Source organism: Aulonocara stuartgranti (genome assembly GCF_965226115.1).
Source record: "Aulonocara stuartgranti genome assembly, chromosome: 4".
NCBI lineage: Eukaryota > Metazoa > Chordata > Actinopteri > Cichliformes > Cichlidae > Aulonocara > Aulonocara stuartgranti.
Genome location: NC_138942.1, coordinates 24,087,782 through 24,223,110, shown reverse-complemented (window position 1 = coordinate 24,223,110; position 135,329 = coordinate 24,087,782). Strand labels below are relative to the sequence as shown.

General features: G+C 40.8%; 3 protein-coding genes across 5 annotated transcripts; 1 reads left to right on the top strand and 2 right to left on the bottom strand.

Annotated features, from left to right (window-relative positions):
* Window positions 1-35,403: 35,403 nt before the first annotated feature.
* On the bottom strand, window positions 35,404-45,713 carry nptxra (neuronal pentraxin receptor a). Its single transcript, XM_082531069.1, has 5 exons — window positions 44,659-45,713; window positions 39,959-40,241; window positions 39,292-39,533; window positions 37,887-38,066; window positions 35,404-37,380 (listed from the first exon to the last, which is right to left on the bottom strand). The coding sequence occupies exons 1-5, from the start codon at window positions 45,388-45,390 to the stop codon at window positions 37,150-37,152; spliced, it is 1,668 nt and encodes a 555-aa protein (XP_082387195.1). The 5' UTR covers window positions 45,391-45,713; the 3' UTR covers window positions 35,404-37,149.
* A 4,906-nt stretch (window positions 45,714-50,619) lies between these two features.
* baiap2l2a (BAR/IMD domain containing adaptor protein 2 like 2a) lies at window positions 50,620-71,032 on the top strand. 2 transcript variants are annotated; one of them, XM_082529816.1, is made up of 14 exons: window positions 50,620-50,816; window positions 51,193-51,268; window positions 52,354-52,440; window positions 55,176-55,237; window positions 55,356-55,427; window positions 56,032-56,109; window positions 56,220-56,363; window positions 60,229-60,327; window positions 63,411-63,477; window positions 64,691-64,904; window positions 66,912-66,977; window positions 68,555-68,747; window positions 69,861-69,901; window positions 70,276-71,032. In XM_082529816.1, exons 1-14 carry the CDS (start codon window positions 50,763-50,765, stop codon window positions 70,355-70,357), a joined length of 1,335 nt encoding a protein of 444 aa, XP_082385942.1. In that variant the 5' UTR covers window positions 50,620-50,762; the 3' UTR covers window positions 70,358-71,032. The 2 variants fall into 2 exon arrangements, with proteins under 2 accessions (XP_082385942.1, XP_082385941.1); XM_082529815.1 differs by having other exon boundaries at window positions 68,552-68,747.
* A 3,370-nt stretch (window positions 71,033-74,402) lies between these two features.
* On the bottom strand, window positions 74,403-132,885 carry pvalb6 (parvalbumin 6). Of its 2 annotated transcripts, none has more exons than XM_082529837.1 (5): window positions 132,623-132,885; window positions 77,553-77,618; window positions 76,987-77,119; window positions 76,749-76,858; window positions 74,403-75,145 (listed from the first exon to the last, which is right to left on the bottom strand). In XM_082529837.1, exons 2-5 carry the CDS (start codon window positions 77,611-77,613, stop codon window positions 75,120-75,122), a joined length of 330 nt encoding a protein of 109 aa, XP_082385963.1. In that variant the 5' UTR covers window positions 77,614-77,618; window positions 132,623-132,885; the 3' UTR covers window positions 74,403-75,119. The 2 variants fall into 2 exon arrangements, with proteins under 2 accessions (XP_082385963.1, XP_082385962.1); XM_082529836.1 differs by lacking the exon at window positions 132,623-132,885 and adding an exon at window positions 85,842-86,211.
* Between the last annotated feature and the right edge of the window lie 2,444 nt (window positions 132,886-135,329).

Below are 135,329 nucleotides of genomic sequence, written 5' to 3'. Positions count from 1 at the left end.
ATATGAGAGCCGCGTTAAAAGTCATTAAGCTCACTGAACGTCTGCGTGGTTGCTTCCAAATATGGCAAACTGACACCATTCAAAGTGTAGTAAATGTTTTTACAGCATCATGATCCGATACACTGCACATGGACATTTAAAGAAAATAAAAGAATTATAATCATAATGTCTCGAATTGTAAAAGGTTTCAACATGCTTTATTTATGACTTTTGCTTCTTTCATATTAAACATGATACTTGCTTCATTTGTGGTAGATTCATATATTTATGCAGTATAAGAGTAAAGTAAAAGACAAATACACTCACTGGACACTATATTAGGTAACGGGTTGAGTCTCCTTTTGCATTCAGAACTACTTTAACTCTTCATTTCAACAAGATGCTGGAAACACTACTCAGAGATTTTGGTCCATATTAACATGGCAGAATCACAGAGATGCTGCAGATCGTAATCTCCAGTTTCACCAAATCCCAAAGGTTCTCTATTAGATTGAGATCTGGTGACTGTGGAGGCCACTTGAGTACAGTGAACTCAATGCCATGGCCAAGAAACCAGTTTGAAAGGATATGAGATATGGTGTGTTATCCTGCTGGAAGCAGCCAACAGAAGATGAGTAAACTGTAGTTATAAAAGGATGGACATGGTCAGCAACAACACTGAGGTAGGCTGTGAGATTTAAACTATGCTCAGCTGGTGTGAAGGAGCTCTAAGTGTGCCAACAAAATGTCTTCCAAAACCATTACACCACCACCACCCTGAACCATTGGTAGAAGGCAGGATGGATCCATGATTTCATGCTGTTAATATCAAATTCTGACCCCACCATCCATTCAATGAATATTTTCAGTTTTTTAGACCATAATTTGTAAACACGACAGATGGTCATGTAGGTAAATCCCAGTACACAGCAGTTTCTGAAATACTCAGACCTTCCTGTCTGACACCAACAAACATGCCACGTTCAAAGTTACTTAAATGACCTTTCTCCCCCATTCTGATGCTCAGTCAGAACTCCAGCAGGTTGTCTTGACCGTGTCTACATGCCTAAATGTGCTGAGTTGCTGCCATGTGATTGGTTGCATTTCCAAGCAGCTGAAACAGGTGTACCTAACAAAGCAGTTAGTGACTGTAAGTCATATAAAATGTAGAAACCAAAAGTATTTACTAAGTTTGTTCTTTTTTTCTGTTCGTGTTGATACTACCAGAATAATACTGAACTTTGAAAAATTCACGAGCACAGTCACAGTCATCAAGATGCTGTTAGACATCTGCTTGGGTCTTCTAAGTTTAAACATAATTGAAATAATTGTGATATTAAGGAAAAGGGTGTGAAGCACATTTTACACACAGTAAATCTTTAAAAATCCCAGCAAACCCTAAACACAGCTTTTGTGAGGCCAGCTATTCATCCTACTTATTGTCACCAACAGTCCTTAATGCACAGCTCTTACTGCATTGTGTGATTGAAAAGGAAAACAGGTTGAGAGAGACATGCGTGCATGCGTTCACACAGCAGTAGTTAAGCATGAAGCTACCAGGCAATCATTTGCATAAAATTCTCAAAGAAAGAAAAGTTTACTAAGAAAATCAATATATTATTGATCAATTTGCTGCTTCTTTATGTGGAGCAGCAGACTGGAGACTTACATCTCTTTCCTGTCAAGACCTTTTTTCTTCCCACTCTCGCTCCGTTCCACTCCCCTGCATGTGTGGACTAGAAAGAATTTAGTAGTAATTTTCTGGTCCTGATCTTACCCAGTAAGACTGCATTTGTGTGTTTGTTTGCTGTCATGCGGTCACTGCGGCGCAAACAGAAAACTGGCGTGTTGCGGTGACCCGTGTCTCTGTGACCCAGAGTTACGATATTTTACTTTGGATCAATGCAGATTGCATAATTAAGTCAATGCTAAACACAAGTCCTGTTAGAAGTGGCTCCAAATCAGGATGTCACTATTTGTGATTGGTAGGTTATCACCACGTATTCAAAAACTATGGATCCATTAGTTCTTCCATTGTAGCCCACCTTGCTTCTCTTTATATTTTCTTGTCTTCTCATAGGCCCTGACTTAAAATGAAAATCATTTTTGCCCCCTGGATTTGACTTTCAAGAGGACACTTGATGCAGTTTGTGGTTTGTGTTTGAGGAGATACATATATATATATGTGTGTTTATATACATATACTCCAAGTGATGTCCAATGCAGCAGGCTAGATCCACTTTAGATTAGATTCTGGCAGCGCAGGTGCACACACCCACATAATGAATTGGTATTCTGAAAGAGCTCAGATTAAATCAAATATTCATTTTGTCTTCTTTCAACCTGCCTCTGTCCTTTATCATAAGCCATCCATCTTGTATTTCATTCCACGGCTTTAAAATCCTTTTCTCCGACTTTCGATATTCGGTGCCTTATGGGGATTGAAAAATTGTTCTCTCCTGCAATCTAATTAGCTAACGAAATGTTCCTATTAATTAGCTCACTTTGCTCTGAGAGACAATGTATTATTTATGTTGAGGCAGGTCCCAGTAGAACAGATTGATGTTTTCCAAGCCTGCGGCAGTATGCTGTGGCATTATAAGACGGTTCCTGTTGTTTCATTAATTGCAAACAACTCTTAAACATCGCAAATCAGGTTACAGTTAAAACACACATGCATAAACACTAGCATGAAGAAAGGGAGAGAAAGAGAATAGATGACTAGTTACAGCTCTCATACTTTAAAATGCATGACGAATTTATTCCAATTACTCATCGTGATGATAATGTCTCTGCAGTCGTAAACTGGAATAATACTTGGATGTAATGTGGACTGGAGCCATTAAAGCTTTAATGATTCATGGCCTGATGTGCTAAAGTGCTGTGATGTTTCAATGCATTTTCAATGAAGCATAAAAGTAAAAGTGTGACGAGTGCATCAGAATCTATTTGGATGCATTTTCAGTGTTTGGAGGAGGCTTGTGCCGCACGCTGTATGAGGTTTTGCAGATTAGCAGGGAAACAAATGCTCTGTTTTATTTTTTGAGCTTAAAGGTTCCTCCAGTTCATCCAGAGGGAAACATTACTTGTTATAATTCACGGCTTTTTTTGTAGTGCTTTTATTTATGTAGCACCAAATCACAACAACTGTCACCTCAAAATGCTTTATACTGTAAGGTAAAGACCCTACAATAATAGAGCAGAAACTCCAACAATCAAATGACCCCCTGTGAGAAAGCACTTGGCAACAGTGGGAAGTAGAGCTGGGCGATAGAACGATAACGATATGTATCGCGATATAACTTTTACTCGATAGAGAAATTAAGCTATTGCGATAGACCTCGCCGCTCTTGTCCTCAAAAAAAAAAAAAAAAAAAAAAGGTCAGCCAATCCAAATTAAGTAGCGCAGAGCCGAACCAATCACAGCCGCAGCGTCACGTCGCGTGACTTGTTACGTACAGCACAAGTGCCAAGCCGCACGTGTGTTTGTTTGGGAAGCAGCCAGCGCGTAATGGAGCCAGCGCATAATGGAGGAAATGAGTGTGCCGACTAGAAAAATCAACCGAGCGTGACCGAAGAGAAAACAGATGATGGTTCCAATGCCGGAGAGATTGTCGAACGGAAGAGCCATAGAAGTTCCGTAGTGTGAAGGTATTTCGGCTATTTCAAGTCTGACAAAAATAGAGTAGCGTGCACTGTAAATTGTGCCGAAAGCAAGTCTGGAAATACAATAAACTGGCGCATGCGTCACACTGTGCGCCGCGTTATTGTTTCGGTGAAATGAATTTCTACAATACTGTTACTGTTAATTCTACTCTCTGCAGTGTTTAAATGCTTACATATACACACAGTTACTGTCCCTCCACACATACGACTCGGTTCTGCTTCTATGCCCCAGCTTTGTTTACTTTTTCCCACCGAGGCTTCTAGACTTCTGATTGGCCAACATTTCTGCACGGTTAGGAATCTAGCGCCACCTGCTGCTTTGGCATGTTCATAGCAGCGTTTTCCTTCATTTCTGCCTTTATGTGTGGACGGGATTATTTTTTAAAACGAAAACGGAAAATCTCCGTTTTCAAAGATACCCGTGTACGTGTGGACGTAGCCTCAGTCTCTGACTGGAAGCGCTAATTCGTCATTCGGCTTTTGTCAGACTAAAGTAACTGTTAAAACTGTTTGAAAAGCTCAGCTATACAACAAGGAGAGATTGAGAATTTCCTTTTAGTTCTCAGTTTATTTGATATTGACAAAAGTTAGTCAGTTTTGTCTGTTCTTCTGTAAAACAAACTAAGATTTATTTTTAGAATTAATATTTTGTTTCTAAGTGGAATTGACAGTTTAGTCTGTTTCGTTTGTTCTATTTTGAAACTTAAACGCTTTAGCAGCTGCCTTTTGTGTAGTTTGCAATATTTGCCTTTATTTATCTGAAAAAGTCTCATGTTCCTTAAGTACATCTACCCTGTTGAACTTATTATGGGAAATAAATATTTAAATAAAAACAAGCTGCTGATTATTTCACATTTTACTTGTGAGCAACGGCACATTTAAATCTTACAAATATAGTTATTTGGCTTATATCGTGATAGATATCGTTATCGCCTGAAATGAAAAAAACATATCGTGATATGAAAAAATCTCATATCGCCCAGCTCTAGTGGGAAGGAAAAAACACCTTTTAACAGGAAGGAAGCTCCAGCAGAACCAGGAAGATGGGTTACAGCAGCAGAAGACCACACCTGCCACTCCTGTGAGCTAACAACTAAGACTACCATTCACATAGGTTTCACCAAATCTGGACAATAGATGATTGGAAAAATCCTGCTGTGATGAGTCTTGTTTTCTGCTGCAACAATCAGATGATGGGTTTTAGAATTGGACATAAACAACATAAAAGCATGAAACCATCCAGCCTTGTATCGATGGTCGTGTGGGGTAGGGGAAGGGAACTCCAGGCTTCGAGAGAAGGTGTCCGGTGTCCTGCAGGTTTTAGATGCGCCCTTGATCCATCACAGCTGATTTAAATGGCTAAATTACCTCCTCAACATGTCTTGAAGTTCTCCAGAGGCCTGCTAATGAACTAGTCCAGGGGTCAGCAACCTTTCACATCCAAAGAGCCATTTGGACCCAGTTTCCACGCAAACGAAAACACTGAGAGCCGCAAATACTTTTTGACATCTAAAATGAAGATAACACTGTATATATTGTTTTTTACCTTTATGCTTTGTGTGAACAACTAAGGTGTGTTGCTTATGAAATCCATGAAGTGCTAATGAGAAAATTACATTTTCTTTATATAATTAACACATTTTGAACTCTTAAATAAATATAACAAAAGGAAAGACACCCAGCTGAACTAAAATGATCCATGTAGCAAACAAAAACTGTTATATCGCCTTTGGGCTTTTGGATCCTTGACCTGACCGAACTTCTGCTCCTGAACCTCTGCGCACAGCGTCTGCAAATCTGGGCTGTACGAAGTCACTTTCATCTTTACGCAGGACAGTAAGCTGTCATCGGTGAGGCGTGAACATAGTTCACGGTGGAGAACAGCTGCTGACATAATGTGGATCCGAAGGTCCATAATTGGCCTACCTGGGGTTGAAAGTCTCGATAAATGCACGGCGTTTTGGCGGGTACACCGGCTTCCAAGTGTGACGCTTATTTTGAGCGATGAAAAAATGATAGAATATAATTATATTTTTATATTTCAATATCACAATAATCTTCCAATTTATAACTACAAGTTAAAAAAGAACTAACATAAATAAAATACACTTCAGCTAAATACTTCTAATTTATTTTCCCAAACCACGCGGAGCCGCGCTATAAGGACTAAAGAGCCGCAGGTTGCCGACCCCTGGACTAGTCATTTGATTCAGGTGTGCTGACCCAGGGTGATATCTAAAACCTGCAGGACACTGGCCCTCTCTCGAGGCCTGGAGTTCCCTACCCCTAGTGTGGGGGATACTTTCTTTGCACACTGTAGGCCCCTTAATACCAACTGAACATTGTTTAACTGTATCACTGTATACCTGATTATGCTTGCTGGCCAAGTCCTTTCCTTTATAACCACAGTGTACACATCTTCTGATAGCTGCTTCCAGCACGATAACACACTATGTCACGTATCTCAAAATATCCCAGCTGGATTCTAACTGTTTGATGCTATCATGTCAATATGAAGCAAAACCTGTGAAGAACTGCTTCCAGCACTTTATGTCGAATGCTTCCAACCCAGTATTAGCAGTAGCATGTAACGAGACATAGTCGTCATGCTCCAAATTATGTTAAATAGGCCATTTGTTTGAAATGACTTGTTTGAAATTATTTTCTGAATGGATGCTAATACATTAGTAAGTATTGAAAGGATAATTACAGTGTATTTCATCATGCTGCACTTCTCATTGACATAGTTAGTGTGGTTCTATTGGTCATGCCAGCTTTTTACAGGGGCCTCCTGTGTAGCAACTTGCTGACTGCCCTATTCCTCTGCAGACAATGGGGAGAGAACATTTTTTAAGATTTTTAAGACTTCAAAACAAGAAAAACATACAACTTACAAAGCACCACTGAAGAGGTTTTTCCAAACAGCAAGAGCGCCTTTTAAAGTTTGGATGTTGAGCTGTTTCACCAAAGACATATGTGTAGTGCAGCACATTATGCCTGCGCCCCCGTGCCCTCTCGTCCCCATCAAAGGTTGCAGGGTCTGCTGCTTTTAAGGGAAGATTGCTGATGTTTTCAAAGCTGACACAATTCACTGAAATCCAGCACACTCGTTCTAACGGCGCTCTGATCACAGAACATCAGTAAATCCATTTTAACACAACATATTTTAAATTTGTGTTGCGTCCACCATTTTTTATTGCTTTTCTCTCACTCACCCTCACATAAATCACACCCAAACACTCCCATTCAAACAGTGAAAAACATCTTTCAAAGCTTTGAAGCCCCGTTTCCCTCGCAGCAGTTGCGGCTTAATGTAGGTTGCTTGGAAACAACCCAGAATTTGGCACCTAATTGGAGCGTGCGTGTGCTCCATTCAGCGGGCAGGCGGCTGGCGACTCTGTTGTGCAAACTCAGGATAATTAGACAAAGTGAATTCTAGATCACATCTGGCACAGTGGAGGGAGAATAAGCAGCGGAGGGCCTATTGGATCATGTGGAGTGTTGACCGCTGAAGGCCTCAGAGATTTAACGGCTCTGTTTTTTTGTCTATGCTTGCGTGCACTTGTAAGAGTACTTGCAATTTTATTTGCCTGTGTCCTTATTTGTGTACTAGAGATAGCACATGAGTGTAAATTAGTGTTCTGTGGAACTACTGAATGAAAAAACTGCTCAACAGGCCTTTTGAACACGCAAGGGAGCAAGAGTTTGTGCTTTTTTTTTTTTTTTTTTGAAGTACTGAGTGCTGAATACAAAGAGGGTGATGTGTTTAATCATGTCGGTCGATGTCTGAAGTGCTGGAGGCGCTATATCTCCCTGTGGTTTTCTTTGTCTTTGTGCTTAACCTACACAATCTGTTTTTACGAGTGTGTGTCTGTGTGTGTGTGTGCGTGTGTGAGACAAATGCGAATGATACGTTTCATCATGTGTTTCCCGGTGTTTGATGTGGCGTAGGAGCTCCTTAGTCTTTCACTCATCATTCTACTCCCTCTCTTCCTTTCTCACTCCGCCACAGCTCATCTCTCCACCGCTCTGTCTCCCACCTGCTTTCTTTCTGCCTTCACCTCTTCTCTCTCTTCCACCCACTCCTCACTCTTCCTCCCCCACCACCTCACTTTCTTTCCTCCCCCCCTCTCTGTAAGCTCAGAGGCCCGGAGTCTTTGAAAGCTTTGACTCCTGTGGCTCTGGCTGCTGCTGCTGCTGCTACACTCCCAGTATGGATGGGCATGAATATTTCATCTCTGGAATAAAAGAAGGGAGTGAGAGGTGGTTGGGGGGCAGGGTTGGTCGGAGGCGAGGAGTGAATAATGTGTAAGATGGAGGAGAAAGGGCAGGGGGGAGGGGGGAGACGTCATAGAGAAAGACAGGTGAGTGCAGCAGGTACAAATTATTGCAAAGATGAAGAAATGCAAATGTAGACGAGATGAAAAGCTGAAAACAGGAAGAGATGGGAATAAACACATGTGGAATACCAACTTGTGTTAGAGCAGAGTCCCTCGGCTATCCAGCCGTTTTTGTATTTGTCTCGAGTAACTCTCATCATTGTCCTCGTCTACATTCCGTCGCTCCTCTTTCTTCCTTTCGGTCTCTCTTTCTCTCGCTCCACATCTTGTCATCATCCATTTCAAGGTGACAGCTTGTAGGATAATCTAATCTTGCATCTCTCCACATGGGACAATCTGTCACTGGCTCAAACAAAGCATGTAGATATGTGTTGAATATTTGTGTGCATGCTATTGTGTGTGGATGAAAGTGAGAAGAAGAAAAAAGGAAAAGACAAAAGGAATTTGACTTCACAGGAACACGATTTTTAATTTAGGGGTTTGATTATGCTAAAATGTTAATTCAATTCAATTTTATTTATGTAGCGCCAAATCACAACAACAGTTCCCCCAAGGTGCTTTATATTGCAAGGCAAAGACGGTATGATAAAAAGAAAGCAGAGAAAACCCTAATAATATGACCCTTTATGAGCGAGTGCTTTGGCGACAATGGGAAGGAAAAACCCCGTTTAACAGGAAGAAACCTCTGGCAGAACCAGAGTAAGACAGGACAAAGACATGCTGTGGAAGAGAGTGAGAGAATAGTAATAACTAATGCTTTGAACAACACGATTCATTTATAACTGTAAAAAAAATTGCTCTAGGGTAGTGATGTCACATACTTGACAATCTCCTGATGCAGATATCGTTCCAATAATGTCTTTTCTACATTTCTTTAAACACATGACCCGTTTGTAAAAATTCGTCATCGTCTGTGTTGCTCGTTACTCTTCTCTCTTTGTGTCAAGTCACATCACATGTTTACAATATAATTAAGTCTAACACTGGCATCAGTGACCATTTTATTTTTTGAGCCGATATAAGCTGTTTGCTGATTTATCGGCATTCTTAACAGCCGATAAATGAGAAAATAAATAAAGAGATGGAAGAAATCCCCTTCAAGCATGTTTTGTGTTGATGTTGTATAGTTTGCCTACCAGAGAAACTCTGCAACTGTGCTCTTGGCAACACATATTTGGAATGCTATAAACACAAAAACCCGGTGAGCCGAGCAGAGAAATTCATGATTTATGACAATTAAACACGATTTTCATAACCCGTATTGTCATATTTTCTTCGACACTACACTAAACACATTTTAGGGAAATCTGTTTATGTTTTGTGGGTCTGGAAAAAAAGACAGATATTTTTGATTACATATCTGATTTTTAAATTGCTAATCTCTATGTTTTGTATTGTGCATTACTTGAGCTGCCATGGGATAGAGTATATTTGCGCTCAACAACAGCTTACAAGAAAGAATATTTTCTCCCAAGGAAAATATAATTACACGATTGTAACAATGAATCCTTAAACAATAAAAGCACACATTCAGGGACTCCCCTGAGAGCTGCAGTTGTTAACAGTTAAATGTTTAATCCTGGTACCGGAACACTGAGGAGCTCTAATGATCTACACCAGGAAGAATGGAAGAATATCTGATGTGGGACTAGGAGCTGTTATAATGCGGGACCACACTGTCTTTGACGTGATTGGTCCATCTGACAGACGTGGTGGTGGTGGGGCTTCCATAACTGGTCATGCTAACGTGATACCAAGAGAGATTTTCTTGTACTATGTTCACTACAACTACCAACAACTTTCTTTTTCTCCATAATTAAACAAACAACATAAATGAAACCATACTGGGTAATTTATTCAAAACTAAGCTCAAATCTTTTAAAGTTATTCCACACATTTGCTACATTATTTGTTCAGTTTCTTTTAATCTTGTCACTCTACCCTTGGGTTTAAGCTAACTAGACAGCATGCTAAATTTGCCGTGCTCAACAAAATAATAAATAATAAAATCTGATTACAGCTGTTCAAAGTGATGCATCACCTTCACTCTGCTCACTCTGTTACCTGTCCCGAGGATTTGATATCCAGCACGTAACTCTAGTGTAAAGGCAGGATTCTTTCTACAGAGCTATGAGAGAAGTTTGAGATCTTCACACTGAGCAAACAGAGCCTCAGGTGGTCCGTGATAAAGCAATATGCCTGTCTTTGAAGTGTTGGCTATCAGCAATGTAGCACACTCAATATGAGGACAGTGACCCTAGAGTGGGCTTCACTGCACTGAGGCAATGGTTTCTTTCTACAGTGTATAAATTCCCCCCCCCCCCCCCCCCCAAAAAAAAACCATATTGTAACTCATCTATCCTGCCTTCAAGTAATACAAGAGAAATGTTGTCCCCCCAAACTAAAATACAAACATTGGGGGTCTGCAAGCTAAGCTTACAATGCAAAAACAAAGTGGATAGAAGCTTGCACATAAAAATCATTGATGATGGAGGAAGAGTGTTAAAAAAGATTGCAGGGCACAGCATGTAACAGACCACATGGCTCATGAGTCAGAGTGCTCCAACAGTGCCGTACTACCAATACGTGCTCGTGATCCTTAATTAATGAGTTTACATGAAGGTGAGTGTGTAGTGCTATTGGAGGATCCATTGCTAATGAAGTGGCTTATTTGTGTCCACTTCCTTGATTGTAATTTTTGAATACGGAGACGATAGCTGAGAGGACTTACAAGGAGAGAGACAGAGAGGGAGAATCAGAGAGGGTAAAAGAGGGAGTCATTTTTAATGTTCTCTGGGCACTCTTGTCAGAAAAAAGCCAAGACTGCAAATTGTGTGTTTGTGCATGCCTACCTACTGTATGATTGCGTATATCCTTCTACCCAGCACATAATTGATTTGGAGCAGATGGTAAAGCCCTCAGAGGACACGAATGCTCGCTCTGAAAATGTTTAGAGGACAAAGCAGAAAGCACAGAGATGGATTCATTTTTAAATGGGTCTCTTCAGACACACACGCAAATGCACCTTTTTTTGTTATCATTATTCTAATGAACGGCATTGGAGGAAGAGGTACTCAGGCCTTTTGTGCCACAGTGTACAAATCCTCCCTCTTCAGTATTACGTGTCTCCTGCCAGTTTGCATGTCTCACCCTTCACCAGTGCTTGTACTCAGATTCCACTCATTTTCTCAGCTCTCCACTCATCTTCTGATAGTAATTTAACTTTACACCACATTTTTTTTAGGAATGAGCGTGCACGGCAGTTTCCAGAAAATTGTATTTAATAAAAAATGCAGGTGTTGATTATGCGCAGACTAATGAAAGCATATCAGCTCCAAGCTTCATGTAGACCATGAGTAAGTATAACAGCACGCTATGAGGACTTACGCTACAGGTTTTAAACCAAAGGAACAGATTCTTCACAGATAATAAAGACAAGTGGATGCATGGCACACGTGATCAACTTTGAATGAAGATTTAAAAAGGAATGAATGAATGAAAGGAATGATAGTAAATCATTTAGGATTTCATGAATAAAAAAATTGAACAGAGCGAATTGTCACAGACAGCAAAGTGCGTTTGTGCATACCAAATGTTGTCAACAAAGATGAAGGCTCCCGAGTTACCTACTTCAAAAAATTATGATGCGTCTGCTCACCGCATCACAGAGAAAACGGCAAGACAAAAAGATGGAGAAAGAAGTTACAATTTATTTCTTCTTGTGTTGTGTTACTGCTCGATTGACTGCAGCTGGTCCATGCTGAGGCTCGGCTCTTTACCGGCACATGCAAACCCTGATTGGCGTTCTTACACTCTGATCTCCTCGCTGATCTTTTAACCCTGCACACTCGTGTTGGATCATTGATGTCTGCAGAGCAAATGCTCCTAACTATCCCGAGGTACAGTTTCAAACACAGAGGAGTTTGTTACTTTGCAGTAGCTCCTCCTAATTTGTGGCACAAACTGCTGCTTCACCTTTTTCTTAAAACCATTTTGAAAGACTATTTTTACTCTTTGACTTTTAAAGCAGACTTCTGATCATTTTTTTTATTTATGTTGTTTTCTTTTTTAAATTTTTCTTGTTTCTATGTTATTTTACACTTTTATCTGTACAGCACTTCAAATCCAGAGCATTTACTTAATAAAGACGTAAAACTCAACTGCACTCATAGATCATGTCACTCATATCTATATTACTACTATATAAAATGTATTTTGTATTGTTTAAATACATGTCAGTACATTTTATATATATGGTTGTAGAGTTATGTTATTTTGTAAGATTACATCCTATTGCTCTAATTTCGTTGTGCTTGCATAATAACAATAAAGAGTCTCGAATCTTCAGTTTTAAGCCTCAGTCTTGTGTGTAACGCTGCATCTTTTTAACAATTAACAGAAATACGTTACAACATGTGTACAGCTCAAGGATGCCGTCTTAATTACTACATTTCTCAGCAAGTTATTTTGAATATTTATGGTTGCGCAAAGCACGAGAGATCCATCTAAAGGTTTGAGCTGTTTGTGCAACTTATTAACAGAAAATGGGATTATCATGATTTATTCACGCTGCATTTATTCGACTGATGCTTGAAAACACAAAGGCATGGTTTATGAGCGTCGGGATCGCTAATAGGCTACAATTACGAGCATCTTTCATCATCGACTCATGATCCAAAAGCTGGCACAGCACCTAAACAGAATTTATTTCTTGTGGATATTTGGTTTCTATCACCCATCTGCTCCCTCTTCCACCAAAAGGTGGCCTCTAAAGGGAGCTCTGGTCTCCTGTCTTCTTCTTCTTTAAATGAATGCCATATATACATGGTTTAATGACCAAAGCAATTCAAGTTCCACTGTGAGAAACCTGTTCCTACTTTCTCAAACAAGGGAAAGCAGCCGTTAAGTAAGTTCTTTCCAAAGTGCTACAAAAATATTGATTGGTTGAGACAGCATGGGTTACACAATCAGGTGGGAAACCAACAAATAGTATCCAGCCCTAATGCTGTGTTCAAAGCCTGAACTAAATGAATGAAACATAAAGCAAACCAATGCCGTCTATTTAGAATCACATAAGCCATTTGGTGTGTAGATTTGTGCCAAGTGCCTCCCACACGGTGCCTGTATATATTTTTAACAAGCGGAGCCTCAGAGGAAACAAAACCAACAACTTTGGCAGTATTACAGATATATACAAAGCTGGTTGCCTGTATGTGAAAGAGTGCTGCGTTAACAAAGCTGTAAAGGATCGGCGAGGGAGGAAGATGGGTGACATAAACGGAGGAGGGGAAACGTTTGTTCCTGTCCAGATGGAGCCTCTGTGGGAGTTTGGCCTGTGTGTGTGTGTGTGTGTGTGTGTGTGGAGGCTGCGTAGGTGAAATACCTACTAAGTTAAATAAGAGAAACTGATGAGTACGCTGATATAAGGATTTCCATACAAAGTAATTATTGAAATGTACATATAGTACAAAAATGTTTCTGCTTACTGTGAGTAAATATAATTAACTCTAATAATAAGTGAGTTATCAATTATTACCTACATTTTCATGAAGTCAGATTTTGCTAAAAGTGCTCAATCATTCAGGACCAGCCAAGTGACCGGAGGGCTTCCTCTAATCAAAAATATGATTATTATTTCATAATAATTCACAAAACCAGTGCTGGGATCATTACTCAAAAAAGTAATACAATACAACTTTATTTATATAGCACGAAGGTACACCAAAGTGCTTCACAACAAGGTTAAAACACAAGATATAAGATAAAAGGCTATAACAGAGTACAAAAACCCCCCAAAAGTACAGACAAAATAAAACATTAGAGCAAAGTTTAGAAGATAAAATTACTAGATATTCATAAATATAAGGTGGGGGTATTTATACAGTGGAACATTAGTAGAAGATAAATAACACAAGGGTAAAATATAGAGGATGTGCACTAACTAACTGAAAACGCTTGGTCAAACAGGTACGTTTTTAACTAAGATTTAAATGAATAGATGGAATCAGAGGCGCGAATAGCAGCAGGAAGATTGTTCCAGAGGCTCGGGACTGCCAGGGCAAAAGCATGGTCACCTCTGGTCTGATCTGCACTAAGAGTAATTGTCCTGATGATCTTAGGGCTCTCCTAGAGGTATATGGATTAAGGAGTTAAGTGAGGTAGCACGGTGCAGTATTGTTTATGATTTTAAAGGTAAGCAACAGAATTTATTACACATTACTCAATGTATTACACATTACTCAATACTTTAAAAAAAAAATATGGATTACCAGGCATAATTATTCTCCAGAGAAAGTAATTCTAACATGTCTCGAATTACATTGTCAAAAATGACTAGTTAACAAACTAAGCCTGAGGCTACAGTCCCACACACTGACACAGATCCCCATCCTAATGAGGACACACTTTTACTGTTTAAATGCGAAGTCTAAACCACAAAGCAAAGTTGATAACCCCCCGAGACAGGGGCAGGTATAGAGAAACTTGTGGCAAAATCAAAACCATCTCTTTGCACATATCGAGGTGTTACCTTCAGTAATATGTATTATATATATGGTTAAAATACATTAAATGCAGTAAGTAAACACATGTTTCATATAAACATACTTTGCAACTTTTTTTATCTGCTTTAGTCAAAATAATGAAACATTTTAGTTATGTAAAACATTTAGAGTTTGGATTTTAAGTACTGTATAGCCTTTAAAATAAATAAGCGTGTAGCCCAATAGCTACAAAATCCAGAAAGTTACAAAACATGAGGTTTTACTGTTACATAAATTGACACAAAATGTCAGAAATCTGCATAGATATGAACAAATCTTTCACCAAAAATTAAAACCTAATTGTTCACGATTTACTTGGTTATAACACTCACCTTCATTCCATTTTCAGAGAGTAACAATGAACCACCTGTGTTAGAATCTGACATGCCCATGGTGTTGATTCAAAATTTGCTGTGTTGTAATCATAGGTGTTGGTTGCTACTTACAACAGGAAATGAAGCGTTTCAAAATGTGTTATAGACACGGTCAATGCCATTTTATTTACACTGTGTCAAATCACAACAACCTTAAGGTGCTTCATACTGTAAGGTAGACCCTACAGTAATACATACCACCGGGTCCATTTCACGCTTTGCCTCTCCAAAACGTGAAGTGTACAGACATTCAGAAAATGCATTAACAGCAGGGGGAGATAATATATTTACAGCCACGAAGTCGGTAGTAAGCAAAAAAAAACAACATTAAGTATATTACAGGGTCTTTAATTATCAGAAAAGAAAAGTTAAGCTAGGTGGATATACACTCAACAAAAATATAAACGCAACACCTTTGTTACTGCTCCCATTCCCCATGGGATGGACGTAGAGACCTAAAATTCATTCCAGATACACAATATAACCATCCCTCCCAAACAGTGGTCACAAATCAGTCCAAATGTGTGGTAGTGGGCACATCTGCTATATTGAGATAATCCATCCCACCTCACAGGTGTGCCACATCAGGATGCTGATCTGACATCATGAGTAGTGCACAGGTGTACCTCAGACTGCCCACAACAAAAGGCCACCCTGGAATGTGCAGTTTTTTGCGCTATTGGGGGTCTGGGGACCCAGAACCGGTCAGTATCTGGTGTGACCACCATTTGCCTCATGCAGTGCAACACATCGTCGCATGGAGTCTATCAGATTGTCAATTGTGGCCTGTGGAATGTTGGTCCACTCCACTTCAATGGCTGTGCGAGGTTGTTGGATATTCGTGGGAACTGGTACACGCTGTCGTATACGCCGGTCAAGCACATCCCGAACATGCTCAATGGGTGACATGTCCGGTGAGTATGCTGGCCATGCAAGAACTGGGACATTCTCAGCTGCCATCTGCCCTGAACAATGTGAACCATGATTCATCCGTGAAGCGCACACCTCTCCAACGTGCCAGACGCCATCGAATGTGAGCATTTGCCCACACAAGTCTGTTACGGCGACGAGCTGGAGTCAGGTCAAGACCCCGATGAGGACGACGGGCATGCAGTTGAGCGTCCCTGAGACGGTTTCTGACAGTTTGTGCAGAAATTGTTTGGTTGTGCAAACCAATTGTTCCAGCAGCTGTCTGGGTGGCTGGTCTCAGACGATCTTGGAGGTGAACCTGCTGGATGTGGAGGTCCTGGGCTGGTGTGGTTACACGAGGTCTGCGGTTGTGAGGCCGGTTGGATGTGCTGCCATATTCTCTGAAACGCCTGTGGAGACGGCTTATGGTTGAGAAATGAACATTCAATGCACGGGCGACAGATCTGGTTGACATTCCTGCTGTCAGCATGCCAATTGCACGCTCCCTCATTGCTTGTGGCATCTGTGGCATTTTGCTGTGAGACAAAACTGCACATTCCAGGGTGGCCTTTTGTTGTGGGCAGTCTGAGGTACACCTGTGCACTACTCATGATGTCAGATCAGCATCCTGATGTGGCACACCTGTGAGGTGGGATGGATTATCTCAATATAGCAGATGTGCCCACTACCACACATTTGGACTGATTTGTGACCACTGTTTGGGAGGGATGGTTATATTGTGTATCTGGAATGAATTTTAGGTCTCTACGTCCATCCCATGGGGAATGGGAGCAGTAACAAAGGTGTTGCGTTTATATTTTTGTTGAGTGTGTATATATATATATATATATATATATATATATATATATATATATATATATATATATATATATATATATATATATATATATATATATATATATATATATATAACCACTTGATTTCAGTAGCCAATGGGACATAAAAACTTAATTTACAGAATATTATTTTAATCAAAAAATTGCCTAAAAGTAACATTTTAAGGGCTTTTCCCCCATAACGTTTTCTTTTTACAAGACTAAACGACATCACAATGCTGCAAATTATCCATTTTTTCATGTACTGTAATACTGAGTATAAACTTTAACTAACATAAAATGGATAAGTGGAAGGAAATGGATGGATAGAATTAGTTTTCAAAAACATTTCAGAAGAACTGAAGCTGCACATTCAGCACTTAAAGACAAATTTAAGCCAATTAGGGCATTACATGTATAAGCTTTAAACTTATAGTATATCAAATGTCACTTGCTGAGCAGCCCACACCTTAGAGAAGACTCTGTCATCTTCTTTCTTACATCATTCTCCATCTCTGAGAGTAAAATTATCACACATAAACGCTTTTTTTCTTCCCTTGAAAAAGTACAGTCACAATCTGTCTGTACTTTTAGCTAGCAGACAGATTGTGTGTCAAACTGCACAGAAGCTATTCATGTGTCATATTTGTGGAGCTGTTTGAAACATTGAATTTGAAATTACCTGCCACTTCAAAAGAGTTCCTCTTTTATTTATGCTCCTCTTCAGCTTGACGCTGAAGTGATCACAACTTTCTCCCATCTGAACCGTGAACACGTCGCAGGGATGAGATGGACAAAATCGTGTGTGCAGGTGGACCCACGACTCGTGGCTTACCTGCATTTGTGGTATCAGCTAAAAGAAACACCAAACTGCAACAAAGGCAAAATGAATATGCATATGAATGAATGAAAAAGGAATTTTTTAATCAAGCTGCCTATGTCCACATTTAACCCAACATTGGCAGTAAGTTATATTTGGCAGTGTGACAAATATGATGCTTACTAAGTCAGAATCATTACATGGGTTGCTAAGGGGCTCGCAGATGCACAGCAACTGTGAACAGAGCTTGAATTTTCTGTATGTGAAATTACCACTTGGTTTTATTTTCCCCCAAAGTCCCTCAAGGACACTCTGAGAAAAATAAAGAATCTGAATTTAATGAATATGCCTGTCTATTGCTTCAACTTGATATCAGCTTATTATGTAATGAATAAAAACATCTCCTCATGCAGACTATTTCCACATGAGGAAAACCTTGTCCTAATTTACCAATATTTCCAAAAGAATGACAGGCGAGGTGATAGTTTACTTTAATGGTCCTTCACTCTTCTTATAAAAAAGGAAGTGAGTTAAATTGTGCATTGATAATTTTTATTTCTCGATACTGGTTTCTCTGTCTCTTGATCTGGTCACATGTGCCTTTCCTCCTGTGCTTGCTGTCAAAGCTCCTATTTCCATAGCCACGGTAAGACCTGCATTAATTTAATCATTTCCACTGTGTTCAAGAGGCTTCAGTGTGATTCAAAAGGATTGTGAAAGACGATTTTCAATTTACACTTCAGGTTAGCTGCAAACTCAGTGTCATTTGGAGTGAACAAAATGATGGGTTTTCATGGACACATTTTCATGTTTCTGACAGGAAATAATGTAGGCACGTAAAAGAGCAAATGATCTTGAAGAGTAAGCCTACGAGTCTTTATGCAACTTGTATTTCCAGCGTGACCTCGCCAGTTTGGCTCTTTATTTAAAATGCTGATTTGACAGCTGCCTGGTTTTTGTTATAGACTGTGTTGTTTCTATGTCTCTATGGGTATCTTAGCAGAAAGCCACAAAATATTCCATGGATGTCTTGTATGTTTATTTGCTCCTGTTTGCCTTCGTGCTATATCTCGGGAGTGTTTTACCGTGAAGTATCCAACAGCACACAGAGACAAAGCTTTAGCTATGTGTTTTCTGTGTAGAGTCTACAGAGACCATGTGTGGGTTCCTCTCACATTGCCAACACAGGGGAGTGAGTAAACAATAGCTTGAATCACTGCCCAGTATTCTGCTGACAATATTCGCCATCATTTGAGCTTCATTTTGATCAGCACTTTATAAACTTACTTTTGGATTTTGTCTTTACATTTAAGCTGCTTTCTGTTGTAAGGACAGACCACAGCTCTGATTGGGTGATAGGCAGTGTACATTCTGGACAGGTTACTAGTCCACTGCACGGCAAAATAGTAGTGGTGTGCGATACTGCATATATTGGTATCAATCCAATACCAAGTAAATACTGGACAGTAACACCGATACCGATACTTTTCAATAAATGCGGTGGATGCGTCATTGAATTGCTAAATCTCAATTAATTTTCATGACTTTAAGTGTTTTTTGTGATGTTTCTTTTTTATTATTAAATAGTTAAAACCCAGAACATAATTAGGACAAGGGTTTTTAATTAAATAGAAAATGCTTTATTATTGTGGCGGGGTGTGGTCTAATGCCGCTGCAGGTAAGATGGACTCACCTGCACGGCATGTGCTCTGCTTGTGTTGTTGTTGTTGATGTGAAGCGGGAGAGCTGCAGCCGTTGAATGTAGTGTTACAGCAACTGTAAATGGTAAATGGACTGATTCTTATATAGTCTCTAATTTACCGCGAGGAAAGCCTGAACACACTTCACCAGTTAAACTCAAGCTTAGAAAATCCTGTGCAGTAACTTAAATGGGTGAACTAATGGGCTAGTTCACTTTGTAGCATGTCTGGCTAGAATTGGTAGCAGACAAGCTCTCCATCCGTCCCATGGATTAGATTGGATTACAATCCTAGATGGAACATTATGGATTGGGTTGGGGTGGATAATCCACTGGGGAATATTAACTTCTGACAGTGGATAATATGTGTTGGACACTAAAGATGGTCAGAGTGAGAGGTTTAACAGCAACCACAAGGTCACGGGTTAAGTCCTCGCCAAAGCCAAAATATCCATTCCCGTCAAAGTGCCTTTTCACCTCCGCCTCGTGCTGCAGGCGTCACCGTGCTCTTTGTGCAAAGGCACCACTTTCTGAGATTGATGCCTTTGTTTGAGGTGCTAAAACAGAAAAAAAAAGTGACAGAGAGATTTTGAATTAATGTGAAAGAATCACACATTGAAATTGTGTCTCCGCCCGCGTGTTTTTCTGTTTGCTGCCTCTGAGAAATGTTGCGAGCGCCGAGAAATAAATTAACACCAAGCAGCCTGCCAAAAGCAGTTAGAAACTGGCTGCGACAGGCAATTCTGTTAAAGCTACAGCACCACAGCAGGTGTGAGACACGTCGCTACAACAGAAATTAGCTGAGAACATTTTCATATTGCATAATATGGTTCGCTATGTCTAGTCACTGGCTGTACCACTGTAACACAACACAGCACAGCCTGTTCAGCTGCTACAGATCCAGCAGGAATATTTAGAGTGATGCACGCTGTGATATTATTCTGTTATTATATGTTACCTTATATATGTAATCAAAGTAGTTGAATTAGAATACTGCTGTAGATCATATTATACCCTTTAATATAGAGTGTATGAGCTGTATGTAGTTTAGTTCTCGTTATACTTTTGAGTTAAAAGAACATATTCACATATTAGTTCATTAGATAAATGTGCATCACTCTGTATCCTTGATCTGCTGGGAATGTGTTACACTGTTTTCTTGACATGCTTAATTGTTGAATCATGAAGAGAAGGTTGTAAGCAGGAGACTCTGTGTCTAAAGACAGGGGAGATAGATAGACTACATTCCACACCCCCACCTTACAGAAAGCAGAGAAACAACTGCCGAGGTCATAACTTAGGCGCTGTAACAGAGAAAAAATGTGATGTTTTGGCTTTTACGACTAGCTGGGGGCCACTAGAGACTATAAAAAGCTGAGCAACCCGTCACCATTTTGAGACATGTGCCTGACCCTCTGGTAGCATCTCTCCCGTCCGGACGTTGTAATGCTCTGACTGTTGAATTGTATGGAAATAAATGATTGTTGATTGAGCATAAATACACCGAGTATTGTCCTTCCTTCAGCCCAAAGATTCAAAGAATTGGGAGAATTCAACAACTTGGTGCCGTGTGACCCGGATCTTTGGTGTGCTGAGGAAGTGCAGATTTGGCTTTTTGGTGAGATCGTGGGGCAAGGTGAACAGAAGGCCGGCCTAAAACAGAAAGGTAAGCACAGCCTGTTGTATTATAAATACCAAATGTGCATATTGGGCTTTCCAAATTAATCTGTTCACTGAGTTGCACGTAGTTTCACAGTAAATTTGTCAGTGTCTGGTTTTTGGCGCAAGATACTAACAACATAAGTTGAGGCTGAATTCCAGTGTGTTAAATAAACTGCTTCTACCGAGATACTAATAACATACTACGTTGGACTAGTTGCAGTAAACTGCTTCTACCGAGATACTAATAACATACTACGTTGGACTAGTTGCAGCCACTTTACCCTCCACATTTAACTTTGTCTATGACTGGCTTCTGTTGCAAGAAATGGGGAAAACTTCTAAGACTTCTAAGGCCAAAGTTTAGCATATGAAATAGAGGTGAAATAGAGTCTGGCTTATGGTGTGCTTGCATTTTCAAAGGTGAGCTCAGAGGTTTCTGTGTGTGTTTCTGCTTGTGAGACGCGCTCTCTGTGTGTTTCTGTGTGTGAAATATGAACATGGTGACAGTGACGGTTGATGTGTGAATGGGAGGACATTAGAGCAAAGACACATTTTAGGATCAAAGGTTGATGCCTAGTGTACCTGTGGAACATTTTGCCTATGGAGTAGCGACCCTCCTGTTCGTGGACGCGCGGGCAGGACCGGCGGCGTCCGGATGCCGAGGTGGTGACTTGGGGAGGTGAGGGCCCCCGCATAGCTACGGAAATAACACTGGGACCGCAGCGTAATCGCGGGTTCACATTTATTCCGGACTAGAACAAGACACATTTTGTGAACAAAGGTTGAGTCTAGATTAGTAAAGAAATAAAAAGGTTAAATTCCTCGTTTCAGTGGTTAAAATTGTTGTGTGCCTGTCCCCTGACGAGTGTGAAATTAAATAAAGAGGGAATTTGGAGCCACATAGAGATAGACGGGCATAATTGGGTGTATTACTCTGTGGTGTAATAAAAAAATAAAAATAAAAAAGAGAGATAGTAAGAGGTGTGTAGTGGAGAATTATGACGCTGTCAAGGTAGGCGTGTTGCCTGCTTATCTGTTTAACATGTGATGAAAATGAAATTAAATAAATCTCTTAGTGTGTTAATACAGGAAGCTGCGGACCTGGACCAACTGCCCCCACAAGCACAGCGGCCGAAGCAAAATTATAGGTAATGGGAACCACACCCAGCACGAATCAGCAGCTGTGAAAAAGACAGCAGCGAGGAGAGAATTAGAGGAGAAATTAAGAGAAGTTTTAACACATAAAATTGGGGCCAACGGACTTGTGGAGGTTGGGAAGGCGTCCGGAGCATCACAACAAAAAGGTGAAACAAAAACACACAAGCAGAGAAATCTGAGAGAAAGGCTCCTTTTAAGGTAACGCCTAGTTTGAGAAAAAGATAAAATTAACCTGCTTGCCTACAAATGCACATACACGCAATGAAGAAACAGCTTACACTCATGAACACGTGAAGATTTTCCAGCAAGGCTAAAGCAGCGAAACTTAACATACATCTGTTGTTAAAGGATAAATACATTACTGACAAATAAACCCTCTGGGTTGCAGGACAACAATTTAACTTCAAAGAAAAAGACACTGGTCTAACCAACCAGTGATGACACGACAAATTTAGGGGTTAAAGATTCAAATTGTGACATGTTTTCTGCTGATTGATTGATACAAGTGATTACTGAATGAAAGAAAATTTCCTTTTGGGCTTTTAAACATGATCTTAAGAATTTTAACAGGTGCATGTTGTCCTGTCAACTTGGTGGGTTAGGAGTTGATTATATCGGGAGAGAAAAAACAAAAAAAAAGGGGGAGAGAAGGCTGACACAGGGCCTGGTCCCGGTGTTTCTCCCCTCTCGTTGTAATACAGCCAACACAACATCATTTTCCTGTTCGTTTGCTTTTGTTTTTGCCTGTTTTTGTTTTTTTGTTTTTTCTCTATATATATTTAATTACAGGCTGCTTTGCCGGCCCTGAAAGCCGAGGCTGACTGGACTCCTGCTCTCCCCCATACGTGACACTGACCAAATGCTGCAACAGCTGGACCCACAACAACGACCTGAGAATGTCAACAGACCTGGAGGAATGTGATCTCATGCAGCCGAGACGGAGAGCACTAAACCTAAGGCCCGTTTCACTACACGGGGGAAAATTCCCAGACTGCGTCAGCTGACAGAGCTGTAAAGAGACGCCCGCCAAGCCCGAATGAAAAGTAAGGCCGAGCGAAAGAATGCTGACCTTGATAACTTTGCATTCACACTGTGCAGGACAGTGATGGACCAACACGGATGATCGGGCAGCAAAAAGGGCGTGACCGAGACAAGAGGAGTAACTGAGGACAGAAGGCACCTCAGAATGGACAAAAAACACAGAAGAAGATGCAGGTTTCACCTGCGGTGAACATCGACACTGGAGAAAGGACTGCCCCAATTGGGGTCAGAACCAGGACGGACTGAATTTTGAGCAGCAGCAGCAGCAATGGTCGCAAACGAACTGAAAAGGAGGGGGGCAGGACCCCAGGGCATGCTTCAGGCAGTGGTTTACCCAGAACACCAGAACAGGAAAGTGATGAACACACACACACACACACACACACACACACATACACACACACACATACACACACACACACACACACATTGGAATGCTGATTCACTGAGAAGTGATGCACACATACACATGCACACGCTTGTGCAATGAAGAGTGATCCACACGCACACACACATACACGCTGATGCAATGAAGAATGCTTTGCTTATGCTGATATGCAAAATGCTGCACACAAACATCCCAATGCATAATTTTTATGAGGAGCCATTGATTTCCATTGATTACTTAGAATGTGTTATATGTCACTCAGAGGGCATTTGTGTAGATTTTAGGAATAAGGTCTAAAACGGTTTGGTTATGAAAACAATGTCTGTGCGTGATGTCTGTTTATGGCTCAAGGCCTTGACTGAGTTCTTTGCTGTGCTCCACACAGCCCTGATGAGGAACAGTGGCACAGAGTGAAGATGATGAATTAATAGTGTAAGTTTAGGTTGGAGTACGGCATTTTCTGTGATTGAGTTTTGGTTCAAGGAGGAACAAAAGGTGTTACGGCACCTGAGCTTCTCATTCCCACACAATATTGTCCCGGCAGGAAGCAAAAACGTTCCTGTGAATTTCTGGTTGATTGTTTGGTTTTGCTTAGCGCTAGTTTGATGTTATCAGTGAGCTTTGGCTTGTGCTCTTTCTCGTAAGCGAGAGAGGGATAGTTTTATGCTTGGACATGTCTGCAACGGGCCCTAGTTTGTGTTATTTTACCGTAGTAGTATTTTGTTGGTTATGTCTGTTTTCGTTTTTGTTACAGTGCACTGAGATAAGAAAATCTGAGAGGTGTGATCCACCGGTGGTGATATGTTGATATTTTGTGAGTTTATGATTTAACAATCAGCTCTTTAAACCAGGCCTGAAAGATTGAGATTTAAAGCGCTATGAAATATTCTTACAAAAACAGTTGCAAAGTGTGTTTCTCCATGATTGTAATTGGCTTGGGAGAAATTCACTTATAGGGAACACTGAGAAGTTCTGAGTCTAAAAGGATTGCACCGAGTCAATCCGGCCCAAAAAACAACAAGGAATTGTTTTCCTTTTAAAATGATGACGTCATCTTGCTGGTGATGGATGCTCGAATAGGTTGCGCGGGAGACTCCATTATCAGCAACATCTGGTATGAATGTGTGTGGAGGTATGCATGTGAATGGACTGTGATGGACTGACGACTAAAAGTTTTGACTGACTAGATACTGAGACAATGACTGCACCCACTTTAGGATTAGTAAATGCCAATAAACAATTCATAAACAATTCACCCAGCCGGCAAGAGAAGGGTGGATGCTTCGCTTTGTTTTGTTTTGTTTTTCAGGAGCAGGAGGATAAGAGAGACTGGAGGAGGAGACTCTAGCTTCACATAAGTATGAACTGCAGACTTAACACTGTGGTTGCTGATTTTGAGTTACTGATGTTTGCATTAAGAAAACTGTGCTATATTAGCTGTGTTTTGAGTAAGGTATCATGTTATATTATTGGGAATGCCAAATGCTACAGTGGAGAAGACTTTTGATACCTCTCATGACTGGAATATGTTATTATTAACCATAGCAGGCCACTGTAAAAAAGTCAATTAAATTTTATAGAGGAAAATCGTCAAAACTTTTTTTTTTTTTTTTTTTTTTGGCCTGTCCCGTTTGGCTCTTTTGCCATCAGAATTGTTGTCTAAAGGCAAAGAAAGATGCCCAACGGATTTACTTTACCAAACTGACCATCCCAGCCTTGCCGTAATGGTCCATTTGATTCACCTTTTATTGTTTATTTTATTTTCACTTACTGAATACGGGACAGACTTGACTGGGGGAAAGAAGGGGAGAAAGAAAGAGGGAAAGAGAAACAGCTGAGAAGAGGGACGGGGAGAAGGGCAAAAGACAAAAACCAACAGAACGGGCAGAGAAAAAAAATGCATATATCAATCACCTGGATCACCTGCTGAGAAAGAAAAAAGAAAGCAAGCAGAAGAGAACAAGAGTAATAGAATAAACAACATCACAATGATATATGGGAATATGACAGTAAATACTAAATGTTAAACATTATTGTGCAGCACATAAGATCAACAGAACACAGTGTGCTTTGAGGTAGGAGCCAAAAAGGGTGTAGTTTGTGGGTGTGATCACCCGTGTGTACACCTGTGAGCATGGACGCGCTTGTTTTTTGTTTTTTTAAAAGGTTCCTTCATGTAATAATCTGCTAGAGGGTGTGGGGGGGCCACAGCCCCGTCCTCCAGGGCGTGAAGCAGGTATGGAGGAGATCAAAACTCCAGACATCCAGAGGCCCCCAGAACACAAGAGACCAAGGAAGACCAACAGAGGGGCAGCCGCGCCACTGTCCCAGAAAGAGCTGAGGAGAGTCCCAGATGAGGGCTCACTCAGCAGCCGCGGAGCAGAAGCCAGGGGGAGTTGCAGTGACGCGCCCGTGAGCTCCGCCGGCAGCCAGCTGCGCCTGAGTGACCGAGCCCCAGGCCGAGAGGCCGGGGGCACCCCACCTCCAAAGTGGCCCGAGCGAGCCCCAGGCTCCAGGCCCCGATAAGCGGCCGCCAAGGAGTGAGCCGGTGTGTACCTGGACGCCCATCCCCGGACACAAAGAACCACCAACGCACCGATGTCTGAGGGGGTCCGCCACTGGCAGGGGAAGTGGTGGTAGGGGGAGATAGGCCTCCAAACCTTGGAGGGCCTGAGATGTCCCCAGAGAGGTGGCGCCTGACACCCAACCTGACATATAGACACAGACATACAGGCACACACAGATACAAACATCCATTCCCACCCTCATGCTCTCATATGCACTTACTCCACACTCAACCAACGTGGAGACAGACATAAAGAGACGTTGTACACATGATCACACTCCCCAAGCGTACTCTACAAACCGGGTCTAGGTGCCCTCGCCCCTGGAGGGGGGAACTGCACCCAGACCCAGGTGGTGTTTCCCTTTTCCCTGCGGTGGGGGGAGGCAGACCGCCCCGACTCCGCAGCAGCAGGAAGGCTCCACACTCCAGACCGCAGTCGGACGGCCAACTCCTCCTCCTAGCCCCCCTGCTCCAGCAGGTCGCAGAGAACGGGGGTGAGAGAAGACTCCAAACCTCCCTCCACCCGCTCATTGTAATGTTGATGCATGTGTGTTCTAAGGTGCATTTAAAATCGTCAAAACTTTAACAATACCTATGAATGACTGGCCACATTCAGAATAGAGATATGCAATAACAAACATTGGTCCACGTGATTTAGGTTCTCATTTGAAATAGTAAGTTATTAAATGTAGAATATAATTGACAGGGACATTTGATAGGATGTGGTACTGCAAAAGAACAAGAGCAAAGTAAATAAAGAAAAATATTGTGTTTGGTTTGGATAAATTCAGATTAAAATGTACCATTACACTCAGAGGATCAATATGAAATAAAACATATGCAAAATTTGTATGAAGTACATGACTGATAACTGTTCTGTCCTGAGCTGTTGTTTCTATAGCACCCACTTGACCACACCAACAGTTTCTCGCCACCAACAGGGGGTATTTGCAAAGAATAGGGAGGAATATCATCAAAACTGGGAAAGGTAAGCCCCGAAGGGGGTGATGACACCATAACTTTCACTTATGGTCAAATTCTTAAAATTTGACCCCAAACTTGAAAATTCTTCAAACATTTAGAGACAGAGTGGATAAACATAATGTCGCAAACCACATAAGGATGGAGCATTTGAATCAATAAGATGGTGAAATAACACGCAGTAAAATGTGGATCATGTTGATTATGTTTATTCCAGTGTGCAGAGGAGTCAATTCCCTTCACAAAGCTTGTAAATTCACTTGAACCAAAATTGGGAGCACCCGGTGCTGCAAGAGTTAATAGTCACAATACCCAAGGATAAGCACAAGAGCATGACTGATACGATGGGACTGGGATTTTGCTACACTTAATTATTGCAGACACAAATAAAACTAAATTGAAACTAAGGATTTTCAGAAAATAAAAACTAAACTAAACTAGCAAACAATTGGTAAAAACTGATTAAAACTGATGAAAATTGCAAAACTATTACAACCCTGGTCCAGACTAAGATGGCGTTGGACATCTTCAGGGCAGAAAAGGGTTGGTGTGACCAGGGTGTGGTTTGGCTTGTTGTATGTACATTTCAAAATGTTACAGCTCTGGATGGACCAGTTACCAGGGCATGCAAGGATGACAGACTTTATTACATGAGGAGAAGGGAAATTTTCGGGATTGAAGATCCTCTGAGATGACAAGGCTGGAGCAACGGTACTCGAGAGAAGAATTTCTGATACTTTCTGAGATATGATGTCACTAACCTTCTCTTTTAATTGTCTAGCTCCAATGAATTGACACAGGGGAGTGTGTCAAAAAGGGGGAGTTGAGTCCAAATATCAAACAATGGTTTTATGAACATCTGATGACGTTATTTCTGTGTTTAATAATTTAGCTATGGTAAAACTTAAGCATATAATGGGTTAGACTTAGAGAGGATTCATTAATTTTAGATTTCTTTTACACACACATAGATTATGATTAGAATAAGTCCTGAACATAATATTTTGAACCAAATTTGAATCATTAGAACAACAATGGATAACAATATTAGATTATCAAGGCTAGGGAGAGAGGTGTTTTGGTTTTCTGTCTCTTGCAGAGAAAGGAACAGACACCAGACGGGGACCCGGAGAGGTGAGGACCCTTCACAGAAGAGACAGATGTAGGGACTGCCGAGACAGCAACTGGGGTCAAGTGTCATGGCGTTTGGGCTCCTGGAGAACATGGATCCCACAAACACAGCAATAACCATGAAGGGGTTGGCGAAAACCAGGAACACCAGACCAACGAGGTTCGAGAGACTCTTGGCAAAAAGGGGGACACGGCGGTGATCCCAAAACACACAGATCCTTGTTTGAAATCGGGGCAGAATAATCCCCAGAACTGTGCAACGACTAAAGGGTGGTCGAACCCCGGAGGTCGAAGAAAGAAGCTGAGAATCACCCAACTGGAAGACACTGGTAGCTGCAGCAATAAAAGTAAAGGTTAAAAGCTCCTTAGACAGAGGTTCTAGTCTAAGTACGTTTGAAAGGTATAAGGGGGCATTAAGAAGGGGGTGGAAAACTGGAGCACCAAAATAAAGCTGTGGGAGAATTGGGGAGTGATGGGAGAGTCATCTGTAACTGCTGTTATGGTTGTAAATCTAACTTTGCTTGCATCTGAACTGCGTGAACACAGAGGTCATCCCACAGATGGTCCACCCGTTAAAGGGGGACAGAGGGCCTCAGGATCAAGAAGACCTGGACCTTGCAATGCTGGAGTGCATGTTATAAGTGATCTCTTTGAAGAAAAGAGATCAAAGGGGGAATTGTGATATTATTCTGTTATTATATGTTACCTTATATATGTAATCAAAGTAGTTGAATTAGAATACTGCTGTAGATCATATTATACCCTTTAATATAGAGTGTGTGAGCTGTATGTAGTTTAGTTCTCGTTATACTTTTGAGTTAAAAGAACATATTCACATATTAGTTCATTAGATAAATGTGCATCACTCTGTATCCTTGATCTGCTGGGAATGTGTTACACTGTTTTCTTGACATGCTTAATTGTTGAATCATGAAGAGAAGGTTGTAAGCAGGAGACTCTGTGTCTAAAGACAGGGGAGATAGATAGACCACATTCCACACCCCCACCTTACAGAAAGCAGAGAGACAACTGCCGAGGTCATAACTTAGGCGCTGTAACAGAGAAAGAATGTGATGTTTTGGCTTTTACGACTAGCTGGGGGCCACTAGAGACTATAAAAAGCTGAGCAACCCGTCACCATTTTGAGACGTGCCTGAGCATAAATACACCGAGTACTGTCCCTCCTTCAGCCCAAAGATTCAAAGAATTGGGAGATTTCAACAACGCTAAGAGTTTTTACTTTATCTTTTGAGTAATATTTAATTGAATATAAACATGACAGGATTAAAGTGGTTTGTGTTGGGAATATTCTGACTGTGTCAGTGGCTACTGATGGATACCATCAGTGTTAAAATGATGTTCCAGCCCAGTACTGAGTATAAGCAGCTCCTCGTACACAGCAGCCACACAGTAACACGGTTAGAGGGGCTTTGACTTAGTTAAGATCTAACTGTGCGACATCAGACAGCTGACTGTGACTGCCAGGTACAAGCTGGAGAACCTCTGCTCGAGTTTAAATGTAAGTCCACCGCTGAAAAGGAGGATTGTGTTAAAAAGCGGCGCTCATCTGTGTCGTGCTAATTAGGGATTGCAGGTTTTTCTCTGTACCTCTCAGTGCCGTAAACTACCTGCACCTACAGGTATGATTGCTGCATTTTTATTAGTAGTCTCTTGACAGATTGTCAAACCGTCACAGTGGTGGTACAAGCAGGCCCGTGAAAGACTCAGAAATGTCATACCATGACTTATGCCTCGAGGCAAAGAAGCATACATAGAGTTACTTTTTGTTAAATCCCTTCTCATGGCTGTGTTTTTACAAATCTTGTACACATGCCTCCCTCATTGTTTGCAAACAAGTCTGTAAAAGTGACAGCTTTCTGACAGCAATCTTGAAAACTTGAGCCTTCATGCTGTGTAGGCTCCTCTCTCCCTCTCTCTGTTTTTTTGGAGGGTGTGTTTTTTACAGTAAACTTGAGGGTGACTTGGCTTAGGCAGTGGCTGACAAATGGGACACGGGGAATGTGGGGTTTGGGCAAAAAGCATGTCACAGTAAACAAGGAGAGAAGAAGGGAGTGTAAAAGAATTGTAACGTGAGAGCAGGGGAGGAGGAGTGAGAAGATGAGTGGAGGGTGAGAGTGGAGGATGGCAGAGCAGAGGAAGAGCGAACAGTGAGTGAGATATAAATTCTATTCTAATACACAGAAAAATCGGCATTGGGATTGCACAGTTACATCACACCTACAGTAAGATGCACACAGGTGGGGTTTTATCCAATCCAGCAAAAGAGAGCTGCATTGGAATTAATACTTTATTGGGGAAAGTTCACAGTGTTTATTTTCTTGACATTTTACCTGCTTTCTTGCTTAACGTTACATGAGAATAAACTGCTTTCATATCAGTTTAGACTGAAGTCTAAAGGGTTTGTGTCTAATTAAAGCTCACAAAATGTATTTATGTCAATCAAATAATTTAAAAACTCTGTTCATCTGCAGTGAGTGTTCCCAGAGATCACGCTGACTACGGACCAGATCCACTTGGTGTCTTTTGCTATCTGGGTCGGCTTGTCAGTGCACTGTTTACCTCAGCTGTCAATACGTCAGGTGTGAAGCTTCCAAGTGTATTTACTCTGGAGGAGGCTGTAGAGCTTTGTGAAAGGAGTCTGATATGGGTTGGTGAGTCAGTGATGCTCACTTCTGTCTGATGACAGCGACACTGAGATGAGCAACCATCGTTCCTTCACCTTGTGTCTTCACTTCAGATTGTTGTACTTGCCACGTTTTCCTGTGTCTACAGTTCTCCTCACTGCGCCATCGCTGCTCGGCTGCTGTCAATATCTACGGGCTGGTCTCTTGGCAAGAATCTCCAAACAACTCCACTGTTTCATCTCTGGAATCTGAATATTCACCGTGCTCACCGGCCTGTCCTCCTGTTCACCTCCTTCTGTGGATCGTCAGGTTGGAATCGCATTCATTCATTCACCTTTTGAACACTCACTCGGTCTTAGAGCCCTGACTTCAGTTCAGGAGATGAGGCTTGAGGTGAGGAGGAAGAGGAGCACGTTTCATCTAGATGTCATTTGTAAAGTTTCTTTCTTTCATGTTTTTGCTTCTTTGAAAGAGACCCTTTTTCAGATGATAAAACATGTACAGTCAAGATTTATTTATGAACACAAAAGTCATTTTTTCTGTTAGAGATACTGAAAAAGAAAAACTAACTGTATGTTTAGTATTAGTGACTACAAACTCCTTGGTTAAAATGACTACTTCAGAGTGACAGCCTCATCTCACAAATGTGACAACCCAGCAGTTTAACAAAGTAGCATTTTGTTTTATTTTTCGGACCATAATTTACTAAATAAACATAATTCTGCATTAAAATGATCTCAATGCCGTTAAGACTATACACTTCAAATCAAAGATTTTTCCAGTTGAATGAGTTGCTCAGTGTTAGGAAGAAAGAACAGAGGTGTAAGGCAAAGCCACACTGCCTTCAGTTTTTAAAAGTTTAATAAATTGATTCTATTTTAATGATTATCTAGTAGCTTCTGCAGTCTAGCAGCTGAGGGAACAATGACTGCTGTTATTCTCCTCCTGAAGTGAGAGAGGATTTAATCAGTTCTGTCTGTTTATCTGTCTCTGCCTGTTTGTTAGCAGTCGATTGTCCACATTTTTCAAGATATATTTAACATTTTGTGTGATGATAGATACCAAAAACAACTCCAGCTGATTTAATTTTGGTGAAAATCAGGTCGAGGTCACACCAAAAACAGTAAAACATCATCTTACCCACAATTCTTTCATCATCAAACTTAACAATGAGCATTTGACCTTGACCTTCACTGTTAGTGCCCAAATTGACCTTCAAACAAAATTTCAAGAAACCATATTGAGTAATATATCATATGACAGAGCATGAAGAGAGCTGTACAACACAGTTTATTTTTTCAATACGGCGACCTGCGATGTCACAGTGACGTCATAATAGCCTGACACTATCGCACTGTAAGAAAAGCAGGCTGACATCAGCAGGTTGCCCTTCAGGGGGAGATGTGCTCTTTGAGTTCTCTTGTTCTTGTTAGATTTATTACTTTTGGTCAGCACTAGACTAGAAACCAGCATAAAATACAAGTACATTAAAAATCAATATAGTACTTAGCAAATATATTCAGTGACATCACAGCACTGGGGTATTTTCGCGACGTAACACTGAGAGTGCTCTAACAGCATTGGTTAAAGCGGCACTGTAGGAGCCAATGTGCTAAGTCAGTGGTAGATGTTTTGTTTTGTTTTTTCTTCTTACAGATACAAAACACTTTCATGTTTAGGCACTGCTGTTGTTGGTGTTTCATTGTAATGAGGTCATAAACCCTTTATGTCTTTTTCCTACAGAAATATAATCTTTTCATTTTAATACTACAAAAACAAATGACTCACTGAGTCTCGCAGTTCCTCAGTTTACTCATCTAGCTACATACTCTTGCTGCACTTGAGACAAAAGACTCCGGGGTTTTTTTTTTCTCCTTGAACTCTCTCCTTTAATTTGCTTATAAGGCTTTTTTATGCATTAATTAACCTCGCAAGCAAAGAAGGATGATTCTTTTTCCTTCTTTTTCCTTCTTTATGGCTGGAGAAACTGTGATTTTTCTTCTGCATTCTGCCAACCTGTCTTACTATAGAATAGTCTGCTCTCCCAGCAGGTTTTATTTCTGCTGCTTTCCAGGTCCAGGTGTGTTTGTGGGCTTGTGTGTGTGTCTGTGAACAAAATCTTCATATTTCTCATAGTTTCAATAGACATTAACTACTACACTTTTGTAGAAAATGTTTGATATGAAATGATGACATTAACTGCATCTGAAAATTATTACTTTAATAAAGATTTGAGTTTTGTACAGGGCACATGTGCAGAACAATACAACACCACACAAGACATGGACATACAGTATTTCAACAACATTAAATCAGACAGATACCAATGCATACAATGGAAAAGAATCAGTTCCAGTAGCTGTAAACAATATAACTCCACACTACTATCAAAAAGCCCAAACAAAGCTCAGGCGGGAGCTGAACAGACACCAAGCATGACATATAATATCGCCACTGCAGACTGAGAGGCATCATCAAAGACACTATTAGCCACAGCAAGATGATTCTGACCTGATTTAGCACCAGTTTGGCGGCACTGTGCAGACGTTTCAATTAGTGACGGCGTTTTCAAATGTTTACTCAAACCTCTTACGTCTTCAAAAAAGCCCCGGGGAATTCACAGAAATGCAGATGCTTAATTAGCTCAAAATATCTTGCGATGAGAATTTTACATCAGGACAATTCATTTGATGATTTGTTTACATGGGTACAAACACCCTGGCAGGCACTTTCCACTAAGGATCTTTTTTGTATGCTAGGGAGAGCTAGTGTGAGAGAAATGTTGCATTCAACAGCATGTCTCATAAACCAGTCGAGAATAATGGTTAGAGGTGGATTTTTATGAAACTCACTAAGGCATATTACAAACAACAGTACAACTCATGCATGGAATGTATTACAGCTGAAATAGTTACTAACTGTATCTCATATCCCCGTGTTGTTAGCTTTGCTGCGTCATCATAATAATGTTGGTCCAAAATCAACATTGCAGCTGACCCATCAGGATGTTATGATGTCATAGCTTTGCAATATGGTGAAAAGAAAGTTTTGTTTAACGAGGGGCATTGTGTTTTATGTTTTTTTAATTTATTAAGTCATAAAGTATTATAAATATATCATCAAGTTAGGTTTGCTATTTTCTAAAGGTTGCTCATGTTGAGTTTTTGTGATAATTTTTAGAAGCATTAGCTAACTTCTTGGCTAATGCTAACAGTGACCTCAGACAATGTCACTGGTCTGCTGATCCTGGACCGATGTTATTGTGACGACGCAGGGAAAACACCAACGCGGAGACATCATCCGTGTTAATGTAGGATCCTTCATTTAAAGGTAAGAGTATAGCTTTTAAGCTAGCTAATCATAAGCGTTTCGGATAGCTAACCGCTAACATTACATAAGCAATATAATAATTTTAATTTTATATGTTCATTTTGAAATTGTACTATATGTACCTTAAAAATACAATCTGTTTGCAAACTACATTTATCTTTATCTTATGTTGCACAACTCTCTAGATGTTAAGAGCATCTGCTGGACCGTTAAGCGTTTCTGAAGGAACCATAAAGCCCCTTCTTACTTCATACAAATGTATGCCATTAGTTAAAGAGCTTGGAAAGAAAGTAACTTTACTTCTTTAAATTTCGATTGCTAACTGAATGTTCAGACAACATCACTGGATCAACGTTATTATGATGATGCAGGAAGAACACCAACACAGAGATATCAGATCACCCGTGTTACTGAGTGGCTGCATGTTTAAAATCAAAGAGTATCTAAGAATGTAGATGTGCAGGGCTTTATGTATCTATCCATTTAAAGAAGATAAGGTATAGTGTGATCATTTGAGATTTTATTGGTTGGGTGTATTTTTACCTTGATTTCTCAATTTCTCAGGTTACATAAATGGAGAAAAATGTATTCAAGAAATGAGTAAAAACATTAAAGACATTAAAAACATTCTGTTTGTACTGAGAATTTCCTTAGGGAAAAATATTTCTGTAATTTCAGGTAATTAGGGGTTAAAACAGACCCCCCTGACCTTTAAAGACAGACACACAGACAGCCACCTTTGCATGAATGCAAACGCTTCTGTCCTCTTCTGTGAAATCGGTGAGCAACACATTGCAGTGGCAAGACAATAAAAGCATATGAATACATCATGCAGGGGTGAAAACAATGTAGCATCACTTATAACAAGTATCCGATCCATCTCTATCCCCACTTTCTCTTTTCATTCTCTTTCATCATCTACTCCTGGCTGCCACCTACTGCTTAATATTCCTACCACTTTCTCCAGCATTTTTCATCACCTTACCTTGACTTTAAACTCTAAAGCAGTCACAGCCCTTAATTAACTTCTGCCCAACCCTGCTGGGTTTCTGCTGGCTTGACACAACCTCTCGCTTTCATAGTAGAGGTCAGATCTCTGAGACTGAGATCAACTCATTATTTTTCATACAATGTGGCAGCTTAAAAATAAATGAATAAATGGAAAAGTTGCTTATAAAGTAGCACTTTATAATACAGCCTACGACTAACAGTATTCCATTTCAAATGACAATAAGGGGGTGAAGTTTTTAGAAAAAAGAATAAAGTAATAAAGTAAGGAATAAAGTACGTAATTTAGGTGGGTGGAAAGTTCCATATGTTTCGGTACAAACACAAATGATATTTCTTTAGTTTATTTTGTTAGTATGCAGTACATTTATGGATGCAGCCCATATTATAGAGTGGTTTAACCTTCCAACCTTAAATTGTAAATACATGTCAGTTTTTTGGTGCGCATGATGAATTTTTGGTAATAGATGTACATATTCCTACTTATTAAAAAAAAACCCTTAAGAAAACAAGCATTGGATTATAACCACCCTTTTTAGTGAATCTAAGTATTTATAGGTTTAAAAAATTACATTATAATTTTAGATAAAATACCATAAAATGGCATTTTATGGTATTTTATGGTAGAGAATTAAACTGTTAGTAACAGGCCATATTATAAAGTGTTATTGAAAAATTCAATTTTTGCACAGTTCTGACTGCTAAATGACATCATAGCCACTATTTTTAGCTGATTTAAGTAAAAGTTCCACAGGTTGGAATTTTCTTTATTTGCTTTCTTGTTAAGACTTTGATAAAAGGCGATTGCCAGTCTCACACAATGTATATAATTAACACTACTGCAGCAGCTGGCTAACTTAGCAAAAGTGTTCGAAATACATCATCTGCCATTCTTCAAAAGTTACAGTATCTGCCATTAAACTCATTCATATTGTATTTTGTACAAAATCTATGGAGTAAATACATAGTTGTCTTACAGCGAAATCAAGACCTTTCACAATGCTGGATAATCATCAGAAGTTTCTTGCAAATCTTGTCACATCAGATGTAATTCCTTTTTTTCTTGTTAATGAGGTCTGCATTTATATAGCACAATTCTACTTTCATTAAACTTTACAATACACCCATTCACTCTGTGTGTTCTTATAACACATTTACTGTGCCATATACACACTAACAGAACTTTTTGGAGTTTGTTATTTTTCCCAATAAAACTTAAGAAGCTTGGATTGCCCTGAACTTCCAAATGATGACAACTTTCTCTACCTCAACAATCCACTACAGGTATTTTACAGAAACACTGAAATCCACAGAAGCTATTAGAACTTGATAACTCCGTTTTAAATAATACTCATCAGCTATTAGCCGTAAGCACTTCTAAAGTATATGTAAAACTAAAAACTGTCAGTATTGAATGTATTGGCACTAAAATGCATTTCGGTGGTAATTCATTTAATTCTGCAGCCTTCGGGATCTACGAAATTCAACTGAACTGAACACAAGTGATTGAGGACTTTCATGTCTAAGTAAAGAAATTGTTTGGTACGCTAAGTTAGCTGGCTGCTTTACAACATTCAAATACCTCTACTCAAAACTCCCAACAAGAAAGTATGTTTTGTAAAATGAGGAATCATTTATTTATTTAAAGATGGCAGTGTAGCATTTTAGCTAAGTAGTTATACAAGTTCTAATTAGCTATTAGCTACTGTTACTGCTAACAATAGCTATTAGCTGCTGTTTTTAAGTGAGGAAATCTACACTGTAATTTTCATTTTATATTCTAATTTAAGAAATGGACTATATGTACTTTAAAAATACAATCTGTTTGTATACTACATTTGTATTTATCTAGTATTGCACAACCTTCCAGATGATAAGAGCATCTGTTGGACTGTTAGGTGTCTCAGCCCCTTCTCACTTCATATAAATGTATGCCATTAGTTTCTTTTTCCATGTTAAACAACTGTTATCCAATGCCACACAGTTTTAGAAGTTTTTTACTGTTTAGAACGTCCCTTGTTAGTGGTAATACTGGAGATGTGGAATCTTTCCCTTCAAAACCCTCCCCTGTAGTTCACTGAGAACTCCTGCTGTGTTTACTGCAAGGCTCCCCGGGGTCTTTGGTTGCTCCACCATAAACATCAACTCCATTCTCAGCCCAGGGTATCACACTGCCCTGGGTTATTTTGCCACATCGGGCTAAGCTGGCCACCTGGTTGGACGTCAGGACGCGGTCCCAAAGACCCACCTGGGACAACTCTCCAACCAAGGCTTGGGATGAGTCAAAACCTCCACCCAGAGAATCCTGGAGAAAAAAAATACACATACCTAAAATAAATGTACTTTTATTTCTAATGCCTATGAGCACAGCTTTAGCTTTTTTGTTGCCTTTGGCAAGAGCGTGGATTTGAATTTGGGAAATGAAAAAGATGTGGTGATCAGTATGAACACAAGCCAAGAAACAAAAGCAGACATGTGGGGCGGGCTCTTTTAACTACCAGATCTGTATCCATCACACATACACATCTCATTCATAGCATCACATCTTAGCACACTATCTGAATGCAGGCAAGCAGAAAATATAATTCATGGATTTACTTACTTTCTCAAAGTCACTGATGCTTTCATTTTCTAGTTTTAATTATAGCTAACAGAGAAGCCAATAGGTGAGCAGAGGCACAGCCGCAGTGGCTAAACTTTTGACTGCAGCGCTGTACTCAGGAGGACTCGCCAAACGAACTTTTTCTCTAAGCTTCTTGTCTGCTTTTAACCAGCTAAAACTTTAGTTACTTAATTATGTATTTTATTCACCTGCTCTTGCCCGAGAATGAGCACTCCATCAGGTCGAATGTGATGTCCAGCGGCTAGTCCGTGACCTTCTCCCTTCAGCCTCCCCCCTTGGTAGGCCTGCCACACTCCTCCCTTTTGTGTCCAGCTCACACAGATGTGCTGCCAGCTGCCCCTGGAGAGGTTCAGAGGCAACTGAGCCACCTAAGAGCAGGGGAACAAAAGGGCAGTCCAGATGAAGCAGATGTCATTGTGAGAGGTTTTGTGAGTGCCACAGTTCTGAAGGTAAGGCGGGTCATCAGACAGCTTGTGCTGAGATTGCATTTGCATGAAAGAAATGCAGCTCTAAAGTCATAAGAAAGCCCTTAGACACCTTTTGATGCTAAAGTTCTAAAGATGGCTCTTATAATGCTTTTTACTTACCAAAGACATTCTGTTACCTCCAAGGACACACAACTTTTTCTCCAGGCATCTATTACCATAATGACTTCATTGGATTGTGCCTAAAGCCACTGCACTGCGCTACACTACCCTGCAACCCAAGGTGGTATCTCAGTTTATCATTTAAACACATGAATGGGGTTATTTAGCTTGTCTAAATTGGCTGTTTTGTTTGATGTGTTCTGCTTATTTGTATGCTAATTCAAAGCACTTTTTCTTCCTCAATAGACAGTAGAAATTCAAATTTAGGCTATAATTTTTTATCGATCCATCCATCTATTCTTAACAGCTTCTCAGCTGTCACAGGGCAAGAGGTGGGGTACACACTGGGCAGATCGTTAGTCTGTAGCAGGGCTAACACACAGAGAGGCAACCATTCACACCTATAGCTGTTTTTGAACCACAGGTTAACCTAACAAACGTGTCTTTGGACGGGGATTGGAAGAGTCCCTGAAGAACATGCAAACTCCACACAGAAAGGCTCCAGCTGACTAGCGGATTAAACCATTACCCTTTTATGGTTTTTATGTACCCCACTAGTGGCAAACATTGTACATGAGAATGAACCATCCAGAAAGCAGAAGCTGGCTTTGAGTGCCTTTAAGGTTCTAATCATCAAATAGATCATGGCTCTCTTCCACAGTGTGTCTTTTACCTTGTCTTCCTCCCATCACCCCCAAGCTGTCAAAGAATATGGCTGCTCTTCCCCTTTTCTTCCTGTTAAAAGGGAGTTTTTCCTTCCCACTGTCACCAACTGCTTTTCAAAGGTGGTTGTTTGAATCTTAAACCTTGAACCTTGATTGTTGAGGTTTTTTCTCTGTTACTGTAGGGTCTTTACAAGATAAAGCACATTTGGGTGACTGTTGTCTGATTTGGCACAATATAAATAAAACTGAATTGAACTGAAAAATCATTTGAAAAAAGGCTGAGAAGCTTCCTTGAAAATCCAGAGGACTACAGAGAAGTTGTAGTCAGACACTCTCAGTACCTTGTCATTGATGAGCAGCTCAGCAGGAGCGTGCAGGCCTTGCAGCAGCACCAGTTCATTCGGCTGTTCGGGGACAGCGTACGACACGGGGGTCCCAATGCCTCTCTCCGCGGGGCGCAGCCACAGGCAGATCGTGAAGGCCCGCAGCTTTGGCATGGAGTGCGTCACAACAGCGTACATGTAGTTTGTCCGTGTTGGGAAGGACAATCTGTATCCCTCTGGGAAAGAATGCCCTGAGAAACCTGGGGAAGTGACAGAAACCAGAAACCAGTTAAGCAGATCAAACAGTTTCCCAGCTTTTATTATATAACTGCATTTTCGTCACAGCATCTGATGTGTTTTTTAAGCTGGGTATGAATTTTATAGTCTTTCTCATCTTTTTTTTCTTTTACACAAGTTGAACATGATTTATTCATTATAATGAAAGCCCATGGCTTGATTTGATTAAAAGCGAAAGAAAGTCAAACCTCTAGGGTTATTTTTTATGCCAGATTATTTCTCATCATTAGTAACTTAATTCATTTTGTGAGTGATTAATCAGTCACTCGTCATTTCTCTCATCATTTTAAAATTCTTTTTCATTAAGGCACATTAAAATGCGCCTGCACACAAACACGAATGTTCTGCTTTTTTCTTCCATTTTTCCCCCTTTGCAATGATGCCGTACCTTCCTCCAGCCCTGAGATTCGGTGGTGTAGTTTATTGATGCCCCGCTCGATTTCCTGTTTGTGTTTCTCCGTTTCCAGCCTCAAGGCTTTTCTCTCTTTCTCGAGAAGCTGTACCTTCTTCTCCAGCTCGACCTCTAAGTCGTCCATCCTCCAGGAGCTGTCAGAACCAGCTCTGTGCCCAAGATCAGGCAACCTTTCTGGGCTGCCAGACATCCCACCTTCCTCTGGCACTCCGGAGGTGTTGCTGTCTGTCTGGTTGTGAGGAAATGGGCCAATATCTGACTGCAGAGGAGGAAGTCAGTGGAAGAAAACTTGGTCAGAATGTGGTTTATACAGTCTAAGGATGAAATAAAAGTGCACAGTCTCTATGGAATTCTGTTTAGTAATTCTAGCAGTATGGGTATTATATGAAAAGAAAAGAAGCAGCAACAAGTTCTTTATCCAAACTTCATGTATACCCTAGCTCTGAACTCTAACACTAAAACTATGTTTTGGGGAAAAGGAAAAAGAACTGATTGACTGATTTAATAAGGAGTCTTTATATGCTGCGGATAGGTTTAACCTTTTTTCCACTTAAAAGAACACATCAGCATTTTGGGAAGCATGTTTTCTGAGCGTGTGTGAGTCTATTTCTATCCTGTTGCACAGTTTGCTTGGTTGGCATGCAGGCAAAAATAGTCTGGCACAAACTCCAATAAGAAGAGAACATTTTATTTTTATACTTTGGCTTTTTATTTCATATATGTGTATATATACTGTATATCAATCTTAACAGACATTTGTCCCTGCTTCACTCATATGTATATATACTGTATATCACTATCCTCACTAGTATCTTAGCTTCAATTTTTCCAGATGCCTTTTGTTGGATAAGTGCAACTTTCTCAGTTCCCAAAAGGTTGATTCTGTTCATCTGGACGTAACATTTTGTGGGAGAAACGTTTCATTAGTCATCCAAGTGACGTCTTCAGTCTCAGCTGACTGCAGGTTTCCCCAAGCTTATAAAATGTACATTTGAAGAACAATGGGCTGTGAGGTCAGTTCCTTGATCATTAACATGCAAATTGTCTCAGTTCTTTGTAAGTTTACTCCAGCTGACTAGACTCATTTTGCATCAAGGTTTATTCTGCTTTTTTCAGCTCCTCTCCCTGCCCACTCTCTGTCTGCCACACGCCCTACTAAACTCTAACTGCGAGCTGGTCTCCAGTTCCCCAAACACCTGCTTCAGTTCAGCCTACCTGCAAACAGAGCACGCCCGCTTTTTTTCAGTCTTCAGACAGCCAGGTCAGTACGAAGCAGGCAGATAGAAGGGAGTTAGATGATATCAGCTCTTGGCAAAAATTCTAAATAAATGTATTTCTATATAATATTCCTCTAAACTGTTTTTTTTTTATATTCTTAATAATAGTGGATCTCTGTGTTTTAGAGGCGCCACAGTATAGTGGTTTACACATTTGCCTAGCAAGCAAAAGATCCTCAGTTCAAATGCAGAAGGAGACACAAATCCCTCTGGTGTTGTGTGAGAGAGGGCATCCAGAGTAAAAAGTCTGCCTGCTGTGGTGACACCTTGCGAATAAGGGAGCATCTTTATTGAATCTCTAAGTTCACCGCAGCTAAACATTGACTAATTTTTCCTTCATTGGCCATAATTTATCCTAAGGCTTCACTTTCCACTAAAACAACAGAAGCATGAATAAAGCAGTCTAAACTTAATAGCACTTGTTGCTCCAGAGAAAATGGCAAAAAAATGTTTATTGAGTTGCTAAATATGGTGAGTCATCTCATGTCTAAAGAGAATTTTTTTTTCTTTTCAGTTAGGTATCACACACCAAACAACAGAAACTCACAATTCCATATTAACGTGATTCACTGAACACTCAAACCACAAAGGAAGCACTGAGGTAAATAAAGACTCAACAAGTTTCCTCAAACCTGCTTGTCCAGGCTGTTCCCCGAGCACATTATTACATGGTATATGCAGTCTAAATATACAGAGATGCCTGGGAAATATACTATACTCATGAGAAACACGCTGAACATGTATATGCAGCTTTAATGCATATGCAAGGTTTTTGATGGAGCAAAGATAGATGACAGATGGAATTTCCAATGAAATCAAGTCAAAGTCAAAGTCAAAGTCAACTTTATTTGTCGATTCTGCCACATGTACAGGACATACAGAGAATAGAAATTGCGTTACTCTCAATCCCTAGATAAATAGCAAATGAACATTTAAATATATTTAAATATAAAAGTGATTAAAAATGCAAGTAAAATAATTAAAAAGTAAAAATTTAAATAAATACTCACAGCATTATATTAAGATGTACTTTAGCAATCTCTCCAGCCATAAAAACACCACTTTGCAGGACTGGGTGCATTTTCTGATAAAATCAGCAATAAAACTGTCAGCAAGGCTTTTTCCAGAAAGCTGCAATATGTCATTATCGTCAAGCTAAAACAAAAAAAGCTTTAATCGCTGATTCTGAAACAGATGTCGTCATGCTTCATTCATTGTTAATATTATGGGAAATAGTAACTGGTCTGGTTCTGGTTTATAGCACAGCTCTACTTTACTTAAGGAGCCAACAGTATTCAACTTGTCTCATTCACCCATTCACAAAAACTCTTTTTTTTTCCTGCTTAAGTGTTTTATATCTAACATTCACACATTAGAGAACAATTTCAGGATCAGTATCTTACCCAAGGATACTTTGGCCTGCAGACTAGAGGCTGGAAAAGCGAGAAATCAAACTACCAACCACTGGCGGATCTAGAAGATTTTACATGAGGGGCCAAAGATGGGGCGAGAGGTCTAGTCAGGGTGCCAGTCGCTCCCTTTGCCTCCCTGGTGATCTGCCCCTCCCACCACCTTTAGTAGAAGACCTGCTGTACCACCTGAGCTACCCTAAAAAAAATGATGCTCACATTAGTTCTGCTTTATAAGTCTGTACTGCAGCGCCAACTGTAACTGCTAGTACATTTGTTGGCATGATCTCAGAGATGATTAGGAGAGTTTGTTTGGGTTTTTTTTTGCCATATTTCTTTGTGTGTCTTTCTTTGTCTGTGAGGCTGTATTTAAAAGCACAACAGTGCTTTGAGCAAAATGCAGACCGAGTTTCACATGTGAGGTTTTAACCTAATGTTGGTCACAGATGAAATATCAGCAGCACATCCAAATTAGAGCTCATCCTGCAAATTTCAGGACATTCAGAAGTGGTTGAAATACGTTACTAAAAACACAAGTGAAAATAAAGCACGCACAGTGGCACTGGAGCAAAAGTCAAGTCAGCCTCTGCAGTAATTAAATATTTTTATTCATGCTCCTGGCACACTAGTTTAAGAGAAGAAATGTCTTATTTTATATGATTAGTAAAAAACTGATGCTTACTGTATAATACAGACAATAATACCCAGAACGAGAAGGCTCTTTGATTTAAATTTTCAAGCACTGTGTGGTGCTTCTGCTGTAATATATTGAAGCTAATGTGTTAATGCTGATGGGATATGTTCAATTCAGATTAATTGCTCTCCTGATACGTGAGGAGACATCAACAGTTATTTTTCCTTTTTGTTTTTCTGGCTGTACAAATATTTGGGCATAGCTGGCTGTATTAGGAGCTGCAGCAGACTAGACATGATGCAAAACAACATCTGCAGACCACATGCAAGAAGAAAGCTAGGTTCAGGGGATTTAACCAGTGCTTTCCACCTTTGACCACCAGTTCACAAGGTCTGAAAAAAAAATCTAAATCTGCTGTACCTGTACGTGACTTGGATGGTGGAAGAAACAGTTTGGGGGGGGGGAGTACGTGGGCGAAAGAAAAAAACAAGAGATAAAATAGCAACAGAGCAGGAATTCAACTCAGGCACAACTTAAGTTCTGTGAGAACAGGGATGAAAGTCGTCTGACAGCAGTGTAGGGTGATAAGGTTATGTGTGACAGATCACATGGATGCATCCTATAGAGGTTTTCTCTGACAGTGGCAATGCAGACACAACAGACCGAACAAAGGAAGTGACCCACCACACAAGCATGTCCTACATAAACTACATCAGAGGAGCAGAACTGCAGGGAAACACAATCAGCCTGTGTTTGGACCAAACAAACAGGAACCTCCTGAATTATTCATGTCATTTCTTTAGCCCCAAAATGAGGTTATCCTTCATCTGAATCTGGTCAAGTAAGAGCGTGTTTGATGTCACTCTGCTGTCTTCTTTCCTTCACTGCCTCCTGCTCTCCCTGCACGCATCACTCTTCACTCTTTCCATTATTTTATCATTTCAGTTCTGGAATTAGCAACAGTGTATGTGGGCTTCATTACATATGTCAGGTGTGATGACATGGAGAAAATTAGGTGTTATTAACAACTGACACAAACACTGTAGCAGATAGTTCACTGAAAAAAATAAACCCCTTGTTTTCATGGGTCATATCCATAAATCCTAAAGGGAGCTCTAGAGTGAAGAAGAAATAAACAGCTAGGTGTCTTCACAGTGGCCAGCATGGAGGAGTGTGTTATAAATATTTAAAACAGCTCCCTCTCCATCAGTCTTACACTGTGGAGATTCTTCTTTGTGCCCTCAGGTGCCTGTGGTGACTAAATACTGCTCCCTGGGATTAATTACACCTCGATCAAGTGCTGCTTGATTTGTATGCAGAGTGTGGTTTGTGTGCTTTTCTCGACACTCTACCTACCTCCAGTTTCTCTATACGGTCTTTGAGCTGAGTTATAGCCTGCTCCAGTTCATCCACAGCTCGCACTGTGAGCAGGTGGACACCGTCGGAGGTCGCAGACGGGCTGTCCCGCACCATGATCCGGTCCAGGTGCGCCTCCTGCGCCGCGCCTTTTCCTCCTCGCAGCGCCGCGGAGCTCCCACGTCTTCCCGCGCTGCTGCTGCCGCTGCTCCTTCCACTTTTCCCGTCCAGCCCCTTCTCACACTCGGACAGCTTCCCCGTCAGCTCCCTTATGGTCCGCTGGTCTGTTAAGATTTGGTCTTTCTGCTGCAGAACGCTCTGCCGGAGCTCCTCCGCGGTGGTGCGGAGGTAGCCCCAGTCTTCGCCTGCGTACAACGACGGGTCGTCCGCTTGTTGCTGAAAGTTTTTCGGGTTGCACTCCCCGGCTGGGATCGGAGTGCAGATCAGCCGACTGACGGTCGGGTCATGTCCGGTGAGTCCGGTGACCCCGTCCAGCCCGCCGAGCCCAATGTTGAAGGTAGGCGCTTCTGAATCGGGCGTTTCAGAACCGTGGAGAGCACCCAGGGAGCCGGGCCGGGCCACGGAGCCCGCAGCGGCGGGTGTCTGCGCCGCGGCGTCCGGGTACAGCGAGTGGTTGTCGACTGCTGGTTGCTGTTGAGCCGCAGCAGCCTTGGAGGATCCGGTGTGGACAGCCGCGATGATGCAGATAACCGCTCCGATGAAGGCCACCATCCCGGCGGCCAATATAATAACGATGAACTTCAGGGTGGCGGCGGGGGCGATCGATTATTAGAAAAATCTAATAACAATAATAATAATAACACTCCTTATCTGCAAGAAATAAAAAAGGAATCTTGCCACCAAATAAAGCTAAATAAAGTGTGAAATGACTGAAGTTTAGTCTGTATAAATGAGAGAGAGGGACAAAAATCACTCCTCACATCCCCGCTTTAAGAGAAAAAAAAAACAGGAGATGGAAAAATGAGAGTTCCGCACCATAATTGAGTGATCACGGAGTCAACAGAAAATATCAGAAGCAGATCGTGTGTTCCACCTCCTCCTCCTCCTGTTCAGCGCGCATGTCCTCGGTTTTCAGGCAAAAAATCCAGCCTGTTAATGCCGAGACGGAATCACGAGGGGGAGAGAGATGGAGGAGAGAGAGAGGAGAAGTTAAATGTAAAAAAAAATAAAAATACAGGACACACCTGTCCCCCACCTGCACTGTGTTTAACAGCACAACTTTAACCTTTGGGGAGGGCGGTTTGGACGAGCGACCCTTTTCTCCCCCGTTTTCACAGATAAATTTTATTTTGCAGAATACATGCAAAGAAATTTTGGAGGAGAGGTGATTTTGTTCTTTCCATTTTCACTTCAGCTTCCATCAAATTCTGAGCCAGCTTTGTCCTGCATACATACATAAAAAAAAAACCCTCCCATTACACGAGAAAATTAGTTTTTCGGCCCTTTGGCTACAGCTATATTTTCCAGCTCAACAACACATTACAGACCGGCTATACTGTAATGTGATGTGTGCAGAGCCATAATTCACCCGGGAGGCTCCCTGTGGAACAGCGCCACAGCAGCAGAGATGACAAAATGATGACCCTAGTGTGTGTGTGTGTGTGTGTGTGTGTGTGTGTGTGTGTGTGTGTGTGTGTGTGTGTGTGTGTGTGTGATAAAGACCCGGAACTAATAAGAGGTTTCATTACACCGTGTGATGCACACTCTTAATTAAAAAAAAATGTATTTATGCATGTGCTTTAGATAGAAAATGGGAGCCAGCATATAGGCTGGTGTGGGAACAATCCCTGTCTCCCTGGTATGAAAATGAGCGTTGCAGTATGCATTCTCACACTTGTAACAAGGGGATTTACCTTAAGACTGCTCAAAGTCACAGGTATTAAAGGCTCAAACTTAAGATAGGTGAGGGAGATGACATCCAAGATGTCTGCTGTGGAAAAAAGCTCATGGGCTTCACTAGATCGAGAATATTAAAAAAGATTAATGAGTCGTTTAGATATGAAGAGAGGTAACTGAGAAATGTAAATAGAAGCAAGTCACATTAAGTAGCACATAGCAAGTGTCTGAGCACTGCCGCAGTAGCATGTGTTATTGTAGCTTTCTTTCCAGAACATGTGAGTGTGCAAGTACTTCAGTGGGGGAAATAATTAGTTGATACCCTGCAGAAACTGTTGCATGGCCAACACAGAAAGACAGACAACCACTCACACATAAGAACATGGAGACACCATGCAGAAAGGCTGAAAAATGAAAGATTTGAACCCAGGACCGCTCAAAAATCCTTAGAGGAATAAATATTATGTAAAAACTATCAATTATTTTGAATGTTATTTAGTGACATAAGTATTTGATCGTGAAGGGAAACGATGTAGTACTGGAGGTTGGAGAAACCCTTGTTGCCAAGTACAGCAGTAAGATGTTTCTTATAGTTGGTCATTGGGTTTGCACACATCTCATTTTGGCCCACTCCTCTTTACAGAAACTTTCTAAATCCTTTTGGTTTCTTTAGTGTTGCTTAGCAACTTGAAGCATCAGCTCCCTCCAGAGATATTCTATTGTACTGAGGTCTGGAGACTGGCTAGGCATGACCTGGATGTGATCCTTCTTTGAGTCACTGTCATGCTGGAAGAGCCATCCACGACCCATCTTCAGTGTTCTGGTTCAGGAAAGATCATCTGGTTAGTTATCCTGTAACCAGAAACATAGCTTCAAAGCATAATGTTTCCACCTCCCTGCTTGACTGTGGGGATGGTGTTCTTTGGGTCATGCTCAGCATTTCTCTTTCTCCATGGCGGGCTGAGTTCATGGCAAACTGCTCGGTTTTGGTTTCTTCTGACCACAGCACTTCCTCCCAAACCTTCTCCGAATCGGATTTTCAGTGAAAAACAAAAGATGGGCCTTCTTGAGCAGTGGGACCTTGTGTGTGCTGTAAGTTTTCAAACCAACATGGTTACCAGTGGTGTTCTTGATGATTGTGGTCCCACTGTCTTCAGTTCATTAATAAGCTCCTTCCATGTAGTTTCTGACTTTTTTTAGTTTTATATTTCTTGAATTTCTGGATCATCAGACCAGCAGGTCTCACCTTCTCACCAAGTTTCTTGTTGATGGTCTTATAGTCCACTCCAGCCTTATGCAGGTCTGCAATCACGTCCCTCACATCCTTTCACAGCTCTTTGATCTGGCCCTTGGTTGTGGGGAGGTTGGATTGGAAGAAAGTGATTCTATGGATGGACGTGTTTTATACACACATTGAGTTGAGATCAGGACTATCAGTAACTGTGGGAGCTAGAACTGTGGCTGTTTTGTAGTGGATCAAAGTGTTACTTGACTCAATGACATGTAAATTGATCTATAACTTTATGTAATGTGTGTTTTTCTAGAATTTTGGCTGATATATCTCTCTTTATTAAATTAAACTGCCATAAAAATGACAGACTGTTCATTTCTTTGTACGTGAGCAGTTTGCAAGTGAGACTAACAACAGAGCCTTCAACATACAAGCATGCACAATATATTGCACACAAAACTGTATGATGTTGCCTGCAGTAATTCTTGTGGCTGTGAATGTTTTAAATGAATATTACATTATATTTTCTTTGGTTTCTTTGGATTTTTTTTGGTAAACAAAATAAAGGGTCAGCCCTGTAGCATGGTTTGTTTTTAGTCCATTGAGCTGTATTATAAAAGATGTGAGTGCATTAAGAAGGCCAGTCTGGGTAAAGCATGCTGGACTCTGCTGCTGCTGGCCAGTTAATGATAGAAATGCAGTCCTGATCTATTACGTCTATAAGCTTTTGTGAGACTCTGTGCCCAGCATGTCTGAGCTCAGTTTATTATCTCAGTCACCCTTGACCTTTGTGTTGTGTGCTACTGCGCTGTTAGAGCTTTAAAGTTTTTTTTTCTGTGATAGAAATGTTTCATTTTGCTGTTGCACTTTTTGCACAGGGTTTTATCTGAAATCTACGAAGAGATTTCTGGGTCTGTAATTTATTATAGCTTAAAAAATTAACCAAAGGTTTCACTAAGTGTTTCTGGACTCTGTGCCTGGCTTCTTCATCAGGATAAAAAATAGAAGACAATCGATGCCCTAAAATTGACTAAAGGAATACATCATTGTCCATGCAACACCCACACCTCTTTCCTGGGAGTTCATGAGGAATTCACTGACACTCACATGTTTAAAAAACAACCTACAGGCTGACAATAATACATCCATCTGACCTGCGAGATGAATGCAGTGTGTGTTTCAGCTTGCCAGCAGGATGGTCGCGTACCAAAATGTGATAGTTGAAGTAAAGAGAGGAGTCGATAACCTTCCTCCCACACACTTGAGATGTTGATCAAATATGGCAAACAACTCTGCCCCTGTCTTTCTGAACAATAGGTGAAAAGGTTTTCAAGTTTCTTTCCTTCCTTATGCAATGATTATGTTTTATATACTTTACACTTATATACGTCTTCCATATAGTTTCACTAGATATACCCAATCAACTGCTGATTAATGCAAATATCTAATCAGCTGATCACAGGGCAGCACCTCATTGCATTTAGGCATGTAGTCATGTAAAGATGACTCGCTGAAGTTCAAACTGACCATGGTTGTTAGTGCCAGATGGGTTCATCTAACCTGCTGGGATTTTCCTACACAATCATCTCTAGGATTCACAAAGAATGCTCCAAAAAACAGAAAATGTCCAGTGGGCAGCAGTTATCTGGGTGAAAATGGCAGAAGTCACAGGAGAACGGCCAAATAACCCCTCGTTACGACCAAAGGATGCAGAAGAGTATCACACATTCAACCTTAAAGTAGATGGGCTACATTAGCAGAAGATCACATCAGGTGCCAGTTGTGTCAGCTAAGAGCAATAACCTCAGGTTGATTTTCCAATGGGCTCACTGAAATTAGAAAGTGGACGGCTGGAGAAGTGTTTTCTGATCCGAGTCTTGATTTCTGCCCTGACATTTAGATGGTAGGATCACAATTTGAGGTAAACCATCTCTGCATTCTTAGTACCAACTGAGCATTGTTAAAACCACATCCTACCAACTATGGTCCGTGCAGACACCAGAAGTATGTTTTTTCTCATGTCTGATAAGTGTTTTTTCTTTATTTTTTCATTTTTTAATGACTTTGCCAATCATTTTGTTTGTGTTGATCAGTGTTTTTAAAAGCACAAATGTGTTGAGGTCCCAGGGGACCCAATCCAAAGCATCCAATACTGCATATGGACTTTTAATAAACTGAACAATTTGTCCCCTTAATTTTTGCCATGGATACTACATTAACGTATAATTATCAAGGTGGATATGAGCACTCTGTCAATCATTTTAAAAAAGAAATATTCAGTTGACATAATAATATATTTCTTTCTTTAAATGACATTAGTTGCATAGCTAATAATGCTGCTTTGAGAAGAAACAGGTTCATTCATTCATTTTCATAAACACTAAAAATAAGAATCATCAAGAAGCTTTCAACGCTTTTACATCCTACAAGGCATATACACTGCCGCTATAAAAATCAACTGGTATATGTATTAATCCAAGAAGAAAAGGAGAAAAAACTAGCGCCTGAAAAATGCTATTGTAAGAAATTGTACAATAGATAAACTATCAATACGTACCTATGAGGAAACTGTTAGCCTTGATCTGGGGCAGGAAAGGAAAATCCTTGAATTCCGAGAGAAATTGTTGGATTTATTCTGTTATATTGAAAAAATATGGTTTTATATGATAATAACAGTGTAATTTTACAGGTTATTTTAATCATTTCCAACACTTTGTGAAAGCAGATATGTACTAAAGTCTTGAATAAAACATTCACTTCAGGTAACACCCACCTGAGCACACACAAAGCATGTGTCAGTGTGTTTTATGGTTGGGCCACGTTTAATTATTTACTCCTATCTTTCTCAGGCCATACCGGTGTTGATTACCACCTCACTGAGCTGCCCTCGCTCTTCAGCTCCACACCCAATCTAACTCTCATTTCTTTCAGAGGTTGTGGGACTTTTTCAGAGAGATTTAAGGCCTGCAGACCTTCTCTGGATTCAATTCACAGTTGCACTATTCTGGATATAAACATGTCGGGAATGAATAGTGATCAGCTGCATCGCTCCACCTTGGGGATTTACTCGGTAAGAAACAGATACTTTGTGTGGGCCGCGCACTTGCATTAAACAAACTTGATTTCCTCTTGAGAGATTCTTTGGGGAACTGGGGCAAATTTTGTAACATGGAAACATTTCGTGGCTACTGAGGTGGAAAACGTGATGCCATTTTCGAATTCAACGAGCATTCGCTTTCAATTGATAGCAGCAGAGATTTGAATCTTGTGTTGCAGAGGCTCCAGTGTTGAGAGAGAGAGCGGGTGTGCTCATAAATATAAATTGAGTTCAAGATTAATTGTATTGATTCCTCTTTAAGTGGGTTTGTTACATTTTTCTGGCTATCAATACTCAAAAGAAGCTGTGGTAATTGTGCATATGTGTGTGTGTGTGCTTTTGTAAACAGAGCTTGATTAATGAGTTCAACCCAGGCCTACAGAAACTGGTTTCACTGGGGAACAGTTACATCCAAGCCTTCAAGAGTAAGTATTGAAAGAAAAGAACAAATGTATGGAAGCAAAAACAAAGAAAAAATCTGCTGCTAATTTTTTTAAATGTTATTTTGGGGAAAAATCACAAAACTATCTTTATAACTGCCATAAACTGCAGTTTGGGAGCTGCCAGGTATCTATCTGAGTGCAACTCCAAAGTTCATATGCTTTGGGAATATCCTGGTGCTATTACAGCCTTAGTTATGGGTCTGTAACCAACCAACGTTGTTATGACTACATTATCAGCAGACAAACACGCTTCCACCACTATATTTGATGTGGACATAATGGAACAATGACGCTTTTGTTCAATATAGAACTATTGGATTCTTTTTAGGTGTAGCTCTATATGTTTTCTATAAGTCTTGTAAGAAAGGGAAGAGCTGATTGCAGAGCCAGGATTAAACTCTGTCTTTCAGCTACCTACATCATATTCATCACTCATCCCACTGCTGGTGCATTAATGTGAAGATCTTTAAAATGATGAAATGTAAATGATATTCATTATATTAAGTTAAATGTGTTTGTGTAGACAGCACAATTATTGTATCAAGAATTAATCAGTAATAGCAGTGGTGCATCAACAGTCCTGCAGACATAAGAACTAGATTAAGATGTGTCTCTTTGTCAGCCGCAAAGGGGGGCTGTAAACTTCTTGTGTGTGTTCAGGGCGGAGCCTGAAACTTATAACATGTCACTGAGCTCTTACCAAGACCAGGAAGTGACAAAATTAGAACTTGTTAATTTTACTGTCCCAGCGTCACTTTATAAAATGCAGACTGACAGTAATAAAGCACAATCAGTAATGTTTCACTCTTGAAATGAGCCAGTCTCACACTCTCAGACTGTTTTGCATACTTTTGTTCAACCACTCATTTGGTACATTACAGGCAGAGGACCTGGGTATATAAACGTTACATTTTAATACAAATAGGGCTGATAATTTTCCATATTCTTATATTTAGCATCTGCTTTTGAAGTGCCATATCTGGAAAATGAACTGTGCTAAAGAAAACCATCAAACGACTGTGCTGTGTGTGTGTGTGTGTGTGTGTGTTTGTGTGTATGTGTTTCAGCTCTTGCTGCGACAAGTGACGCTTACTTCAGCGCACTTTCAAAGATTGGGGAGAGAGCTTTCCACACGGCATCATCACGCTCCATAGGTATGTGAGAATCCACAGCTGATGAGTGGAAACGCAAAGACGTTTTTGCACCTCACCAGGATATGAGCAGTTTGTCTGTGATGTATTCGTGGCCATTTATTAAACACATTAAAACATGAGGACCCCAGTTTTCCCCGAGGCAGCATTTTATTGCACTCATAATTGCTGTGCATGCGTAATGTGTGCTTGTGATTAGCATACCCTTTGATGTGTGTGTTAAACATAGTGTTTGAAATTATTGAAGGCACTGCATTTCACAGCATTTGCAACAGTCAGTGCACACAAGGACTAAAAGATTTCGCTTAGACTCACCTAATATTTGCATTGGGCTCAAATCAAGTGAAGAATGTGGCAGAACTTTAAACTTTAATTTCTAATTCATAACAGCTGGATGGGTTCAAAGCTAAATTGATGTATGTTTCAGGGAGTTTTTATGTAAGTTAAGAATGTTGGCAGATGGGTGTCAGATGTCAGCGGGGGACATGAATAATAGATGAAGACAGGCTGCGGGCCGTGCTCCGTTCACTTAACTGCTTTATGTCAGCGGTATGACAGTTGGAGTTGAAGACCTTGTAGGAACTGGATCATTAGTCTACTCTTACTGTACACTGTACAATGATATAGTCTCCCTGCTGAATAAGTCGAACATTTCCAGAATGTACTGCAATGTTTCAGTAGGCTAGAAAATGATGATGGAACTGGGTTAGAGCTCTTATCAGTGTTTAGGTCCATCCCCTACCCTTCACTCCAATAAATCTTGACAGCAGGAGCTGACCTTTGAGGTTTCTCAGGAAGAAGTTGCGAAACTTTCAGGATGCTATTGCGATTACGCAGAGATTCATTAAAAAGGAAGTAGAGGTGTTGTAAGAAATCAATTCAGTATAGTAACAAGGAAGCTGTATAAAAATGTAAGTAACAGTCAAATCACTTACACTGGTCCTCAAGCCCAAGAGTCAAAAATGAAAGTTCACCAGCCATCCACACAAAGTGGTAAAGAACACTTTATAAAGCCACAAAGAGTAGAACACTAGGAAAACTGTAATATACACAACAGGGTTAGCAAGAAAATAACTTCCAGAGCTAGCAAACTACCTCATTTCAGATCATCATGTCATTTATCATTAGACAGAGATAACTAGAGTCAGCACAGAATGCAGTTTATAAATGATCTTTTTTTTTTTTTTAAATAAATCATCTTAAATATTTAAGTTTTACAGGTTTTTGCTACATAGACATTGGCTATGGCTGTTAATACTACACCAATGTAATCACGTAATAGACAAATATTTAAATGAAAGAAAAGTTCATTTTTATTTTGTACCATAGCAATTTATACTTTTACCAGTCCTGTATGTGGCCCACAATGGAAAATGAGTTTGGCTTTCCTGTAATAAGGGATAAAAGCTATCTAAACCTACCTGGCCCAAAAACTGATGAAGACTGCCCAGCCATCAGTTTGTGACCTACAGCTCAAGCACTCGGGTTTACTCGGGTTATACTGGCCTGATATTGAAATTTGTTTGATTATCTGAGAAACAGTGTACAAATTATGAGAAAAACAAACAAGGAGGTAAATACTTTTCATTGTACTGTAGCTATGTACTTTTGGAGCAGTCCATCCATCCATCCATTTGCTTCCGCTTATCCTTTTCAGGGTCGCGGGGGGCGCTGGAGCCTATCCCAGCTGTCATAGGGCGAAAGGCGGGGTACACCCTGGACAGGTCGCCAGTCTGTCGCAGGGCTAACACATAGGGACAGACAACCATTCACACTCACTTTCACTCGCACATTCACACCTAGTGGCAATTTGGATTATCCAATTAACCTATCCCCACAAGCTGCATGTCTTTGGACGGTGGGAGGAAGCCGGAGTACCCGGAGGGAACCCACGCAAACACGGGGAGAACATGCAAACGCCACACAGAAAGACCCCGGCCTGATGTTGGAGTTGAACTCAGGACCTTCTTGCTGTGCGGCAACAGTGCTAACCACCGTGCCACCGTGCTGCCCTTTTGGAGCAGTCTCCTTTCATAAATACAGTTTCCTTATTGTTGTTCTGAATCACTGTTAGTACAGCCTTGAACACGTCTTTATGGATTCGCTTTGAAATAACTCTTACAGCATTTCTTTACCTGCTAATATAATGGTAGTTCCATAATTGTTAACAGTGAAAGGTGGGCCTCTGATGCTGCCAACATTTATAGTTTCAGGGTTGGCTTACTCCTTCACGAGTCTTTATTCGGCTTTACTCTAGGCTGTATTCACAAGTGGAAATTGTCCAAAATACTGTCAAAGCCATTATGTTGGTTTCTCTCCATCAGCTGTGCAACACTTTGGTCAACATCTGCTTTATTTTTAATGGACTAAGAAATACAGTTCCTTAATTTGGCTAGAGTTATCGTGTTATTACATGCACCTACATAGAGAAACATAATCTGGGTTAATAAAACAATAAAAAATTAGGCTGGAGCAACACAAAGCTGAAATCAGCCACTTGTGTAATAGTGAGTTGTGAGATCATTCAGTATCTGTGACACAAAAAGGACTTTAGAGTCATGATGGTCTGATCTTATATTAGCAACAACAGAACATGTTTTACCTGCTTATCATTACTGATAAATCTGGTTTTGAATCTGTTGATACCTGATGAGTTTGGAAGTCAAAATGCACATTATATAATTTCATGTTTTTGTTCTGTAAAGATATTATATATTTATAATCCACTCATCTTTCAGGAGATGTCCTGATTCAGGTTTCTGAGAGCCAGCGAAGACTCACCTTAGAACTGGAGGGATTAGTAAGTTACATATTAGTAGACACTCATTGCTCATCATGGTGTTTGACTACGATATAATGAATATGTTCCTGGTTTTCCATGTTTTTAGGGTAACTTTATTTTCTTTGTCTCTTCTCAGTTCCGCTGGTTCAGTTTGGAGGTTCTTGACTCCATGGAAAAAAATGTCAGATTAGACAGAGATTACTTATTGGTGAGTAAGAACAAAACAGAAGGGACTGTAAGAGTATGACAGGATAGGGTAAACTGAACCTCTTATGCTTTCCCTCTTATATATGCTTACAATGGTGCTCATGCTAAACGTGGCCAAAGCTAAAAATAATGAGGTCAGTGTATGTCAAAGTGACCCAGAAGACTTCAAACTGCTCTAACAGCTCAGATTATCTTCTCTTGGATCTGTCTGATGTCAGAGGTCTGGCTGTGAACGGCGCCCAACACACCTGCTGTTCAAACCTTCTGTTTGCAATTGGCAGCCAGTCAGAAGAACGCTGGTTTCAAGCCAGGGTGGCCTAAAAAGGCAACAAACTAAACCAGCTTGTTTCACATAAAGGATGGACTGAGTGGCAGGGCTGTAACCTAGTATTTTTATTTATTTTTTTAAAAAAGGCTTATTTTGAACTGTGAATCATACAAAGTTACTCTAGTAGAGTCCAAAAAAAATTAAATAAAATAAAAAATCAAGCTGGAAATTAATATAACTTGAAAATTGTAGCTTCTACAAATAGATTTTCAACTTAATGTAAATACCTGAGCGTTTGAGATGGTTTTACACAGGTGTGATATGCATTCTCATACAGGGCAGCAGGGAAACGTATGAAATGCAACTCCGCAGCCAGGCAGCAGCTCTGGAGAGACTGAACAGGAGACCCAGCCAGGTTTGTGCGTTTCTCTCCTGTACTCTTTCAGTACACTGGAGAGAAATTCAGCACTGCTGTTTGTGTATGTGTCCTTGTACAGTTTTCTGTATCCATGTTCTGTCAATTAGGCGTATCCTCAGGGTGGTAGTGAGTATGTGGACTTCCTCAGGGAGAGCCATAACCAGGCTCTGCAGGAGGAAGAGAGAAGATACCGCTTCCTGGCAGAAAAGCACTGTGGCCTGATAGAGTCCTTCACCAAACTCATGAATAAGGTATACAACTTACTTCAAATAGCATTTGTAAGTTTAATATTTATAGCTCACTTTGGCTTACTAACTGGAGATGCTTCGCAGATGAAGTTTACTAATGAATGTCAGAGAAACATAAGATAAGATATAAGATATAATTCCCCAGAGTGAGGTCATCCTGTTTTATAACCATTTGTCAGACTTTTAAAGTTCAAGAGCAGGTTTGCTTCCTACAGCAAGCCTGGTTGCAGGTTGTGTCTTTGAACTCTGGACTCACTTTTATGATATTTGTTTCACTTTTTATGATACCGCTCTACCAACATTTCATGTTAGTTGTTCCTGTTGAGCAGATGTTGGTTGAACCGTATGCTACAACAGGAATAGATAAATAGCTACTACTGTACAAAACAGACCCTTGCAACATATTAAATATGACCTCATATCAACTAATCTTACCGTCATGTGAGAATAAGCAAGTAAGATGTGGCCACTCTGCTGTATGCCTTTATGATCAGCAGTTTGAAAGCTGCTCAAAGAGATGCTAAAATGCAGTAGATGAATAACAGAGAAAGAATCTGAGGAAAGATGCTCATGAATGATCGAAATCATGAAAGTCAGATTAAATCAGCAGATGTAATGAAGCCGGAGCTCAAAAGAGACACAGTTACTATTTAACCACAGATTATCTCATGCAATTTAATAATAGATTTGACATGACAGGAGCACAGTTATAGTTACTATTATTGCCAGGGAAAGGATCAATTACTCCCCCTGACATACTGGAGGAGACTAGTGAGAGAGGAGAGAGAGGAGCAAAGGAGAAGAAGCAAAGAGGAAAAAACACAAGGGGAGGGGAGCATAAAATCCACCAAAGCAGCTTAAACATGATGTGAACAAGGAGGCCCGTGGGTTTAGTGGCACCAGGGTGCTGGCAGGGGATCCTTCAGGTCCTATGAGGGTTTGGGCCATGTGGAACAGGCTCATTGCAGCTGATCAGATTTTGATCTGGAAAGTTTGTTGTTTGGATCACTTGATACCTTCCAGTAGTCCATTTTGTTCAGGAAGGTTCCTAACTGAGTGAAGTGATGCGTAAAGTGTCTGTGCGGCAGACATAATAAGAAATGTTCCAATTCTCCTGGTCCCTAAGAAATAAGCTCCACTACTCCCTTTAGCACAGAAAACACTGGGACCATCCTTTATGAAAGGAGAGGAGTAAACACCATCCCATAAGTGACAGCATATCATGTAAATGTGAATTATAATTGTGTTTCCCATTTCAAGCCTTAACCTGCTGAGCAATGTTGAAGTTTCAACAACAGTTAAATGCACAGTTGAACTCTGAACATAACACTGCTGTAAAAAATAATCTTCTTCTCATCCCGTTGTTGCCTTACACAACATTGATCTATATCAACTTTCTAAATCAAGATTATGAGCTATATTAATTGAAGTGCGTTCAAGCGTCCGTAGAATTTAGTTTGGTTTAAATGATGCTGTCTTTGTTGTCTCGCAGTACTAACCAGCATTCTACCAAGAGCAGCCCCAGACCCAATGAGGAAGCATGAGAGAGAGTTATCTGGGCCTACTAACCAAAATATTACAGTGCATAGGCGCGTGTATAGTTTCCACTCTCAGAAACCAGTGAGGCAGGTCAGATCAGTGGAGGAGTCTGAAGGATATGAGGGATAACTCTTCTGTTAGAAACCTCTTGGCACTGGGTTTGAAGTCTTGAGGACTGAGACTGAGGCGGAGAGCTGGATTTATCCAGAGGAGAGCTGCAATATTACAAACTATTACACTGTATAAAACTGAAATCTGTGTGGAACAGCTGACCTATAGGATGTGTAGAAGAATGACAAATGTTATTTACCATCAGAATTTGAGCTGCCCTGTGTTAACGAAGGTAACATTCTGAGTATTCATCTAACATAGTGACATAATCTCATTATTAGCTGCAAAAAGCTTTTGACAAACATTTCAATTTTACTCATTAAAGACTGGAGAGAAATCACTCACTGTGTGCGCACTGCTGAGAAACAGCTCTGTCAAGTTATTTTCTGATCTGCTGTGTTACAATACCAGCATTACTGACAAGCAGAAATAAGCCTCTAATTACTCAGGGTGAATTATGAGTCAAGAGTTTTAGGACAGAACAAACTTTTGAGCCATCCATCCATACCAATAACACACTTTGTCTGATAAAATTTACCCCTCTTGTTCGACATAAAGACGCGAGAAGCAACTATGACAACCACGACAGGCATTAGGCTTTGTGGTAGATTTTGTGCAATTTACAATAAATAACACACAACAAATGTGAGTAAATCACGTTTGCAAATACGTGTGTCATAATATACGTCACAGATACATCATACATACGTCACAGGCCAGCTGCCAAAAAACTCAAAAAAACAACAAAAACCAAAAATATCCACGATGTTCACAAAACTGTTAGTAAATCCAAAAGCTTTTTGTGTGAGAAGGCTTTGGGCTGCCATATAATCTTTGTAAATCTGGCCCTATATGCTCTCTCTTTAAAGTTCCAACCTTTTTGATGAAGTGTTAGTTTTCACCTCATTCTCATTTTGAAGCTTTAGGCTAAGAACAAGTTGTGGTGAAGTAAGACGTGCGTTCTGTAGTTCATATTCTGCACACTGTTGATTCAACACAGTGACCTCACATCATTTTAGGAGACAAGGGTCGTTTGGATGCTCAGCAAACTGCTCTTCTCATGTCCTGCTTCCATACGAATTCTCCTACACACCGCTTGTCATTGACCACAGTAAAAATGTCATCGAGGTCAAGGACAAGTGGTTAGAAAAGGAGATAGGAGTTACTTTTGCAACATACCCTCTTGGGCTCCTTTTTCTGTTCCTTGTGCCTGTGCACCTTACATGGTAGGCGTGGTGGATTTTCCTGTTGGGGTGTACTATGTCTGCAACATAGCTTGCATATAAAGCACAGATGTAGCGAATGTGGACCTTTGTCTTGAAGCTTTAAGTCAAACATTTCGGGCATCACCAACTTGGTTTTTAGAAAATGCAGACACTGCACAGCTATTCAGTAGCAACTAACCCAGGGGTCCCCAATCCCAGTCCACGAGGGCCGGTGTCCCTGCAGGTTTTAAATATCACCCTGGGTCAACACAGCTGAATCACATGATTAGTTCATTCCCAGGCCTCTGGAGAACTTCAAGACATGTTGAGAAGGTAATTTATCAATTTAAATCAGCTGTGATGGATCAAGGACACATCTAAAACCTGCAGGGACACCGGCCCTCATGGACTGGGATTGGGGACCCCTGAACTAACAAATCGCAGGGAATTCCCAAAAGCATTCCTGGCATTAATATCTATTTTACCAAAAACGGGGCCATGATTTACAAAATAAATATCAAGTTGTAGTAAATAAGATGTGAAATTAAATATTGAGTTCAGAGACTCAAAAGTTTTTGCTGAGTTCATAATCAGAAGTTGGGATTTTTGTTTTTTTGTTTTGTTTGTCGCTTATGCTCAAAAAGTTGGCCCCATCTGGCAGTTATTGCCTAATCGCATAAACTTTTTTCACAAACTTTTAATGCCACAGCTTTAACCTTTCCAGATGAAACAGATTTTGGTCTTGTAAACAGAAAGGCATGCTGGTGGCATATTTGTAAGGCAAGACTAATAAAACTACGTTGATTTAAACCTACATTTTGTTTTTTCAAAAGTTGTACGAATGGTATGTGTAATAGCATCACTCTGAAGACTGTGTTCAGTTTCCTCTTTTTGGCCAAATGAGTATTAAAATAAGCTGCTCTGACCTAAGCTTGCAACTGTGTTAATCCTCACTTACTAATGGGGAAAAATATTTATCTGCATGTGTGTGTGTTGATGATGATGTGTTGCAGAACGGGGTTACTCTCCAGCAGAAAGCTGCTGCCTGGACAGAAGAGGTTGATGCCACCAGACAACCGGAGGCCCACAGACCTTCAACTTTGGACAACATTGTGAGTTCAGAAGAAAGTGTGTCTATATCAGTGACTCACCCTAGCAACTGAATTATTTATGCAAGGTTTGGGGCCACAGTGACATATGAAACTTCCACAACTCCAAAAATATGCAGCTGTGTGGGGTATAATCCTGTCTTTGGGGTGGAAAACTGAGTGAATCTCTTTAAAGTCTATTTTGGGAAATTTAAAATTGAAAACCGCTTGAAAGTTTAAAAATTGCATTGTTGAGTAGAACTGAATTCATGAGCCACATATTAGATAAGAAATCCAATTGCGATACAACTGAGTTATCTCCACTGAGAAATGCATAACATCAGACCCAAGGCACGCCATTGTGGGGGAAAGCACAACATTTTTGTTACCAGAGTGCCCTCTGGTGGTTAGCATTGATTGATTTGAAATCTTCAAAATGAATCACACTTGGTGCATGAAACACAATTACAGAAAACCTTTAGAGGAGGGATAAAGTTATAAATTGAAGAATGCGGCACACATTTTTAAAGCTATCTGAATCTGAACCCTGTGTAGCATTCAAATATGTGCACATTTTTCTGTCTCTGAGTTCGGTAAAGTGATTTATTACCACCAAAGATAATTGCACAAATCAAAACCATATTGTTGTTTGTAATAACAGCTGCAATTACTATTGAAGTAAAGACCAAAGATGTCCCTGAGATAAACCCTGCTGGTCTGTTCCTCATTGGAAGGCGACATGCCAGTGAACCACCATATCCCACATATGCTTTCATAATAACAATCAGAGGATTAGCATTGATCCAGTGTTTGTTTTGGTCTGATGAGGGATTTATCCCAGTGTATCACAGAGAAAAGCCTGTGAGTCAGGTTTGACAAATTAAAAGGGAAAAAAAAGCATCTATGTGTATACTGACTTCAGAGCCACACTGTTCCCTCCATGTTTCTAAGATAAGTTGACTGGCTGCTGGCTGTAGTGTGCAATAAATCTTTTCATCTAACAGTCAGTGAGTAAAAGTGGAACTATTCCTTTAAGCTCAAATGAATCGCTGTTTCCTGGCCCGCTGGTGCAAACTAATCTGCCACAGCTGCTATCACAAGTAAACTACCTTCACAAGAAATAGTGAACACTCAACAACTGTAATTTCAAAAATGCCACAATGAATAATTCATGGGTAGTGAAGTCATTGGGACGACCGTGGCTCAGGGGGTTGGGAATCGCATCTGTAACCGGAAGGTCGCCGGTTCAATCCCTGAGCTCTCTGTCCTGGTCGTTGTGTCCTTGGGCAAGACACTTTGCCCTACTTGCCTACTGGTGTTGGGCCGATGGCGCAATATGGCAGCCTCGCTTCTGTCAGTCTGCCCCAGGGCAGCTGTGGCTACAACTGTAGCTTGCCTCCACCAGTGAGTGAATGAATAGTGGTATTGTAAAGCGCTTTGGGTGCCTTGAGAAGCGCTATATAAATCCAATCCATTATTTTTATTATTATTATAAAACAGAAATGCTATGATACTTAATTGGTTTTTTTATATCCAAAAAGAAACAAAACTGTAAAGTGTAAAATGCAAACAAAAACAGAATGCAATGATTTGTTAATCTCAGAAATTCATATTTTATTCAAAATAGAACAGAATACACATAGAAAATTTATCTCATCTTGTCAGTGCGCCCCAGGGTGGCTGTGGCTACAATGTAGCTTGCCATCACCAGTGTGTGAATGTGTGTGTGAATGGGTGGATGACTGGATATGTAAAGCGCTTTGGGGTCCTTAGGGACTAGTAAAGCGTTATATAAATACAGGCCATTTACCATTTACCATTTTAACAACAAGCAATACGTCTGGGATGGGTCGACAAAAAACTAGAAAATGAAGTTGTACTGCGAGAAAACATCTGCAGGAACATTTTTCAGCCGATTAAGTCAACTGGCAACAGGTCAGTCACATGACTGGATATAAGAAAAACAGCATCTTATAGGGGCAGAGGTTTACCATTCTAAAAAAAAATAAATCAGTGAATTAAAAAAAATATCTGAAAATTGTGGGATAATTTCAGAATAATGTTTTTTTATTCTCTAAAGATTCTGAGAATCTGTGGGTATTTGTGTTCAAGGGTTCCCAGATTTTTACAGACTGTGGTTAAAAGAAAAGAGAAAGCTAAAGTGGTAAACTCGGCTTTGTCTCAACTTTTTTTGAGGCATGTTCCTGCAATCAAATTCAAAATCTTTTTCTAAAAAATGATGCAGTTTAATCTCGCCCTGTGTTCTATTGTGAATACAACACAGGCTTCCAAATCATAATTACATTTTACACAACCTCCCAAATCTTTTGGAACTGGGTTTGTAATAAAAAAGTCCAGTATGTACAAGTGATTGGAACAAAGAACATATCGAACAAAACAAGTAAAAAAGCTCCCACAGCAGCAGAAAAGAAACCAAAAAAGAAGCAAGACAGGGACATAATATTAATGAGAACCTAGGAGAACTTAAAAAAAAAAATTTATAAAATGAACATGAACGATTCATTAAGACAGGTCAGTTATCATTTTAATTTTCGCTTTACTTCACATGGTAAAGTCTACATAAAACATCCAATTTTCAGCTCATTGCACGTGAAATGAACGGCTACCAGGCCTAAAATTTGTCATCTACATCCCCTCAAGCAATCAGATGCAAAAAATGCATCATACCTCAAATCCTGTCAGTCTATGTGGGCGATGTTTCCTCTTAGGAAAATTAGTCATCTACCAATCAGAGACACAAATGGCAGAGTATTCATTTTTTATTGTGGAAGGTCAGCGTAGACTGAAATGACCCCAATTATTGCTGTCAGTATAGTTTGATTTAGAGGATTCTCAAAAACCTTTGAGAGATTAGTGATTGGACATCAGATCTATAATTTCCTTCGGGATTAATAAAGTATTCTGATTCTGACATTAATAGAAATGTTGTTTGCACCTGAAATTCCAGCAGGCTTGAGCTTATTTAGTCCACTCTTAGTTTACTCTTTCCTACAAAAACAACAGCAGTACCTCATGTTTACACGAATAGTAAAATGACAACAGATTTGAATATAGTCTCAGTCTGTGCTTGTTATATGTTCATACAGGTGGGAATGAGGGAGGAGATCAGAAGGAGCAGAGACGAGATGCCCCTCGGCAAAATACCATCAAGAGGTGAGCAGCGGATTAATAAAGAACTACAATGCTTTAAAATAGACTTAACATCAGCTTTTTAGGTGTTCAAGTGATGCATTTATGATCCATAGTGCTCTTCTACTTTCTAGCTTTTATCTATGCCTAAGCACTTTTAACCTAAGATTCACTCACACTCCAAACAATGCATCAGGGAAAGCTCTGGGTTCAGTATCTTACCCACTTTGACACACATGGTAAATGGTCTGTATCTGTATAGCGCTTTACTTGGTCCTAAGGACCCCAAAGCACTTTACACTATACACAATCATCCACCCATTCACACACACATTCACACACACTGGTGATGGCAAGCTACAGTGTAGCCACAGCCACCCTGGGGCGCACTGACCGAGGCGAGGCTGCCGGACCCTGGTGCCACCGGGACCTCTGACCACCACCAGTAGGCAACGGGTGAAGTGTCTTGCCCAAGGACACAACGACCAAGACTGTCCAAGCCGGGGCTCGAACCGGCAACCTTCCGATTACAAGGCGAACTCCCAACTCTTGAGCCACGATCGCCCCACATGGTTGGAGAACCCACCGAAATTCTGATTATTAGACAACATGCTCTATTTCCTGAGCCACAGCCACCATGAAAAACCCATTTCAGTGATCTGATGTTTAGTTCCACTTAAAAATAAATGTGTTCCCGTCACGTTAATGCTTGTCTGTTAAATATTCACATCCCATCATGGCTATTCATCAGTGCTTATGATGCTTACAGCTACCAGATGTTTTTATCAATTTTTTTCTCTAACTGTTTATTGCCCTCTTAATAACGTTGCACATCGTGCACGTTCATGGCTCCTCATTTGTACTTTCAGTTGAAAAAAGGCTAATTATTTGGTTGCTTAGAGTAAAAATAGACGGAGTAATGATTTATCAAAATAGAACATAAACAACAGTAGCGAAATAATGTAGGTTGTAACCAGTGTTCACTGGTGGGGAAAATAACATCAGCTTATTCAGTATAATTCAATGAATTACCCCGCTGCTAAAACAAAAGCATTGCGCCTGGAGTAAGACACTTAATAATCTCCTAACCCTCTGAGTTACACACACACAAAAAAAATCTAGTCATTAATATTCTTTAATTAATAATTTCACCAGAGATTCTTCTTTGCCAAGAAAGTTTATCAGCTTAACAAACTGTTCTCTTCGTACCTTCGTGTTTCATTTGTCATTCCTCCAGCCCCGTCTCCACAGGGAAGCGTTTTTCGCTTCGGAGCAGACTCAGCAGGAGGTGGTGGTGGTGGTGGAGGACGAGTCATGAAGGCCCGGGTGGCCCACCAGCCTGTTGGCTCCAACCCCACCTTGCTGTCCTTCAATAGGGGACAGATAATTAATGTGCTGGTCCAACAGCCCAGGAACGGCTGGCTGTTTGGACGTGCCGACAACAGCCCACGGTAAAAAAAAATCGTAGTTTGTGACTGCGTGGAGACTGCATGTGTGGATGTGCAAAGTGTCCGTTCCTGTCATTTGCTTGCAGATGACATAGGCCAGTTTAATAAGAAAAAAGTAATAATTTTAGCATAGTACAAAATGAATGGGGTTATTTGTAGACATAGAGATAGTGCCTCATAAGCCCTTCTAGCCCATTTAGAAATAAGCAAAAGCAAACTCCAAACACACATTAAATCTTAATTTGTTTGCATAGCTCTGCTACATATAACTACTTACTCATCAAGATTGTCTGTAAACTACCTAGAAATCTTTTATCAGAACACACAGTGTATATATTTTGCTGTTCTACTGCTTTTTGTTATGTAAGTTCAACAAATTTGGACAGTTCTACATTCTGCGTGTTGAGAAAATGTGTAGTCCTTAGAATTCGTGCAAGCAGTAGTTGTTAAAGTTAAGAAGGGTCGTATGTCTGTGAAGGTTCTCAGTCATCCAGGTCATCGTAGTCAAAGGAGCTTGCAAAGAAAAGCGTCTGGACTTCTATAAGTTTCTTGAAGACGTTTCACCTCTCATCCGAGAAGCTTCTTCAGTTCTAAGGTCAAATGGTGGAGAGTCCCAGATATAAACCTAGTGGGAGTTTCCCCCCACAGAGGGACAAAGGACCCCCTGATGATCCTCTAATCGCCTGAGCCAAGGTGTGAAACTGGGTGTGGGTCCCAATCAGCCAGAGTTTCGGGTATGTTCATGTGAAACCTGGCCCCACCTTATCGTGCGAATTCCTGAGATCAGATGGCCCAGGATGTGAGTGGGCGTTAAGGCGTCTGGGAAGGGATCTCAAAACTGGATTATAGATGGCAGAGAGTTGGTGTCGTAAACCCCTGCCTCTGTTCAAAGATGGTCGTTCACAGTGGACATACCGGTAGATGGCTTCTTTCACTCCTCTTTCAAACCATCTGTCCTCTCTGTCCAAAATGTGAACGTTGGCATCCTCGAAAGAGTGTCCTTTATCCTTAAGATGCAGATGGACTGCTGAGTCTTGTCCTGTGGAGCTGGCTCTTCTATGTTGTGCCATGCGCTTGTGAAGTGGCTGTTTGGTCTCTCCAATGTAGAGGTCAGGGCATTCCTCGCTGCACTGTACAGCATACACCACATTGTTAAGTCTGTGTTTTGGCGTTTTGTCTTTCGGGTGAACCAGTTTTTGTCTGAGCGTGTTGCTGAGTCTGAAATGCACCGGGATGTCATGCTTGGAGAAAACTCTCCTGAGTTTCTCAGATACACCGGCTACATAGGGGATGACAATGTTGTTGCGTCTGTCCTTCTTATCCTCCCTCGCTGGTGTCTGGTCTTCTTTTCTGTGCCTCTTTGCTGACTGTAAGAACGCAAAGAGGCGTTCTTAATAAGGTGGGGCCAGGTTTCACAATGAACACACCCGAAACTCTGGCTGATTGGGACCCACACCCAGTTTTACACCTTGGCTCAGGCGATTAGAGGATCATCAGGGGGTCCTTTTGTCACTCTGTGGGGGGAAACTCCCACTAGGTTTATATCTGGGACTCTCCACCATTTGACCTTAGAACTGAAGAAGCTTCTCGGATGAGAGGTGAAACGTCTTCAAGCAACTTATAGAAGTCCAGACGCTTTTCTTTGCAAGCTCCTTTGACTTAAGAAGGGTCGGTTTCACTATGCCAACATATGAATGAATAGAAAATACAGGAATAAAATATTAGACTAGAAGAAAGAAAGAAAAATGAAAAAAGTACACTGAATGAAGCAAAGATAACAAAATTAAATATTTAGTCTGTACTTGAACACAGATGCTACCCAAAGGCAAAAGTTCCAACCTGACTGACTGGCATTAACCACATTAACAGCTAGCATCGATAAAAACTACTAAAAGCATAACTCACTTGTACTAAAAGGCTCACAAGTCGTTACATGTTCCTATATGTGTATTTCTTTCACTTAACACGTAACAACTGTAGCTTTTACTTTCTGTCACCTTTTGATTTCAGTCAAGGATGGTTTCCAGCCTCATTTGTGGAAGCAGTGGACGATCCACCAGTGTCACCCACCCCCAGGTAATAAAGATCTCATTAAATTGACTGATCATCAGTGATCAACAGTTCTAGAGTTTTCTCTCCATTATGTTATATATAATCTGACACCACCAGCAGTCCTACAAAACAGCATGTAAAAATTACTCTAACTGGCAGAGAGCATGTGCATTATGGTAATAATGCCCAAGATCGAGTTGACTGATTTTGAAGTATTAATACTGCAGCTACTAGCATCTGCATTCTTTCAGCATGCTAGCTACACTAACAAGTTAACTCCTGCTGTCCAGACTCTGATACCCAGCCAACTTGCTTAAACTTCGAAGTAAACAACATGATTTGGGGCTAGTGGAAGTTACATTATTCAAGTGTCTCTCACTCCTACATTCAAGGTTATGCTAGCACTAATTAGCTATTTAGCATTATACAAAATCATACTTATTTGCTCCTTTCACCACTGTCTCCTTTTTTTGTCTCGTCTCCCTTGTTTTTCAGTCTCATTTCATTCCCAGAAGTATAATTCCTCTTCATGTGTGGGTGGTTTTAGTTGTTGTTAATAAGTTTGTTTAAACACAATCCTATTTGGTACTTGTAGCTGGAACGAATGAAGTTCTAGAAAGGTCTTGGGTCTGTTCCCCAGTGCCATTACAAACTTTGGCCCTGCTGTAGTTTAAAGTATATCAGCCCTTGTGGCAAGCGGTGCTTCTTATTGTCAAATGTCACGTCATGTTGCTATAATCGGTGGTTGTTACAGAAGTGTATTGGTATATCATGACAAAAACAACGTATTGCTCAGAATGGAGGATGCTTCGCGTTTATTGCTTTTCAGTCAGTATATCTTTCCTTTCTGTAATAGTAGCAGGTAATAATGGATTTAAACTAAACCTCATGCACAATGTTTGCCTTCAAACGTGATGCAGAAAACATGATGTAGTTGCCCCAAGGCTGTCCCTATTGTTTTTGGGGCCAACATATTTAAAAGAGGGTCAGTATGAAACTTCATGGTCTGAAATAATAGGTGAACTACTTAAAATATTTGGGTGACCTATTGCTGTGGGGAAATTCAGCAGGAGCTGCTAAAGTAAAACTTTTTCAGTTAGACACACAGTCTGTCACAGCTAAATGTGAACGTTATCAACTGCACCAAAGCTAGGCCCGTGCATCTCATGTGAAAACTCAATCCATCCATCCCTCGGCTAATAAGTAAGACCTGCTTTTGTGAATAAGAGAGAGAAAGGGATCAGGTGTTGGGTATAAAAACAGAGATGCTGTATTTCTGTGGTAGTCTCAAGAGCTTAAAAAAAGGCAACTGGACTTTTTAGTAGTTGTGTTTTATACTGCAGACTTTGGGTCAAGTTCCTTGATTTAAATGTGCTACAAGCTATAAATGAAGTATACGCAGCAGTCAACACAAAAATTATAAAGTCTGATAACTTATATAACACATTTCAGTGGGCTACATCCTGAACTTACAGGACAGAAACAAAGTATCGTTGAGATACCAATACCAGGTTTTATATCAATAGGACCTAAAAAGTCCAGGTGCTTTTAAAAAAAATTGTATTTCCAAACTAATTTTAATTTTTGTATAATTTCAGTAGAGCAACTCTCAGGAGCAACAGCAGCATGAACAGCCTGCCCGACCATCCAAGAGTCAGCAGTCAGAGTGGGGCCGCGCCCCCTCCTCCACCACCGCCGCCGCCACCGCAGTCACCATCTTTGAATAAACCACATTCGCAGTCTATGAATAAGGCACCACCTATGAATTCAAACATGTCTAATTCAGAAAATAAGGTATGACAGTCAGTTATTAATAACCAGCGAGGAGAATATCAGTCAATCCTCTGTCCTATCATCTATCATCTGCAGTCTTTGTAAAAGAGATTTACGCTACAACTAGTTATCTAATTCTTCCACTGTGAATTGTACATATCTAGTCGGGTGGTGTCATATTATACGCATGTGTAATTGCTGATAATTTATCAATGATTTCTTATTTGCCCGCTTGCAAAAATCAATCTTTCCCACAGTTGTGTACATCCTTTTCCCATAAATATGTGGTTCATTTGGTCTTAACCCAAGTTTTAAACAGAAAGTTCTAACCACCAGCCCACAGATTATTAACGATAAAGATCATTCAAAAACCACACTGGGAAAAAGTGTGGGACTCAGCAAACATGTAAAACTGCATGTGAGTGCAAAGATAATGGAGAAAATTAAGATAGGCAAGTGAGATGGAACTTCTCATGGGGTGCGATATTTGCAGACCTTTGCTACAAATGTGGCATTTGCCCATCTGTCCAGCAGGGGCACTGTGGCCAGGTGCTGTTCTCAATGACACCCCATCCTTCTTTCTGGTGGATGCAGGGAGGAAGCTCGAGCTGCTGATGTGAGCCTGGAGTTTGTGTGCATGTGTGTGTGTGTGTGTGTGTGCTCCTCGTTTGCTCCTCTTTAGCACCCTGCCGTGATCTGAAAATAATTCCAGAAATGATCTTTTCACTTTGGTGCTACTGAGATCAGAAAGTGCTCTGAATAGCATTTGCGTTTTAGGAACATGCAGAAACAATTTGAGTGCCAGGAGCTTAAAGCATATTTTCAGATTGTTTTTGCTTGCTCTCAGTTGTTGTTGTCTTTACAGTCCATCACTACTGTAATAATGTAGTTTTGCACTTTGTGTCAACTGTGGACCCACTGCGAAATGCGTGTGGGGCAACCTGACACAGGTCATCAATCAGCCCCTTTGTGGGAGGACCAAGTGAAAAAGAAAGGGTGAGAGGGTCAAGAGCTCGATCTCGCTGAGCTCCCATTAGTGCATGTGTCTTTGTTTTGTGGTTTTGTAATGGTTCTCACTATCTCATACTGTACCTTCTTCATCATGTTTTCTCTTTTTCCTTTTTTTTTCGACAGAGATCGCAAGTGAATGACTCCCGACCGCAGCTTTTCCCAAAGTAAGAATAATATAATTTCAAATTTGCTTTCAAATTGGAGGCAGGCTGTTAAAATGGAGTGCTTTTGCTTTCTCTTCTAAAAAAGCTAATGATATTTTCTTGAAGTGTATCATGAACCCGTACAATTGGAGAGCAACAGCTGAGGGCAGTGATTGAAATGGCACAGCACTGCTTCCATTAGAGTTTGAAGTGCATTCTAGTGCTGAAACCATTTTAGTTAGCAGCATTTGGAAAACCATGACTGTCCTTCTCATTTCAGGTTTTTGAGCTGATGTTTGTACAGTTTTCAAAATGTAATGCTCATTTCTCCGGTTATAACCTTCATACAACCCAACTTTTATTTTCCTCTGCCCTTATCTCCTTGTATATTGCAGGGGTACCAATCCGTTCGCCACGGTTAAGCTGAAGCCCACGTCCACCAATGACCGATCGGCTCCACGTTTATATCGAAGATGACATCGTGACCCTGAAATAAATGCTTTTATTAGGCTTAGCAGTTCGTTCTTGACCTTGGCAGTATATACTGTTAAATTCTGAGGTAAAATTGAGTCTTTTTTCCCCCCTTTGTCACACAAAATGGGACAAAGAAGAAACAAGTCTGAATAAGGACTTGAGGTGTGTATTTATGTCAGATCTTTTTAAACTTGCATTAAATGATTTGTAAAATAGTAAGAATGAATCACTGTAACACAAACCAGTGGGTGCATTGATCACAACGGGTCTTAAATCATCATTCCTCTCCTGTGATGTTTACGTCTTTCTGCCAAGAGATGACATGCGAACGCTTTTAACTTTGTCCTTTTTGGAAATAACTAATCGCTGTCTGTGACATGTATATAATGTACAGCTGATGTTAGGAATCAGAGCCAAGACTGTGTTAATGTAAAGTGTATCTTTCATTATGTAGGATAACTCAGGGAGGGTGCTCGATGCCATGCAGCTGCTTTAATTATCTTTTTTTATGTTTTTATATTGCACCTTCACCATCTTCCTCCACATGTTCAACATGTGATATTAAGTCCATTGCTAAATATTAATTGTACTTCAAATGTACTTTAGAAAATGATGATATAACCGCAGGCACCTAATGTAATATTTTATAAAAATAGGATGATGTGCCTGAGATGGAATGTACTGAATAATGTAATGTATTAAAAGATAATGTAATACCACCTTAATAGCATCGCATTGTTACTTTACCAAGTGTGTTTCAGTCCCGACCTCATATCTGGCCTCTGCTCCTAGCATCAGTACCTCAGTGCAATTCACCACTTCTTTCTACTTCCTCCATCTGTCATTCTGAATAGTCAGAGCGTTTTGCACATTTTAGGGCAAATGAGCATCTACTGCAGCCTGGTCACAGATGAACCCTTAATGGTTTTAAAAGTATTAACTCTCATCCTACAAAATCCACAGAGGCATACTTTTTGTCACGGGTACGTATGAGCAGCCAAATCTAGTGTTTCAGATTTTTTCTGCATTCAGTACACACTCCAGGCCTTTACAATCCATAACATTAATAGAGTCACAGTACTGTGCAAAGGTCTTGAGCCACCTGTCTTGTTACCTTGAGTCAGACTTTCTTTAAACTTGTGGTCTTGATCAGCAGTCCAGCCCTTCTGAAGGAAAGCATATATGCATACGAAAACACAACAGAACACTATTAATCATGGATTGTAGAGCAGAAGCACCGAAGAACTATTCCTGATGTCTGCTTAAAGAAAATTACAAGAAAGCTGCCTGAGGGAGATCAGGTTGTGTCTAGGGATGGGTATCGTTTAGGTTTTATCCGATACCAGTGCCAAACTGGTACCTTTGAAACGGTGCCGGTGCTTAAACGGTGCTCGAACCTGTGCTTAAAGAATGGAGAATGTTTTTATTTTTAGAAGTCTCTTTTTTTCTAGAAAAGTTAGCCTTTTCTATTGATACAACATACCTCCTTTGGTTGGAACCGGTGCTCAAACAATGGAAAACACAAACTTTGTCCTAAAACCTCTCATGTTTAGCTGTTTTTTTTGTAAAAAGATAACAATGTTAGCCTTGGGCATATATGGTATCACTCTATCAAACAAGAAGACAGCCGCATGTAACTACGACAGTGTTTGCTAGTTCACCTTACGTGCATTAATGTAATAACGTGGTTAGCATGCTCAACGTAAATTACACACGAACAACATTAAGCTACTCACCCAGAGAAGAACGGCTGCTGCTGCCACCATCATCCGTTATCATTTCTGCTACACTGGCAGGGCTAGGGGCCAGGACTCTACTCTTCGGGTTCTTGGGGGATGTTGCTAACTCCGGGTCCAATAGCAGGCATCACACCCGCAGTAGATGTGCTCGTGTGAGGTCTTGCAACAAGCTATCAAATACGGTGCATTTCTCGGCTTTTAAAACAACGCTATGCGTCGCCAGGTGTTTCATTAGATTCGAGGTGTTACCTCCTTTGCACAGTATCACCTTAAAGCACTTGTGGCAGGCTGCTGAGTTTGCATCTTTTGCTGTGAAGTACAGCAAGATTTTGACCGCTTCGCCTTGGGCATTTTTAATCTGTAGCTCTGCTCTAAAAGAACGTACCTGGGCCCGCCTACTATCCTTGAAAAGGTAAAATGATTGGCTAGAATCCAACGTGTATGACATCTCAGGGGAAAAAAAGCACCGAAATGTGCTTTTTGGTCTGGTTACTACCATTTATGTCAGAACCGGTGCCATTACCGGTACCCATCCGTAGTTGTGTCAAAGAATAAAGGTGGTCTTTCAAGCTCTTCAGAATTTTACAAACTCTTTTTTTTGCCTTATTTAATATTTTACCATGCATGTTTGTAAATGTTTCAAGAAATTTCTGCACCTATGTCATATTTTCCTAGAAAAATATAAAGAAATGAGGTGTAGCTCAAGAGTTTTGCACAGTATTGTACTTTATAAATTGCACCTTAAACTTGATGCAGTGTGTATAGCTGGCTCAGAGGATTGTGGATCAGAAAAGCAATGATGTTTTTCATGCTGCAAATGCAGTATTTTAAAATACCCTAGCATCTTTGACATAGTGTGTGATAACACACATTTAAATTTCTTTCTGGCACACTAAATAGTACAGTACTCTTAACTACGAAAAACATTCAGATTTTTTAAATTTCAAATTACATTAAATTAAATGTCAAATCATTTTCTGTGATTCTGTGCTAGTGTGTGTTGTTTATAGTTAATTATGAACCAATTTTTGTAATTGGTTCATAATGTAGAAGCAATCTGAATGACATGTATTCAGCCTTTATTATCCCTGGGGCCCATACTTAAACTGAGGTCTCCTTTTACATACGTATAAGAAGATCACTGGTTTCACACACCCTAATAATGCTTATTTTATCAGGTGCCTTTATTTGACTAACATACAATGTTTTGATTAGTTGCAAAGACATTTTACTATGATGGTTGTTTCATCTCTGTCTCTCATCCACAGCATGTCTTTGTCCTGTCTTCCTTCTCTCACCTCAACCGCTCGCAGCAGATGTCCGCCCGTCCCTCAGCCTGGTTCTGCTGGAGGTTTCTTCCTGTTAAAAGGGAGTTTTTCCTTCCCACTGTTGCCGAAGTGCTTGTTCATAGGGGGTCATATGATTGTTGGGTTTTTCTCTATATGTATTATTGTAGGGTCTACCTTACAATATAAAGCACTCTGAGGTGACTGTTCTTGTGATTTGGCGCTATATAGATAAAATTGAATTGAATTGAATTCATGTGGTAGTTTATTAGGAATCCTAGGTACCACAGTATGGTAAAGGATTGTTAGGCAATTTAGAGTTTGAGAACTCATCAAAAGATCTCAGGAAACAAAGTTATCATGGTAACTTCATCCTGTGATAGAGGATGTCATTCCCACATACTTCTTTCTATAATTCCTCGGGTTTTGTCTTCCTCAAACTTATCGTAACTGTCTGTTGGAACAAGCATTGAGGTTGTCTCAGCAGCACTGAGCTCAATAGTCTCATGCCTGCTAAATAAAGTGATATCCTTCGAGCTTCAGATCTGTGTTTATTTGCTCAGGCAGTAAAATGTTCTACTAAAGAAGATAAAGATTCCTGTGTTGCCTGTTTGGGTCCTCCGCTGGGGATACTTAACCCAAATTGAACCTCGGCATGAATCCAACTGTGCTAATGGCTCGACAGCATGGTTCTCAAACTAGTATTGCACTTTTGAGTAAATGGGAGATATGGCCTTTTAAACCTCCACTCCGCCGAGGTTTTGTTTATGCCACAGATTATATATTAAGAAATATAAAAAAAAAATGATACTGTGTGATCATTTTAACCCCCTTAGACACAGCAGTTTTGTTTTTGAAAGTACACCGTCTCATACAACATTAGGGGTTTTTTTTTTCAGCTGATCTGCTTGATAAAGGAAAAAGTGACAGAATAGAGGAAGGGAGAAAGAAAGAAGGACAACAAGATTGAAAGTGTAAAATCAGATAAGAGTCACATCAAAGGAAGGAATTAACAGAAGCGACTTAGTGAGTCAGCCTTCTCAAGGCTTTTCTTTTTTCCACTTTATTTTGTTCTTTCACAGCTTGACTTCTTTCTTCTTTTGGTGTGTTTTACAACAGCTCATTACCAGAGGAGAAAGGGATGGATGGATAGCTAGATAGATAGGTTGATGGTGTGGGAGAGGACAGAGGGGAGCGAATGCAGTAAGGGGCACTGAGCCAGACATGAGTAGAGAGAAGAAGAGAAAAAAAGATAAACAAAGAAGGGAAGAGAGAGGAAGAACTGGTTCATGGAAATTGAAAGCTAGGAAAGGATGCAAAGTCAGAAGTAGAGAAGGAAATGAGGGTCTTTCTTTTATAATCTCTGTTATCTTTATATATCTACTTTATGCTTTACAATGTAAGTTTAACTCCTGCAGGCATGTTTTTTTAATCTATACATAAACAGAAACAAGAACAGTTTGTATAAAAAGGATTAAATAAATAGGGTGAATACGGCTAAAGGGGAAACTCGGGACGTGAGGAGGTTGCACAGCACAGCCTACTTCAGTGCAGCATTGTGTTTCGTGAAAACTGCAGGTGGGAGGTGAAGAGGAGAGGAGTGATCGGAGTGGGGATCGGCTTCAGCCTGGTGGGAAGGAGAGGTGTAGGTGCTGGCGGAGGTGGAGGGGGAGGTGGGGGGATTGCCAGGATGTGGTGTTGGTTGCCATGTGATCCTTCATTGCAGTGGGAGCAGAAGAATTATTCTTTCACAAGGGCAGCAAATTCTGCAAGAAGGAAAAAAACACAACCTGTTAGGAGAGTGCGAAAACAGCAAAACATCGAAACGCTGTTGAGGAGCACGTGCAGGCGGGTTTATTTTATGCACAATGTTTATACCCTGTCAATATCAGAATAAGGTTTTGAGACTTATCTGCATCAAACAAGTTATCACATGCATGCCTTTAAAAATCATGTCACGCTGTTATCTCTGGGTGGGCAGTTGAATTTTCTTGAGCTTACAAAAGAAAATAAATGTTACTTTTCTTAAATACTTTCTGTATTTAATCAAACACATTACAATTACAGAATTCGGGGTTTTTTGTAGGGACAACTCGGGCCTTTAGAAAAGAACAAGAACTAAAAAATGAGTAAGATAAGTAAAAAAGTGACTATGATTTTTTTTCGTTTTTAAAGGCCCTGTCTACACATACACAGCTTTTTGATTCACATAGTTTTTTCATGTGTTTTGGACTGTCATCCACACAGAAACTGCAATTTAGATAACTGAAAACCAAGCTATAGAGTAAACACCTTCCAGGGTGAATGTTTTCACAACCTGATTTTTATCTTGCAACATCAAAGATGGGAACCTTTGTCGCCTTTTTTGACATCAGGCTGCACACCACAATATTGCTTCATCACCATCTGTTGCTTTAGCATGTTTTTTTTTCCCCCAACGTTTCCATGTGGACAGAGATTTTTTTGAAAAATCCTAATTTTAAAAAATAGCTGTGTAAGTGTGGATCTGAGTTTTCAGTGAGTGGGCTGATGATTCCTATAGGCGGACCCACCGGTAGACAGACATTTGTATGAATTCTGCATCTACTGTGGGTCTCAGCTTTTGCATAATCATATGTTTACTATATTAAGAAGACAAAAATCATATCTATCAGTTCTGTATCAGGGTTTAACTGTACATCCTTGCCACTCTAAGGACAAAGATGTTCATCCAACCCTTTTGTACCACATGCCCTTTATCTTTAGTTGACTGTTGTGGTTAGGGTGTCACTTTCAGTGGCTACATCGCCCACCGGTTTTTGAAATGAACAGATATAATTACACATTGAAAAAAAAATGCAGATTGACAGCAGAAGAAACGTATGGCCAAGTGGATTTCTTGTATGGGTGTGTGGGAGTTCACTAGGTCTTCTAGGACATAGATATCTATTAATTCAGTTTTAGTAGTGGATGTAAAAGTGTCCAGATGAGTTCAAGATTCAGGATAATTGTCTTAGGCCATATAACGTGCCTGCTGCAGCAGAGGTGATATACAGTAGCTTCTGTTTATGGATGCGATCACAACCACACTGCTATGGCCAATTTCAAGGAGCAAGGTTAAATTTTAGTAGTGTGCTTTACCCTAAAGTTCAGGGCAAAAAACTGAAAAAACTTTTCTTAAATATGAACATTGACAGACTTGTGCTTAAAATCTGCCCTGATTGCTTTTTCTTGTTTTTTTTCTTCATGATTTTATCCATGAAGCACTAAACACATGCATAGATGAATGAAAATGGGGGAAAAAAAACCTGCCATTTGGGTTTTTGTGTTCTTTATGTGTGGGCCTTTATTTAATAATAGAATAATTTGATGTATTTGTGTTGCGTTTACCATCGACTCCAATCTTGCCGTCTCCATCCTTGTCAGCTGCTTTTAAAAATGCTTTGGTTTCTTTGTCTGTCAGGTCCCTGCCATCTTTGGCAAAGCCCTTCAGGACGAATCTACGAGAGGAAGCAAAGAAGATTGGATTTGTGTCACAGAATGCTTTTGTGTGGATAATTGTTACTCTTTTGGGGATTTCTTTGCACACACGTGTGTGTGTTTGAGTGCATGTGTTAGTTTGTCTCACTTGAGTTCTTCCTCCTCTATGAAGCCGCTGTTGTCCGCGTCCAGCACCGTGAAGACCTTCTTCACATCGTCGGCAGACTTGGACTTCAGACCCACCAGCTCAAAAAACTTCTTGTGGTCAAAAGAGTCAGCAACTGGACACACAGAAAAACACAGAAGCCACATCAGGACTGTGACGATTTCATTTAAACTCCTCTTGATGCCTATTAAAACTTGATAATCCAAAAAACAGAGTGATTTAGATACGATTGGATCTTCTAATGTTTAAAAAAGAGACAAAGCTTTTTTTGGACACTTAAAGGGCATTAAATTCCCGACGTAAGTAAGTGTGAATATTCACAAACTGTCAGAACATGGTGAAATACAATTAAACTACTAATTTCTCAATGTCGAGGGAAGTTTCTTATTCTGTGTTGGTCTGGTTAATGAAGGCCAAAGGTGGAAAATTATTTTTTATAAGTTGAGTGTAACCGATATAGAACGACGTAAGGGAAAAAAACCCAAAAGTTCTGGCTCCAGCTTTTTTTGGGACTAACTTTTTCCCGTCACGGCTGTGCTGGTACTCACCTGCAAATGCATCTAGAGCTTTCTTGATGTCATCGGTGTTGAGGATGCTGCTCATTGCCATCTCGGCTGTTGGAGGAGGATAAAATAAGTCAGGGGAGAGAGACTGAATCAAAAGAGAAGACCCGAGAGGGGACAAGGTTAAAAGCAAGGTTGCCAGAGAGCAGAGACAGTACTGAGACATTCTCGTATTACACTGGTGACACTCTAGAAATGGAGCAGGAAATCAGGACATGTGAGAAGGAGGTGATGAGTGACAGAATGAATTAGTGACAGTAAAAGAGGAGTGATAAAGGGAAAGAGGAGAATGAGAGGAGAAAGGTATCCTGCTGTAGTAGGGTGTTGAGAGATACGGGAAGTGAAGGAGGTTTGTTTGTGGCATTTCAGGATGTAGAGCCAGGGCTGCGGAAATTAAAACAAAAATCAGGATGGAAGGAGAATACCAGAATGATGGAGACGAGTGATGACAGATGGACACAAAAACAAGTGTGCCTTTCAAATGTTTTCCATTTTATCTGTGTCATATCTTTGAGGTGGTAGGGACACAAACAGGGCGAGAGGCCAAGTCAGCAGGGGTTTAACAGACCATATGAGTCCTCTGCTGTGTTTGAAATATCACCGGAGAATTCAGTTTGTCAGCCCACTCCAGATGGAGAATCTTCTTCTTGTGCCTCGTGCTATGAAAGGTGAACCCTGCGCTAAACTGCGCTTTGGCTTTTTACTGCGTGTGTGTGACTGAACCTGATCGCTGCTTATGAAGTTGTCACTTTCCCGCTGACTTTGACTGATGCCCTCTTTCCTTCTGTTGAGAGTGTAAAGACACGTGTATGGGATGTATACATTAGACGGTAAACACAAATCTGTAAGAGTGGAGGAGGAAGTTATAAAGCTAGAGAGGAGTGGTGCTAAGGGGAAGCGAGTTATGTGTGGATTAGAGGAAGTAGTACTCCGATTTCACTTTACAGGCAGGCGAACCATAATGGGGTTTTGTGGGCAACACATTATTTTAAGTAGGCTGTGTGATCAATGAGTACTGGTTCACTCACATCCACACGAACCTTTGCCTGAATGGACAAATGTACGACTTTCTGCGCTATTCACAGTTCACCAGAAAAATGTCTTGGAAATCAGGTGAATAATACATTACATTGAAATTAGAACATTAAATCACAGCATTTCAGAACGTCAGGTGCAGGCTATCACACAACACCACACACAATAGATGTGCAGTGAATTTTCCAGACAGACTAACTTCAAATCCACAGCAAAAAGCCAAAGGTCAGCAGAGGACACCAGCCAGCCGAACTGTCTTCCAGAGACTAACTAGTTGAGGACATTTACTAGATCAAATAAATTTTATTTAAGTTATTCACCAGTTTTATTCCATACTAATCAAAAATGATAAACTGGAAGCATATGTTTTACTTTGTGTCCCACAAAGTTGCAAAAAATGCTTGCCTAGAGTACCAATGACATCTCTGGGAGTTTACATCATCCTAAATCTCTCATTTTTGTGCCTCAGATAAAGCTGCGTCACAGTGGAAGTTACAAATACATCAGAAGCCAAAGACTGTGTAGCAGAGTGTAAAATGGGAAGGCACAGGGTCCCTCATATTTCAAACACAAGCTCAGCAGTCATTTCATTAGGGACACCTGTTCAGCTGCTCATTAGCACAAATATCTAATCAGCAGTCACGTGGCAGCAGTTCAGTGCATTTAACCATACAGATGTGGTCAAGATGACCTGCTTGAGTTCAAACTGAGCATCAGAGTGGTGAAGAAAGGTGATTTAAGTGACTTTGAGTATTGAGCATGGTTGTTGGTGCCAGACGGATATACTGCTGATGTACTGGGATTGTGCCACATAACTGTGTCTAAGGAAGTAGACTTAGTTATGTGGATTGAAATAGAGAAAACATAGTGAGTGCTGGTTCTCTGAGAGAAAATGCCTTATTGATGCCAGACATCAAAGGAGAGACTGTTTTGAGCTGAAAAATGGCAAAAGTGATTGACTGACAAGATACACAGAAGAACATCACTAAACACACAACATCTCAAGAACCTTAAGCAGATGTGGTCTACAGCAGCAAAACACCACAGTGCTCTTTCTGTCAGCTATGAACAGGGAACTGAGGCTGACATTTGAATGGGCTTAGCAAAATTGGACAACAGAGGACTGGAAAATCATGTCTTAGCCTGATGAGTCTTGATTTGTGCCGGCATAGGAGGGTCAGGTTCAAGTCAGCGGTGATGGTGTCCACCCATCTGATTTCAGCAGTATAACACACCATCTCACAAAGCCAAACTGGCTGTGAATATAAATGTGGACCAAAATCTCTGAGGAATGTTTTACAGCACTTTGTTGAATCTATGCCACCAAGAATTAGGGCAGCTCTAAGGACAAAAAAATGGTCCAAACGGTTGCTAGCAAGATGTACCCTAATGATGTAGCCAGTAAGTGTACACGTGCAAAACACTTCAAAACACTCAAAACAGTGCCCTTGCAGCAGGTCCTGTATATATTGGCGTCACAATCACTATATTCTCCTATGAGAACACAAAAACACGCAGACAGACAGAACGATTCACAAGGTGAAAGCAATACCAGCCACACTGGAACGCACGTGATCCCTAACGGTGTCCTGACACCTTCAGTTAACGAGCAATTAAATCTGATATCTGATACGTAGTTTGATTCAGATGCAGATGCCACGGAGATAATCAGCAAATCAGAACGTAATGTCACCCCATGGCAGAGCACAGTCCACACACATCCTCTAATACCTGTCATTCATTTGTGCAAGCAGATGTTAACAATAAAGAGATTTTTTATTCAGCGTCTAGCTCATACAGATGGGGGATGAGCATAAGCAGAGCTACTTTTTTTAAGTAGCGTGTTTCAAACAGCTTAACAGCATCTTAAAGATTTAAAAATGAATCGTCACTCTCAAAGATGGAGAAAGAAAGAGGGTGGAGGACAGGAGGAGAAGGGATGATTTCCAAGGGTAAAAACTTGTCAGTAGGTGACAGGTGATAATAAAGTGAAAATTTAATTCATATTACTTTCAGTTTTTTATCCAGTATTGTTAGGGCTGTCTGATTAAAAAAAACACCAGCTTGTTTTTAAGACAATACGTTTTCTATTTTATACAATATACTTGAAATCTTCAGCCCTTTCATTTTAATCTAGTTAAGGCTTCAAAATATCCTATTCTGAGGTTGTCTGAAACATAGCAACACTAACAAATTAACCATAATGCATTCACCAATTATCAACAAGTGTGCTTAATTTCATAGTAATCCATCTTCTAAATTTTTTAACATGGAACACATTTGTAAGAGTCTGACTTCAAAGATTAGTCAGATGCTCTGGTGGAAAACTTTGAGAGTTGACGGAGTTGAACTGTCTCAGCTAAAGTCATAGGAATGACACTCCATCATCATTTTCCTTGGACCGTCATCAACACTGTGTTCTCTCTGTTCAGCAAATGATACTGAACTGGCCAATATCACCCCTCCGTCCTTCTCATTGTTGGAAATACGGTCTGTATGACCTATACATTTCCGCAGGTTGCAAATGACTCATGCCGCCTGTTCTTTGCTGCATCATGCCTCAGATATCACTGTGTTTAATAGCCACAATAAAATGAATGTTTAGCAGCTCTTTATGTACCTTTATGACCCTTAACGGTTAAGCAAACCTATCTTCAGAGTCATTTTGGTTTCAACTATACACCAGTAAAGTCATGCGAATGATGCTTTTACATGCTGACCAAGCCTTTCCTCTGAAAGACACAAAAAACTGCTAAAATCCAAAAATCCATCTTTGTGATATTTCCTGTTACAGTAGCACATTTGACCACGCAGACACACCTGCACGCATACAAACAGACTAACAGTTCGCCTTGTGAGGATGGTAAAAATACACCAAAGTTAATCTATAACATCCCAGATCTCTTTTAATAATCTATTAAATAAATTAGGTATTTGAGGAAATGTGCAGATTTTCTTCGTTGGTGTCATTTTATTTCATTTTTAATGTTGGTAATGTCTATGTGATTAGTAGATCACATGGCATTCATTTTAATTCTCATCGATGCAATGATCTAATCAGCCAATCATATAATTCAATTCAAATTCAATCTTTATTGTCCCAAAAGGGAAATTAGTTTAGCAACAGGATAAAAGTAAACAAAACAATCATATAAAATGACAATGATAGTAATAGAAAATCCCAGAACGGTTATATGCCATTTAGGAGACAGGATGCAGTAGGGATAAAAGAAGCTTGGAGTCTTTTGGTCTTCCTCAGAGGTCAGGAGGCAACAACTCAAACTCACTGTGAAGTGGATGGTTCGAACAATGAACAATAGAATGAGCCTTTCTAAGCACATTTTTATTGTAAATGGCCAAAAGTCCATCTTTCCAGCGCCCTGAAATTTTGTTAGTAGTTTCTACCAAAAGACCCAACCAATTCTTATTCCTCACCATCAGGTTACCAAACCAGGCAGCGATACAAAAAGACATCACAGATTCGATAAAACTTCTATGAAACAAAGACAACATCTCAGATGAGACATTAAAAGATCTCATTCTCCTTAAAAAGAACAGTCTTTGTTGAACTTTTTTAGTAGTGGCATCAGCATGAGATTCAAAACACAGTTTATGGTCAAGTACCACACCTAGATATTTATAACTCTCAACGATCCCAATATCAGCAGTTTTAATGATAGTGGGTGATGAGCTATAAAAGGACTTCCTAAAATCAATAATCATGTCTTTAGTTTTTGACACATTGAGTGAAAGGAAGGACTCATCACATTAATCCACAAAATCATCTACAACCTGTCCATGGCCTGACTCGTCCCCCACCAGAAGACTGACGATCACTGTGTCATCAGCAAACTTCAGGATGTGTCTGTTCGTGAAATTGCTGCGACACTCATTCGTGTACAGAATGAACAGAAGAGGAGAGAGAGGCAGCAACCCTGGGGTGATCCAGTACAAGAGGAGAGCACATCAGAAAATACATGATTCACCCTCACGCATTGTGACCCATTAGTCAGAAAGTCTGTCAGGAGAGTGGCATAGTTGTTGGCGCCAGATGGAGTGGTCCGAGTATTTCAGAAACTGCCGATCTCTTGAGACTTACCATCTCTAGGGTTCATAGAGAGCCGTCTGGGAAAGAGAAAATATCCAATGAAAAGGTCTTGCCAATGAAAGAGGTCAGAGAAAATGGCCAAGCTTATAGGAAGGCAACAGTCGATCAACTATTCTGTTTATAGAAGAGCATCTCTAAATACTTCTTTAAAAATAAATAAATTCAGTTTGCTCGACTTTCTTGCAAAGTCAAATGAGAACACTTGAAATATCAGGCGTGCCTGAAGTATACGATACTGGAGCCAGAATAGATTGGAAGGAAGTGGATGAAATTTGTTCTTAGCATAAGAGAAATCCACATACCAACAACTCTAAAGCTTATTCATGGGCATATTAAATATTTGTTTTATCAAATGTACTAATGAGTGAGAAAGGTAATCAGCAGATTTTTTAAAAAGTTGACAGATTGCTTTAACTCTAAACTTTAATGTCGGGGGATTTCATTCAATACCACGAAATGAATCTAAAACGAACAGCCATAGTAGCACAATTATTAAGAAGTCAACATGATCCATGTCCACAACAAGCAAAGTCCATTATGCATTTATGAATTTATTCATGTATTTCAAAGTATGGACTCAATGACTGCTTTGTATATTATTTACTTCTTATTGTTATTACTTTTCTAGTAGTTTATTAAAATGTCAGATAATGAACCATTTGTAATTTTGCCTATTTATTAACAGAGTAATTTATTTGTACACAGTGTATACAGTAACACATTTAGCTCATAATTGGTGAAATGTTTGATTATTATTAGATGACATCTTTTGTCTGGCTAAATAAAAAATTGAAAGTTATTCTACAAAGACCGAACTTTAGAAAACGCTTCGTATTTCTTGAGGATAAAGTAACATCTCAAAGGCAGTTCTGGTTTACACAAGGCTTGCCTGTGAACCTTTTAAAGTGGGGAAAGACTTGGGAAGTCACATGACTCTGATGGTCTTGCTAGGTGTGGGAAACCCAACTATAGTGCAAGAGTGCCAACTCTCCAGTTTACAGTAACAGCTGCATGGATGTGTGAATATATTTGCGTGTGTGTGCGTGTGCGTGTGAAAGTTTTTAAATGTGTTACTGAGGTGCCAGGCAGACTCGAGTAAAGAGGTGGAATGCAGGAAGAATATACTTGCATTTCAAGAAACCTGAGCCGTTTGTGCTCATTTGAGAATGTGAATCTGAGAGAGAGAGAGAGAGAGTGTGTGTGTGTGTGTGTGTGTGTGTGTGTGTGTGTGTGTGTGTTTGAGAGGAACTCTGTTAAAAGCTGAGGTAATATGTGTGTGCCAGTGTGTGTTAGACTTATATAGATAAACCAAGGCAAGGTGCCCCTTCAGTATTACTGCAGTGTGAACTGAAAATGAACCTTCTTCATTTTTTCTCTTTCCGCCTCTCTGGCATTTTACAGCAATCTAACATTAAACAATAAACACATTCTAGTGGAATTATTGTTATTATGTGACTTAAACACCCCTCAAGCTTTATGCTGATTTAAGGTTTCATTACGATCGCCAACAGCGAGGTTTATTTTGTAATTAAAAACTCCACAATTTTTCATTTGGCCTATAACCATACAGTGCATTTCATATCCCTACAAAAGATTTCAGTATTTAACATTTGTCATTCAGTTCCCTTAAAGGGTGCCAGCAGCTTTAGCTACACCATTAATGTGAAGACAATGAAGCACTCTAATGGGCTATTCTTTCTTGAAACAAAGGGAGCCCTCAATGATTTTCTTTCTCCCTGAAAGCTTTTAATCTGAATCGCCACTGATCTGCAAAATTACCTCAACCAGAGCTATCTGTTAGAGTGCATAAGACTGCTTATCGATTGTATACCGCTCCTTATGGGAAGAGATGGTACAGTGGTGTCAGTTCCGTAACTGAAACAAACACACTTGTGCGTGCATGTAGCCACGGGCGACTGCAGCGAGTAAAAAGAGGATTTGATAAGAGCAGCAGAGGCATGGGGATCATCTGGCTGTTATCACCACTGGCCACTGTCTAATCCGCTGGCAGGTACGGGAGAGGATAGCTTAACCACACAGTTACAGCTTGCCATCAGCAACAGCGCTGCATTTGTGGTTTGCATGTGCGTATGTGTGTGTGTGCAGAAGGATCTGTGCATTGTTTTACAAGAAAATATTCAGTTCCTGGTCAAAGGAAAACAAAACTTGTAATCTAATCATAACAATGATCATACAAATAATTTTTTAGACATTTCAGTGTGCTATGGGCTGAATCTGTTAGTCTGAAGTGAAGCTTTATATACATGGGGTGTGTTATTGTGTATTTCAAGCAGGAGACATGCACCTTTTTGCTCTTCCTGTACAGTAAGTTTTTAGAGACCAGTATATAAGAGATATGTCATTTGGCACCTGAAGTAAAACTGTACTTTAAATTATGCCAACGTAATAAGAATGTCCTGGTGTGAAGCAGATACACCATTAATGACGGCCCACGAGCAAAGATGGCAAAAGTTGTACCACTTTACCCGAGGGGCACGTCCCTGTGTCATGTTTGCACCAAAAAACTCTGTCTCCTCATTAATTAAGACTGCAACCACTAAAGTATTGTTCTCCTCATTAATATTCATGGCACAGTTTAGTATGTGAGTAATATGCAACATTTTAATCATAAGCACACGGATTTATTCTCAAGAGAAATTTCCCGTACTTCATCAGCATTTTGCTACAGATGCATTACCATGGAGCACGGACAGGACACTGCTTTCAATCTCATTAAGTGGTAATTAAAATTTGACCTTGACAGATTTCACACGTAAGCGGTGTTGCAAACCTGTGTCCTTTAATTCTGGCAGCAAAGCGTTACTATCAGAAAGTGATTACTTTGTTGATATCCTGTCGCTCTATCTAAATCTAAGCAGACTCTATGGAGACAGTGAAAGAAGGCAAATTGCTTTTCCTGTTTAGTTGCATCCATCACTTCATTTGATTAGAAAGCAAAGCCAGCTGTAAGCGTTCATCAGCCCTGTGAGGAAGGTACCTGAAAATCATTGTCAAGTGTGATCTGCTGCAGGTTACACTTAAAGCACTGGCCTTTGTCGTTTCATCTCTCATTTATCGCTGTCTTTTTCTTTCAGGCAAACTTTTTGTCTCTCCCTCATTCTTCCTCTTACCTTGTTGCTGGTGGACGGGTTTAAGGCGGGAAGAGGGGCGAGATGGGTTCAGGAGGGATGTCCAGTCAAAGATCAGAGGCTCTGCTCTTTCAGTTTTATACCTGTCCTCTCCAACTATTTTAGGATGAAAAATGGGCTCCGGGTTCAGTGTGGGGACAGGGATGTTATCCCGCTAGGTTGGCCTGTATCGCTTTCCTGACTGGACCCGTGCAAATCAAACATTACTATTAATAATCTTGGATCAATCTCCACCCCTCGTTCCAGCCAGATTTCTTTTCTTATGCTCACCCTTTCTCACCCCTCCCTCACTCTAGCTCTCCCTCCTTCCAGCCATTCGATTTCTCCACCTAATTTTCTCACACCTCCCACCCGAGGGACTTTGCTCTGTCCTCTAATCCGTCTCTGATCCTATCACTCACTCCACTACTTCTCTTTGCCTCTCTCTCTCTCTCTCTCTTCCTCTCTCTCCATTCTCTTAAACTTTTAATTTTCACTTTTAATTCTCCTCTACGAATTCCTCCTTTAAGGCATTCCACATCATCAGTGACAAATTACAAGGCCCTGCTCTCTATCACTGTTGTTTTCTATCTCTTGATCATTTAAACTGTTAGAAAGTTGGCATACAAAATCGTCTTTAGGATATTTCTTATGATGCTTTGTCTAATAATCTTTTTTTTAGTTAGTATTGATGCTCAGGATTTCCTGTATTGTTATACTTTGTCGTTTACACCTGTGGTGGCAAAACATTTTTGATTTCTGTTTATATCTGATGGTGAAATTTGTCATGTGGCTAGCTAGCTAATTAAGCTAACATTAGCCCCTTGAGTTGGCTGTAAACGTTAGCTAATTATGCTAATATAAGCCCATGAGGTAGGTGCAAACAGGATACTTAACAATACTAGTTTGGTTTTCTAGAATATATAGTGGGGAAAAAAAGAAGAATATATTTCCATAAAGGGTATATTGGGCCCAAAGCAAACATTCCTAAATCCAATGTAAAAAAGAGGATACATGAGAGAAGATTTCAGACATGAAAAAGAGCCAAGTTAAAAGTTTCTCAAAAAAAAGTCCCCATCCTTGGTACTTTTAACTCTGTATGGCCTTATGTGTGATTTATACTTCTGCTTTGAATCAATGTTGCCCCTACGATGTTTCCAGCATTTATACCAATGCTGGGGGTGTTGCTTTGCAGTTTTGCTGCCAAAACAGTACTTAATGATAATAATAATAATAATGGATTGCATTTATATAGCGCTTTTAGTTCCCAGTAAACACTAGTTTATCCATTCTCTTTCCATTGATTTGGAAAATCGAATCAGAAGAACAGGCGGCCAGGAACTGACAGAAGCCAACAATATGTCCACAGTTGGTCAATCAAAGCTAGCTAGGGTTTCAGAAGGGTTTGCGGATGCTATATACCTACAATGTAGATTTAATGCAGAGGCATGAATCTCACTTTTAGAAGAAACTGCTGTGGCTTACCCAGGCTGCTGATTCATACCTCGTTACTTCCTTTCTAAGGGAGGGGCTTTGTGAATCGTTAATTGTTAGATTTTCTAAAATCAGTTTTCTGAAGTTAAGATATGAATTAAGGAAAAGAAAATTGAACAGTATTCTGAATAAAATTTGCAGAGAAGTACACCTCCACAGTGAACAGTGCAGAGAAAGAACCTGCAAGAGGACCACGCTGCTGTTGATCACTCAGGCAGTGGCAGGTATTACATCTCCGGCCCAGCAGAGCACACTCAGTGCAGGAATTGTCCCTGAGGCTCACTTATAGATGTGAAGTACTTATAGCTGTGGAAACAGCTGTTTCCACTAAAGAATCGCTCACAGTGACCTTTAGAAATACAGTCCAAGGCTTAGGCACTACTGTCTGCATGTAAGAGCCGTAAACAAGTCTGTGTTTGTGTGTTTGGGACTCGTGCATGCATTGTGAATGCTGAGTGCAGGAGTGTGAGTGAGACATTAAAAACAGGGGTGTGTATTCTCTGTCGAGCGACTGTGGACACCAGGTGCTATCATCCCAGTTACTGTAAAGATATTGTAGTTATGAGGCTACTATCAATTTCATGCTGGGTATTTATTTTAGAAAGAAAAGTGTTTAAACGGGCAAAGATTTATTATCTTTGCCATCTAATTATGAAATGTTTTGTATATTTGCCTGAGACTGTCATCACCATGACTTTGCAATCCTTACAAGGTTTTAATGGCATTAAATCGAGTTCTCCAATGACCTTCCTAGTCTATATAATGTTACTGGTGGTGTCTGCCATTCTTATGTGGGATTTAAACCACCCCCAAATGATACTGACTTCTTTCTTTTCCAATCATACATTTTTAGTTACAACATGTTGACAGAAACTGGGAAACTGAGATATGAGATCAGTAATCTAGTCACAGTTACTTGTAGGGTGGCAAAAAGCAATGATATGAAATTGAAGGTACTGACAAATACCTTATTATGTTCAGGTTTAGGATCTTATGTGAGAACTCGAAACTAAAAATAACCTTCTCTTTTAATTCCTCTGCCCCTGTCCTTGCTGCTGTGTATTCTCCTTTTTCTTCCCTCCATCTTTATCTAATTTTGTTGCAACGTTGTGACAGGAATTTCTATCCCTCCTTCCACCCATTACGTTTTTTTGCTAGTACACTCCTTTTAAGTTCTCACTTTGTCCAGCCAAAGGGCCGCAGAGGGAGTTACCTTGATTCCCTCATTGCCTGGGTGCTTCTCGCTGTTGCCTGCCAAGAGGAGTCAGCAGGGTGACAGGACGAAGGAGGGAAGAAGAGAGAGACAGAGAGAGAGCTGATGGAGTTGTGACAACTGAAGCCAGGAGGGAGATAAAGGTGGGTGATGAAAGTGCAGAAATTAAAATAGTAATGACAAAGGAGAGATTTAAAGAGGAATGCAAAGAGAGCATTCTCTCTAGTGAAGGAGTAGAGGGCTAGAAGGTTGACAGCAGATGATGCAAAGGAATTTCGATGTAAGATGGTGTACAGAGGGGTTGAATGTTGTCGAAGCAAAAGGACCGAATGTGAGGAAGGATCAATCCCAGAGTTTGCCTTATGTGTTTGGGTTTATCTCAAACCCCAAAGACTGCAGGACACCAGGTTCATCATTGGCTCACATTTAGAGACAAAAAACAAATGTTTGGGAGTTTTTCTTTTGTCCCAATACCATGGCAGCACAGACTCCACCCTCCCGAACAGCATCTGAATGTTTCCAGTCGCCCTGCTGCTACAAACGATTGGTTTGCCGCTGCACCGTTTTCATTAAAAAAGATTTTTGGCTCGTGTTTACTTATGGGACTCCCATTTGTCAATGTTTGTTTGAGATTGCTCCAAATGGATTTGGATATGTTGTTGTGCACAGAATGGCACATTAAGGTGGAAAATTACAACCTACCTCTCTGATTCATTGGCAGCAGTCATGCAGACCGGATCTACTCTTAATCATGCAAACTCGTTTGGCTCATTATTGGATTCTCCTGAGTTTATCTGGCTTTGTTAGTCAAATCATGATCAAATATTTGTGTAAGTTATTTGCGTTAAAAAACTGCTAATTATTGAGTTGGGATTTAAGATTATGACTATTAATTTCCTCTCAGATTATTTCTTTGGCCTCCTTTTTAAAAGGATTCTAAGCAAAACATGATTACTTATCACGTCAGAACAAAGGGAGGTTATTCTTGAGATCAACTAAGATGATAAAGTATAAGGTAGAATTCCAAGGAGGAAAAGAAAGAGAAATGCTAATAAGAGAAGTTGGGTTGAATGAAATTCCTTTGAGCGGGAATCCAGGTAAGCCAACATAATGCAGTCACAATGGGAACCTGGTAAGTACAAAGAGATAGGGAAAAAGGAAGTTTGCTCCGAACTATCTGCTTCCCTGCATATTTTAAATGCATGGATGTACTGCAAAAAAAAAAGGGGGGTTGACCTCTTTCTCTCTTGTCTTCATATTCTTCTGGAGGAGGTAGGTGTCATTATCTCAGCGTCTTTGTGAAAATCTACACTCAAGAGATGCCTTTGTAAATGGAAACATAGAGGGATTGCAGCAAACAACTGGTTACACTCCAGAACAAGAGGGTTAGAAAACATCTTAATTCTTTGGGTACATCAAACCAAGATGCACTTTTACCAGAATGATGGGAAGAGAAAAATCTGGAGAAGAGAAATAAATCATGACCCACAAGCATACCCCGACATCTGGAGCAATGTCGTGGCATTGGGGTGTATGGCTGCCAGTGGAACTGGTGGTCACTAGTGTTTAGTGATGATTTGACTGCTAATAGAAGCAAAACTGATGGGACAGAGCTTCACAGTGCAAAAGGATAATGACCCAAAGACAAAAGCAACCCAAGAGTTTCCTATTTTGATGCCTAGGCTGTCACTGATTGCAAAGGATATTTGTGATGTTATGATTATTATATTTATGTTAGTTTGTCCAATCACATTTGAAGCTCTAAAAAGAAGAACTGTGTATGAAAATAGGTGTTTAGCTTCCTAAATCCTTTTGTTAAGTCTCTTGAATTAAAAGCCTTTGAATTACATTTAGATTTTTATTTTAAATCCACTGTTCATATATGGATGCAAAATCACCCTAAAACATGACACGTGACCTTTTGCACACTAAACTCAAATACCTTGACATCCCAGAAGTTATCCTATCTTGGTGTCATCTGATGAATATCGTCTCATAACATGCTACTGTCTCACTCTGCAGATGACATCAGTGTCAACTTCTTGTTCCAGTTCATGACACAGAGGTCTAAGAATGGGTCTTGGTATGCCTGTCTGAAATATCCTTCTGTCCTAGATAACCTTGTGATTCTTTTGGAACTCCCCACCCCCTCTGATTCTCTTTCTTCCTCCACTAACAAAACCAATTTGAAAAATGTGTCATCTCCATCTAATGAAAATATATATGTTGGGTTGTCACCGCACAGTAACATTTAATATGGCATAAGTTTTCAAAAATGAGCTCAGCATTCATACAAGTCTCTGTGATCCAAAACCTCCGGCTTCAGATTGCACTGAAAATTAAATTTCAGAGACACAAAGAGAGGAGATATGCAGATACTGCTATTGCTACAAATCTTGCTGAGAGTGGCAGCCAATCCAAAGAAAGTGGCCGTCATTTGGAAAAGCGGCCAAAGATGGGGAAGCTAAAGCAGCTTGTTTCAAGCAGTGGATGAATTGGAGGGTCACATCAGTGCCTACCACAGAACAAATAAGGATTACATTGAATTATGAATCATGCAAAGCTACTACAGTGGCTGGAAGGGAACCTAATAAGCCCCCTTTGAGATTTTTATGTGCTACTTGCATCCAAATCAAATCCAGGCCTCTTTTGAGGATACTTCACTGTGCAAAAATCTGATGTGAGGAAATGAAATGTTTTAGGTTAGAATGTCAATAAATAAACGTGCTCGTGATCTCCGAGCATGAAGTAAGGAGAGCCTTCAAGAGAGTGAACACCAGGAAAGCAGCAGGACCAGACGGCATCCCAGGTCGTATCCTCAGAGACTGCGCATACCAACTAGCTCCTGTGTTCACTGAGATATTCAACATCTCTTTATCTCAGTCGGTGATCCCCACATGCTTCAAAGAGTCCATCATTGTTCCTGTCCCGAAGAAACCCCACCCTGCTTCTCTCAATGACTATCGCCCTGTAGCCCTCACCTCAGTAGTGATGAAGTGCTTTGAACACCTGGTCAGAGACTTCATCATTTCTTCACTACCAGACACACTGGACCCACTACAGTTCGCTTACCGTCCAAATCGTTCCACAGACGATGCCATCTCTCATCTCCTCCACACATCACTCACTCACTTGGACATTAGAAGGGGGAATTATGTTAAAATGCTCTTCATAGACTACAGCTCTGCATTTAACACCATAATTCCCTCCACACTCACCACCAAGCTGGAGCATCTGGGACTCAGCTCATCTATGTGTCAGTGGATCTCCAACTTCCTAACTGGCAGACCACAGGCAGTAAGGATGGGCGGACATGTCTCAGCCTCCACCACTCTCAGCACTGGAGCCCCCCAGGGGTGTGTTCTGAGCCCCCTGCTGTACTCTCTGTACACATATGACTGTGTGGCCACTACCAGCTCCACCACCATCATCAAGTTTGCTGACGACACCGTCGTGGTGGGCCTGATCTCTGATAACAACGAGACGGCCTACCTGAAGGAGATTAGGAATCTGGAGAACTGGTGCCAGAGGAACAACCTCCTTCTAAACGTCAGTAAGACAAAGGAGCTGATAGTGGACTTCAGCACTAAGCAGGAGAGGAACTACCAGACCCCCGTCATCAACGAGTGCCCAGTGGAGAGAGTGGACAGCTTCAAATACCTCGGAGTTCACATCACGCAGGACCTGTCATGGTCCTGTCACATCAACTCCGTGGTGAAAAAGGCCCGACAGCGTCTCTACCACCTCAGACGCTTGAGAGACTTCCAACTGCCCTCCAAGGTGCTCAGGAACTTTTACTCCTGCACCATAGAGAGCATCCTGACGGGAAACATCTTAACCTGGTTCGGGAACAGCACCATGCAGGACAGACGAGCTCTACAGAGGGTTGTGCGGTCAGCTGAGCGCACCATCCGCTCCGAGCTCCCTGACCTGCACTCAATCTACAGCAGGCGGTGCTGGACCAAGGCCAGGAAGATCGTGAAGGACCTCAGCCATCCCAACAACAGACTGCTCTCTCTGCTGAGGTCAGGAAAGCGATTCCGCTCCCTGAAGGCCAACACAGAGAGACTGAGGAGGAGCTTCTTCCCGCAGGCGATACGGTCTCTCAATCACACCACCACACAGTACTGACCCACACATACAGTTCTTACACACACACTGGACTTTCTGGACATTGTTTTCACTTCATCACTTAAATCACTGCTGCTGTTATTGTGTATATGCTGCTGTTATTGTGTATATATTTATTTATACTTCTTGTGTATTTTGTTCATACATTCTTATATAGTTCTATATTGTGTATTTTGTTGTACAGTTATTTTATTTTCAATTTAATTTATATATTTTATCTTATTCTTTCCCAGTGTGTTGTACAGTTATTTCATTTTTAACCTTAATTTATATTTTATTCCTTCCTAGTTAAATTTACCCTTTTTAATTTTTCATATTTATTTCCTATCTTATTCATAGCCTTTTCCTTTTTTGTTTTCTTTAGGTCACGAGCAGTTGTCCAAGCATTTCACTGCATATCGTACTGTGTATGACTGTGTACGTGACAAATAAAATTTGAATTTGAATTTGAATTTGACATCAGCGACTGAAAGGAACCAAAAAAAAATCTTTTTTATTAAAAGAATTAAGAAATAAATATGCAAATAAAAGTACTCTTGTATTCCTTGATAGAGACACACAATTTTTTTTAAATGTAACATCCCCGACACGCGCGCACACACATAAGCTGTAAGAGTGTTTGCGAAAGAGAAAGCTGGAGAGAACAGCCATCATCTTTGTCCTCCATGTGCACTGTTATATTACTGTGCCTCAGCAGTGCTTCCATCCATCTCGCTCTCACATTGAAATGCAGAAAGAAAAGTAAAGTACACAGAGTTGTGAGACATAATTTGATAGATTGACGGGAAAAGTGGCAGTGAATCTGACAATAGGAGAAAAAGGGAAAAGATGTGTAATAGACAGACAGAAAAATCCACCTGGTTATTCACCGTAATAATCATCAGTCCCCCTTTGAACTATAGAACTGCATCCCGTAAACCTAGAACGTTTCTGCAAATTTATAGATGTAAAGGACCACTCCTTGCTGCAGGGTCTGAAGATATTGGACAAAGATACCCAGAGACTTGGAAGTGTGAACGAATGATTGACCTGTCTCTACACACAAAGGAGGATGATGTACCGATAGAGAAGAAAGGTTGATGGAAGATGGAAAAAGACGAGACAAAAAGCCACATCGAAGAAAAGAGGATTTTGCTGGATGCGATTTAGGGTGGAAGATGTATGAGTGTGCCTGTCAGATATCCATCTGTGCGTCCATCTTTTGGTCTGGAGAGTTGAGAAAATAAAATTTCTCACATCGAGTGACTGTTGAACTATCCATGAGGTGACAGTGTTGTCATCAGCTGTGCCTTCATCCCTTTTATTTTTCATGTGGCCACAGTGAACATGGTAATTTTGTTGAAACAGTTGTCATGCTGACTTAACAAGATGAGGATGAAAACCCTTCAGCTGATTTTCAGAGATTCACCATCTTTCGTATTAAAGGAAGTGATTTTATCTGGTGACTCTGGCGCACACCCATCAGAGCAAGCTGGAGTAAGATTATCATCCCATAAATTAAAAAAAAAAACCTACGAATCGAGTTATGAGCTTAACAAGTTACTGTGATGCAAATAAGAATATGTCCCGTGGATATGGTGGAAAATTACTTTGAATTGTTAATGTCAGCATCCATGATCAAAATGACAATGCCTAAAATCATTCAGATGTTTTATTTGGTTGAAAGCGCGGAGATGACAGATTGTCCAAAGAATGTTATGGCAATCCTTTTTCTCTTCCACTGTGTGTCTTCTGTCCTGTCTCCCTCCCCTCACCCCCAACCGGTCACAGCAGATGGCTGCCACTCCCTGCGCCTGGTTCTGCCAGAGGTTTCTTCCTGTTAAATGGGAGTTTTTCCTCCCCACGGTCACCAGGGTATTCTCGGTATTATTGGGTTTTTACCTTACAATAAAAAGCACCATGAGGCATCTGTTGTTGGAATTTGGCACTATATAAACAACACTGAATTTTTTGGCTGATATATCCTGATCTGTATCAAAGTGGATCAGACCAACATTGCCGAGGTCAAGGTTTGAAAATTTCAGGACAAGTGGTTCTGATATATTCTGAAGAAAAAAACAAAACAAAACAGAACTTCCAATAAGAACTGGTCTGATGATCATGAGTTCATTAATTATCGTCTGTTACAAGGTGTTGGTGGGTTCTGGTCTGTCCCAAAGGGTAAGATTCACCCCTCAGCTAGTAAAATGAAATCATACAATTTGGTAATGAAAGCATTCAGCTCACCAATAAGTTAATGCACTAAAGACCAAGCTCGTGCTAATTATCCATTTGACAGTAGCTTGTTAGGAGACCTGGGTCGTTGATCCAGAGTTTTGAGTTTTCATTATTATTGAACTTTGATTTTGATATTATTTATCATTTCTACTCTTTTGGTTTATTTGTTAGAGTTCTCTGTCTTATGGTTTGTGTCTCTGTGTTCTATAGTTGCCGTCTCCCCTATCAGCTGTGTCCCCTTGTCAAGCCCGCGTCTCTGTGTTATGTTTCCTGTTTTATTTTGAAAGTCCGTGTCTCATGTTAATGTTTTGCTTCCCTAGTCTCGTTAGCCCTGATTTATCCAAGCTGTGTTTCCCTCCTGTCTCTCATTCACTGATTGCTCCCTCTGTGTATTTAAGCCCTGTGTTTTCATTGGTCTGTGTTTTGCTCTACCATCATCCTATGCTTTGTGGGCTGTCCAGCTGCCTGCCAGTTAGTTATCTGTATTCTCAGTTTGTTTAGTTTTCTGTTCTGCCTTGCCATCCAGCAATAAAGCGGAGTTTGAGTTCATGTTTGCCTCCGAAACTTTGTGTCCTCCATACCACCACTCCTGCCTGCACACAGCCTTTACCTGACATAGCTTAGTGCATCTGCATCAATAGGTTGATCATCGACACTGATTTTCTGAGCACACGGGGTTATGGAAGTTATGGAACGTCTCCTTTCTCTTATATGTGTTTAGAACTAAAAAGATGTCGCATATCAGCTCATGAGGCTGACTTTTAAAGAATGCTCTCGCTTTTAAATGACAAAACAAAATGTTTTCAGTTCATTCTGCGCTCACAGTCGGTGACCCTCACTCATCCGAGAGTCTGATTAGTTCTTTAATCCACTTCAGAAAATGTGTCTCCTGTTTTGTATACTATAACTATAATTTTTCTTTGAGTGCACTATGAGTGTACGGGTTCAATTATGCACACTGGTTCATGCTGTGGTTTAAAATAGTTTGCTATAGCCTATAAAGGTGAGAGTTTTGGCAAAGCTTTAGATTGCTTGCCTTGTTTGTTTAAGCTTCAGTTCCTTTTTATAAGTTTATTATTTTCTTGTGTGTTTAGTTGCCTCAACAGGTCTGTATTTGTTCTCCAGTGCTCCCGTGGATCTTTTGTGTTTGATAAGTGTCATTTCTGTTTTACTGTAACAGTTAGTCTTGTGTCCTGTTAGTTTTACTTCCTCAGTCCCATTTTTCTCTTGTCCATTGTCAAATGATCTGTTGTTGCTTCACCATGCAAGCTCTTGTGTTCGGGGATTTTTGCTGGTTTCACATTACTGGACTATGTTGAATATGGAGTTTGTTTTTGGTCTGAATAAAAGGCTTGCTCTCCATCGCTTAAGTCTGGCTCCCGTGTCTTGAATTTGGGTCCACAGCTCCACAGGTCAATGACACCACTGGTTAATCTGCTGATTCATGCAAATGGCCAACAGCATTGCCAGCATATATGCTTTTGCACGATGCATTACATGGTTATCTCCAAATATTCACATCCCAGTATTTTATATGTGGTGCCGACCATGATAGAGAAACATTACTTTTTAGTTTTATGAGGTTAGCAATAACTGTTTTTCCATGCATTATTAAACAATTAGAAAAAAGACATATAAACAAAACCATTGTGATATATAAACTTGGCATATGATTGCATCTAGGAGTGGTGACGAGCTACAGTGCACGGTGTTGCAGAGAGATGGGGTGATGTGTTTGATTCACACAGTATCTTGTGTCAGCCTTGGCTGGATGAATGGTGTGAACTCAGGCAACAGGTGTCTGGGAATAGCTGAGAGTGACTTCAGAAGCAATATAAGTTCCAGCAACCAGATATGACAGGCTGTAGATATTCAGAGAGAGAGGAGAGTGAGAAAGGGGGGAAAAACTCGCTTTTTAATTTTTTCTTTCTTTCTTTTACTGTTTTCAAAAAGTTACATTTCCTCATTTAAAAAAAGTCCAAGTGTGAGAGCTGGAGTTGTATAAGCAGAAAAAGGGATGTTGATAACGAAAGGAATGAGAAAGAGGAAGTATATCTAACATGAAATGTTAAAGGACACATTGTTGCTAAAGAAAAGTACTGGAAATGGGGAAATAGAGCGATTTAGGGGAAAAGCAAGCTAAACATCTTAAACTGAGGTCTACCTGGAACTATATGAGAGCTGGGAGAGCGTGTTTGTGGCCACTGGTGTCCCTGAAGGAGGTTTACAGTTTCTGCCAAGCACGATTTGAATGTAGCGCCAAGTAACCTGATCGCTGGCAAAATCACAGTGAACTAATTTTACCTTCAGCAGTTGGTTTACATTCAGTGAAGTTATTTAAATTAATTTCTTCTTTAAATGGAAGGGAGTGATACTGAGAGATGAAAAAAAGCTTGAAGAGAGTTCACGAGGGAACGTTATCTCATTCTGATGGTGATATAAGTGATCTGTGAGTAGATCCACAAACATTGCCATCATATAACACCTGTCCTGCAGCTCTCTAAAGACAAAGCATGAAAATGGATGAGAGTTAGGATTTTACATCTTGACTAGTGTCTGATTGTTGTGAGATTTTTTTACATTCCCAGTCCCCAGAGGGATGTATCTGTCAGCTCAAAGCATTGTTAAATGTTTTAGCTGATATATGGAAATATTTAAAAGATGAGTGTTTCCCCCCCCAAAAAAACTTTTTCTTTTTTTGTCTTGTTTTCTTCTTCTGAGCTGTGCCTGTGAGTCACCAAATTTAACTTTATTTTATCTCAACAACTCTTTTTTTATGATGGCCCTGAGGGATTCGAATGCACTGCAATCTAAGAAAGCGCCAGCAAACAGAAAAAGATTGCAAAAACATACACAAACCAAAGTAGGAAGCTGAATAAAACATAATGGAAATTTCACAAATATCTCACAAAAAGCAAGAAATGCCAAGAATGACACTGAGATGTGCTTAAAAAAAAGGGGAAGATTCATCAGTCTTGTGAAAGAGAAAAAGATGCAAGATAAAGTGTTTTTTAATCGCATAATGCACAACCTGATCAGTGCTGGTGCAGGATCAACATTGCGACTCACGAGTCCTGAAGTTTGGATGTTCACTTTGCATTAGCCAAGAAGTTAGCTAACTTGCTAATATGTATAAATTAATAAAGACAACACTTAAAAACACTTACCAGCTTTTTCTAGCAGACAGTTTTATATAAACAAATGGATTTGGTTTTTCTTTTTCTTCCATATTCCAACGCATTGACATCCCAACAACACAAATGTTGATCCTGGACCAATATTATTATGATGATGCAGGACACGGGGATATCAGATACACCTTCATATAAGAGTGTACATACACTACCAGTCAAAAGTTTGGACACACCTTCTCATTTATTTTCATGACAATTTACATTGTAGATTCTCACTGAAGGCATCAAAACTATGAATGAACACATATGGAATTATGTAGTAAACAAAAAAGTGTGAAACAATTCAAAACATGTTTCATATTTTAGATTCTTCAAAATAGCCACCCCTTGCTTTGATTACTGCTTTGCACACACTTGGTATTCTGTCGATGAGCTTCATGGGGTAGTCAGATGAAATGGTTTTCCAATAGTCTGCCCAGAGATGCTGAGTGCTTGTTGGCCCTTTTCGCCATCTCATACCAAACCATCTCGACTGGGTTTAGGTCAGGTGACTGTGGCCAGGCCGTCCATCACTCTCCTTCTTGGTCAAATAGCCCTTACACAGCCTGGAGGTGTGTTTGGGGTCATTGTCCTGTTGAAAAATAAATGATGGTCCAACTAAACGCAAACCAGATGGGATGGCAGGATGCTGTGGTAACCATGCTGGTTCAGTGTGTCTTCAACTTTGAATAAATCTCCAACAGTGTCACCAGCAAAGCAGCCCCACACCATAACACCTCCTCCTCCAGGTTTCAAGGTGGGAACCATGCATGTAGAGACCATCCATTCACCTTTTCTGCGTCGCACAAAGACATGACAGTTGGAATCAAAGATCTCAAATTTGGACTCGTCAGACCAAAGCACAGATTTGATTGGTCTAATGTACATTTCTTGTGTTTCTTGGTCCCCAAAAATCTCTCGTGTTTGTTGCTTTTCCCTGGTCCAAACCCCATTATGAAGGCAAGAAATTTCACAAATGATCCCTGACAAGTCACACCTGTGAAGTGAGAACCATTTCAGGTGACTACATCATGAAGCTGAGAGAAGGCCAAGGGTTTGCAATGCTGTCAACAAAGCAAAAGAATCTAAAATATAAAACAGATTTAGAATTATTCATCATTTCTTTCTTTCTACATAATTCCATAGACCTTGCTTCATATATTTGATGTCTTCAGTTTGTATCTACAACGTAGATAGTAGTAAAAATAAAGAAAACACATTAAATGAGAATGTGTGTCCAAACTTTTGACTGGTAGTATACATGTTTGCCATTAGCCTTTAACAGTCACTTCGGCAACACTTGATGTTGTTTGTACGTTTTCGCAGCATTTTTCGATTTTGATGGTGTTTTCTTAAGTTGCAGCATGTTTGACCTCTCGGTACTTTTTTCACCTAAGACATTTTAAACTTTAGATTTCTGTAAGTGGTAAATAGTTCAAGTGTTATCTAGACTTGAGGGAAGCTCAGTAACACATAGGTTATGTATAACACAGTGTTACAACAGAAGTACACACCAAACACAGGTCGCCAGTCCATCACAGGGGCTAAAAATGGCATCACAATTTATCTTTAGATATTTAAAGAATTTTGTTATGTTCTCTTATAACTTAACTGGTAAGTAACGACGCCTTCTTTAGTCGTAGGAATTTACTTTTAATAACCAGTCTAAGGAAAACAAGGCGCAGGCATATCAATGCGCGCATACACCACACTTTGTGTTCTACACTCAATAACAGAAAGTAGTGCCACAAACTATAAACTGATTTTACTAAATACATAACAGTTCCTCCCATCCAACCTTGATGAACACAATAGGTACCAAACAATCAAAATATTTCAGATAATGTTGTAAACCAATAATTTAACTTGAACTGAAATATGACACCTACTCAGTGATTTACAACATGTAGGTAGGTTGTTTCCTCTTAAACATTTGAACTGCTTTCCTACAGAATTAACGTGAAACCTATAAGTTCAGTCTCTGAGGTGCTCTGCGATTTCTCTCAGGGTACCGTCTGCCTATTTGGTCAGACTCCATAGTGCTCTGTGTGGTAAGTTCAGGTGTGTGAGCATCGGTAGCTTCACGTAAATCCTGAACCTCAGGTGGTGGAGCGAGGGCAAACTCTTCTGAATCTTGGTGTGTAGATGTGCTCTCAGGTGGCTGTGGAACCATGTGGCTTTCCGCATCTACAATCTGATCAACATGTCTACGCCAGACTAAGTTGGCTCCAACATCTACAGTATATGTCAGTGGTCCGGTCCGTGACAGGATCGTGCCAGGCTGCCATTTCTGACTTGGGTCTCTGTAGTCCCTGGCGAGAACTTTTTGTCCGGCATTGAAGAATCTAGTTTTGTTTCTTGTTGCGTCCACCATGGAAGACTGTTTGTCTTGGACATTCTTGCGAATGTCTGGTTTCAGCAAATCTAGACGTGATCTCAGATTTCGTCCCATGAAGAGCATTGCAGGTGTGTGTCCAGTTGTTGCATGGGTGGCGTTCCTGTAAGCCAGTAAGAAATTGTCTATTTTCTGTTGTAGCGGCTTCCCCTCTGTGCGACTGGCTTTCATTGACCGCTTGAAGGACTGAATGAACCGTTCGGCTTGTCCATTTGTTGCAGGATGATGGGGAGCTGAAGTGATATGTCGTATGCCGTTACTCCGAAGGAAACACTGGAACTCCTCTCCAGTAAACTGACGACCATTGTCACTTACGAGCTGTTGTGGCAGACCTGTGCGTGCAAACAGTGACCGAAGGCTATTGATCGTGCTGGCAGCTGTTGCTTGCTTTACGGGGAAGATTTCTGGCCATTTTGAGTGAGCATCAACCACAACTAGGAACATTTGGTCCATAAATGGGCCAGCATAGTCTATATGGATGCGTTGCCATGGAGCGGATGGCCACTCCCACGCGTGTACAGGTGCTGTTTGAGGTTGACGCAGCGTCTGCTGACAACCAGTGCAGGATTTTGCCATGTTCTCTATTTCACAGTCAAGGCCTGGCCACCAAACATAGCTTCTAGCAAGAGATTTCATCTTAACCACACCTAAATGTCCAATGTGCAGTGAGTCCAGTACCGTTGTACGTAGTTTGGGTGGCAGGATGACACGAGTTCCCCACATAACACATCCTTGGCAAACGGATAGTTGGTCTTTGCGGGTGGAGTACGCAGAGAACTGAGTGTCAGTGCAGGACGGCCAACCATTCACAGTAAAATCGTATACTTTGGACAAGATTGTGTCTCGGCTCGTTTCCCTTTTTACCTGAGCACTTGTGACAGGTAGGGGTTCCATTTGTGTAACGTGAAACACAGTAGCTGGATCAGTCAGTTCTTCAGTGGGTTGCATGTGTGGAAGACGTGAAAGTCCATCTGCATTTCCATGTAACTTTGTCCCTTTGAACTCAATGGTGTAGGTGTGTGCACCTAGGAACAAGGCCCATCGCTGCAAGCGTGCCGCAGCCATGGTTGGAATACCTTTCTGAGGGTTAAAGATGGACACCAGCGGTCGGTGGTCTGTGATCAGGGTGAAGTGTCGTCCATATAAATACTGATTAAACTTCTTCACGCCCCACACTAGACTGAGTGCTTCTCTGTCTATCTGCGCATAGTTGCGTTCGGCTGCATTTAGGGACCTTGAAGCAAAGGCAACTGGGCGTTCCGATCCATCAGGCATTTTGTGAGATAGCACAGCACCAATGCCATATGGTGAGGCATCACAGGCGAGGCGAAGTGGTAGATTGGAGTCAAAGTGTGTCAGAACCTCCTCTGATGTAATGAGCTGCTTAGCGCCATTAAATGCCTCTTCACAGTTTTTTGTCCATTTCCATTTGACATTTTGTTGCAGCAGAGAGTTCAGCGGGTGCAGAACTGTTGAAAGGTTTGGTAGAAACTTGTGGTAATAATTAATTAAGCCCAAGAAAGAGCGCAGCTGACTCACATTTTTAGGTTCTGGTGCCTTCAGGACTGCTTCAACTTTGTCCTTGGTTTTGTGGAGCCCATGTCTGTCGATCTTGTGTCCACAATACTCAATGGCATCCTTAAAGAACTCACATTTGTTTTTGTTTGCTCTCAGTCCATATTTTTCTAGCCTGGCCAGGACTGCTGTTAGGTTAGCCAGATGAGTCTCCTCATCAACACCAGTGACGATTATGTCATCCAGAAAACACTGTGTTCCTGGAATGTCTTGTAGGACCTGATCCATGGCACGTTGCCATACTGCTGGGGCACTGGCAATACCAAATACCAGTCTATTGTACTGATATAGGCCTTTGTGAGTGTTTATTACCAGATATTTTCTGGATGTCTCTTCTACTTCCATCTGGAGATAAGCCTGGGCAAGGTCAATTTTTGAAAAGTGTTTGCCACCTGCTACTGCTGTGAATATGTCTTCTATCCGTGGAAGTGGGTATTGATCTATGCGGAGAACTGGGTTCACTGAAACCTTAAAATCACCACAGATCCGCACACTGTCACTTGCTTTCTTGCTTACTGATACTATTGGTGTAGCCCAATCTGACCATTCCACCTTGGTCAGTATTCCTTGCTCTTCCAAGCGTTGAAGCTCTGCTTCAACTTTAGGGCGTAGAGCATAAGGTACAGGGCGTGCCTTGTGGAATCTTGGTTTTGCATTGTCCTCTAGTATGATCTGTGCTTTAATATTTTTCAGGGTGCCGATTCCATCTTTGAACACCTGGGCATGGTTATTAAGGATCTGTTTCAGTCTTTCATCTACAGAATTTGCACTCAGGCCTCGTTCCAGTCTCATTGACTTTATTTCTTTCCAGTTGAGGCGGATGTGTTTCAACCAGTCACGCCCAAATAATGGCACACCTCCATTTTTCAGAACATAAAGTTCCAGGTTGCATTTCTTTTTCTCATATTCCACTTTCACTTTTAGTTTTCCCAGAGGAGTTATTCTTTCACCTGTGTACGTTTTCAGTTTCACCGAGGTGTGCTTCAGTTTCAGATTGGGGAATTTGCTTCAATAATCTTCATATGAAATCAGTGAGAGAGCAGACCCGGTGTCCAGTTCCATCTGTAACTCAATCCCTTGTATTTTAGGTGTGAGCCATATTGCATCGTTATCTTTCTCTTGCACTGTGTACAGTTCCAGGCATGCCAAATCCTCCTCAGAATCAGTTGGCTCTGACTCGTTTACTTCATGCAGCTTTCTGTCTCTTTTCCACATTTTGTTTTTCTTTTTATCATACTGCTTTGATTTACACATTTTCTGTATATGCCCCTTTTTGTTACATTGCAGGCATTCTTTCTCTTTAAACCAGCAATTAGCAGCGTCATGTGACTTCTTGCCGCATCTGAAGCACATCGGTAATTTGTTATTGCGCTGCGGATATATTTTGTTTACAGAACACGGCTCCGTGCCTTTTCCTTGAAGCTCTCCGGCATCTTTTGCTGCTGTCTCCATCGATATCGCTATCTCTAATGCACGGTGCAAAGTGAGGTTATCCTCTGTGAGAAGTCGTTTCTGTGTGCCTTCATTGTTCATGCCGCAGACGAAACGGTCTCTCAGCGCATCTGACAGCCCCTCCCCGAACTGACAGTGTTCCGACAGCCGCCGGAGTTCCGCGATGTACTCCGATGTGGACTCATTCTTTAGTTGATTTCGTTTATGAAATCGGAAACGTTCGGCTATAACCAGTGGCTTCGGTTGGAAATGTTTTTGGAGCACTTCTGTGATCTCCTTGAAACTTTTGTCAGCTGGTTTGATCGGTGTGATGAGGCTGCGCAACAAGTTGTATGTTTTCGCTCCCATCACACTCAGTAACACAGCAACTTTCCTCTCGTCCTCTACTTTATTAGCTCGACAATACTGTTCAACTCTCTCTACGTATGTTGTCCAATCCTCTGTGCCATTATCGAAAACGTCCATTTGTCCAACGCCTCCTGACATTTTTCGGTATTTTTATAAGCGTCCTTCACTTAAAATAATTGATGTTACTCACGTCCTCTCTTTAGCCAGGCAGGTGAGCTAGCATCCACACGGAGGGTTAGTTGTTTTTGGCCCTAACCGTTTTTCGTGTCTTTTTGGCCACTTTCACAAGGATTTCCCCCTCTCTGTCGTCCAATGCACATCGGGGATCCGTTTTAATCCTCGTCGCCAGTCTGTTATGTTCTCTTATAACTTAACTGGTAAGTAACGACGCCTTCTTTAGTCGTAGGAATTTACTTTTAATAACCAGTCTAAGGAAAACAAGGCGCAGGCATATCAATGCGCGCATACACCACACTTTGTGTTCTACACTCAATAACAGAAAGTAGTGCCACAAACTATAAACTGATTTTACTAAATACATAACAAATTTAAATGGGTTTTGATCAAAAAGTTGATCACATAATGGAGGTACTGGGAAGATTTGTTGAAGTTAAGTTAAGAGGAGAGGTGAAAAGGAGAGTGCAGGCAGGGTGGAGCGGGTGGAGACGAGTGTCAGGGCTGATTTGTGACAGAACGACGGCAACAACAGTGAAAAAGAAAGTTTACAAGATAATAGTGAGACCTGCTGGGATATCATGTTTTGATTTAGAGACAGTGCTGCTGACAGTTAAAGAAAACGTCTGGCAGAGCTGCAGATGTTAAAATTTTCATTTGGAGTGACCAGAATGGACAGGATTAGAAAAGAACAAATCAGAGGGACAAGCTCAGGTTGGGCAGTTTGGAGAGGCAAGGCTGACATGGTTTGGACATGTGCAGAGAAGAGTTTGTGGATATAGTGGAGAAAAGATGTTGAGTATAGAGCTGCCAGTCAGAAGGAAATAAAGAAAGACCTCCGAAAAGATGTGGTAATTGTGTAGTGATCATAGATATAGCAAAGGAGGACAGGGGGATGGTGTGACAGAAAAGGATGTTGGGATAGGGTGGAAGACAAAGGGAATAAGAATGTGATGTGTCCCATTCACCTTTACTGAGGCTTTTATATAAAATTATGTCATTTATAAACTAGATGAATTTCTTTATAAATAATATGAATAACAGTAATATGTGTGAGGATATATTTTATATGAAAATGCACATAAAATCCAAAAATACACACATTATAAATCTTAAGTCACAGCTAACCTGTGTGTATATACTCACCTGTGTGTTTCAGTATCTATTGGTTTAGCACAACTGAACATTTTGAACTACAGGTAAAACTCTTTTATTCCTACAAATTAGACAACCGGCTAATCTTTAAAGGAAAGAAAGTTGAAATAGCTGATAAAGGGGATGAAATTACTGAGAAAACTGCTTCCCAAACACACATGCATGCATCAATGCACTCCCATTCAGCATATTTGCTCAGTACCAGTTAAAAACATTGCAAACACAACCTATAAGCCAGCAGACACTCGTGTATAGATATGCAAATATGCTCATATATGGTATACCTAGACATATACTGCATTTTAAAGACTGCAGTACTTGACCTTGAGATTCAGTATGAATTAGAAAATGCATTTCTTACAGTAGGTGTGGAGTAAGAGCAAATCACTAGTGTCAGGCAGTAAAGGCATCAAGGGAAATCTCTGAAGATTACTCAGCCTTAAATCCTCTAAAGCTTTAAATTACATCGGTGGAAATCTTCTGGTTATGATAATGACCAACAAATATGCTCTTGTCAGACACAGCCTTATGTTTGTGCATTCCTTTTGTTAATCTATGGGCATGCTTGGCGTCTCCGCCTGCTAAACACTGCACATTACAACGACATTAAAGCGATAACAAGGCCACGTTTGCAAAGAAAACAGCACCTGCTCTGCAGTCTCATCCTGCAGATGTCTTGCTTTATTTGCTTTTTATGACCAGTATAAGTTCAAGAATCTGTCTTAAGTGAATGGTCTATTAACACACATTATGCTAGGTGGATAACAGCCTGCTGTGCACTGAAAGCCAGCCACACTGCAGTCAAACACTTATTTCAGTCAAGGACTCTCCTGGGAGAGATGTTCTTCAGAGCAATGCTCTGCAAGGCAGAAAAGAGGGCGCGCTATCATTATATCATCAATCAGTTGAATGTTAAAGTGGCAGTGAATCAAAAAGGTAGTGCATGTAGTGCATGCACTAGACTATAGCTTTAGTTCAGTTGTGAGCCGCTGTCCTTAGTCTTTGCATGTTCATTAGTACGTGTATGTTCCTGTGTATTTACAGTTACAAGCTGCAAACATGGTGACTATGAGTGGTGTTCTTTCTTTAAAGCCTCTTTCATATATTGAAGGACATCTGCAGTAAACTAGAACAGCCAACAAACTATGTTCACCAAGACCATCACTCATCACTCTTTAAGAGAGTTTCAACCACATGACTGCATTAGTTCTACGCAGGTGTACCTAATTAATGGGCAACAAAGTATAGCAAATGTGTTTTGCAGGGTAGGAGGAGTAGACGTCTGACGCTACAGGGACACTATAATTAAGTCAAGTTAATGCACTGGAGTCTCCTGTGCATCGATCCACAGCCCGCTAATGTCCCAGAGTGGCATGACTTGTTAGGCTTATTAGATGCACACTTGGAACCACAGTATGATCTGATTAAATAAAAGAGCATCCATTCAACCTGCACACCTTGCTGTGTGACACAAGACAGTAGCAGCAACAGACACAATGGTTTATGAAGTCAGGCGAGTCACAGAAATGCTTGTTTCAAGCTCAGAACAGCAAATATCTTCTTATCTAAGCGTAATGCCAAAATGTCACAGCTATGTTTCATTTAATCGGTTGCAAAAAGAGAAATCATTTTCATTTTGCTTGTTTCAAATGTGTCCAGCCATCACTGGCTCCAGTGCTTTTTATGGAGTAGATAATGGAGATTGCAGTTACAATTAGAAAGTTTGGGTGAAGCATCATCGAGGCTTTCAAGAGCTAGTTCAAAAATCTTTTATTGCTTTTCTAAGAAGCAGAGGCCATCGGTCTTTCTACGAATTACTTCCTCTAACTGTCCCCAATAAAGAAATTCAGGAACTCTTTGAATAAGGAACTCCAGAAAAAAGTAATACCTTTTACAATAAGCCGTTACAGCAAATGACTGTAAGCTGTTAATGTTGCTAATGTTACCCAGCTTTGTAAAAAAAAAAGAAGAAGAAGAATAAGAAGAAGAAAAGAAAAAGAAAAAAAATCTCCTGTTGGACAAAAGGATATGCCAAATATTAATTTAACAAGTTGTGCTTTGAAAAATAGAGACGAGAAAAAGAGGAAAAAGCTTTAGAAAAATGCTTTGTGAGGGTTTCTCTGCGGGGGAAAAACAAGCATACAACAGCCTCGAGATTCAATTTCATCTTCCGTTTCTTTTCTCGGAGGTTCGTACATTGTTTGCCTTGAATCAAACATCTCCCTTCCAAACAAGCTGCCACTGGCTCACCCCCTTTGGCTCGCTCATCCCTGTGTACGCACATATTCACTCCTCACCTCCATCCTGTGGTTTTACCCAGATAAAATTGGATATGGCATTACATACCTTCTGTTATTGCTTTTACATTAACCTCGGCTCCTGACACATTACAATAACAACAAGCCTGAACACAGACACAATAAACACAGTGACCATCCAGCCACTCCATTTCTTTTCCAGCATCACTGATGTATGAGAAATCTGTCACATATGCTGAGACTTGAAGCTTAAAATTTCATGCAACCATCAAAGTTTGGGGAAAACTGGGAGACCAAACCAACAAACAGCCAAATGGTGTTTTCTGATCACTCACACTAAAGTGATGCTTAACAGTCACAGTGGTTGGTCCATTTAGATAAAGAACAAACAGCAAAGAAATTCTGTGCTGTTTGTACAGCAGGCAATACAGTATTGAATTTCTGTGGCTTCAGCACTTGCATACACTAAAAATACAGCACTGCGAAAGGCCAGTGGATGCTGGCAGAATGCAAATGGAAAGGACGTTACAGCACACTGTCAATTTAACCTCGAAATCAAAGTCAGCAAGTGATTCACTCGGGATCACATGAGGACCAGCTCTGACCCGATCTTTGATCTTTAAAGGTTTCTCTTTACAGTTGTTTTCATGAGCACCCTGCTGCATTGGTGTTGTTTTCTTCTAAACTCACATTGTCTTTAATAGTTCAGTCCTTTCAGATTTGATAACAGTAGCCCTGTCAGCAATGAGATGTCACTGACACAGTGGCCACAGAGAATGTGCTGAAGTTGGGTTGTACTCTGTCCTCATTCCCCTTTTGCCATTACATGAACATCATCACAGGTGCTCAAATTTCAGTTTCAAATTCCACCACCTCTGAAACGCACTCGCTCTCCTCTGCCTTCCAGGTCTATCAACCCTCAGCTCGCCCGTGTTACCTGTGCTTTCTGAACAGCACTGGCAACGAGTGCGAGCAATGATGTCTGTGTTGTAGCTCTGTTTAACTTCTGCCACCTGTGCTCGCCAAGATGCGCTACAAGTGCATCAACTGCGCAAAATGGGAGTGAACTTGTACTTGTATTGTGAATAAAGAATGGGATTATAAGATTTAAAAATCATTGCACTCTATTGTTATTTATATTTTACACAGAGTCCCAGATTTGGGGAAATTTGGGTTGTAATTAAAGTGCAACATGTTTGCCATGAAATGAGGAAGAGACAGCTTACAAGTGTTAATGTACTTGTGTAGGCAAACATACTTGGATGTCTATAGGCAGATGTAGCTACGTGGGATTTGCTATTGTGGTTATTGCCTGTGTGTGAACCTTTTAAATGTTGGCTGGGCTTTTAATATGATCAGTATTCGTACCAGAAGTGAAGACTTAAACCTACAATAGATAGATTGGTCCAAAAAGTCAGACAGAGAGTTTGTTCTCAATTATCTCTGAAATTTACTAACTCTGGAACTTTGAAATTATTTTAGATAGTGATCTCAGTTTTTAACTTGTTAATAAGGTTGCCAAAACAGCTTTCTTCCACTTGAAAAAGTCAAAAGTAAGAAAATTCTAATCCCATACTGTGAAACTGGCCCAAGCCTTCATAACAAGCAGGCCCCAGTATTGAGGTGACGTCATTGACTGCCTTTAAAACCCTTCTATTAGTTTATAAAGCACTCAGGACATCTCTGACTTGCAGGTTATCAGGTGCAGATATTTTAACTGATCCCAGAATTAGATCTAAGTGCTGAGGGTGCTTTCAGGTAATGTGGTCCTGCTCTTTGGAAGAAGCTGCCTTCTGACCTGAGGTTAGTTACAACTGAGTCTATGTTTAAAAAAAAAAAGGGGGGGGGGGGGGAGTGGAGTGTGGAGGAGTAATCCGAGCAAATAAAGAGTGAAATCTGGAGCAAATCGGCCGAGTTTTAGACTCGAGCAGTAGAGCTGAGAAAGGCTACAGGGAGACCAGAGTGGACGGCAGATGATGAACTTTATTTCCTTTTTTACTATAATAAAATTACCCAACATGTTTCTTATTTTGTCATAGTGAACTTACATAGTGAGGTCAGTTTTAAAATTACTGGTTCAATCTGTTTCACAGTGAGTGCTCTGTTGTTGTACCTTCTTTATTTTAGCGCAGCTAAATGCGACTTTAATTTTCACGTTTTCCATTATCCAATTCTTCTACATTAATAAAATTATTGTTTATGTTGATTCTTGCACCCATTGTTTATTAGTGAAATATATTTCACCATTCTGTTTTGTAATTAAATGATATGTATCATTTGTAAAACTAATAAAACACTCAAAATCCTCTTAAATACTTATTTTGTCAAATCCTGCTTATATTTAGAAGAAGTAGAAGGAAAAACTTACAACTTCTTTAAGAAATTACTTCTTTGCTATTCCTGCTGTTTCTGCAGGACAGGAGCTACCGTTAGCCTAGCCTAGCCTAGTGCTAGCCACTACGTGCTTCCAGTTTTTTATGCAGTTGCTGACTTACTTCCTCTTTTTCTTAAATCGGATCTAGTGCAGGAAAATTCCAGCTCAGGCAGGCTGGTGCCAGCAATGAAAGAAAGATTTATAGGCAACCAGTCTAAACTCTGATGGTGTCATTTTCTGTGGTTATTATGAAGAATATACTCCATAAATTTAATAATAAAACATTAAAGCAAAAATTATATTTAAATTCTATGTAAATCTTCTTCCAATAACACCCCTAACTTTCCTGAATGCAAGCCTTGGAGAGGAAGAGTGTGTCTGTGTGTGCTTCCGAGAAAAGAGCAGAGAAAGTTTTTACTATCTCACACAGCTCCTGACAATGAATAATGATCAATACTTTGACCTTAGTTGTTACTCCCTGAAGGGTAGCTGCTGCACCAGAGGGAGTCAGGATTAAAACTTATACTCTTCACACCAGCATGTCAGTGTCCACACGCTACTTCTGAGTGTGTGTGTGCAGAGATTCTTAGTTCCTCACTTCTGGCATCTCACAGAACAAGCACAGATGAAGTGAATACAGAGCAGATAAGATGGTGCATGAGGGGAGCAGCAAGCACAGCGACTGAGAATCAGAGAAAGAAACAGAGCTGAGTGTCTGAGAGATTGCCTTTGATCCCCTCGTCCCCTCGCAAGACTTTGGTTTATCATTCATTCAAGAGCGGTTCGCCTGTCCTCTCTTCACGCTCAGCAACATAAACAGAAGTCACCCGGACTCACACACACAAACACACGCGTGCATCTTTTCCTCCTTATCTCTTAAATCACATCGCACCCACTGAAGCAGGCTTACATTAAGGATTGATGTTGTAGTAGCTCCTGAACTGGGCCTGCCAATAAGAGCTCCTGACACATAATCAGAGGTGACAGATGAGGCAGGTGAGGAAGGGCAGGGTGGGGGGGAGACAAGGAAACAGACAGGGGGAGTAATTAGGAGAGGCATGCAATGCTGGAAAGAGGGGGTGCGGGAAGCAGAGGTATGAATGAAATAGAGCGTCGAGGGCTTAAAGATAGGGGCAAAAGAGGAAGCGCAAGCAAGAGATACGTGCACGCGAGTGGCAGAGCTTTGATGAAAGCAGTCAACTGCTGTGCTGACAGTTTAATGAAAACAATAATAGACCAGCTTTTTTCACGCCTTTTAAATTATCTTTTGATCTTTCTTCCTCGATCACACAGCAAGTCAAGTCATCCCCCACTTTTTTACAGACTGAAATACCTCAACAGCTGCTAGACAGTGCCATGAAATTTTGATCCCCTGAGTTTTACGTCGGTCCACAATGAAGTCTGCAATATTTTTTGCAGACAATCATGTTTCCCATAGGATGATCTGCAATGAGCTTTTGAAGATAAACGGCTGTGTGAGTATACTCGGTTTCTATTTCTCTCTTCCACCTTTAGTCCTCTTTCTGTTTTTCATTTCCCCAGCATCCCCACTTCATTTTCTCAGTTGTACGTCCATGTCATCCCTTCTCTCCTAGGTAGCATTTGGTATCAAATAAAGTTTCTTCTTTGTTTCTTTTTTGTTGTTCTTTTTCTTTTTGAGAAATATTTGTATCTTTCTCTCTCACACAGTTGGATGTTGGCACCTGTCAGTTTTCTTGAGATCTATGATTGAGTTTCTCATTTCATTATTACGCCACTTTCCATTCATGCGAGACGAGACAGAGTCAGATGCTGTGCCTCAATGGGCATGTGTTTCTTTGCATCTCAAGTAGCTACTGAATGCGTTGCATCAGTGAGATGGCAAACAGTCAAATTCAGAACAAGGTTATGTCCAAAATCATTACGTCCTTCATTACTTCCTGTCCCCTGCTGAAGTTCTATGAGTTCTATTTGTTGGTTCATCTGAAAAAGAGAAAACATTGATTTTTGTTTTTTATGAATACAAAATACACTGAGTGTATTTTACAGTCAAGTTAGAAGTTAGTAGCAAGTTGTAAGCCAGTTGGAAGTTGGTTTCCATTTAAAGATTTAATGCTTTGCCTGAAGTATTTCTCTCTCATTTCCTTTCATCCATCCATTTTCTGCCACTTAACCAAGTCTGGGTCAGGGGGTGGGAGTAAAAACAGAGATACCCAAACTTCCCTGTTCACACTTCCTCCACCTTGGAATCCGAGGGGACATCAAGGTGCTCCATAGCCAGTTTCAGAGTGCCATCTACTTGGGGGCCTCCTCCATCTTAGTCAGATACCTCAGATCCACCTCAAATGGTTTCCTTTGATGTGGAGATATCCTGGCTTTAGCAGGGCCCCTGCTAGATGGGTGAGCTCCTCACCATATCTACTAAGAGAGAGCCACCCTTCAGCAGAAACTTCCTTCTTCTGCTTTTATCAGCAGTCTCATTCTTTTGGTCACTAACCCCCTTGTGGGCATAGGTGGGGGTAGGGATCGGAAGGTCAGGGGTTTGAATCCACTGAGCGGCTACCCTGAAGTACCCTTGAGCAAGGTACCGTCTCTACACACTGCTCCCTGGGTGCTGGGGTTAAATGCAAAGAACTGCAAAATTTCCCACGTGTGGGACTATAAGGGGTTTAAAATAAAGAAAAATTTAATTAAAAAAAAAAAGTAGATCGACCACTAAATCAACAGCGTTAACGTCACACTCAGCTTTCTCTTCACCACAGTAGAGTGATGATGATTAAATCCATAAGATAAAAAAATATAGAGATGTTAACAATTGCTCTGTGTGTGATAATCCTTGTCCAAAACTTGGCCCACACACATGAAGGAAACAGGGTAGATAAAGACATTTAGCATTTTTCTGATAGTACCTACTTGGTCCGGCTCAGCACGATTCGACTCGGTCTCTGGGGATTTCCTCATACCAGGTACTGTTTTAGGATCTACTCATACGGGGTTGTAAGAGATCTGATGTCACCGATTGGCGAGTCAGTGACATCACTAGATGACTCAATCGACTCCTCCATTGTTCTGGGTAATATAAAAATGACCTCACAGTACTTTTGGCCATGTTGCTTTAACAACCCCACGCACATTAGGTGGTACTCAAGTCGAGTCAAGCTGCGTCGACTCAAGTTGAGTAGGTACTAATGGAAAAGGGCTAATATACATTAGTATTTATTTCATTATAGTAAGATGTAAGGCGATAATTAATTAAACTTAATAAATAGTCATTTTACTGTTAACCAACAGTGAGGCTCTGCAGATGAGTCGAAGGGGCCACAGAAAACAGGTAAGTATGCTGATGTCTACTCAGACTCCCTGATGATGTCGGCTCAGTGCTGTACTGCACATTTGGATATCAATACCAAATAAATAAAGGGCTAGTAACGCCGATATCAATACAGATACTTTTAACTTCTAAAGGCAGCTTATGTGTAGGAGAAAATTGCTAAAAAATTTTAATTTAACACAATTCAGTGGGCTACATACTCAACTCAGAGGATAGAAACAAAGCATTGATCGTACTGTGCTAGTATTGATTCAATACCAGTTCCAGCGTTGGTATCAAAATTATCAATATTTGCATAGATCCGCCCGCCTCTACCACTCAGATCCAAACAGACCCCAGAAGACTAGCAGATGTGGAAACTTCTTAAAGGACTTGGTTATAAATGTTAGTCCCATGTGAAAATAACACTTAAAAGTGATCCCAAAAATAAGTGTGCAACATCGATCCCACCTGCCTCTTAATGTTGGATTCTTCAGTTCTTCCAAATATCCTTTGTTTGATATGGTTGAAAAGCCAGTAGGATCGCATAGTCGGAGGACTTTTTGGTGGAATAACTTCACTGCATCAGTGAATCTCTGCCAGCTCTGCCAATTTTAAAAGTGCTTTTTTTTCCCCCAGAGTTTATAAAGGAGGGAGGAGAGGAGGCATGTTGAAGTAACTCTAAATCAGTGTTATGATATCATCTATTGGGATTGGAGCCATTTTCAGCAGCAGAGTGAAAAGGTAGCAATACAACAAGGCTTTCCTGTATGTACGCTCTCTGAGTCTTTGCTTCCACGTTTTCTTTTTTAATTTTATTTGCCTCATTTGTCTACGTGACTCCTCTCCATCCCCTTGAAGCTGCAGAAACAATGTGGCCCTGCAACCTAAAGTAACACTCTAATCTATCTCTCTGGCTCTCCATCCATCTCTTCCCTTTCATTTAGCCTTTATCCTTTCCCCCAATCTTCCCCTCTCTCTTTCTCTCTCTTTCCCTTTCATCTCCACTATTCCCACCCATAGTTTTCCACTTTCCTTTCCTGGAAGTGGCACACATACGTGGTCTCATATGTGCATTTTGAATTCCCCCATTCTCTCGCCCCTAAATCCCCTAAACTTCCTCTCTATTTTTTTCTCCTTTCACACACCCGTCCCCCTCGAGATCATTTGGCCACAGCAAATGGGCCATTATATTCCAGGTGCACTGCATTGACCACAGGAGGACCTGGATACAGCTCACACAAAACATGCACACACATACACAAACGCACACACGCACATCTGTGATGAGCAGCCAATGGCCCAATCATTGCACCAACAGTTCTGTGCCCAGCATTTCCTCTTCTTCCTTTCCTCTCTTTCCAGGAAGACTATCTGTCATGTTTTGCCAGTCAGCCTGCGTTAGAATAGCCGAATCAAACATAGAGTCATTCTGTGTCTTGAGAAATTGACTTATAATCCATGAATATGTAGGTGAACACACCGACGTGGAGGTACAAATGTATACCTTCAACATATCATATAAATGTACACACACAATCAAACTTGGTACAGTCCCCCTTGAGATTTTTGGCTCTGTGTGATAAATGTGTTTTCCATGCCATCGTCCCAACTGTTGCCAAGCCATTACTCTCGCCTTCTCTCTTTTCTTCTAATTCCAAATGGATTAATTCATCTAGCTCATTAAATAGACAACAGCATCAATACTGTGCTGTCATAATTTTGCCTCTAGGCTCAATGAGGTGTAAAAATGGCTATTATAACTTGTTGGGGAAGACAGAAGAGTCACTGTATTTGGATGGAAGTGTCTGAATGGGAGTAATCTTTCATGGTAGAAATCAGTAAGACATTTGCAACTACCAAGGAGAATTTCTGAATTAATTACTTTTTGGATTGATATTTGTGTGAGCCTCACTTGTGGGACAGATTTATGCGGTTTCTGCATTTATCAACAAAATGCCACCATTGTTAACAATTTAAATCAGTGAAAGTAGATAAGAGGTTTATGGAATGTGAAAGAACTCGGGAAAACAATGTGGGGAAAATAAATTATATGTCTCATTTATCCAATCTTAACCTCTGATAAGCAATAGTTTTGGCCCTTATGGGGAGTCTTTTGCTACTTATGACGAAATGATTGCACAATCACTGCAAATTATGGTTAAGTTTCAGGTGCAGTGCTTGAACTGGCATCATTTCTGCTATTATGTATCAATGAGTGTAACCAGTGAGATGCTCTCCTCTGTCGAAGAAACAGATATTCATCTGAGGGTGTGTTGAGCTGCAGACACAGTAAAGTGGAAGAAGTTTATTCTTCTTGTTGTATAACACTCTCAATCAAATAACAGAGGCTTAAAAAAAGACTAGCTATTTGAACCCATGGCACTACACATGCTATTGCAAATCCGCCTGCAGAGATAAATAGAACTTCAATGCGGCTGCACTAACTTTATGTATTAACCCTCTGGGTTAAAATTGTTCTCCCAAGTCATGCAATCATAGAACAAAGGAAATTTGTCTCCCTCTAAAATAAGGTCTTCCTTGCCCTTCTGCTTTTTCAAAATGGTGGTTCAGTGGTTAGCACTGTTGCCTCACAGCAAGAAGGTCTAGAGCTAACTCCACCATCTGGCAGGGCTCTTTCTCTGTGGAGTTTGCATTTTCTTTCTGGGTACTCAAGCCTCCTTCCACAGTCCAAGACAGTTAATGTCAGTGCAGGTAGTCTGTCTGCCTGTCTTTGTTAGACCTGTGTTGAATTGTCTCTCGACCAATGGATGAATGAATGGATGAGTATAGACCTGAATGTTTGGACATTGTGTGTGGTGTACCACAAGGTTCAGTGTTAGGGCCAAATTAAATGTATATTAATTACAATGCTGTAATTCTGTCTGTCATAGTGAAGAAAGAGCTGAGCAGAAAAGCAAAGCTGCTGAATTACTAGTTGAGCTACATCCCTTCCTTCACCTATGATCACAAGCTCTGGGTGGTGATCAAAAGAACGAGATCATAGATACAAGCAGCAGGAATGAACTTTATCCAAAGGGTGGCTGGCCTGTCCCTTAACAATAGGGTGAGGACTTCAGTCCCTCAACAGGGACTCAGAGCAGAGCTGCTACTCCACCACATTCAATTGAGCCATTTGATGTTGTTTAGGCATCCGTTTAGGATTCTACCTGGGTGAGGTGTTCAGGGCATGTCCCACTGGAAAGAGGCCCCGGGCCAGACGCAGGACATACTGGAGAGATTATATCTTTCGGCTAGCCTGTTCCCCCAGATAAGCTGGAAGAGGGAGATCTGAGTTTTTGTGCTTAGGCCCCCGGGACCTAGCTAAGAAGAAGAAGATAACGGATGGATGGATGGATGGATGGATGGATGGATGGATGGATGGATTTGCCACTATAATCCAAAAGATAATTGTTATTAACATCTGCACTCTCTTAGATTTGCTTTTTGCATTTTATGTTCATATATGAAAAGTATAAGAAGTATATGAAGTAAGATGCCCATACAAAAAAGACGTTGCATCTGTCACGATGGCGATGACAGTGATTAACCTCCTAAGACCCAAACTCTTCCATGGCATGCATTTCTAATTTCTCTTTGATATTTGGGCTGATTGGGACCTGATGAATGTAAAAACAAAGAATCACCAGATGTTTTTTTAACCTAATTTTTGTTTCTAAGAAAAAAGAGAGCCACATATGAGGATATTTGTTTAAATTTTTGATAGAACAGTAGCAGTATAATGTTCTCATAAGTAGATATCAGGCCCTTGTAGAGCGAAATTGAGTATTTTGGTCTAAATAACCCAAAATGTGATGTCCACATATGTGGACGCCAGGTCCTAGGAGGTTAAGTCAGACTTCGCACAAAAAGGAAAAAAAGCTGGATTTGTTTGTGGGTTACAAAGCTGCTTGCAGACGTGCAACAACTTAAGGCAGACTTAAGTCTAGATTATACCTGCCTAGATAATAATATTAATAAAATAATATATGACTAAATAGTAACATTTTATCAATATTATTAATATATAAATAATGATACATGAAAAATATATGATTAAATAGCAATAAGGCAGCACGGTGGTTAGCACTGTTGCCACACAGCAAGAAGGTCCTGAGTTCAATTCCACCATCAGGCCGGGGGTCTTTCTGTGTGGAGTTTGCATGTTCTCCCCATGTTTGTGTGGGTTCCTCCCACAGTCCAAAGGCATGCAGTTAGTGGGGATAGGTTAACTGATCAATCTAAATTGCCCATAGGAATGAATGTGAGTGTGAATGGTTGTCTGTCTCTGTGTGTTAGCCCTGCGACAGACTAGCGATGTCACAGTCTGGCGAGGGCAGACTGTATGAATTGAAAAAAAGGACCCAAAATGCAGGCTCCAAGGAACAGGGAACAAAACTTGAATGTTAACAAAAGGTGAGCCGTTTAATATGGCTGGTAGAAAAGGTACAAACAAAGGGCAAGGCAAACTGAAGCAAAATTAACACAAACCTAAACTGGGGAATCTAAACAAACAATAAGAAAAACCTAGACAAGAAACTTGGAAGCATGGCATGGCATGGCATGGCATGGCATGGCATGGCATGGCATGGCATGGCATGGCATGGCATGGCATGGCATGGCATGGCATGGCATGGCATGGCATGGCATGGCATGGACAACAGACGACCTGACAATCACACACTGAAAACAGAGGACTTAAATACACAGGAGGTGATTAGGGGAAGTGGAGACACATGAGGAAACAGCTGACTAGGATAAACATAATGATGCACAGGCAAGAGTAAAACTAACCGCATGAGCACAGAACACAAGACCCCTTTTCAAAATAAAACAGGAAACATGCAGACTTAGACACGACAACCAGAACTTGACAATGTAAGACACAGACATGAAAAGCATGAAGAGCAGGGGAGATTTAACATGGTTGGAACCACGAGGGGGAAATAAGAACTAGAAACACTTAGGCATGATAATACAAACTTGATAACATAAGACATAAGATAGCATGAAACATGAAGGGTGAGGGGAAGCTTAAATACAGGGGAAGAAAACACAAGGAGTCTAATAACCAAATGAACTTAGATAACCTAATGAACAAAATAAACTCAAACTTAAAACGCTGGGTCAAAAGACCCAGGATCATGACAAGCGACCTGTCCAGGGTGTACCCCGCCTCTCGCCCTATGACAGCTGGGATAGGCTCCAGCTGACCACGACGCTGAAAAGGATAAGCGGAAGCAAATGAATGGATGGATGGATGGATAAATAGTAATAATACACAACAGTTGAGTAGTCATTCCTGACCTGTCTCTGTAGTGTCACTAAAGCGGTCAGAATAAATTGACAGACTCATCTTCTGAATTGACATGGAATCTTATATAGTGTGCCCTGTGTTAAATATGTCCATTGCAAGGACAGAAGGGTATCACATGAACCATCAGCACATTATGGCTGTCTGTTTTCAGCTTGTCCTGCAGTTTCTAAATCCAAAGTGGATCTGATTATTTTTTTTGGCTTGTATGAACTAAAACCATCCTTAAGTTGAGGGAGTGTTGAAGCATTCCCAGCATGTGCTCAGCTAGTCTTATATCTACAGTGCCTCTGCTGAGTAAAAGTCAACTGACTGTCCACCAGTGTGTTACGCATAAAAAAAAAACAATGAAAAAATAGAAAATCAGTTATGCTGCATTTTATACAAACTGTGCTTTAACTGTCTACATCATCTAGCTATCAGCTTCTCTGTATTTGAGTTCTGCGAGCAGCGGCTGGGTGATACAGATAAAGAATGACAAAAGACTTTGTCATACATGCTGATGTGTTCACTGTTACTGTCCATGACCCCTGAACACCAACCCCCACCTGCCAATACCAATTTTATGACTGTTACATGATACGTAGTAAAGCAAAAAGGAAAAAACTCTAAATGTAACAACCTTAATGAAAACAAAACAAATTGATAGATAGCTAAAAGAATGATAAGCGGATTATAACATGCACTTCCCCAAGATCATTCCTATAGCTCGGATGACCTTGGCTTTGACGGGGGAATCTGTGTTTTTTAGTTGTCTCTGTGATCAGTGTCAGCATCTCCCCTCCCCTGTCTCTGTACTGCAATGCCTCGTCCTTTTTACTGTCTTGTTCACTTGTTTTATTCAGCAGCATTGCAAGACAAAGACCCCGAAGGTCCGGATGCAGCCAAAACACATATGCACCCACACACACGCACACACATTTTAACAGGATTAAAAATCCAACCATGTATTTTCCTCTTATAGAGTATGAAGTCTGCACATGCATGCATAATTTATAGTCAAGACACAAATACAAAGAGACATACAAGCACACACTCGTAAGTGACCCAGACAAGCCACTGACTGCAAGAGTTAAATCACTGTCATTGCATGACAAAGTTCAAGAAGCAGGTCTTCTGAGATTAATCTCTCTCCCACGTTTGCAAACAGCTCTAACCGACGTAATCAGAGTACATTCAGAAAGTTTTTAGACCCTTTCAAGCTTCCTACATTCCCAGCTTTTTTTGTCTTTTGTCTATTCTACAGCCCTTACATGTCTGTGAAAATCACCACAAATAAACTTTACTTCCATACTTGCTTACATTTTTGGTATCATTCAGATAAAGTGAAGCAATTGGCAGATTGCAGACAGATGGCCTCACGTTTGACACTAGAATACTTTGATGTACAGAGGAGCTCACGTTTGACTCAGTAGCTGCAAGATGCCCAGTTTCCTGGGGCTGCAGAACATGGCCAGATCATCACCCCTCCACCACCGTGCTTGACAGTTGGTATGAGGTGTTTTGCTGGCATGCTGTGTTTAGTTTCCAAATGTGGAGCTGTGCATTTAGGCCCGAAATCTCCACTTTGGTCTTGCCTGTTCAAAGAACATTGTGATTTGTTCAGACCCAACTTTGCTAACCTAAGCCATGCTATCATGTTCATTTTAGAGACAAGAGGCAGCCCCAGCTCCAAACAAGCCATACTTCTTCAGTTTTTATCTAATTATACTATCATGAACTTTAACACGCTAACTGAGGCCTGTAGAGTCTGAGATGTAGCTCTTGTGTTGTTATCCATTTCTCTGTGCATTGTACCGTCTGACCTTGGAGGGATTTTCCTGAGAGGTTCTGGAAAGACTGTGGTGTGTGTGTATTAACACACCTGAATCCTCCCAGTGCAGCAAACTGAGAAAACTTCTCCTTTTACAGAGGTGCTCACACTTGCTGCTGCTCAATTAATCAAGTGAATTTGATTGTCAGCATCTAGCTGCTACTTGCCCTCTTAATTCCTATGGAAGTAGTAAAGGTGGACTTAGTTTTTCTGAAGACTGCATACAGTCTTTTTCATATGACTAGCTTAAAACAACTTTATCGGCAATGGCAGCCTCCGGTCTTTCTGGGAACGATTCTGCTGTCTTTTATGATATGAGTATTTTTTCTTTGTTTACTTTGATTCTTCATGGCAGAAATGTAAAAGTGCACTATACATCATGCTGCTATCGCACATTGTGTGGCATTGATGGATATGGCTGATGAAGCCATTTAAAAAAAGCGAAACCAGGTGGAGGAGTGTTTATCGTTCAGTTGAAGGTCACTGCAGTCCTCGTCATGCCTCGCTGGCTCACAGCAGCATGATGTAAGGGTCCTTTTTTTTTCCTTGGCTCCTTTAAAGTGATGGAGGCCAGTTCGGCCGGGCTTTGTGCAGGAAAAACCTTTAATCAAATGAGACAGACGTTGAATGCGCCACAGAGTTTGTGTGCATACTAGCTGGTGTGGCACTTAGGGCAACACAACATAAATATGGTTTGAGTCGTGACTAACTAGGGTCAGAGGGAGTCATGAGAGACGTGTCTCTTTTTTTACTCATGCAGACACAGACCTCTTCCAGGCACTTGGCCTTCATGGTTATACAGACATAAAAAAAATTATAAAGCACAGTCACACAAACAAAAAGCATCCCCGGCCTTTGGGTCCTGATTCCCCTCTTCATCTGTCTGCCTGTTCCCCTTTGTTTCCTCTGACGTTGGTGAGGAAAAACGGGAAGAGACAGCTTCGGTGAAACATTGCGAGACGTCCGTCCAGCGGACAGAGCGAGAGATCCATTGGCGTGAGTGGCAGCAGACCCCTTTCTGATGATTTTAATGAAGGTTGATGGACTCTGAGACCTGACTCACTGCATACTGTCCGTGATGTGCGCAGGACAACCCTGCCTTACCGAGAGTTATGGCTTGCTTCATGAGTGCCACGGTCTGTATATCACGACTCTTGTCCTTGTCGGTAAGGAGCAGTCCCTTTCAGCGTCCTCCTCAAAAGCACTTCAGGCAGATGCTTGTTCATGCAGGAAAAACTATGCACTGTGTCATGCTGCAGTGCCCTGGCGGACTAAGCAAAGCAGGGGTGAGGGTAAACTGAAACGGGCACTTTGCTGGATTTTCCATTTGGAGTTCAGTTTACCCATCCAGTGAAAAGACATGCAGAAATGTGCACTTCTTTAGGCTCTGTGGCCTAACCCGAAAGCTTGGTTAAGTAGTCAGGTATGCATTATGACAAAATCAACGGCCATTATTATTAAATAACTTTTGATTGTTTCTCAGGTAGACGCTGAGAAATCAAAGCCCTGTTAAACAATATTTTGCATCTGAGCATTAAGAATCAACGCACCAACTGCAGCTCTGTGCAGTTTTCCCAACATTTTGGCAGCAATTCGCGCCGTAGGCCGGAGCAGACAGTTGAATTCTTTGACGTCTGTCCAGCTGCCTGGCTTTCACGGAGCACCTCCTATCTGCATTTTGCCTTTCCGTCTTTGTATCGTTCTTCATTGTCGCTAACTGCTCACACATCCTCCATTTACCTATACTTTTCTCTCCCACCCGACCTCACCTCCTCTTCACTTCTTTGTCCGCTCGTTGTTTTTTCTTGTCTGACGAGTTGCTTTAACGCCTTGCAGCCACCTCTTTTTTAGCTTTGGTTGGACACTTTCACTCAAACTCTCATTCTCCTTAGCATTAAAGAAAGAAAAACACAATTTGTATTCTGGGCCATGTCTGTGATGTGAGTGAACAGAGAGGGGGAAGGAGAGACAGGGAGGTGGGCAGCGAGGAGAGGAGGGCTTGTTAAAGTCACAGTTTGATGACTGGTTAAATGTATTTGACATAAAGGCAGGTGTCTGGGGGCATTCGCCCACATTGGTAGACTGATTTTTTTCTTTTTTCTTTTGGTTTTATTTTAAAGAGGGAATTTGACCTTGAGTCAGCAAAGTGGCATGCTCTGACGCCAGAGAAGGTACTACAATGCACCATCACTCACTTCCTAACATAACAATAGCTTGACTTTACTGCAGCGAGGAGAAATTAGAAATGCATTTTGCAGAATGTTATAATTCTGCCTGATTTTGTGCATCATTACACAGGTGATTTGTATATTGACACACAAGTCTGCATTGCGCTTGAGTTTGCCCGTTTGTGGGGTTGTTTTTTTTCTTAAATATAGACTCCCAGTGTATCCTCACAGTTGGATAATGATGCAGTTAGAGGGGTGAGAGAGGGAGAAGGATGGCTATCCACACACGTGGCAAGTCAAGTGCTCAACAGTAGACTTTTTAGATGCTGGTGGCACGGTGTGTTTGGATGCATTTGAATTTGTACCTCCATGACTGAGCAATATTCCCCTGCACGAATGAGTTTGCGCATGGATGCCCGTTTATACATGTTACCCTGTATCCTACCCTGGCAGCAATGCCTGGTCAGCAGCTGACACCCCCCCACACACACACGTAAACCTCCCACCCCATCACTGACAGCAGCTCCTGCAGTGCTGCAAGAAGGAAAAAAGATGGGGCAGCAGAGCTCCACTGACCTTGCAGCAGAAAACCCAAACAGTTCCAACAATACTAGCACACCCTCGACTGCTCACACGCTAAAGCGCTCTTGGGACAGCGCACACACAGCTCTCACCCCTTGCATCTCTTCGTGCTCATTCAGACACTCGGTCTACACTTTGGAATCACCTCAGGCCTGTTTGCCAGCCTTCTTACACGAGGAAATGGACAAGACAGAAAATGTGCCCGAGGCTGGTGGTTGAGGACAGAATACGCGTGTTCCCATATACTGAAGCAAATGTGCATTCATTTATAAAGATAAGATAAGATAAGATAAGATAAGATAAGATAGAACTTTATTAATCCCTCGGGTGGGTTCCTCTGGGAAATTCGACTTCCAAAAAAAGCACAGCAACGACCAAAGTTACAGTTACAGAACTGTTATATATATATACACACACACACACACACACACACACACACACACACACACACACACACACACACACACACACACATATAAATACAGAGACAAATATAAATAAAATATACAAAGGGGATAAATAGAATAAATAGGAATAAAAAATAAAAATACAAGTGAATTGCACATTTCAAGTATTGAGTCTATTGCACTGTTGACTATTTACAAAAAGTATTGCACAAGGTATTGTACAGTGAGGTGCAGAGGCACTACAGCTTAGTTGTTCCCCCCTCCTTTGTCCTCCTGTTTCCCCTCCCTCTCCCCTCCAGAGAGGAGTTAAACAGTCTGATGGCGTGTGGGACAAAGGAGTTTTTAAGTCTGTTAGTTCTTGTCTTGGGGAGAAGCAACCTGTCACTGAACAGACTCTTCTGGTTGTTTATGGCCGTGTGCAGAGGATGCCCAGCATTGTCCATAATGTCCATCAGTTTCTTTAATGTCCTTTTCTCTGCCACTGTCACCAGAGTGTCCAGCTTCATGCCGACCACAGAGCTAGCCCTCCTGATCAGTTTCTCCAGCGACAAGAGACAGAGAGTGAAACTGAGTTCTACCCGCAGGGAGGGAAATCAATAAACACGCACACACCCAGTTTTACACAGTTCTATGCATGCGTTAGCGTGCACTACAAAGTGCATTATGAATGTATGTAATGCCCATACACACGCTTGAAATAGAAAGCAAAAAGCATCCTCAGCCCCAACTTCCCCTGCAGCTGGTAAAAGTCAGATAAAAGTTTCTCCTTTTTCCACTCTCTCTCTCTCTCCAGACTCTCTATCCCCACTTTCAGGTGGAGCTGTGGATCACCCCTCCTTGTTAGACCTGGTTGTGGGCGGAGCCTTCATTTTTGGGCACTTGCCTCCTCTCTAGGGCTGCGCAATACTGCAAATTCTGGAATCGATCAGATACCAAGTAAATGCAGGGCCAAGATTGTTAATACAAATAAAGATACTTTTAACCTATAAAGCCATTTTTTTATAGTGGAGAGCAGTGTGTCATAATTTATGAGACGAATCATCATTAATTTGCAAATTCTGAACACGTTTTACTTTCCACAATAATTAGTTAACAGAACAAAACACACCTTTTAGCTTTTTACTACTTTTTGAATCTGGGTTTTTTGGAGACCTAGAATTTAAATCAGTGCTTTGGCACAAGTATAAATGCGATGCCAATACCAGCATCGGTAGTGATACTGTTGAGAGCTAAATCGATCCGGTCACCTCTACTCTCTCAGGTTTTTTTCTTTTGTTTAAGTCAGAAATACTGAACCATTGTTCAGCTCCTTTGATTCCTGTCTCATTAAGAACATTGTTTCACACATCCAGTTCCACTCACCTGAGCTTCCCTGCCATCCACTCCACCTGTGACGAGTTACACTTACCTGCCTGCCCGCTCTCCACCCTCCTGAAAACCTATCCATCTGCCAGCTTCCCACTCTGAATCAGCTGCTCAAGAAACTAAAAAGGTCTTAGAGTTTAATTGCAAAATCTGCAAGATCATCTCTGACTCACCTTGGCCATCACTAATCACTCCCCTCCTCTCTGGCAGAGCCTCCTATCCTTTGCCTTTAGAGAAACCTCCACTTGCCAGTATCACTTACCTGCCCATAAATTACACTTTTTATCATTGCAATAAAACCGGTGAAACTGCAGTCGGTTTCCAAGTCCTGCCTTTTGAGTCCAGTCCTTGGTTAAATATGACAAAACCATTGTTTCTCTTCAACCTAGTGCCTCTTTCTGATAATACCACAGGCCTCAGGCTTGTGTCGCCAGATTGAATATGACAGGGAAGTGAATGGGTTTCAGGAACAAGTGCATTATGGCATGAACGCTGTCAGAGAGAGTTTTTGTCTGTTTTGGGGCTTTGTTAATCCTGCTGGGAAAACACTGCTGTATTTAAAGCCTAGAAATATATTTGTCTTTAATTAAAAGGCAGGTCTGTTTCAAATGCATCGTATAAAGCCAAATGGTGTTTTAGTTAGGTATCACACAAAGTAGAACAGGGCTTGGCAAAGGCAATTAATTAACTATAATGAAATTTTACTTTGTAGAAGGGGGCTCCACCAATTTTACACATCAAAGTCAACGTGCAGGATGTGACAACGTGTACTCAGCACACTCACCAGCATTCTGTCAGAAGTCACTGGCATTAAGAGGAATGCACAAAGATTCATGTTTGTCAGCCAAAACACAGCGGTTCATATCCCATTTGAGAGCTTTGTGCTTTGTTCTTTGTTCCATTTTTTTTTACTTTTTTTCAGTTTTATTTGAATTTAGCTTTCATTTGCTCTTTATACACCCAAACTACTGAGCCAGCTTTCATTTTAATTGCTGGTTTGGGTTAATAATATTACGCCCCATGTTAACAGACGACTTAACAGTGTCATACGACCTCATTGACTAACCTGTGCTTAAATATTGCATATGACCAATTCACACACAAATCCAGGATTAAACTCCTGCATTTGTTTGCACTCTGCAAACAGATATAGAGACCCTCGGGTCATGCGTACACACAAATGACAAAGGCCAAGCGTAAATCCACACCCTTAAACTAAACTATATTAATAGATTTTTGTGGGTCATTCTTAATGCTTTAAAACAAAACAACTCCAGGTGGATCTATATTCTCCTAGTATGGCACTAAAAGCCTGTGGGACTAAAGGGGGGGGGTTACACTTTTGTGTTAAGTGACCTTGTTGATAAATGATGCTCTCTGTTCAATCTGAAGGATCATTCAGTCCAGTCTCTGAGTGCATGAGAAACACAATACCAGTACAGAAGAAGCGATCTAATGGTAAAATGCAGATTTGTCATCTTCTTGTCAAATTTATCTTGGGTGCCAACCAGGCTCATCGACAGTTATATTTCAGTATAAACCAGCAGGAAAGCAGGTGATAACACAGAGATGGTAGCAGGGAAGAGAGAGGGTGGATGATTGGATAAGGGTTTTGGATTAAACAGAATGTAGCGTCAGGGAATTGGAAATGAAGGTCAGATGAAAGGGGAGGAAGGTAAGAGGAAGAAGTGATAAATGGAAACTTACGCACCATCAGCATCCTTGGCTTTATTCCTAAGGGGCCAGATGTGGCCTGGTATATGTTAACATTAAATGGGATTGATGGATATTGTTCTAAATAAACAGGCCTTTACAAGGCCACAACTACTTTGTGGCAAAACCATCCCTCCATTTAACTACTTTTTCTCCACATTAGAGAGTATTTGAGATCAGCTTTCATTGTGTTTATGCTGTTGGTGCTGTTGTTGTTTAATCAATGTGATGTTGATCTGCTAAATTTTGCTTTTCTTGAAGAAATAAGAAAGCCAGTTACTAAAATTACTTTTTATAGAAGGATGTGTAATAATAGCAAAGAAGCGAAAGTTCCACATTGCTGCTTATGTCGAGTCCTCATCATAACTTAGCTGTAATTTCCAAACTATTCGTTGAATCCAAAGTAGCATTTTCGTTTCATTTCAGCCTTATTATTGTGAAACCAGCCAGAACGTGCCTGAAATTTAAACCAATTACAAAGCTGTATTTGAATAATTGCTGTGCATTTGTTGAACGGTGAATGTTTAACCTGAGGACTCACGGCATTCATATATATATATTCATATATATACATATATATATATATATATATATATATATATATATATATATATATATATATATATATATATATATATATATATATATATATATGTGTGTGTGTGTGTGTGTGATAAGATTTGGCTCCCCATAGATGGAGGCTTTAAGTGACTTTGACAAAATAGGTCACATCATCATCCTATTAATGTTCCTTTTCTTAAAAAAGACCCAACTAAAGTAATAAGAAAACTCTCAATCCAATTTTTGCTCACTCCTTCTCCCATCTGACCAACAGGTTGTTAATGATCTCATTTAAGAGGTCATGGGTACTCTAATTGAAAGTGGGCTGACTACTGTTTCTCTGGACTGACCTCTGTGACGGTCTAAAGTTAGCACAGACTTCGTGACCCCACTAAAAATAGTCAAGTTTCTCTCACCGACTGACCTTACAAGTCCACATCGACCCTTTTAATTGCTCAAATTACCTTTGGAGCTCCCTTAAGGAAAGCCTTCTTTGCCTTTGGAGAAATAGTGACTTTATGTGGATTTAGTGACATTACTTTGGATGGAGAAAAGCTACATGACGAGCTACACTGATAGAACAAAGAGGAAGAGGCCCTATATACGCCAGGACCATTAAAAGTAATGCAAGTTTCCAGTATTGCTGGGCAATTTGCCGCTTGTTGCACCATGCTGTTCACTCTGGTAGCATGTGACACCTTGACACAATCACACAGTGTGCAGCTGAGCACTGTCTGGCAGTAAACTGCGCACTGCCACAATCCCATCACTTATTCAAATATTAGCCAAACCGCAACATCTGATGCTTCGATACAAGCTGTTCATTCCAGCCTCATAAGTCTTTGTTAGGAGGTGGCTCTGTTCCAGCACCAGTGCAGTCCACACACAGTCACAGTGCCACACATATACGCACGCGGCAGCGTCTACACACGTGTGTCTGCAGGCCAGCACACCCAATAATAAGCTGTAAACAGGCAGCATTGGGCACATTTTCTTTTAATTATCAGCCTGCGTATCATTGAAACCATCAAGCTCTCTCCCAACGCAACCGCCACAAACAACATCTGTCCTTGACCTTGGCAAAGAAAACCCACCAGTGTATAGCGAGCTGCTCCGCCTATCACAGCCTTCTGTCGGGTCAATTATGATAACAGGGTCATTTGTTAATGTGTCTCTGTGCTGTGTAAATGCAGCTGCTTAGTTTGTGGGTGCATTGGGGTATATGGGGGGTCTTTGTGTCACCTATGACTGGCCCAGCGTTACAGGCCCTGTTTCTGTGTATCCGTGTGCATTACACACTGGATAGGGGTGAGAATTTAAAAAATGGACATCAATTGTTCCTAAATGCCGAACCCCGGTTGACCTTTTTTCCATCTCTTCAGCAAAACTACGTGACTCCCTCTTCTTCAGTCATCTTTATTAAAATCTGTGTTTTAATTAACGCCGTTCAACGAGGGCCCTCTGAACAGGGGGTTAATTGTGCTTTTCGTGAAATCAGCTCAAATGCAAATTCTCTCTGCGTGACCTCTGTTCCGTTCCTTGGAATAGTGTTTTAATTATCCAGACAACCTCTTAAGAAACCATGGTGACGGGGTAACCATATGGTCAGTAGTCAGGTCTCATCCTCGAGATACTGCGGATCACAGGAAGTGAAAGAATGTGGAGGATCAGTGGAAGAATGTTCGGATTTACAGATATTCAGGAAGTAAAGCACCAAAAATAAGGAACAATGATGATAGTGATGCTTAAAATAACAATAAAAAATAATAAATAAAGAAATGTCTAGAAGAAACGTCAATATACTGCTCACATTCTGACTATTGGTTTCATGATGTTCTCTTATGTGCTATCACACGCTTCCAGAAACAGCTACTCCACTATCCTTCCCTACTCAGCCCTCTGCCAATGGGCTTCCATCCTCCCTGCTCACATTAACAGTCATGTCTCCACAACATGTGCGAAGCAACAATGGGCAGCAGAGCACAAAAGATAGGCAAACTGTGATTTGCATTGTAGGCCAAAGCACATCCTCAGCAATACGCAGGAAAAAATAAAACCCTGAACACAATCATCAGCAGCCATAAGTAGGCAGTAGGGTTTTTTTTATTATTATTATGCATGGTTTCACTTGGATTCACTTGACAAAATAAAGTTGTTGTAAACCAAAGAGCACTTTGATGTCAGTCATGTGTTTCCTGCTTCTTTGTCTGTTTGTACGCTAAGGATGTTAATGTCAGTTTGTCTGTGTATCAGTCCACCACTTTACCCGAGGCTGTAAAAGATGATAGAAAAGTATTGGATAGATTACCATGAAATGTATTACAGAGTTTTATAGCCACCACAGGATGAATCCTACTCATTTTGACCACACCCTCAATTTCCTGTCCCTCAATTTCCTGTCAATTTCCTGTTTAAAAAGTCAGTAGCGTAACATCATATCTAATAATATTTTAAGACTTCAAAGCCGATTTAGACAGCACATCAGCATCCATATTCTTGCTAATATAGTAATGGCATCATTCATATATCCTGTGTGTAACTCTACCACACAATTGAGCACAGTCTTCTAAAACAAACTGTCACTGTTAAACAGGTAGCACCTCGTTCACACATTGTCAATATACACATAACTGCACTCGTTCATGTCCCAGTCATACTGTTAATGTGACGCATCAGCGCAACTGCTGCGCATCTGCTACTGAAGGTTTGGAATTTCTACACTGGTTCCCTGTGCCTCCCTAAATCAGCCTGTTCTTATTCCTGGGGCAACAATTAATGGTGTTTTATCAAAGCTGTTGGCTTGGCTCATTTAGCACAAGGTGTCCTTAAGCAGCGGAGCTTAACGCATGGCATTAGCGAGATGGGGCTGTCGATCATAGCTCGTGTTTCGTCAGGGTTACTGCTGTGAAGGAGCATTTTTTGTTACAGATCACAATCTTTTCACAACCTTAGAATAAGTTTTTAGCACCTAAACATAAACAAGTTTGTACCTCAAACTAGTACCTAAAACAGAGACAATATTGCAATGGCAGCAGTTGAAGAAACGTGGAATCGGACAAAATTGCATTACAGATATACTAGATATACTGTGCCGCAGTTTTCAAGACGTGTCCTTAAATGCGCATGCACATCATTGCTGTAGCTTCACACGCACATACACACACAGACATATAATGATCCACACACCAATCTTTATTTTTCTTTCCCCTGTCACCCTCTTTTTATCTTCTTGTCCTGTCAAACACGGTGACATAAGAAAAACATTCACTCCCTCTTTTTGAAGCTGTTTCTCTCTCTCTAACACACACCCTGCAACCCCGTCTCATGCATCCCTCCCACAGAGCATTATTTCCCACCTGGGTATTTCACACTCCGCAGGGCCCTGTGCTTTTTAATTCATTGAACTCTCATGAAATCCCAAGAAGATATGTTACCATGCACTGAGTCTGACTTTTATAGCTAATAGGGAAGTGGTGACAAAGTTTAATAGGGTTGTGTGATGTGTGAGTTTTAGGAATGGAGAGAGAGCAAGAGGCAGATACAGAGGGCTGTATTTTCATATTATCCTTTTTATTGAAATATTGGAGCAAAAAGAATGTTTTTATAGGTTAATGTCACTCTAAAATGGGGTTTTTTGGAGGGCCAATTCCTCATCTAGAGAAATTACCTGTGGTACACATCAGGGTCTGATCTGGGCCCTATTTTCTCTTCTCTTTTGTCTGCATATGCACTTTTTGTATATGCAGATGACACAAAATTGTATGTCCCTATAATTTGTCTTGGTTTGTTTCATATCTCGAGCCTAAAGACGAAAACTGACATAATTATATATGTAGGTATTTTACATTCCACAGGGCTCTATGCAGGGCTGCCATGAAATCACAAAAATATATTCTACCATGCATCACATCTGACTTTTACATCTAATAGGGAAGTGGTCATAAATCATTTAGCGCAATTCAGTTTTATTTATATAATGCCAAATCATATGCAGATGACAAACATTTATATATCTCTTTGATAATTTGTAAGTGTCTCAGTCAAGCTGCAAAGTTATAATTTAAGGTAAAAAGCTAACTACCAGTGAAAAGACAATACTGTTTTATATCTTTCGTCCAACTTTATAATGGATGGACTGGTGAATATGTTAGACATGCTTGGCTTACATGCCCCAAAGCTCGTGATCTGCCTTTTTCTATGTATTTGGCAGAACACAGAATTTATTATAAAGTCCAAGAATAACATATCAGTACTGCAGAATTATAGATATTAAATCTTCTTGTCGCTTTAGCCCAAATTTTGCACAGGCTTTAAATGGTTACCAGAAGATATATTTTAATTGCTTTGGTGATCCTCTGTCTTTGACTCTTGGCCTCTACGGGATCCTATCGTTATCTGTACGCCTCCCTTTTCAGTCCAACTTATCACTCCTACACTAAGAAGGCATCTGAAGTTTTCTCCATCCATTTTTTTAACCATTTTTGATCACCCCCTTCCACTTGAAGTGCAACCGACTCTCCCCCTCTCCGCAAACAAATGTCGCTCTCTAATTGGCCAGAACTGGGGAGTCATGAGAGCGTTGGTGTTTGGACAGCTGTTAATCTCGAAGGGTTGGCAGCGGCAGAGAAGATTGTGACAGTGGTGGGGAGAGGGATGACAATCTGGAATGGCAATGTGAATGACGCAAGGAGAGAGGAAGAGTTCAAGTCTGGTTGCAAATTACTGCCACCCCAAGTCTGTGACCACATCTGTCTGTCATTGTGAGGCTGTGGTGTCAGTGAGAAAGTGCTTCCACAGATATATAATGCAGTGTCACTGTTTGTCTCAATGCCTCTGCAGCATTGTGTAGTATGTACTATGGCAGTGCAGTTAATGTACAAGAACAGACACACACACACGCCCTGCACATTCATTCACTCCAAATCATCATACGCATGGGGATGCACTGTGTTTTCTCCACTGCTCACACTCACTCTTGCTCCATATCTTCCTTTCCTTCGATCCTATGCTCACACACATACACACAATAAAGCACACATACACAGCGCTCAGGGAACCAATCACCATCGCCTGTTTTCAGGTCCTGTTTGTGAATGGGATTTTTACGGGAGAGGAGGAGGCAGGCACCTCTGTGTTGTAGGCATGCAGCTGCTACAGCATCCCGTTCTCATTTTTTTTTCCTCCACAAGCTCAAATATTTCTCTCATTTTCTCTTTGTGTTTCATTTTTAATGTTATGGTTATTTTGGTTGTTTTTAATATTGCAGCATCACTCTTTCCCTCTTCTTGAACTCTCTCTGACTCTTTTCATCTTTTTTTGGATGGTGCAGTTGGATGTGACTGCTGCATTGAAATATCCCCCCTCTTTCACCATTACCTTCACCATCATCCACAGCTGTTTGCCTCTTCCAAATATTTTTAATTATCCTGTCCACTTTCCCATTTATTGCACAACTTGCTTTTTCCACAACATTCTTTCTATCTGTCACTCCATCTTTTTCTTACCCTTCTTTCTTCTCACCATCCCATCTGCATCCCGAGGAAGGTGGTGATGCGGGTAGGGTGAATGCCTAAAGACTCACACACACACAAACACACAAGCGTAGACACTTACCTTCTGTGACAGGATCTTCCGTCCGGAGTGCTTCTGAATCTTCAGTGGTTGAAGATAGAGCAGCGAGCCTCTGTGAGCTTCTGGCAGATAAAAAAGAAGTGGAGGACAGACAGAGAGGAAGAGAGAGAAAGAGAGACAAGACAGGAGAGGGAGTGAGAGGTATAAAGAGAGAGAGTGAGAGAAGGGAAAAAGTGGACTAGAGGGGCGGGCTGAAGCGATCCAAGTGGAGGAGGAGCAGGATTCTCCTAGCTAGCTGGAGGTGAGATGAAGGGGAGAAAGAGAGAGGGAGGGAGAGATAAAGGGAGAGGGAGGGAGAGAGTTAGGGTGCACTGGATTGGGATAGGAGGGGATTGTGTGATGTTTGAGAGGAGGAGGGATTGCAGCGGATGAAGGGAAAGTTGGAGAGAGGAGAGAGGAGGGAAGGGAACAAAGAGAAAAAGAGGTTTATTGATGAGAAAGGATGGAGGAGGGAGGATAAAAGAGTGAGATGCATGCGAAAGATGACCTAAAGCCAAGTATCCGAGGAGGACGGAAATGACAGATTAGAGGTAGAAAATGCAGACAGGGCAGCAGAACCAAAAGTCTAAAAGGGAGCCAGAGGACAAAAACACCTGACAGGAAATAGGTGTGATCAGCTATGATTTGAAGGAAGAGAAGTGGAAGTGTGGGATTTCAGGGCACCGTTATGTAACCTTTAACAGCGTCAAATAATACAAGAACAACTTATGCCAAGCCATCACATGCATGCGGTCCCTGGAGACAATCAATTTCAGAGTGCAGAAAATGTCCTTCCATCCATTAAATCTTACGGTAATCCAAACTTGTGTTGATGTGTTGCAGTACGGATACTGCGATTAACTTTGGAGCAATAACTTACCGGCGGATGGAAAAACTGGGGGGAAAATAAAGCGAAAGATCTTTGTGAGAGGCTGGTGACAAAAACGGAATCTGGGAGGTGAGCATACATATACCTTTCAGGAACTTTAAGGAGAGTAATGGTTCACATGTGGATTGTAACATACTGTACAAAAAGTTTTAATGTGAGCAAACCGCATTACAGCTATGGATAGACTGCCTGTCTCTGCTCTCTTCTCTTTCCTCCGACCCCCAGCCAGTCATGATGGATGGCTGCCCCCTGGAGCCTGGTTCTGCTGGAGGTTTCTTCCTGTTTAAAGGGACTTTCTCCTTCCCACTGTCACCCAGTGCTTGCTCATAGGGGGGTTGCCTGATTGCATGTATGAAACACCATGCCACCGAACACAGGAGCATATTTTGAGAAACCATGGGGCTTCCAGGAGTCTGAGTCCCATGTAGCACTGCTGTTTTTACACTTTTATTTTCAAATTTGGTTTTCTGATACTGTTCAAATAAATTAACACAATAAAGCTATCTGGGTTTTTTTAGTAAAACATCATGTTTGGATTAAAATGATGTTTGAGTCTCATGACTGAAAACTGCAATTCCTCTAATCACCACTTTAGGCCTGCTTAAAAAAGCGAGTCAACTCCTATAGACACCCATGGCCACTGGGATAGACTATCCTCTTGGTAATCCAACTGTAGTTTGATATTTTTAGGTGTTTATTTGACCAGGAAGTGAAACTAAGCGTCTCTTTTGCAAGATTTTCCTATACTGACATAGTCAAATAGACTGGTATTTTTATCTAACACTTACATACACGTTAACACTCTGATGGATGCACCAGGGGCAACTCGAGGATACTTCAACATGCTGACTTCAGGAGCCAAAGTAAGAAACAGAGAGGTTGACAGGTTGTAGCTCCTAAGCCACAGCCACTCATAGACAGTATTAACCTAGCAAACGTTTCACGTCAGGGGAAAACAGAGCTCCAAGAAAAATCTCTGCAAGCATGGGGAGAAGTGTACCTCCTCACAAAAGAGCCGTACCCTGGTTTGAACCCAGGACCCACTTATGGTAAATGCAGCAATTCTAACCGCTGAGCAGATGCGAGAGAGCCAGCGTGATGCTAAATGCTAGCTTGCTGCACTCTTGCTGGAAAGTTAGCAGAACTACATTGGTTATGTAGGTGATGCAGTCTGCTCCTCTTCATGGATTTAAAAAGAAACCCTGATTTTCCACCTGTTGTTGATCAGCAGGTTACTGAATGTAAAAGTGAAAATGAAAAAAATCCTAAACTAGCATATAAAAAAACTGTTTGTGGTCGCTTTTGTATCTTTTCTCACATCTCTTTGGGGTCCTTTCTCACTGGCTTCTAAAGGAGAGACATCGCTTCATGCAGATGCTTTGTCAGATATAGATTTCATGCAATTGTCTATTTGTGTTCAGTGTCAGAGGTCTGGGTCAGCCCACAGTACTCTTAAGCTGGCTGGCATTCATTTTTGTCAAGGTGAGAATTCATTTGCTCAAGGACACTTCAGCAGAGTGGATGCTTGCCAATGCACAGTTTAATCCTAGGATTTCTTTTCTCCCTTTCAAAAAAAAAAGCTGTACTCAGCTATTTAGTGTACTGATGGTGTCTATTTTCATAAAAGACTGCTAAAATCAGCTTTGGCTGCAGTCTCTGTGCACAGCTGTTTCCACATGCTTTCATTCGTGTAAAGCTATATCATAGGTTATGTCTGCAATGTTTTCACCCAACAGGGTGTTTTCTCCATAAGTGTAGACTGAATATCCAAAGAAAGACTCCCATTGCACAAAAGCCACAACTAGTAATAAAAGAGGAAGT

What these genes read in the sequence shown, in the direction of transcription:
- nptxra (XM_082531069.1), bottom strand. Translation starts at nt 45,390, where the DNA reads ATGGTGGCCTTCATCGGAGCGGTTATCTGCATCATCGCGGCTGTCCAC. An exon ending in AATCTCAGGGCTGGAGGAAG is followed by an intron (nt 39,534 to 39,958) that starts GTACGGCATCAT and finishes TCACTTCCCCAG; the next exon opens with GTTTCTCAGGGCATTCTTTC. An exon ending in TCATTCTCGGGCAAGAGCAG is followed by an intron (nt 37,381 to 37,886) that starts GTGAATAAAATA and finishes TTTTTTCTCCAG; the next exon opens with GATTCTCTGGGTGGAGGTTT.
- baiap2l2a (XM_082529815.1), top strand. Translation starts at nt 50,763, where the DNA reads ATGTCGGGAATGAATAGTGATCAGCTGCATCGCTCCACCTTGGGGATT. An exon ending in GGCATCATCACGCTCCATAG is followed by an intron (nt 52,441 to 55,175) that starts GTATGTGAGAAT and finishes CTCATCTTTCAG; the next exon opens with GAGATGTCCTGATTCAGGTT. An exon ending in TGTCTAATTCAGAAAATAAG is followed by an intron (nt 68,748 to 69,860) that starts GTATGACAGTCA and finishes TTTTTTCGACAG; the next exon opens with AGATCGCAAGTGAATGACTC.
- pvalb6 (XM_082529837.1), bottom strand. Translation starts at nt 77,613, where the DNA reads ATGGCAATGAGCAGCATCCTCAACACCGATGACATCAAGAAAGCTCTA. An exon ending in AGCTCTAGATGCATTTGCAG is followed by an intron (nt 77,120 to 77,552) that starts GTGAGTACCAGC and finishes CTGTGTGTCCAG; the next exon opens with TTGCTGACTCTTTTGACCAC. An exon ending in CGGCAAGATTGGAGTCGATG is followed by an intron (nt 75,146 to 76,748) that starts GTAAACGCAACA and finishes TCCTTCTTGCAG; the next exon opens with AATTTGCTGCCCTTGTGAAA.